The 144,179-nt window shown below is 45.2% G+C and overlaps 1 protein-coding gene and 1 non-coding gene across 2 annotated transcripts in view; both read left to right on the top strand.

The window, feature by feature from the left end:
• Nucleotides 1-91, top strand: part of LOC127206760 (U6 spliceosomal RNA) — a 107-nt gene extending 16 nt beyond the window's left edge. The window contains exon 1 of the small nuclear RNA XR_007832856.1: nt 1-91. This exon is cut by the window's left edge and continues 16 nt beyond it. This is a non-coding gene — a small nuclear RNA (U6 spliceosomal RNA).
• Nucleotides 92-12,479: 12,388 nt separating this feature from the next.
• Nucleotides 12,480-69,732, top strand: Ngf (nerve growth factor). Its single transcript, XM_051165670.1, has 3 exons — nt 12,480-12,530; nt 62,336-62,459; nt 68,618-69,732. The coding sequence occupies exon 3, from the start codon at nt 68,630-68,632 to the stop codon at nt 69,353-69,355; it is 726 nt and encodes a 241-aa protein (XP_051021627.1). The 5' UTR covers nt 12,480-12,530; nt 62,336-62,459; nt 68,618-68,629; the 3' UTR covers nt 69,356-69,732.
• Nucleotides 69,733-144,179: the final 74,447 nt, after the last annotated feature.

The raw sequence follows: 144,179 nt of genomic DNA on the forward strand, positions 1-144,179 counted from the left end.
CACATATACTAAAATTGGAACGATACAGAGAAGATTAGCATGGCCCCTGCGCAAGGATGCCACACAAATTCGTGAAGTGTTCCATATTTTTCTTATGACAGGCAGATCTGGGCCCCGGGGTCCTGCTCAACTATGGCACCAGCCAAGGACAATACATGCAGTAAACTTCAAACCCCTACCCAGATCTACCCAATGGACAGGACATTCTCCACAGTTGAGTGGAGAATGGGGTCTGACTTTCACATGAACTCTGGTGCCCCATATTTGACCACGTCCCCTGGGTGGGGAGGCCTGGTGGCATTCAGAGGAAGGATAGCAGGCTACCAAGAAGAGACTTGATACCCTATGAGCATATACAGGGGGAAGAGGTCCCCCTCAGTCACAGTCATAAGGGAGAGGAGTAAGGGGAAATGGGAGGGAGGGAGGAATGGGAGGATACAAGGGATGGGATAACAACTGAGATCTAATATGAATAAATCAATAAAATATATTTTAAAAAAAGAATTGGCTGAAAAGAGTCAAGCTTGGACAAACTTGATAGTATCGCCATAAGCTAGGAAGAGGTGAAGGTCTGTGCACTGGTGGTGGCAGCAGTGGCAGTAACAGGCATCGAGCACATGTACATGTGAGATGGGATGGCAAGGGTCTGGCAGCAATTTACATAGTGGGTGGAGATGAAGGGAGACAAAGATGACCTCAAGGACTTTCCTTGGAGATGAAAACCCTCAGCTTTCCAAGCAGTCATGAAGCGTACCCACTTCATGACTGCTTTACACACACACACACACACACACACACACACACACACACACACACACAAAGGGAGAAAGAAAGAAAAAAGACAACCTTTGATGTGGTAGGCCAAACTACCCAAATTTCACCACTAAAGAGTCATTTCTCTTGGCTCTGCACTGTCCTTCTGATATGGTTTACTTTGAAATGGAAAGGCCTAGGATAGAGGGCTTGCCATCACAGGGACCAATTCATTTTAGCCACTTGCAGTTTCAAGAAACTCGGGTCTGCATCTCTTGTTTAATTTGACGAAGCCAAGCTAGGTCCACAGAAGCAAGTGACCTTTTAGAAGGCCAGTAGACACATAGCCAAGATGAGATCCAGAGAGGATGCCCCTTACTCAAGCAGCACTTCCCTTCCTCCTCCATGCCCAGCCTAGATGAGGATGCTCCAGGCTGGGTTTGGGCCTCCCCAGGGATGCAGGAAAGGGGAAGCAAAGGGGTTGGGGAAATCACTGCCTTCACTATATGTAGCTCAGTCTCCAGCAGAACTTGGGGATACCTTCAGTTACCCTACCTTTCATTGGTTCCAATCCAACAACCAAGCCCCAGAAGAAAAAATCATTATAAAAGGAAATGAAGAAAATAAAATACACTCCGCCTTTTTGGTGTGTGTTCTGACATCAAGAGGCATGGGGGACACTCAGCCCCTTCTTTACTCTGTCCTGTGTGGTGTTTTTCTGCCTGCCAGATTTGTGCTATTCTTCTTGCGAAGCATTCTTTGCACTGCTCCCCATGGGTCGGGCACAGCTAAAAACAGACAGTGGCAGCCCGCCTCTCTGTCTCCCAGCACACTGTCTCCTAGCACACCGACTAGAATCATTTGGATTGTGCATTGCTGTGTCATACTTCAAATCTGAAAAGTGCCCGACTGTGGTTTTTATTGGAGTTTTATTATTCATTGTACCTTTTAAAACATCAATTTGAAATCAGTAGATTGGAAGCTTTCTCTGATGTTTTACAAACCTTGGAAACTGCCCATGTCCAGTCACTTTTGTTTGTCACAGACCTGTTCTGGAGTCCCCGGGAGCCAAACTACCATCTTAGGTAGATTGGCAATGTCCCAGGGTGGCAGAGTGATAAACAGGAGGATCAGATCAGAATCTCTTCTTCTGAGATGCCGGCAAAAGAGATCATTTGAAGAGAAAAACACTGCCACAGAGATTCACATCCTTGGAGGGCAACTAGCCACTGTAAGAGTCATCAGCAGCTGGGGGCACAGCCTGCAGTATGCACTGGGCCCCAGTGTTCGAAAAAAATGTGTAGGATAAACTAAAAGTGTGTTAACTTTCCCCTCTGAAGTTTAAGCAAATATCTGCATTACATAAAAGTGCCGAAAAGTGCCTGGAAGTCTATAAAAATGTTAACTATGGCAGGATGTTTCCAGTGAATTCGCTTTCGTTGGAAAAGAGATGTCCCCATAAAAAGGCATGCTCTGTGCTCCATTCCTCTGCAAATACTGAACCTGATGTGCTGGCTAAGCCTCCCTTCCTTCCAGTACAAACCAATTTTGTCTTTCCCCACACACGTGCACGGAGTGTGGAAAGACCGCTAAAGCCACGCTTGGAGCCATGCAACGGTGGGCTGTTCCTGGACACACAGCCTGCTTCGTATATTAACTGCATGCTAAACTCCATTAATGGCAAAGCCATATGTGCCGTCTTCAGTTTTTCACCCCCACCCCTTCTATACCTTTATTCTAGCCTAACTGATCCCAGCTGTTATTAAAGGACACAGTTTAAGCCCCCATTACAACAAAGACTTCTCTACAATGAATGATCTGAACAATGGCCCATTTCTTTGAATAATTTCGCTCAGTTCAATTTTAATGACTATTTCTGAAGGCAATTCTTCCAACTCCTGTGTTCTGTTCTGCTGATGCAGACATGAAAAGAGCTGAGTCCTCCATCTCAGAGGGCTCTGTATTTGAAATGACAAGATTCCAACCCAACAAAGAACTGTGGTTAGCCCTTGAACTTTGTTCAGATGGGACCTAATGTTGGGTGGCGACTAGGAATGGTGGTTTTACCCAGAGGAATTTCAGAACACTATGATTCTCTTCTTTTGCTTTTGCAACTCTTTGTCACAGCCAATGGCTCCCAAGCTCCAGCAACAGGGACAGAAGTCATTTACTCCCAGGCACTCTTCTGCTTTACAAAGGCTAAGTTTCACGGGCGGAAGAGGTTTTCTGGTCACTCCAAGATGCCAGGCAGTTCTCACCGTATGACACTGGCATCAACATCATGCAAACGAGCCAGGATTGATCTGCACCAAAGTGTCCGTGACATGGAGATTTGAATCCGTGTCTCTTCCCCCTTTGGGTCACAAAATAACTGCTTTATGTCTGTGCAGTGACAGCTCATCACACATGGGAGCTTTCCTTCTTTGGGCCTCTTGTGCAAGCATATTTTCCCTCACCACAAAATGTTTTTCTTTTCTTTATTTCTTTTTTTTTTTTCTCTCTCTTTTTTAAAAAAATGAACTTGTTGCTCCAACTGCTTGGTATCTGGCCCTGGGTCCAGAGCTTGAGGGTAACTGGTGAAGTCGTAATGTGTTTCTGGATTCTGTGGTTTCAAAAAGGTTACTCTTTCCAAACCAAGGTAGGCCTTCTGCAAAATGTGGCTCAGTTGGCCTATTCCTGTCATGGGGCTGCCCTCTGTGCAGCTCTGGATTGTCTGAGCAAAAGGCAATGCATCAAATTGGAAATAAATAAGGCCTTCTCTATGGAATATGCATCTGAACACTCTCTCTCTCTCTCTCTCTCTCTCTCTCTCTCTCCTCCTCCTCTCTCTCTCTCTCTCTCTCTCTCTCTGTGTGTGTGTGTGTGTGTACTTATGTGTCTTGATTAAACTTTTCAAAACCACAATGGGCATCTTTCTTCTCCTCTGAGAAGGTGGTGCTCCAATAATGTGCCTAAAGACACAAAGTGAGCAAATGGCTGAGGATGGGTGAATTCAGGCCTTAGGTAAAGCCAAAGACCATGGCTAAACCTGTGTCACCTATAAACTCCCCCAAAATTCCAGTCACACTTTTTTAAACCACAAAAACATGCTATTTGTTTTAAAGACAAAAAAGAAACAGTGTTAGGAAAGTCTGTAAGTCAACTCCAGTGAGTTTTTCACAGCTATTCACGTTCAGAGGGCTGTCTCATAGAACCCCAGGACTCACTTCCTCCCTGGTGCTGGGCCTCAAGTTCCTTGCTTCAGATGATGCTATTGCAAGCAGCGAGCATACTCCTGCTTGGTGGGCCCAGAGAAGCCTGTCTGTCAGGAAAATGTCTTCCCCTAGTACACTTCCTTCTTAATTAAAACAACATTTTGAAAGTAAAATTATACAGGGTGTAGAATAAACAGCACAACAATAGCTGTGATTAATCTGCCAGGGGCTGTGTAATGGGATGCTAATAGGGAGAAATAAACTCCTGATGAAGATCAAAGTCATCACTGCACATGGGGAACTTTTAAAATTAGAATGACAATTAGTGAATCTCCATCCTGAATAAAAAAAAAAACCCACCCCTTTAGGCTTACAATATGAGGGCAAAAAGAACCCTGACAGCACCCACAGCCCTGGAGCTAGGAGCTGGAAAGCAACTCAATCTGGAATCTGTGGCCCGTTTGTTTGAACATGGGATGGTCACTCAAGACCATCTCAATTTGCCTCAGTTCTGGCTGCAGCCCACAGGGCCCAGCCACGACAGGGTGCAGATGTGTGTGGAGGGACAGTGCACACAGGGAAGTCCTAGGAGTTCAAGAGGAGAGGAATACACTCCCCTCTATGCAGCAGCCTCTAAGCAAACTCTCTCATAGACCTCAGGAGCAGGTTTGGTTTTATTTATGAGTGCTGCTCTGTAAGTTCCCTGGTTCTAAATCAGGGTTTTCTATCTTCTCTCAGAGAAAGTTCTATGCTAAGAAAAAAGTCTGAGTATGAATTTTTTTCTCACACAGCCACCAAAAATTCACAATAGGGCTGAAGAGTATGCATGTCAACAGACAGTTCTGCAGCAGCAAAGAATCGAGCACCTACTGTGTGCAGGCATGTCCCTACTGTGTGCAGGCATTTACCTACTGGGTGCGGGCATGGCATGGCCCCTGCCATTGCATGGGGCAGCTCACTGGGGCTTGGGAGGAGTGAAGGACCAGAGAAAAGCCAAGGTCTGGAAAACTGTGGAGGTCCCCTCTAAGGAAGATTGGGCTCCCAGTTAGGCTGCCTTCAGAGGGTGTGTCTGCCTAGGGGTGAGGCAGGGCTGAAGGAGACCCAGAAAAGAGTGAGTGTCCCAGGAGGAGGGGGAAGAGAGGCATATATCTAAGTCACAGCAGAGGGGGGGGGGCACAGACAGACAGACAGACAGACAATATGAACCAATGCAGTTTTCCCTGTAAGCAAGGCTGATTTTAATGTTCTACTCTTTAACCCAGTGATGCCCAAATAACTCCACTCAATTTCCATGTCAGTTTCCCTCTTTTCTGAGTCAGCTCTGCTGCCTGTCCCCTGAAACGTGATTGTCCTGAAAACCAACAGAGAGTCCAAGACTGTTTTTTTAAATACATTATTGAATTTCATCCAAGACTGTTTTTTAAGAGTACAATTAATTGAGACTTGGTGGTGCAGCATGGCTGAGGTTCCCTGCACTGTGGGAGCTTCCTCCAGGCTCAGAATCTAGCAGAAAGTGAACTTCTGTTTGAACGAGGCCTCCACCTGCAGGTATACCCTGTTCTCTACCTGCACTGCAGCGGCTAACCTCCAACTCTGCACCAAGGAGACATGCTGCCAGGGCCTATAGGGGAGCCCAGGAGGACCATGGGTCCCAAGCTGCTGTCTACTGAGAAGGAAGACAGCCCTGGATAAGTGGGACCGAGAGGTGGAGTCTTCTCAACTTCTACCATGCTGACAAACCTGATTGCAGACAGCCGACTCTTGTCTGGTTCCCAAAAAAATCCCCCCTCAAATATTAGTCAGTAAGGGGTGCTGTCAAGGGCAGCATATGAGCTGTGGAGACCACCGTACTAGCCCCTGATGGTTGGCTGGTGAGGTTTAAGCTACTTGGTCAACCCCATGAGCATCGTTCATTCTTTCATAGAATGCGCACTTGCTGAAGACTGATCGTACTCCAGGTGTTAAGATGGCTACTGCAAGTGTAAAATTCTTCAGGTTTAGTGGAGAAAATACTCTGCTGCTGGGCATGGTGGCTGTTCTTGTGATCTCAGCACTTAGGAGGCTTAGGAAACAGGGCTGTTGCGAGTTCAAAGTCAGCCTGTATAAGAGCCTGGCTCAATAACAAAAAGAAAGGAAAGGAAAAGAGAGAGAGATGGGGAGGGAGAACAAGAGAGAAAGAGAAAGGAAGAAAGAGAGAGAGAGAGGAGAGAGAGAGAGAGAGAGAGGAGAGAGGAGAGAGAGAGGAGAGAGAGAGAGGAGAGAGGAGAGAGAGAGAGAGAGAACATCAGCCTGCTGTCCACTGTCTGGACACAAATCAAACATGTGTGCGTTCCCTTACTTTTCACAGTGTGAGATCTGCCGTCCTTCTTCCAGAAGCATGTGGTTTTCATAGGCTGCTTTTAGGATTGCTGCAATTGGAACACAGAGAGAAGGAGCCAACACTCGTCTTTCCACATCAAGAATAGAATTTCTGAGGAGTCCACAGCAAGACAATGCTTTTGGAAGCCAAGCATTCGCAAACGAAAAGGAAAAACACGTTTTCTGAATTCCTTTCGCTCCCATAAAGTATTAAGAGTGAAGCTTGATGACGGTTGGTGACGCAGGCCTTTAATCCCAGCACTCGGGGTGCGGAGAAAGGCGTGCGTCTCTGAGTTCGAGGCCAGCCTGGTATACAGAGTGAGTTCCAGGGCAGTCAGGGATACACAGAGAAATCCTGTCTCCAAAAAACAAACAAACAAAAATAGTGAAGCATTCTGTGGATTGGCAGGGTGACTTAGACCCCCTGTTCAGGTCTAGCCAATGGACAGCTCATTCTCCACGGCTGTGGGGAGAGTGGGGACTGCCTCGTACGTGAACTCTGGTGGCCCCAATTTGATCACCTGCCCTTGGTGGGGAGGCAGGCCACACACAGAAGAAGGAGGAGCAGGCTCTCCAGACGAGACCTACTAGGTTGTGGTCCTATGGTGGGGGAGGAGGTCCCCTTCTGTCAGAGGTCTAGGGGGGAAGGGAACAGAGCAGAAGAGGAAGGGAGGGTAGGAGCAGTGGGAAGATACAAGCGAGGGATAACAATCGGGATGTAATCTGAATAAATTATAATAAATTTAAAAATCTTTAAAAAGAGTGAAGCTTGGAGTATTGGATCATAGAACGTTCCTATAAGCCTGGGGTAGAAAGAGCTCAAGATGTGACACAGGCGGTTCTGGTGGTAAGGAAAAGGACAATGAACTTCCTGTGAGCCCCAGAGAGGAGAGTAGGACCAGTGAGGTGCTCACCTTTGTCCCTGTCTTCCGCATGCATCCCTACATGAGGAGGCGGGGGTCCTGCGCGTTCTAGGAATAAACAGGTAGGAGAGAAGCAGAGAACACTTGAGCTAGTAATCTGTTACCCTAAGCTCTGACCTCTAACCTCTGGAAGATGGCCCGCAGTTGGCCTAGCACTAACATGGTAGAAGAGGCATGATGTAGCTTTGTCGGGAGGTGAGCCTTCAGCATAGTCTGCCAAGGGTGTTGACTTCAGCATATGGGCAGGTGTGCAGATACTGCTCGTAAATCTACTTTTTTAATGTGCACATACTTCGATGCCATGCATGCTTCCCAATACCCTAAAGTGAAGACCTATGTTCCTCAGACCACCACCCCATGAGCCCCATTAATGTTCCTTCTCTGTAGTTGGCACTACAATCTACCTGGTGAGACAGACTAGGAAAACAGAGGCATCCATGAGGCCAAATCCCCTCCCTCACTGTCCCCTACTCTGCCATTTCCTACTGACTAAAGCAATTTACACCCTAAATTTATCTGAAATGAGTGATTGTGTAGTCAGTTCTCAGTGCCTGGGTTAGGTCGTGGTCATTGTTGATCTGAATTGTCAGTACAAGACCCTGGAAGTTTGCCCATATTTGAGTCTACTCACCCTATTCCAGCCCCAGCCCGACCCCGACCTCACACTCACACATAAGCTCCACCTGTAGCCACCTCACACCATATCAATTCTACACTGGTTCCGACCCATTCTAATTCCAAGCCATCCTTTCTCTCAAGTGGTCTCCTTCTTAGCATCCTTCCTTTAGTTCTTACACATGCATAGAGACTGCTGTAGAAGCATCTAGAGGCTGGGTCAGACTTGACTCGGGAGATCAGAGAAATCTCCCAATCACAAGTGTGGCTGAGGAACCTAGGAACTATAGCTCAGCAGAGGAGGAATGGGCAAGAAGAAGGGGCCAGGGCAGTGGTCTTGGAAGCCTTGTATTTGGAGGCTGGAGGTACAGCCATTACTAGTGAAATGAATCCCGGGGCTAGAGCTAAAGCAAGGCAGATAAAGAGCAAGGAGAATGTTGGCACAGGCCACAAAGACTCCTTAAGGAATGTGGAATTTAGGTGAAGGACAGCTAGGACAATAATGAAGGTTCCTTGGAACTCCAAGTAGGTCACACTCTGCATTCCTTGAACGGTCACATCTTTCCCTCCGTGTTTCCCACTCCTTTGTGGGTCTGTTTTTACACTGGGTTGTGGGTACTTCCAAGGCAAGAACATTCCTTCTTGATCTCTGTTTCCTTTTGGTCCTGCCCTTGAACAGGATTCTATGAAATATATGGAGCTGGATTCCTAAGGTAGAGGCATTAGGTCCTGTCCTAGAGGCACCTCTGTGGTGGCCCCAGAGGAACTTCCCCACTTGGGAACTGGTTCCGGGGCGGGGGGACGACATGGGCTCATAAGAGCCACTGGGGACCTGCCACAGAGCAGAGACCTCCAGAGACAGTACCTGATCAGGACATCAGCATCTGATCTAGGTAGTCCATGTAGTAGCCATGAGCCACTAGAGTTCTCTGAGGGAGAAGATGAGGCAAAACTGAGAGGGTGGAGGCTCACAGTGGTCAGGGACAGAATTTGACCCCCAGGGACATATTTGACTCTACTTGTGCCTAAGAAGCCATCACCTCCTAAGGTCACTGCCTGTACTCTCTTGCGCCATCCTTAATTATAGCATACAGACAATAATTTACATTTATCAAATACTAAATAGGTGATGGGAATTTTTAGAACTTAAATTCTATGTGTCCAGATGCAGCTTTATTCTCTCGCTGAATCCTCTGTGCCTGCCATGGGACTGGGCAGAAACAGGTGCTCAAGAAATATTTATTTGAATCAATATAATTATAGTTTTATAGTGGTTATAACTATTATGGCCCTAACAGGCTAGATCCTTTCTCCCAAGGTCACATCAATGAGCCAAAGGCTGCCCGTTCTCAAGGTGATGGCTTTTCTGAGTCACAGTGCCTCCACAGGACAAAAGCGGAACTGCCTTGTTCCCCTGTTGAGACCTGCAAGTGAATAAAGACCAGGGGTATAGAGTGCTTGTCTAGCAGGCGTGAGGCCCTGGGTTTGGTCTCCAGCATTGCATAAATTGGCTGACGTGGCATATGCCTGTAAGCCCTCCAGGGAGGCGGAGGCAAGAGAATCAGAAATGTAAGGTCATCCTCAGCTATAGAGTAAACGGGGGTGGAGGGTAGGTAGGCCTGGGAGACACGAGACCCTATCTTAAAAAACAAAACAAACACACAAACAGAAGAAGAGGCAAGAGAAAAGAAAAGAAAAGAATGAAAAAGAGCAAGAAGTACTGTGGATGGGGGTGAGGTTTGAGGATCAGAGCCGAAAGGAAAGTGGTGCTTGCCAGTGTCCATGCAAGCGGCTAAGACAAGAAGCTAGCGGGCACTATGCACACAGTGGGCACTGGTGACCCAGGGAGTGTATCTGAGGGGTCAGTGATGAAGACATGACTGGTATCTAGAAATTAGGCTAGAACACCTGGAGGAATGAGCGTGGAGGCAAGGCAGAGGCCCGGCAGGAGGTCTGTGCCAGGGCTGGGCTACTCTTGATGAGGCTGTCAATGGCTGCAGGCATCTGCATCCTCAGAAATAACAACAATTACTGTATGCATACACCACAAGCTGTCCTCCAAGTCAGCAAATGCATCAGCTGCTGGCTATTTTGATGCCCTGGATAAAAAGCTCTTTCGAGAAAATCTAGAACACCGAAACATTATTCTCTGCCTGTCGGCACTGTGCCTTCTGGCCATGGCCTTCTCAGCAGCTTTTCATTCCTACAAATGCAACTGTTCCAGGCCTTAAGGTCCTTTTCCCAGTGACCCAAGAGGACACTTCTGTTAGATTCCTTCACGAAAGTAGAAAAGGCACCTGACTACGGTCATTGGAACCGAGGCTGACCTGTTACAGAAACTGCTAGAAACCAACCCAGTACGGATGGATTATTTGACACCCACAACTCTTAGCATTGCTGGATGCAACACGTTTAACTGGTGCCCGTGCCAGGTCCTGCGGAGACTAACGGTGAGGCGGGACTCATAAGCTCTCACGAGAACAACTGTGCCAGCAGGCATCACAGCCATCTCCCAGTGCTCAGCACGGAGTAAACTCCAGGTGAACAATGTTTGTTTGTTGTATACACATTCTTACTTGCTCAAGGTCCTTCAAGTTCCGGGAAAGAAACGGATCTAGTTACAGCTGGCAAAGAACTCTTACTAAGCCAGCCTGTGCTACGAGAATATGAGCGACAATTTGGGGGCAGGACAGCTGGGCTTAGATTTTACTTTTTTTTTTTTTTTAATTTTCCTTCCTTAAAAAAAAAAAAAAAGAACCAATAGTGCATCAAATCCTTTTGTCCTCCAAAATGAAAAAAAAAGGGATGGGGGGAGGGGAGGCAAAAACAAAAGCTCCACAATTGACAACCAAATTGAGCTATATTCTGTAATTTGTAATTCCACCCTTAAAGTCACGGGCAGTTATTATTTGGGCTGATGCTTAAAAAACAGATTTGTATGTGAAATGGCTAGCGGATAAATGTATCGCCTTGTCTGGAGCTTGTTAGTTGTTTAATTAACAATGGTAAGTTTCTTAGAGGACCACGGTGGTCATGATGCCGCCAGTTCTGCCTTCTGATGTTTCCTGGCTTCTCACCTTCCCTGCTAAAACGTGGTCATCCGCCAGCCTGTGTATGGACCACACAGAGTATGCAGCAACACCAAAGAACTCACTTTCTTCTTCCTCCGTCCTCCTCAAGGGACCTAGAATGGAATGAAGCTAGCTGTGCAGACAAAGGCTGAGGCAGAAGGAACGGCAGAGAGCTGAAAGTGCCTCTGAGGACTCTCGCCGCCCTACCCCTGTCTTCCAGTGAGGATAAAGGACGGCCTTTCATTGTTACCTTGTGCCCCACTCCATCCCAGCTGCGTGCAGCACGCTTCTTGCCTGGACTAAGGTGTGTCACCAGCTCTGGGGAGACTCAGCACTTCATCCTCTCCCTGTCGTTCTCCTGAATCCATTTCTTGCTGTGGCATTCATGGGGGGATTGGAGGGGGGGAGACACAGGGGGACCGTACAAAGGCTTCTCCAAAGGAAGAGAAGCCATTTCACAAGTTCAACCAGGAAAGTTGTGTGCGTGTGTGTGACCATAGACCTTTATTAAAACTGGTGAAAAAAATCTGATTTTAGGTCTATCTCTGGCTTTGCTGGTTTGGAGCTAGGGTGGAAATGCCCTGCGGAAAGGTAGAGGTCTTAGCTAGGAAGGCCCTACCAGCTCCTGAATCTATCAGATCCAAGAAATTCTGGAGGGCCAGCTGGGGACCCCAACCTAAGTATGACAAAAGGGGCAAAAGGGAAGTGACATGGGGCCTGAGGTGTGATAGCAGGTTTAGCCTTCTGCTGAGTGTGTGCTCGCTGTCTCTTAAAAGCCCGTGAAAGCTGAGGACCCCAGATCTAGAAAAAATGTAGAGAGCACAGACAGACACAATTCCATCCACAACATCGAAGGGACCAGAAGTCCTGGGACCCTCCTGCAATCCCAGGCCTTAAGGCTCGCTGTGGAAGTAGGGTATCTGAACACGAAGGCCCTCTTCCCTTAGACCCCAGGCAGATACACCTGTCTAGACATTCTAGTTAATTCTGCTTCTGCCCGGTTTCAGAGAAATCCCTTGGTACTGGCCAATCCAACTGGAGCTTCCTGGACGTTCCCTTCAGCTCTCAGATTTGCAGTGAGAAGAACACATGGTGATGTCCAGGCCACCAAAGGAGGCCTAAGTCAACCCAGGAGGCTAGTAAGGCAGTGAGTCGGGGCAGGAGGTAAAGGGATTCAAACTCTGGCAAGCAACTTGGCCCTGCTCAGTCTGATTGCCCATTGGTGTCTGGGACCAGCTACCCTGCCTAGTGCCCTAGAAAATCTCTTTCTGCCTCTGACACTCCTCACCAGCCCCTTCCACTTTCATTTGACCTCAGGAGGTTTGACTCTTCTGCCTGTCTTTGCCTGGCTAGGTCCCACCAGCCCTGCTGAAGCTATCCAGCCCTTGTCGGCAGGACCCCTTACAGCCAGGACCCTTTGGGTCCAATCACAGCAGGTGCGGGGCTGGGATTGGGGTTGGCCAGAGAGGGAGGGGTCGGATGGGTGGGGGGGGGGCAGGATTTGGAGAGGGTGTGACTCGAGCCTGGAGGAGGGGCTAAGCATTCGGAAAGCCTGTTACAGCAGCTCTGCGCTCCAGCACAGCAGAGAGCGCCTGGAGCCTGAGGGGAACGCATCGGTGAGTCAGGCTGCGCTGAGCCGAGCCCCGATGGGGTGCAGCGCGGGGCGGCGGGCCGGGGTTGCTGGGCTCCCTGGAATGGTGTGCTTGGATCTCTGTGTGGCGAGATCTTCGTGGGTTGAAACGCAGCCTTGAAAGAAGTGTCCGGAGTGGATGTAGGAACGGGAGATCGTGGACAGGCAAGGGAGGCTAAGGGAGTGAGGGTCTCTCGGGTCGTGAAATTCCTGTCCCAGGATGACCAGAAGTCCCAAAGTCAACACTGGCGCCTGCAGAAGCTACATTGCCTTGTCTGAGCTCTTGGGCCAGAAGGGGACAGCGCTCAAGAGAGCCTGGGGTGAGGGATGCGCGCGCTGCAAGCGCGCTGGGGTGGCGGAGCAGTAGCCCGCGCACTGGAGGGCGAGTGCACAATCCCGCTGGCTCGGGAGTGTGCAGAGTCTCCACAGTGCCACGCTGCCCCTAGGTAAGAGGACCAGTCGCCCAAGACGCACTAGACTCGATACTTGTCGTAGGGCTCAGGATCTAAGATTGTGAATGCTAAGGATTGATTCAGGAAGCCTGGGCTCCAAGTGCCGAGGTCAGGGGCACCAGGGTTCTCTGTGGGGCCTGCTGGGCATCTCAAGGCATAACCCTGCTGCTTGGGTCACCCAGTACATTCTGATGTCTGCTGCCAGGTGTGGCAGAGGCTGGCACCGGGAATTGGGAAGGGCAGCGGGGTCGCTTGGGTTCAGGCAGCTAGGCTGCAGGGGAGGGAGAGAGAGGACTGTGGGGTCAGGGTGTTGCAACTTGAAGCCAACTTAAACACGCGGCTTGGTTAGCTCCGTTTGATTACAATGCTCTTGGTTTTAAAAAAAAAAAAAAAACTTTCTGAGATTCTTACGGAAGGTGGTTTTTGGCTTGACCTTTCTCGGCAGGTTTACTTCAGAGATTAAAGAAGAGCCTGCTTGCTAAGCTGGTTTTTCCAAGTTGTTCCAGGTTGGAAGTTGTAGCAGTTTGAAGGATAATTTATGGGTGTTTCGTGCATTAAAGTGTATTATAGCAAAGTGTTTTGGGTGCTGTGGGTATTAAGGAAAACTCCGCGCACGTTCCCAGCTGCAAACCAAAATACTGCTCTCCTGGATGCCTTTGCCGAGTCTGTCACAGGAGCTCAGGTGAAGCCCTGCCTCCACCCTTCTGCCATGCCAATGCACTCTCCGCATAGGCATGGCCAGCCGGAGTTTGCAAGCTCAGAACTAGCCATGGAGGGCCCACCAATGACTTCATCCCAGGCTCCCCAGGGAGAACAGAGGGCAGCACAGTTGGCCCCTGCCACTTTTCTTGACTAGGCTTCCAGCTCCCTCCCAAAGGAAACTTTCCCTCTCTGCAGAGTCACAGGCCACATTCAGCCTGGAGAGTTTCATCTGCTGAGTAAGCCCTGTGTCAGTCAGCCTGGCCACCTGAATGCTAATTCATCACAGATAGTATTCCCAGAGGTTGACAGGGGACAAACAGCTGGAGGAGAGCATGGCCTGTGGGATGAGACCAGCGTGGCTGGTACTGATGTGCAGAAGACTCAGTGGTTCCTTGGGCTGGGTGCTTAAAGGAGGATGGAGTTAAAGGCACATTCTTCCGTACCTTCCCTCATCATTTCCCCAAGATTTTAGGCAGGTGAAGAAAAAGAGAAGGAGAGGGAAAGGGGGAGAGAGAGAAACAGAGAGAGAGAGAGACAGAGAGAGAGACAGAGAGAGAGAGACAGAGAGAGGGAGGGAGAGAGAGAAAAGCCTCCAAGAGAAAATGTCACTGCAGCAAGGGACATGGGACACATGATTTAACAGAGCTATAGGAGTGGCTCAGGGTTTACAGGCAGCCAAAGTCACTGTCATACCTGGATAGCCACCTGCAGCCCAGGCCCATCAGAAAGTTTGGAGGAGGACGGTTTATTCAGGACAATCACCCCAATGCTGGTGACTCTCAATTCTGTACTTTTAACCTTTAGCAAGGAATGGGCTTTCGTTGTTGTTGTTGTTTTTTTTTTTTTTTTTCTCCCCTCACCCACCTTACAACCCCCATGCTCCGAGGGCAGTGAGAGGTTGGGATGAGGCGCCAGCCACACTCCATTCTCCTCCAGGGAGAACTCTGTGCCCGGACCAGAAAGGGGGCCCCAGCTGCCAACATCAGCACTCAGACAGGCAGGGCAGGGCAGGGCTGGAGCCCCAGGGAAGTTTCTCTTCCTTACTGAGCTTCAGCTGATGAGAAAATCACACACTTCTAAACGAGCGCTGAACATGACAGCTGCTCACTTGTGGAGCACAGGGCCTCAGAGCTGCAGCAAATGCAGCCACTGCTCTTCTTGGCTAGGCCTGCAAGCAAGTTGTGCCTACACCCCACACAGCAGCAACAGACTGAGCCAGGCACCTGGCCGTTTGCCTTCTCCTAATAAGAACTTCCAGGCACCTCAGTATCTGGAGCAGGCCTTCCATTGTCAGGAAGTAGAAGGCTTCCTGAGGGTGTGGACAAAGTCTCTGGTTGTCTGAGGAGCAACGGACCTGTGTTGCCAAAAAGGTGTCTCTTCTCTCTTTGACTGGTGCTTCTGACCTTAAATAGTACTGCTCTCAAGCTTAGCCAATTCTAAGATTAACTCCTGCAAGGGGATTCGGGGATTCCTGTTGCTCCATTTGTGACGTCAGCCAGACAAACAAAGGGTAAAGGCGGACCCTTCCCAAGCCTTTGCTGGGATGTTTGCTTCTTGACAGTGGGGCTAGGATTCCTTATTCTAACTAGTGACACTAAGGTGACTCTGAGACCGATGTTCAGAATACAGGAACTGTGGCTTTGGGATCACTGCCTTTCCAACAGGGTGTGCATGATGTGGAGGTATTCCTATTGGAGCTAAAGGGAATAGACCTTCAGTCACAAAGTTTAGACAGGACTGGAAAAGTGAGAGCTCTCACCATGGAAGATAGCTGCTTGGGGGTGTCATGTTTTTCTTTGCTCATCTGTGGACTACATAACATTTTGGGGGGAATTTTTGTAGACCTGCCTTGGCCTTGGACTGTGACACAGGGAGAATCAAATTGAAAAGTGGAGATTGCTTTCTCCTGTGTTGTGAGTGATCTTCCAGTGGTGGTTTCTCAGTCCTAAGAAAGGAAAGGCGGCGGCAGCCTGTGACTGCGAGCTAGTCATTGACCTCACAGAATCTGAGTAGTGTAGTGCATGGGACCATTTGTCAATGGAGCCGTTGACACATCAGGGCAATTCGTGGTTAAGTGTGGCCACTTTACTCACACAGGAAGCCCCAGTGTCCCTGTATTACCTACTAAATGCCAGAGGTCATGGTGGCCAATGGGCTTGACTCCATGTGTAACCAGCGCTTCCTGTTAAAGAGTTCCCTTGGGAATGACTGATAAAGGTCATTGTTCCTTCTGTTGAGACATAGACCTGGGACGTTAGAAGCTCTAGCCTTTGTGCTATGGGCATCAGCATATCACTGTGCCTCCCTCCCTCCGGAGGGACCTCAGGGTTGGGATCCTGCCAGGCGTCACCCTCTGTCTTCTGTGACTGGAATTTCACTGCAAAGGACTCACAGGAAAAAGAGAAGCAGAAAAAATGGGGGCAAACAGGGGCTATCAGAACATGGCAACTTCCTCTTTATTCTTAAACTGTGGAAAGCACAGGCCGACTGCCTGCTGGGGAGTCCCCAGCACCAGAAGAAAGCCCTCCCTTCCTTGTTGATGGGATTATCCTTTGACAGCAGGAGGTGCCCTCCCTAAAGCAGGGAGCCTCATCCCATCACCCCTGGCACTGACAGCACTTAATACCGCATGAGCACATGTTGATATCAAATTAATACAACTAGCCAAGGTGTAAGGAGACGTGAGAACAAGCTAGTGGCGCTGCATGGAAAGGATGCTGCCTTCTATGCACCGCGCGACCGTCTCAAATACAACAGCTCACCTTATCCTCACTTCTGCCCCAAGGTTGTTTCACTATGGGACAAAAAACAGACGACAACAACAACAACAGCAGCAGCAGCAAACCTCTTCCTTATTTATAGTGCATAAAAAGAATGTCTCTGTAGGATGTACTGGAACACACATTTGCTACTTATCCCAAAGTTGGTAGAAATAGAAGAGAAAATTAATGTAAGGGTCGCCTAGATTTCAGAGTCCATTCTCAATGAGATCAAAGGACAGAAGAGAAAGGAGAAGAACCAGGAGGATGGATGGTTCGGTTGATCAGGTGCTGGTTTCGCAAGCATGAGAACCGAAGTTCAAATCTCCACCTCCAATCTAAAAAGCCAGGTTTGGTGACATGAGCCTACAGTTCTAGCACCAGGGAGGCAGAAACGAGAGCATCCTTGGATCCTTGTTAGCCTAGCCCAATAGGTGGCCTCCAGATTCAGTGAGACACTTTGTTAAAAAATAAATAAATAAGGTAAAGACGCAAGAGGAAAACACCTGACATTACACAAGTACATGCATATGTGTGTGTGCTCACACACTTGCAGCACACGCACACAACACACACACACACACACACACACACACGGGGTGGGTGGGGGAGATTTGAAGGGATTACAAATGAGGCTGATCTGGTGACAAAATCTGTCAGGTAGGGCTAGCCACAATGCTTTCCGAATTGCCCAAGACGTTGGCAAACCTTTTGCACGTGCAGCAAGTCTTTTTATTGGTAGGGGTGTGAGTCAGCATCAGATACTCAGGGCTTCTGTGAAAACTCATCAGTAGTCTAGCAGCTTGAGAGGCTCTGGCACGGCCTGGGTGGCTCTTGCAGGTGCAGCCCCGACGAGTGGCTGACTCTGGCTCTGCAGTTGCCTGGAATGCACAGCCCAAGTTTGGCACAGAAACTATCCCATGCTGCGCAGTTACAACCCACTGATACTGGAATAGTTTCCAAGTAACCACAAGCTATTTGCTCTCTTGGAGGATATCATAGGAACACATACTCGCCGTTCACCCCTAAGTCAATGAGGTGGGAGAGAACGTTAGTGCACGGCCGCGGGCGACTTTTCCTGTTTCCTTTGGCTGTTCCTTCAGTAGTGAGGGTTGGCTTCTCTATGTGCTGTCCCCAAGGAAGCCCAGGGGAAACAGTCCCTCCTGGTGGAGGCAAGAACGCGGCCACTGCCCACCATAGAGAAGGGGGAAGTGTGACATCGGTCCTGAGGTTTTGCAGGCAGCTCTGCGGTTTACAACCATCGTGACTCATGAGGTGATGTGCAACTCTTCCCTGCTCAGTCTGGTGAGATGATACCCCATTTTTTGGATCTGAGTCGACCCAGCTTGGAGGTCGGCAGACAGAGGTACTGCCTCACCGTTGTGATTCACCATGTGTTAACTCCTCTGTGGCAAGTGGGAGATGCCGCCAAGAAGGACAGCTTCCTTCTGCATTCTGATCATGAGTCCAACCCCCCAAACTTTAACTCTCTCTCTCTATATATATATATGTGTGTGTGTGTGTGTGTGTGTGTGTGTGTGTGTGTGTGTGTGTATGTATATATATATATGTATATATACCCACTTAAAGAAGAGAGAAGTCATACTAGCTTCTTATTGCCTAAAAGATGCTCAGCTAATTAATCAGGGAAAAAGGAAGCACTCAATGGAGAGCAGAGACTCAAAGGCCCAGTTTCCTCCCCTGTGCACGAAGCCCACATTCACATCACTGTGGTCTGGCTGATGCACCCTGACAAGTTAGTGTGGCTGAAACACCAAAGAACCCAGCACAAGATAGGTGTGAAACACCAAGCATAGGCATGAAGCCAATAGGAGCTTCCTCCCCTAAAGCGCTTTCTCCATGTGGGGGGTGAAGAGAGTCTGAGCTCTGGGGAGACTGACCTCTCTTTGGGTGCCTTCATTTTTAGTAGAACAGCCTTGCTTTTGCACTTCTGCTACGTTGAGGGCAAGAACTCTTTTGATGGAATTTACACATCTGTCTTCCTCATCATATCCAGGCAAAAAGAGGCTGACAGGTATTTGTCTGGAGTTTTCTTTTCGGGCCAAAATTCTCCTCAGACTTTGCTGACAGAAAATGTTAGACAGTTCTCTTGAAATCAGGCCTTCCTTGATGATCACCATGTTTTCTGGCAGTTTTAGGAGTGTCTTGGTTCCCTTTGCTGCATAACAACCCCCCTGCATGTTTAAGAGAGTAAATATCTTGTCACATTTGCAAGAAGAAGGAGAGTGTGGCAGCTGGGCATGTGCTCCCGATGTAGGCCAGGGTACACAGCTGCCACCTCCACAGTTACCATTTGATGTCATTCTCTCAACTGGCCTCTTTGCTAACGTGTTCCTGGCAGCAGAGAGCTGTGGGGGACGCATGACAAATACAATCATAATTCTGTAACAAGGAGCTTGCTGGCAAATCAAAAGAAAACTTGTTCCTGAAGCTCGCAAGGTCATACATAGGAGTCAGGCCACAAAGAACTAGGAAATGTGCAAAGTTAAAAGGACTGTAGGTCCAACGAAGCCAAAATTCGCAAGTGTTCAAGAGTAACCAAAACTTTGAGTTTGAGGGCATTATTTCCTCTTTGTCAAAATGTTTCCCCCTGAAGTCTGCTGTAGTTGGTACCTTCCTGTTGCTGTGATAAAACACCATGATCAAGGTAACTTGTAGAAAGAAGAGTTTATTTGACTTATGGTTCCAGAGGGATAAGAGTCCATCACAATAGGGAATTGTGGCAGCAGGCAACAGGCCGCTGAGAGCAGCTGAGAGGTCCATCCCCAAGAGCAAGCAGGAAGCCATAAGAGTGACTGGGATTATCATGTGGCTCTTAGCCCCTCAACACCCATCCATAGTGACATATTTCTTCAAGCAAGGCCATGCTTCCTAAACTGATCCAAACAGCGCCACCAACTGGGGACCAAGTAAACAAATAGCTGAGCCTGTGGGGGACTTTCTCATTCAAACTACTATACTGGGCCTGGTGACACAAGCCTGTCATTTCACCAATTTGTAGGCTGAAACACTAGGACCAAAGACTCAAGGCCAGCCTGGGCTACAGAGTGAATTCAAGGCCAGCCTGGGCAACCTAGTGAAAACTTGCCTCAAAATGAAGTCTAGTAGGAGGGTTAGAGGTTAGAGACAGGCTGTTATAAGGCCCTAGGTTCAGTCTCCAGTTGTCTTAGGGTTTTATTGCTGTGAAGAGACACCATGACCTTGTCAATTCATATAAAGGAAAGCATTTAACTGGGGTTGACTCACAGTTCAGAGGTTTAGCCCAGTATCATCATGGCGGGAAGCATGGCAGCATGCAGGCAGGCATGGTGCTGGAGAGGGAGCTGAGAGTTCTACATCTTGATCTGCAGGCAGCAGAAGGAGACTGTGATCCACACTGGGCGGAGCTTGAGAATAGGAGACCTCCAAGCCCATCCCCACAGTGACACACTTCCTTCAACAAGGCCACACCTTCTAGCAGTACCATTTCCCTCTGGGTCTGAGGAAGTTATTCCTATTCAAACCATCATATTCTGCTCCCTGGCCCCCATGGGCTTGCAGCCATAACAGTGCAGAAAAGCATTCAGTCCATTTCAAAAGTCCCCATAGTCTATAACAGTTTCATCAAGTCTCAAACTTAAATGCTTAAAAGACCAAGCATTCTAATGCATGAATCTAGGGGTGGGACTTTACTGTTCAAAACACAAGTCTTTGGGGGGAGGGATAAAATAAATCCCAGTGGCTCAAGCAAAATCCATGAGAAGGCTCTTTTATCTTTTGATCTAAACTTTCACCTTTGGCGTAGTAACAATCACCTGAAGAATTAGATTTAAATTCTGTGGTCATAAGCTCCAAAAGGAAGAAAAGTGAAGGGCCAGGAGATGCCAGGAAAGCTGGATGGGGGTGGGGGTGGGGAGTGGGGAGTGAGGGGTTTTATGGAAGTCCAGGCATGAAATCCACCAAAATGGGTTTTTTTATTGTTCCTGCTTCCATGAGTTCTATGACCATGTTACTTAACCCCAGTCCCCTCATCTGTGCAAAGGGATCAGAGCACTAGCCATAGCGGGCAGGCAGGACAGTAAGAGAAACTTCTGAGAAACACTTTCTTACAAAGCCTGGGGAGCTTTGCTGCTGGTGTTGGGGGGTGAGGGGCAGCTGTTGGAAGCTGAGGGTGGCTCTAAGAAGAGGCTGGCTTGGCTCCTCAGGGCCCCTCACAGAATCCAGCATACAGCCCGCTGCTTTTCGGAGACCCAGACTGCCCTGCCTTGTCTGCCCCTAAAAGCACAAGAGGTATAGGCTCTCTTGCCCTTTCCTGTTTCCCTCCAGGGCCTGTGGATGCTTGCCCAATGCCCATCATTAGAATCCTACCCTTTAAAAGCCAGACCACCACAGGGGAAAAAAAATATATATAGTGTACTAAGTTAGAAGTTGTGCTTGGGAGTCTGTACGGACATGCACAGCAAATATTCAAGGAATTCTTAGGAATAAAAAAAATCGCAAATATGGATTTTTGTGTGAAGACATCACAGGAACATGTTTTCTCAATTACTGAGCACATTTCTTAAGTGAAGTCACCAGTCTCCAGCTCATCAGGATTGACTCTCACTCAGCCACACCTGACCTGGACTTCACTTTCCATTACCTAATCTGATCCAGCCAACTCAGCCACTGCCCCTCACTATCAGTCAGAATCATCTCCAAATCTAAAGCCAGGATGGGAGGCACCCCCCCCATAACAGCACAGTTCCAGATCCTAAGAATTGAGAGAGACAACTGTAGTCTTGCTGCCAGAGACAGAGTGCCACAAGCCCTGGCATTCTCTTGTCCCTAGCGCTTATTGTTAGGTGGTGACCACACGTGGCCTGATGAGCAGACAAGTTCTTTAGTTTCTGAAAGCAGAGGAAATAGTCTCTTTTGCAGAAAAGCATGCACCAACTGCCTAAAATATCACCCGCTGGAGCCTGCAATCAGCAGTTGTGTCCCCTGGATGGTTTCCTGGGCTGACTCTTTTCCAAGCAGTGGCTCTTTGTCAGATAGTTCTAATTTCTGAGATATTTTATTAATGATGTCCCCTTGGCAGAGTGATGCTCAGAGAACACAATTAGCAGTGTGCCTCAGTGCGAAGCATGGCCCACACCCTCCCAGAACAGCAGAAGGCCGAGAGAGACAGTTCAGATCACCTGCGTGGGGGAGGAAGAACTTCTTTCAAAATACAGAGTGAGACCCGTTAGCAGTCTAGGAGATAAATTGAATACCACCATTCTCATTAATGTGAAGGGAAGGGAGGGACATAAGAGGAAGGCAGGAGGAGAGAAGAAAGGGAAAGAGAGAGAGAGAGGAAGGCAAGGAGGGAGAGATAGATCTGGGTAAAAGATTTAAAGACCAATACACATTGGAAGTAGCAGTGAAGCCTTGTTTTCCACTGATGGTTCCTGTACATGTGAAAGTGTTCAGATTGGCTCATAATGGAAAGTATCTTCTATTTATGAGTTTTATTTTTTCTTTAAAAAAAAGAAAGAAAGAAAGAAAGAAAAATCTTTGAAAGCTACTGGTATAGAAGACTGAGTGTTATAGTGTCACAGAAAAGGGTGGAACTCTAAAACCAGACAGCTCCGGGGTTCAGTCTGAGCTTTGCGATTTCTCACTGTACGGTCTTATAAGGTGGACTAGTTGCCCCATCACAGAGATGCTGCAAAAATGAGGTGACAAAAGCCAGTGCCGTCCCCTTGACAAGTCGGGGCTCCTGTAGCTCAGCACCCAGCCTCTCTTTCCCATTCCTCTCCTCCTCATCCCTCTTTCTCCCCACCACACCTTCTATTTTTTTCTTTGCCTTTTGCCTTCTGAGGACTCATCTTCATCAAAGCGGTGGTGAGGTTTTTATCCCCGAGGTTTGCATGTTTTCTTGGCAAACCTAGTGATCATATGGTCTTTGGCTTCACTTCCTCCCCCTCTGCCCGTTTCACATGTGCAGAGCCATCTTCCTTGGACTGGTCCCTAAATGTGAACATGACAGTGATCGTGCAAGAGACAAAAGGCGTCTGTCTCTGTCACTGGTAATGCTGTGGCCCTTTTCAGTCCTGTCACTGGGATAAAAGCTTTGGTCATGGTGTGAGTACAGTGACTTTGGATCTCTCTCTCTCTCTCTCTCTCTCTCTCTCTCTCTCTCTCTCTCTCTCTCTCTCTCTCTCTCTCTCAAATATTTGTATTTAACATATAAAATATATTTAATATATACAAAATATATTTTTAAATTACACACACACACTCACACGTATATATATACAGGCCTGAAACACCATTGCAATGTTGGTAGTTTGATAGTTGTCAAATTTCTAAAGAATTTCCTGCCCAGAGCAGAGGACTGAAGATTTTTCTCTTGACCCACTTGGAAAGTTTAAGTTTTCTCTCCCAGTAGGAGCAGCTGGAAGGTTAGTGTGGACACCAGAGGTGGCACCTTCAGGTAAGACTAACGCCAACCTCACCTTCAGCCAGACCAGCAGTTGGCCCTTGACCTGGGCTACTCAGGTTCCCAGTGGAGGGCACAGGAGAGAGTGACCTCCACTGTAACGGGGACTCTTGAGCCAAGAAGGTGACTGTCCTAATTTCCTTGAGAGCCTGGCAGATGTGGCCCTGGGGGGTAGATCAGTGCTGACAGACTGCTAGGGCTCTCTGTGTGTAGAATCCTTGCTCCCCTTCTTCAGCTCTAGCTCCTAGCTTCCCTGGGGCTCAATCCAGCTCTGCTAGTAAAATGCCCTTCCTGTAGGCACTGTTTTCACCATGAATACTCAGAGGATTATTTGTGACGTCTCCTCAAAGGTTGAATTCCTGCCCAGACCAGACACTGACTCCTTCCAAGCTGTTTGAGGTTGCAGAAAGATGAGGCAGCCAGGAGGAAGGAAATGGAGCTGGTGCTAGGGGCGATTCTTCTTTCTTCAGAGCACCCCTCTTCTCACCACTCACACCCGTCCCCACAAAACTAATGGCGCGAGCTGGGACACATTTCAAGTGATACTCATAACAGAAGAGAGACCCTTGTCTCAGACCCAGAGGCACCCTCAGCAGGTGGACAGTCCTGAGCCAAGCACCTGGGAGCTGGAGTGGAGGGAGACCCCCCCACACAAAAAAAAAAGGCGGGTAGAGATGAGTTTGTTCCTTGCTGCTGCACCTGGACTTTAGGAAAAGCGAATGCTGGCTGACTTTTTCTGTGCTCGCAAGGAGCCTGGGGGAGTATAGTTCTGCCTTTTCTATAACTTGCAATGACAAATGGAATCACTTGTCCCAGAAGTGACAAGCCACTGAGAGTGAAGCAAATTACCTTTCTTTTTGATCTGTATTCAAGGGTTGTCGCGCGCACCTTTCGCCGATAAAGGAGACGCGGCAACTCAGGATTCTTCTGACAGCATTTTATTGTACAGCTCTCTGCAGACTGATGGAGAAGGACCCTCTCCCCGTAAAATCCACGGCTTATATAGGAACTATGGAGGCGTGGAGGGACGTGTCTTCTCGTGATTGGTGCTCTAGAGAATACCTAATTAGCATACCGCCTGCGTAAGCGGGTTATGTAAGGGTGACGTGTTTGTGCATGCGCACTGGCCATAAGGGCCTCCGTGAAGAACCAGGAAACGGGAAGTCAGCGCCATCTTGTAATGGCGGACCGGCTCCCGACATCTCCCCCTTAAATTTCAAATTAAAATGCCAAACGAATGCCATGAAATTACCGATCCAGCCCTCCACTTCATCAGCAGGGAGCGATCAAGGAAGGCACATGGACGGAGACCCTGTACACCTGAAGCCCCGTGCAATGGGAACTCGAGCCCTGGGAGGTGCACAGGTCTATCCTGTAGCATCCTGGTGCAATGGGAACCTGTGCCCGTCAGGAATGCTAGAACCAAGATAGTGTCTCAGTGTTTGAGCATGTTAAGCCAAATCTGGGGAGATGCTCCTTGTTCCACAGCAAGCATAGCCTGCGCAAGCACAACTCTGTCACGTTGTTGTTGTCTTTTAAATTTGCAGAGCAACCAAAGACAGAAAACTAGTCCCGCCGCCAACATAAGGCCAAATGACCCCATCCCCACCAGGGTGGGTTCCTGTGTGGCCAGCCAGGCTCTGCGGGAGCCCATATCAACCAGCACTGCCTCCAGCTGGAAGTGCGTGCCCAGCACCGCACAAATGTGGAACAGCTGGTGGCTATGGCCAATATAGTCGAAGCGCCCAGGTGCCAGGCGCTCTCTTCCTTCTTCACTATCCTGGTCAGCCGCACCGGCACCCAAATTGGATTTTCTTGGTCCTGTGGAAAAACACAAACAGCTCCCCTGGATCTTATTAATATTGGATCCGGGCCTTTCCATTTGTTATCAATTACATCTTTCCACTGGAATCAAGGAGCTAGCTGTCTTAGGTCTCGTTGTCATCCTTTTATTTTTTATCAACATCACCTTTTCCTCTAGAGGAGGTGCTGATGGTCTACACCTAGGGGCGAATGGCGGATCAACCCCATATCTCTCCGACTCATATTTAGCAGCCTCCTCGTCCAGTTCTATTCGTTCTTCAGGATCTAACTCGTCCTCCTCTGAATCAGATCCCAAGTCCCCGTCCTCTGAAGACATCTCCTCAGAGGCGGAAGATTCTACTTTAAGATTTTTAAATTCATCTAAGACGGGATACAGCCCACTGGCTTTCTCTTTCTCTCCCTCCTTCAGTTTCCCTTTTAATTCGGATCCTTTTGATTGAGGTTTCTTCCTTTTCTTTAAACCTCTTTCCTTTTCTGCTTCTGATAGACTACCTTGGTGGTCGGCCAAAGCCTTTTGTCCCTCGCTAACTGTCTCTCTGTATCTTTCATCTTTTATAAGACAAAGGCAACACAGCAAGAGCGGACCGTACCACACAAAAGAAATCATACCTTGCAGAAAAGTGCCTAGGCTTCTCACGCCGTCAGTTCTGAATCCTCTTCCGACGAGCAGTCGGGGGTCCTTCAAGTCGTTCCTTCACCCAGGGGTGGGCAGTTCCCGGGTTTCGGCACCACTTGTCGCGCGCACCTTTCGCCGATAAAGGAGACGCGGCAACTCAGGATTCTTCTGACAGCATTTTATTGTACAGCTCTCTGCAGACTGATGGAGAAGGACCCTCTCCCCGTAAAATCCACGGCTTATATAGGAACTATGGAGGCGTGGAGGGACGTGTCTTCTCGTGATTGGTGCTCTAGAGAATACCTAATTAGCATACCGCCTGCGTAAGCGGGTTATGTAAGGGTGACGTGTTTGTGCATGCGCACTGGCCATAAGGGCCTCCGTGAAGAACCAGGAAACGGGAAGTCAGCGCCATCTTGTAATGGCGGACCGGCTCCCGACAAAGGGTGTTGTTTCTGAGCCATGCACAGAAAGGGTGCAAATGCTTGGCAAAGCTTTCTGTTCCCCCCTTTGAAGAATTCAGAAGCCGAAGCCCCAACTCTGGGTTTCATGCCCATGGGTCGGCATCCCCAGATCTTGGAAACAAACAAACAAACAAAAGTATGTTAGGGCTAGGTTATTTTTTAAAGTGTCCTTGATTTCTAAAAAACAAAACAACAACAACAACAAAAAAAGCAAGACGTATGAGTAAACATGGAGCCTATAAAGCAGCAAATATGTCTCAAAAAAGTTCTTTACACAGTATCTCTACTAAAGAGAAGAAAGAAATTTTAAATCACTATAGTGGACAGAATGCTTACTTTCCCGTCATTTTTATTCTGTTGATGATTTTCTATTGTAGAATTACATATGCTGGTAGAGTTTTGAGCAGCAATATTGATGATGGAGAAAATCCAGAAAACCTACCTGTGAGTTGGGAAAGAAAAACCCAGCTATAAATCTGAGTTTAGTGGCAATTTAAGAGATGGGAGAATACCACGTATTCAGAAAAACCTTGTATCCTTATCACATACCATTTAAGTTGGGCAAATAAGTCACAGAACACCTCTAAGCCTAATCCGCGAGATGAAGATAATAATATTTTCCGACGGTCCCAGGGCCTCACACTCACTGTGGATGTACAACGCGGCCGAGCTGTAGACACAGAGGCCGGAAGTGAAGGCCTGCATTGAAAGAATGGGACTCCAGTATAGGCTAATGCTGCTAGTGGCTGCCTGAGAGGCCTTGGCAGTCCCTGGTCCCAGATGGTCCATCTCAAGAGCAAGAGCAGGTGTGGAAGCACCTTCAGAGGCCTGGGACGTAGTGGGGTGTTCTGACAGTGTTTGATTGGAGCTAAGTGGTAAGCAGGCCCCGTGGGAGGCAGTGTTCAAGGGCTCTGAAGAAGGGAGCAGAGTCTCCAGGTTCTAGTCCCAGGGGTAGGGCTTGAGACGCCCATGATGGACACACATTGCTGTAGCTGCCTGCTTGTCAGTGTCCCCGCATATAAATGAGACTGCTAGCACACACTTCTTTACATAAGGACTGAGAGAGGCAACTGTCACTCATCTGCTGGTCTGCAGCATGGGTACTGTGCGTTACAGTGGTGTGACAGAACTGCACAACAAAGATGAGTGATTCCTGAGTACCTGGTAGCCTGGCTGAGAATGTCTCAAGGCACATGTGACCATGGTATCAGGATCACCTAGGACAGGAAACGCTCCTATTGTCCCTTGTCCTTCATGATATCTTCCTGTGTGTCCTTTTCTGCCTTCTCTGTCTCCTCCTGACCTCTAAATGAGAGTCCCTGGAGCTTGGTTAAGGATCCTTGTTAATTTTCCAGATCATTCTCTTCCGGGCTGATGTCATCCTGCCCATCATTAACAGGACTAAAGTTCCTGGATGTCTGTTTCTGTTCTGCACCTCTCCCCTGGGCTTTACTGTTCCACAGGCAGGATCACATGGTTAGCTAAAGGACATCTCAAATTTAGAATTTTGGCCCTCCCAAGCCACTCTCCTACTCTTATTTTATTCCCACAGAATAATCTAGAAATTGTTCTCGAATTCTACTTTCCCTCTTGCTATTTTTTTATTTTTTCTTAAAGATTTATTTATTTATTACGTACACAGTGCTCTGCCTGCATGTACATCTGCAGGCCAGAGGAGGGCATCAGATCACATTATAGATGGTTGTGAGCCACCATGTGATTGCTGGGAATTGAACTCATGACCTCTGGAAGAGCCATCAGTGCTCTTAACTGCTGAGCCATCTCTCCAGCCACCGCCCCTGCCCCTTGCTATTTCTATCCAAATAACCAGTAAATCTTGCTGGCATCGCCTTCCTAGTCTAGCCACCTCTTGCCACCACTGCTGCCAATTTAGTCTGAGCCACCATTGCTGCTCATCCCTGGTAGCCCCCCTCTTGTTCCCCTGGATAGAGCATTTTTACCCTGAAGTAGCCAACACATCCCCTTGCAGGTGGAAATCAGGTGGTGGCTTTTCTCAGCCTCCAATCACTTTCCTTGTACTTAGAATAACATCCACATTGTTGGTGCATACCTGTCATCCCCAAACTTGGAAGGTGGAGGCAATAGAGTCAGGAGTTCAAGGTCATATTTGGTTATATAGTTGGCAGCCACTTGGGATTGCATGACGTTGTCTCAAAGCCACGTCTTCATCGTGACCATGTCGCAGGGCTCCTTCACTAGAGCTCATTTTCCTCCCCTGGGGACATTTGATGATGCCTGGAAACACTCTGGGCTTTCACAAAATAGGCATAACTACTGGCATCTGGCAGGTAAAGACCAGAGACGCTGCTGAGCAGTCCACAGTACCAGTGCACAAGACATTCCCCCCCAAATAAAGAAGGGTGTGGCTCCAAATGCCATTAATGCTGGTGGGGAGAAATGGTGCCTTAAAAGAGCCAGATTGACTGGCCCCAGTGTCTTTTGTCACCTTTGGCCTTACCTGCCACACCACAACCACAGTGACTGTGCTGTGACTTAACACATGGTGTCCAGCCATCTCAGGATCTTGGCAGGTGCTGTTTCTGCCAACAGGCTCACTACCCACTCATCTGTACATGACTAGCTGTCATCACTTAGGTCTGCCTAGTTGTCACCCACTAACCACTCTCATGAGGAGTCTGTCTCCACTTCCACCAAGTCTGGACACCTCCTTCTGCCATCTGCTTTGTTAGTTTCATGGTATTGTCTGAACGTGTTTTCTTCTTTCACTAACTCTTCCAAGAGAGTTACAGAATGGGGGCATGACGTTTGTTGTATCCATCAAGGAGTTCATCCCATAGTAGGTCCTCAAGAGCCTTTTGCCAGAGGAGTAAGTTAACAAATAAGCCACTACCATGCCGCATGTATCAGTTATTTCTTAGTGGTCTTCAGCAGTTTGATGAGGAGGCCATGGGCTGCAGTGAGAGTCCTTGGGTCACCACCTTCCCCTCTACCTGTGATTCTCTAAAATGGAACAAGACTTGACAACCATCTCCCCTCAGATACCTATGTGCCTGTGGGTAGCTCTCTTATACGTTAGAGACAGCTGTAGACTTGAATCTTTAAAAGGTCAGAGAGCCAAACTGGAGGTTGAGGGTTCCAGACACCATCGGAGAGAAGACTCTGGAAAGAGTGGGTGGGGGCAAGTCCGAGCCAACAGGGACAATCTGGGTGGGTAGGGTAGAGGGAAAGGAGGGCCCAGCAAATTGCGTGTGTCTTAAGGAAAGAGTCCGTTATTGCAGGAACATGGGAGGGGTGGAAGTGCTTCTGATACCTGTCTTCAAGTGGTCAAACGGAGGGGATGGGAGTTGATGCTGAGACAGATGAGGAGAAGGCTCCAGGCAGAGAGCTGCCCTGTGCAGTCACACTGGCCTCCTCCCGGGTTAGTAGCACCAGGTATAATTACATGAAAAAAAAGTTGCAAATGCTTGGACCCATTGTCCAGCACTTGAGCTTCAGTGCAACTGTCCTCAACAGTGACAATAACACAATGTGCGGGGGTGGGGCAGGGCGGGGCAGAAGGGGGCAGGTGGCCCTTACGAATGACAGGTCAGAAGCCTCCCTCGCCACCCAGATCAGCTCCTTGAGGAAGGGGAAGTTGTAAAGGACTAGATCAAGCTCACATATGCAAGGCCTGAAATTCTAAAGAATACAGATCCTGGGATCGGCAGATATACCAACCATCCACAAAGCGTGCCCAAGAAATCGTGTGGTCAGGGTCCGTGCTTGCAGGGCCACCTCAGGACATGTACCCATGACTGGCTCATTTTCCTGCCTGGATGCTTCTGCGGCGATGACTGTATGGAATTAGCGGGCCAACACCTTGTTTTATTGGTCTGTTAATGTAGATTTAAAGTAACACACCTCAGCTGGAGACGGCTTACTCCAACCTACCCAAAATAGTATTATGAAAATTTACAAGGTCCAAAGAGTGATATAATGGCGATGAAATTCAGATGTGTTGGAAGACTCATGTCTAATTTAGTCCTGACTCAGTCCATAGAAATATGAATTTTTCCCCGCAGACATGGTCTCATAGTTGCCTGGGTACTGGGTGCCTTGCTGGGGCAATGAGGCTGTCTGTCACCCAGGCTCAGGAGCCCCACCCCCCACCACTGATCCCTGCCTTCTCATTCATAAGAACCCACCTGCCAGCTTGTCCTGTCGGGTGCTCTCTTTCTTGCTGTATATAGGCTCGGTGTTCTCAAACTTCTCCATCAATGGCAACCTCTGAGCCTCCACTCATGCTAAGAACTAATGTGGCTGTTAAAGGCTCAGAGCTAAACCTACTCCAGGGGCAAATGCTATGAGCAGCCATCACGCTCTCACCATTAGAAAAGGGCACAAGCCACTCACTGACAGGGCAGCCAGCAGGCCGGTAGTAGTCTCTCCCTTTTTTTTCTTTTCCTGCGCAACATTAAATGAATTATATAAACTCTTTGACTCTCATTTCCTGAGCCATGGAAGTGGATTAACCACATTGCTCTCCTTAAAAAACGAGTAAGGGGGAGAGGTCATATAACACTCAGCCTGGTACCTGGCGCACAAAAGCTGTTCAATGAAGGCTGCCATCCTCAATTAATTTCATAAAATCCTGGAAAATGAAATGCAGACGTCAGTCAGCAACTCCTGGAAATACTTTAGAGCTGGAAATATTCTTTAGGTTGAAAAAAAAAAAATGAATGGGGCAGGAAGAATCCCCAAACAAGGATTGTAGAAGGTTGGCATCCGCGTTGCAAACGTGACTTGATGTTTCTTAGTGGGGTAAGACTCGGCTACACCGTCTGTAAGATGGGGATCATAATACCGTGTTGACAATGAAGGACAACGATGCTTATGAAACAATTACACAGCACACCAGCCTCAACAAAGAGCTTCTCTGCTGCTCTTGCTGTTGTTATTATACCCAGGCCTTCAGCCATCTCTTTGCCCAGATCCAGCCTGTGGATAGAGACTACACAGCCCCCACATCAGCATCCGGCCTGTGGATAGAGACTACACAGCCCCCACATCAGCATCCGGCCTGAGGATAGAGACTACACAGCCCCCACATCAGCATCCAGCCTGTGGATAGAGACTACACAGCCCCCACATCAGCATCCGGCCTGTAGATAGAGACTACACAGCCCCCACATCAGCATCCAGCCTGTGGATAGAGACTACACAGCCCCCACATCAGCATCCAGCCTGTGGATAGAGACTACACAGCCCCCACATCAGCATCCAGCCTGAGGATAGAGACTACACAGCCCCCACATCAGCATCCGGCCTGTGGATAGAGACTACACAGCCCCACATCAGCATCCAGCCTGTAGATAGAGACTACACAGCCCCCACATCAGCATCCGGCCTGTAGATAGAGACTACACAGCCCCCACATCAGCACCCAGCCTGTAGATAGAGACTACACAGCCCCCACATCAGCATCCGGCCTGTAGATAGAGACTACACAGCCCCCACATCAGCATCCAGCCTGTGGATAGAGACTACACAGCCCCCACATCAGCATCCGGCCTGAGGATAGAGACTACACAGCCCCCACATCAGCATCCAGCCTGTGGATAGAGACTACACAGCCCCCACATCAGCATCCAGCCTGTAGATAGAGACTACACAGCCCCCACATCAGCATCCAGCCTGTAGATAGAGACTACACAGCCCCCACATCAGCACCCAGCCTGTAGATAGAGACTACACAGCCCCCACATCAGCATCCGGCCTGTGGATAGAGACTACACAGCCCCCACATCAGCATCCAGCCTGTAGATAGAGACTACACAGCCCCCACATCAGCATCCAGCCTGTGGATAGAGACTACACAGCCCCCACATCAGCATCCAGCCTGTGGATAGAGACTACACAGCCCCCACATCAGCATCCAGCCTGTAGATAGAGACTACACAGCCCCCACATCAGCATCCAGCCTGAGGATAGAGACTACACAGCCCCCACATCAGCATCCGGCCTGTGGATAGAGACTACACAGCCCCCACATCAGCATCCAGCCTGTAGATAGAGACTACACAGCCCCCACATCAGCATCCAGCCTGTGGATAGAGACTACACAGCCCCCACATCAGCATCCAGCCTGTAGATAGAGACTACACAGCCCCCACATCAGCATCCAGCCTGTAGATAGAGACTACACAGCCCCCACATCAGCATCCAGCCTGTAGATAGAGACTACACAGCCCCTACCCAGCATCCGGCCTGAGGATAGAGATTACACTAAGGCCCTCTACCTTTACAGGGAGTTCTAGGGACCACTTCCCTCCAGGTGGCTTTGTCGCATGTAGCACGATGCCATGCACTGCAGTCCTCTTCCCTTCTTTCCAGGGCTTGGGGTTGATCTCCTACCCCTCATTCCTCATCCCTCCGTGGGCACAAAAGCATGCCTGCCGTGCCCTCTGAAGGAAGTTTAGTTCACCAACCAACGCAGGGTGTGGAGCCAGACTCTATTTCTTGTCGTTGGCCCTGCCAGGGAGGGCTGGGCCAGGACAGAGAAGGACTTCTGGTCACCTCCTTTCCTTAGACACAGAAATAAGTCAGGGATTCTCATTTTGGATGAAAACTACCAAAATGTAAATGTAAGGGCATTTTCACCTGTGTTCCTGAACAAATATTAAAAATGATGTATTTTTTGATCCTACCAAAATTGGTAATTATACATAATTTCTACAGTAGGAGAATTGCCTGTCTCCACCCCACTCGTTCCCCCAGGAACCGCTGTGTCCTTACTGTGTGCACACAGGGTTCTGGGCTTTAAACGTTAGGAGGACATTTAAGACTCGCACCTGCCTACGAAGGGCTACAGACTTTGCCGTATGATTTGCACTTCTTATTTTAACTTTAATTCCAATGAAGGTGTTATCCTTTGAGGGAGAGAATCGCCAAGACAAACCTAGTACCACAGGCCTGGCCATCAGTGGGGGCGAAAACACCTTATTAGCAGCCTTCTGTCCCAGTCACATGCTTCCTGGATTGTCTGTCTGTCTGTCTGTCTGTCTGTCTGTCGTCTATCTATCATGAAGGATTGCAATACTTTCAACTCAGAAGTCAATGAAATTGTAGTGTTGAATCAGGAGAAACGGGCAGGTCTTTTTGTAGAGAATAAGCAGGGGTGAGGGAGTGGGAATAGTGTCACTCGCCAGCTGGCTGAACGTTCTTTTGCTCTGGCCATAAAGGAATCGTGGCTACTGACTAAGACACTCTTTCAGGGCTGCTGTCTGGCAACTTTGTTTTCCTTCTTTTCCTGGTAACTGGCAACAACCGTGTGCAGGCAGAAGCCATAAGTGGCGCCCCCTTGTGTTGCAGTTCCCATACAGCCTGGGTAAGCAGGAAGCAGCCAATGTTGAAACACTAAGCCCTGGGTCTCAAACTCTTGGCTCTGAGGACTGGACTGCTCCTTCAGGAAGCTGCTTGCTCGACTTCCGCAACGCAGCTGTGCCTGGGACTCTTTGGGATGCCTACCTCCACCAGGACTGCCTTGGAAAACTGCTGGGGCCACTTAGGATGTGAGTCTATGTAGGAATCAGGATGCCTGGCAGGTCACTGGAAAGTCAGACACCAGGATGCTCACCATAATGCCCGGGAGTGAGGATGTTTGAAAGCTGGTGCCGCCATCAAGCGGTAGTCAACCTTACTGCTTTGACTGTGTGGCCTGTACCAGTGGCCACTCTGTTACCATGGCTACCCTCTATGCTTTCCCTGCTGCTTCCTGCTTCCAACTCAACACCTGCTCTGAAAATAGACACGAGAAGACACTTGAGAGGAGCCCGGTCATGCCTAATGCTGCCGTACCACAAGCAGCTTTGAAGAATGTCCCAACCAACTAATTCACTGAGTAATCCTGAAAAGCCTACTAATATAAACTAAGCCATGGATGTTTGAGCCGATAATAGCCTTTTACTGGATCAATCCTAGCATTACTCTTCAGCACCCTTGTAACAGTCTCTGTTAGGCAACCAGGAGACGTTCTCTCTCCTTTGGCCAGGGTAGAAATAGTTATAGAGACATCTAAAGTGACAGCTTGCCATAGCAAAAGGTCTGATACCAAGTGTGGAAACATCCCTATCCAGGCGGCTTCCCCAGCAGGAGCCTATGTGATCAGCCTATCTGTGCATAGTTGTCTGAAGATGACTGTGGAGTGTTCTTGATTGTCCGTGCTGGGACAGGGTAGTTCAGTTGACAGTCTGATAGTCCTTTTGCAGCCAAGGGCGGCAAGAGCAAGTCCGGTGGCTACTAATAAGGATCCAATTGTCCCATCCTGAGAATCTCTGCTTATGTACAGGAAAGAACTGCTCACAGGAAAGGAGTGCTCGCAGCAGGAGCCTGTCATCAGCACGCATAGCAGTATTAACAGTATTCAACACCTGCCCGGTGCCCTAGAGTGAGGCAAGCACTCCTTATCTGTCTCAAAGGGGGAAAAAGCCAAAGCTAGTGGGAAAATGCTTTGCCTAAAGCCCATGTGCGTGGCAGAGCCCAGCTACGTCTTAGCATTTTTCTTCCCTTTGTTCTTTCACCAACTACTTTGTATTGAGAGCTCAGCTGGGCACCCGCGATATCGGAGAACAAACTCCCGTAGTTCCTGCCCTTCTGATGGGGCTTGCAGCCTAGTCTAGAAGGCAGTCCCTGATCACCAATACCATAAAGCAAGCAAACGCCTCCAATTTCCTGAAAGAAGGCATGATTCGTCTAAGATCTGAAAGGTAGGCAGAAGGAGGCGCAAGATGGCTGCTCCAAGGATGAAGGCAAATCCTCTTTCGTCACCCAGGAAAACGTTTTTCTTGGGGAATGCTGCTGAGAATTCATAGAGCCTCACACCTGCCCTGCCACAAACCCTCCAGGCTTTGCGAGGTCACATGGTAACTTGAAACTGGCCAAGGTAGATGTACGTACGCCACAGAAATCTGCAGATGTCGCCAATTAGGCTCCTTCCCCGAGTCTGGAAAGGCGCTTGACCAATACTCCATACATTTCAAATACACTACCTGCTTCTTGGCTGCAGGGAGCACAAACGCTGTTCTTCAAACCAAGGGCCTGATCCCGGTTTTGCTGAAACCAAGGGCTTGTTCTAATCAACAAGTGCCTTTGGCCTTGGGCTGTTTATTTCAGCTGCTGGGCCATCTGGCATCTACAAGATCCAGGACATCCTAACAAGTTAGGACCAAGCTGCTAAGAAAGGGCCTGTTCTTGTGGTCTTCCGTCACCCCCTCGCCATCTAATGATATTTATCAACCACCCACGCCTGCCCAGCACTGTGTGGGACACTTAGCCAGGCAGATCTCGAGTCAGGCTGTGACCCCTGAGGAATTTGGGTCTGGCTGAGGCTGCGAGGCTGACATTGTTCTTTTTTTAATATAACACGGGCTACTGAGGCCCAAGGGTCAGGACTGGGAGGCCCCAGCTAAGGACACAGGATGGGAGATGGCACAGCTGCTGTTTGCCACTTTGTTTCTCGGCACTGTAGTCGTGGGTGAGTGGGTGCTACAGGTTAGGACACATATGGTACTCATGTTCTCAGTCAACAGAGTCTACCACCTGTGTACACCCACTTACCATCATCGTTCCCAAAAGAAAAAAAAAAAAAGGAATGCTGAGTTCTTAATGAAGAATTGTCACAAAGCAAAGATGGGCAGCCTCTCCTGAGGTGCAAGTTTTGCCTTGGCAGTTTGTTTCAAGGGGATATGGTACCTATGCTTTGTGTGCACTCTTATGTGTACAAGTATGCGTGCATGCATGTGCACACACATGTACACATGTTAGTAGCGTGTTGTTTCCCTGTGTCTCTCCAGTAGGTCTTCCACTCAATCAGAATAAGACATTGTCAGGCGGTACTCTCAACTGCTAACACCTGATCTTGCAGGTCATGTCTTCAGGTCATGATACATGAGGCTGCATGCTTCAAGGTAGACAGGGGGAAAAGTCTCTCCAACATAGGAACTGTTGGCTGAGTAGGGACCAGCAGGTCATCTGCTAGGGTGGCTTGGGGATTAGATGCAATGATGGTTCTTGAAGGAGACAAGGAAGAAAGAGTAGCTAAAGAGCCTGGAGTCTACAGGGAATGAGACTGCATAGGGTAGGCAGCAAGGCAGCCAGACCAATGGACCGGAAGACCACGCTAACTGACCCAGGCCCCCTCCCTGCTCTGCTGCGCTGGGGGTCTCCCTGAAGTGCCCTTTCCTACCCTTCCTGCAGTTCACAGGCACCCCTTGCCCGTTCTAGCAAAGTACATTCATTTGAGGTTCCTGGTCCAGACAGGAGAAGTCAGCAAGATGGGCCGGAGGGAACATCCTATCCCACAGTGAGGAGACAGGGTTAAAATCCCACCATAGACCGCAGTTATGCAGACTGTCAAGGCATCAAGCCAAGGGGACGAAAAGGATCTGCTCTCCAAACTGTGCCCCTGGCATGGACTGCACCTGCCGGAGGAAAGGGCTCTACCTGAGATGATTCTGTGTGGTCCTGATCTTAGGAGTCCCTGCTGGCCAGAGAAGAAGAAGTTCACAGTAGTGCTTGGGGGAGGGGCAGCCCTTGGGGAAAGAGAAAGGGAGCACTCTTGTTACCTATTTTCCAATACTGCCTAGGGACGGCTGAAGTGTCTGTGGTCTGCAGATGAAGGGAAGCTTCCTTTATTGACATTGAAATAATTAACTTGTTTAGCTTTCTGTCTTCATTGTCCAAATATTGTTTAATAAAACATCTTATTGCTGATAAGTCTCCAAACATTACAGCAAATAGGGAACTCCTGCCAGGGCCACGGACACATTTCCAGTCACACAGAGCACCACGCCAGAGTGTTTTCTTTACAGTCACGTGGTCACCTGGCTGGTGTCCCCTGACTGTGGCTCAGCAGTGACTGCCTGTCCATCCCAGGTGAGGAAGCTTTGCTGATAAAGAGTAAAGTATTCTTTGTGGTCAGATCCCCAAGTGCATGGGCGACACACACAGTGGCATTGTTTCCTTGACTAAGTCTTGTTTTCCATGTGTGGGAGGAATTCCAGACTTGAGAATTCTGCATCCAGACTTCATAGATTCTTCTTTTTTTTTCTGATCAAGACAACACGACTAATGATAAGGAATAATACCAGCCTGGCTTCCATGCTCCAAAAGGCACGGGGTCAAAGCGTGACCTCCGTGGGGATTGGAGAACATCCAACAGCAACTACTGTCTTCTGCTGTCAAGTTGGACCACAGGCTCCACCAGACCAGCTTTCTCTCGGCTTCTGCAACATGAGGTAGAGCAGATGTGCCTGCCTGCTAATGCGCTGGAGGACGGAACTGTTCTCCCAGCTTATTGAAATCAGATGCACACCACTCAGAACGGCCCTACAAACAGATGGTGGCTCTATGCAGGCACCATCAGAAAATTACAAGGGCCGTGCCTCCATCTTCTAATGCTCTGATGACTGTGGGGTTTTTGGTTTGGTTTGGTTTTGTTTTGTTTGTTTTAAACAAGCAAGCAGGGGGAAGAAAGGCCTTCTCCCTTCTCCATGCACGCAGTCTGAGGGGCAAGACCTCTGTCAAATAAAACACTTCTAGCTGGCTAAAGCAGCACCTTTGACCCTTGATCTAGTTTCACTTTCCATGGTTGCAGTCATCTGTGGTCAACCGCAGTCTGAAAGGATTCGATGGAAAATTCCAGAAATAAACAACTCAGTTGTAAATCGCATGCTGTTCTGAGTAGCTTGATTAAAAATATGGCTCCATCCTGCCCGGTTGCCAATCATCCCTTCTGGCTGGTGTATCTACACTGTATGGACTACCCCTACCTGTTAGTCACCTGGCAACTGAATTGATTATCAGGCTTACTGCTGAGGTATTGCCATGAATATGTTCAGCACAGGGAAGCCTAACGTAGGGGCACAATGCCGGGCCATTCACTTTGCTTCGTCTTTCATCTCATGCAGGCTTTATAAGCAGCCACCACAAGAAGTGTGGTGGGGCGGGGAGTATTGTTATCAATTTTATTTTACTTTTCGTTATTGTTAGTCTCCTACTGACTTCACTTATAAGTTAAAGGCTTTCATAATTATGTAAGAATATGAAAAGCATAGTGGATAGAGAGTACAACATTACTAATAGTTTAAGGCTGCTATGAGGCAGGAAGTGGGTGTCTCAGGACAGATAAAGGATGATTACTGGATAACAATTTGAATATGATAGATAATTCTGGAATATGTCCTAAAAGCTAATATTAGTTATCTCTGCATAGAAGAGATTGGAGTAAAAATCAATATGGCATTGGAATGAAAGACAGTAAGTCTAATAGAGAAGTTTATGCTTAATCATTGAATTTGTAACTTGCCAATAAAACATTCTGAGATTGTGTGGAACTATGTAAAGTATTTAATTTTAGTATATAAATTTAACTCTAAGAAATTTTTATCCTAAAATGCTAGAAAGGTAACAAACTAATTCAATAGCTCCAAATTTTACAATTTAATCTAAATTGTTTTGAGTTTCTTTTGAGTTTTCTAAATTAAAAGTATATAATCTGGGTAAAAGGTTGTTAGAATAAGTTTACTAATTGATTGGGATTGGAGAGTTACATAAGAAATCTATTAGTTCCCTTGTTTTCATGAAAAGTAAATAAGTCAGGCTATTGTGAGCATTAAGTTAGGTAATGCATTTAAAATATTTACCTTAACAACTAATGCACTGGATACTGGAAAATTTTAAACTGTTTCTTCTCTGTTCTCTCTCTCTCTCTCTCTCTCTCTCTCTCTCTCTCTCTCTCTCTCTCTCTCTGTGTGTGTGTGTGTGTGTGTGTCTGTGTGTCTGTGTGTCTGTGTGTCTCTATATATATGTGTGTGTATTCACTATATATTTCATTTTTATCTTTTACAAAGATAAAACCTATCTATTTAAAAGAAAACGTGTGTACGGCGTGTGCATGCCTACCCATCTGTGAGTGTGGGCATACACACACCACAGCATGCTTGTGGAGGTCAGAGGACAACCATGGGTGTCAGTTGCCTTCTGCCCTGTTTGAGACAGGCTCTCTGGCTGCTCACTACTGTGTGTGAGGCTCAGTGGCCTAGGAGCTACCAGAGACTCTCCCATCTCCTCCTCTCATCTTGTTGAAGGAGCGCTGAAGTAGAGGTACGTGCTACCTCATCTAGCTTTACCTGGGCTCTGGGTATCACACCGAGGTCCACATGCTTCTATGGCAAACTCTTTACCCATTGATGTCCCCTCAGCCCCCAAAGGAGTTTTCAAAAGAAGGAGACAGGAGAGCTTCAGTTATCTTACTTTCTGAGTCTACGAGATAGATGTGCATGCACAAACGAGCATCCAGGGTCCTCTCGGCGCTGTCAGTTCTTAGCTCTCTTCCCAGATGCTCTTCAAGTTATGCTTGAGATGGCATGGCAGGTAGTGCGGACTGGAGATGACCTTAATAGTCACCCCAGCATCTTACAGATACCTCATCCAATGTCACAGGGAGGCAGAGAGGTGAAGAGCCCCAGACCTTGCTGCTTCTCCATCTTTCCGCTCTAACATGCGGTCTTGCTCCTGGTTCATCTATAATGATGCTGCCTTCCTCTGCTGTGCCCTAAATGCTCTCATGACGTCACACAGGCAGAAGCCCACCCCTGGGCCTTCAGCAGGTACTTGACAATGTCTTGGCTACTCCTCTGATGTGCCTAGGTAAACGCTGAGCAGTGCAGATGGGAAACTAAAAAAAAAAAAAAAAAAAAAAAAAAAAAAAAAAAAAAAAACACAAAGACCCTGCCCTCAAAACCTTCCCAGAGGCTTACCAGGGAAGGCACAGCAGGGCTGTGGGGGTTTTAGGGAGGGGGGACTTGTGCACTTTGATTTACAGAAGAAAAAACGTGAGAAAGGAACTGCCCAGTGAGCTTCAGGGAACTAATACTTCAGGCTACTTACCCCAAATAAAGTCGATGCCTTCCCTTGCTTCTATTACACTACTCATATTTTCCTTTAAGCTGCAAATTTCTGTAGCAGCCTCCTCCTCGCACTCATCTGTCCAACACGAGCTATCTCAAATGCCGATGTATACGCTTTTGAATTTAGCATGCCCAAGCCTAGCTCTTGATTCTGCCTCTCAACCCGCCTTCTTCCCCAGTGACTTCCGCTCCGTGAATCTGCCCTCCACCCAGCTAGATGCTGGGACACCTGAATCTCTGATTCCCTTCGATGTCTCATCTCTGCGCATCACAGCCCATCAGAAGGTCCCACTGGCCTGCTTTCTCCAGCATGCCCCGTGCACAATGTTCTCCTCTTCACTTACAGTGTCATTATGGGCCAGATCGCAGTCGCCACTCGCTCACTGCCGGAGCTGCTTCCGCCATCATGTCATTTGCTCCCCATTCCGCATGCTCAGTCAACGTGCTCCCTCTAACTGACACATGACACGTGACACAGCTCCAGGCTGTGTCATGTTCTTGCTCGGTACCTTTTTAGGGCTTTCTTCCCTCCTTCGTTATAAGGTCCAAACTCACCCAGGACTACCACACCCTGTAAGAGCCAATCCCTCTTGCCTGTCAGGTCCGACCCCTGACCGTTTTGCCTCCTTGTAACCATTACTGCACAGAAAGACCAAATCAGCACTTTTCCCATTTGTAATCCTGAAATGCTTCCTGTACTTTGCTTTTTCCAACAATATCGCCAGCTGGCCTTTTGCTGTCTGCTGCTTTGTTTCGTTTGCTAGAACTTAAGCTGCCTCAGAGCTGAGAACTCTTCTGTTCTATTCACAACTGTATCCCATCTCTAGGAGAATGCCCTGGCACATAGTAGGTGCTTAACACGTCATTGAGGAAAGAGTGAGTCCACAAATGTGCTTTCGTTCCTACCATGATTTACTTGAGTGACCCATGCTCATCAAATGCCCCTCTTTGGTCAGTGCCGTTAGCCTCTGTAATCCACGTGATTTCAAGCATGCAAGAAGTGCTCCTTATGCGTCTGTTGGATTATATTGAGCGCTTGTCATGTACCAGTCACAAATTGTGGCTTCAGTGTAGAGCACACTGGGTTATAGCGTTGTAATGAAACACATGACCAGAGCAAGCTGGGGAGGGAAAGGCTTATTTGGCTTGCACATGCACATGGTAGCCCAGCAAGAAGTAAGTCAGGACTGGAACTCAAATTGGTTAAGAACTTGGGGGGCAGGAGCTGATACAGAGGCCCATCGAGGGGTGCTGCTTACAGGCTTGCTCAGCCTGTTTTTGTTGTTGTTGTTGTTGTTGTTGTTGTTTTTTTTACGGAATCCAGGACCATCAGCCCAGAGAATGGTACCACCCACAGTGGGCTGGACCCTCCCTCATCAATCACTAATTAAGAAAATGGCCTACCAGCAATCGTATAGAAGTGTTTTCTTTTCTTTTCTTTCTTTCTTTCTTTCTTTCTTTCTTTTTTTCTTTTTTTTTTTTTTTTTTTTTTTAACATGGTTTCTCTGTGTTGTCTTGGCTGTCCTGGACTCACTTTGTAGACCAGGCTGGCCTTGAACTCACAGTAATCCGCCTGCCTCTGCCTCCCAAGTGCTGGGATTAAAGGCATGCGCCACCACGTCCAGCATTTTCTAAAACGAGGTTCCCTCCGTGCAGATGACTTTAGCTTGTGTCAAGTTGACACAAAACTAGCCAAGACACATATCATCTGCAAGAAGCATTGTAGCCGAGTGTTAACTTTTTTAAAGGTTAGTCCCAGAGTTCCATTAGAACCCACCGCTCTTGAGAAAAAGAAGAAACAGCACAAATAGCCTATCACGTGATTGAAAAAGTAAGAGACAGCTGGGTTGAATAATAATCAGTACTGTCTACAGTGACCTTCCTGGGCTTGAGCATGCACAGCCAAGCTCTGGGAAAAGAGATGTGACCAGAGAGTTGATTGGATCTGAGCAGCCAAGGTCAAAGGGTCTGTCTTGGGGGGAAGTCTATGCTATTCGTCTGCCACAGAGCCATGTAGACAAACCACAGTGAGTCAGTAGCACCTGCTCCTGCTGATTCCACTGCTGCGCAGCACGGGAGTTAGACAACTTGGCCCCTCGGCCTCAGAGCCACGGCCATCTGTTTGTGTGACAGGTGGGGGTTCCCACGCAAGGTTGGGGAGACTGTGATGTAATAAGGTCTTCCCAGTTAACTGGTTCCTTCCAAAGGAGGAGAGAGTGACACAAAACTCACAGTTATGAGTGGAGCCAGAACACAACACAATGTACGGGGAATTACTCTACAAATTTATCTTAAAATCAAAGCTTCTTGTTAAAAGAGGATAGGACTTAGCTCTGCATTCCACTATTTCCTCAGGATCAAATACTTAAGTAGAAATAATTCATACAATGTGTCACTGTCTGTTCATATTTTCTCCTGGTGACAATAGAATATATTTTTGGCTTCCCAGGTCACCAATCAGTTGTTTGGGGAAAGATTTGTCATTTAATTAAAAAAACAAAACAAAACAAAACAAAACAAAAAACCCTTAGCATGTGGAAGACTTGTTTAAAAAGAAAGTCTTTTTTAAGTCTTTTGTTGTTGTTGTTGTTGACCAAAAAGAAAGAAAGAAAGAAAGATGATCATTCATTTGAAAGATAAATGAGAGAGAGAGAGAGAGAGAGAGAGAGAGAGAGAGAGAGAGAGAGAGAGAGAGAGAGAGAGAGAGAGAGAGAGAGAGAGAGAGAGAGAGAGAGAGAGAATGTGTCAAATAAGGCAAAGAAGCTTAATATGGTGGGTCATTTTGCTCCTGCTGAGCAGGTCACTGCCCACCCCTGACCCTTGTCCTTGGCAACTGTGCGGACAAGCCCACCAGAATCAAAGCCTGTGCAGGGTTACAAAAAACAAACTGCAGTCAGCTCACCCAGGGGTCTGGGGCCAGCCGTCTGCTGAGAACTCGTCAATCCCAATTGAGTGCTTTAGGGCAAATGACATTTTAAAAAAGTATGAGCCCAGTGGGAATATTAAGAAAAAGCCTTGTCCAGAATTTTTTAAAAATATGCATCAAGGACTCAAATCGTTACAACAGGCGAAAGCAGAACTCTCTAAACCAAGAAGAAGTCACTTATCAAAGCCGCTTAAGTGAGATAAGAAAAACACACGGGTCCTTACTTCATACTGACCTGGCTTAGAGGGACAGGCATTCTCTCTGTCTCCAGAAGATCCTGACTACAGTTCTGTGTGCGCGCCTGTGTTTCCCCAAGCTCTGATCAATGCAAAAAGCCATTTTCTTGGATGATTTCGATTACTGTCTAAGTGAATTGATTGGTATACTGATTCAAGTATACATTGCCAATTTTTCATTACAATGAAAAAAAGACCCCATATTGAAATAAGTTTAATTCCAAGTAAGTGAAATCTTAGAGGCCCGGTGCCAGCTGGTGCAGGGGAAGCTCTGAGCAAGAAAAGGCATCGCTAGCCCAGTGATTTCTAAATGTGTTTGACTACAGAACTATGGTGAACAATCCCTCCATTACTGCAACAAAATTCCTGACCAAGCAGCTTAAAGGGAAGAATGGCTTATTATCATTCAAGATTCCAAAAATACATTCTAAATTCTAAGGTCAGTTAGAGTCATTGCTTTGAGTCTAAGGCAAAGGTGTCATGGAGGTGGAAGTGTGAGGAGGAAGAGGAAGCCAGGAAGCAGAGAGATAAGAGACAAGCTTCAGCCTTCTAGAACATGCCTCCAGTGACCTAGTTCCTCCAGCCAGGCCCTGTCTCTGGAACTTTCTATGACCACCTAATGGTGTCATCGAATTATGAATCCACTCATGAGTTAATCTATTCGTGGAGGCATTGCCTTCCTGGTGCAATTACCTCTCAATGATAGAACGTTTCCCTCAGGGAGTAAGTTCTCAACACACGAGTCTTTGTGGAAGATGCTTCATATGAAGCTCAGAGCAGAACCTGTGCTTCACCAAGACTCTTCCTTTGGTATTGCAAGCATGGGAAACACAGGTTAGACATTCCTGCGATGCCAGGGCCTAGGCCAATTTCTGTTGTCCATTCATTGAATTATTACATAGATGTTTCTTAGCTTCTACAGGCCAGATCCTGCCTAAGACACCAAGACAAATAAAAAGATGGAAATGCCAAAGTCCTGGCTTTGCTGATAGCTGTTAGTGTGATGGAGAAATGAACGGTTGCACAGTACCCGCATCGTCATATGATGCAGGCTCTTCTGATGCATCATTTACAATCGAAGTGCTTTGCTAACTATTCTCACCCCATCCCCTACCGTTCCCTTGGGTTCCCAGCATGGGATGGCTATATAATAAGACATCTAATGGGTACTTGTTGACTGACTCAAGACTAAACTACTCAACAGAATGGTCTTTTTTTTTTTTTAAGTTTTGTAATAATAAGAGTCTCTCTAAAATATTGGTATAGTCCTGTGCCAACAAGACTATGGTGGACCACAAAACGGTTGAGTAATTCATTGGTGCTACTTTTCTAGCAGCCATCTTAATGCCACAGAAGTAACAAAATCAAAGCATGCTAGCCCCGCCCCCACCCCCAGAGACAAGCCACAGCAAATGGAAGTTATTACTCTCCGCCATGGACACAGCTGAAGTGTTAGAACTTAGAGCACACAGTCAACTTGACCTTGTAACCAGAGAACAGCCAAGTGTCTGAATTTACATATGGGCATCTTGGGAATCAAGTGAACACTTAGCTATTCATTGTAGAATTTAGTGCAGATTAAGGTTAGCCACAATTGGTAACACTTGGGGAGTTGTTAATTTCTTGCTGGCAATTTCACTGTAAACTCCCTACATAAATTTCAGATTTGTGCTTGGCATTGTCATCCAGATTTTATGCACATTTATTTGATTTATATACTCTTGGCGGTTTCTAATTGTGCAGCCATTAAGCACCTCTGCTGCTTTAATGACTTGAGAATTCTTCAGAGCCACAAAAAAAAACCAAACAACAAAAAAAAAGAAAAACTTAGTTTCACAAGCAAATGAGAACATGAATGAGAGAGGATGCTTCCACTGGCTTCCCTTAGGAAATGACAGTGTGGCATTCATATTATCTGTGCTACTGACATGTGGGGTCACATGATTCTCTATGAGGAAGTCTGTAGAACCCTAGGCCTTACCCACTAGATACCACTAGCACCCCTGCTACCTGCTTACCAATGTGAAAGAATGTCTCCAGACATCATAAAATGTCCCCTTTAGGGTGGGAAGAGGTGGGGGAAAACTCTCTTGGTTGAGAAACGCAAAAGAAATCCTGGTAATTAAACTTACCAATAATGTGAAGTTTTCATTCTGTGGATGATCCACTGTTCTGTGCTGAGAGAATGGAAAGGGTTTTGTTTTTTGTTTGTTTGTTTGTTTTGTTTGTTTGTTTGTTTATGCTTTAGAACTAAACAAATCTCTCTTCCTAGCCTTTGTGGCTCAGAACAAGTTATCTATCTTCCCAAATCACAGTTTCCCAATCTATATGAAAGGCGGAATGCCTGCCCTAGAGCTGTCGCAAGCAGTAGTGAGCCCTGCCCTGAAAGAAACGGCCTAGAATGAGGCCAGGGAGGTAGCAGGAACGCATTAAGCTCCCAGGGCCCCTTTCTCCTCCTCCTGTTGCCCTCCTTTCTCCTTCCAGCCCTTTCCTTGATGTCTGGAATGAACACAGCCAGATTCTATGCCCTACAAATGTCTTGGTGGTTTACTTCCAATTTTCCCTTCTATAGAACAGATCTGCAGGAGCTAATATTATATCCAAACCTTATGTGAGCTTTGGAGAGCAGAACAGCCTAAGTCAGCAACAGATACATGAAAGTCTGAACCCACAGCCCTTTGCACTCATGCACAGATATAAGCAATGTGTCCACACACGTTATGACCATTCTTCAATGACTCATTCTCTACTGAATGTGATGAGATGATAACTTGTCTAAACAGAGGCACAAGCACTGTCTTCTACCCAAACCCATCTTAAGCAGTCAAGTAGACATGGTTACCCACTGGGCAACACTGCCTGAGCGTTTGCAGGCTGAAGCAGGCCCGGCTAGGCACCATGGGGAACAGACTAAAGGTGGAAACATTTGTTGCACTCCTGAGCTTGGGGGACCCAGAGAGAAGACATATGGAAAGTCTTATGGACCTTATTTTCATTATGAAGGCATTATAACAACATTACCAGCCACTTGGAGAGCGAGGGAGGGAGAGGGTGGGGCTCAGCCAGACCTCTCACACTCAGTACAACTGTTTTCATTTATCCATCCACTTCCAGACCCGACTCCTATGTGCACTTGGTTTCCTTGGCTGCCATGATTTCACACATGCTCGCTTCTGTGTTCTTGACTCTGTACTAGATTACAAGGGCCCCTTTGTGCTTGCTGTCCTCACAGTTTTCATATTGAGTGACGGCGCAGATCCTCAAGAAAAAGATGTTCTACGAAGTAACTAGCTGGCCTTTGGTTGAAGAATTCCTGGTGTCTGGTTACGTGATTCAAAATTTCTAGTGGGGGAAAAAAGAAAGAGGAGCAAAACTTCTTCCCTCTGAATACAAAAATCTCAAAGGTGGGGCTAGAGGGTAAAAACTACAGACATCCTATGTTTAAATATGGAATTATACAATTATTTTAAAATACACTAATTATAAAAGCCAGTTGTAGAATATTACAATAAAATATGTATGCATGAAAATATAGAAAGGCCTAAGAAATAAAAATGTACTCATAGCCTTTTAACTTGACTGTTACCTTTGTTTCCTCTCAGTCTTCTCCATAGGCATCTACCTAAATTTAGTTCAATTATAACATTTTCAAGACTAGAGTTACTAAGTGTTAAGCTGCAGAGCTACCAGTCTACAAGGCAGTTAGTGAGCAGATCTACTTAGGAAAATTAAGTGGTCATGTTAGAGTGCAGAGGATTGAGTGGTTGTAGGCTATTGGATCTCTCTCTCTCTCTCTCTCTCTCTCTCTCTCTCTCTCTCTCACACACACACACACACACACACACACACACACACACATACACACACGCACACACACAGCACTCTTATCATTGTGTGTGTCATGTAGCAGGTCATTTGTCCATTCTTGCCAACAGGACATTTCTAGGAGCCCCATTCTGTGGAGTCTGGGCGGGGCTGCACACAAAGTCAGAATATAAGCGGTCTGTGAAGCGCAGCCAAAGTTACCTTGTACACTCTTCAGGAGGGTCTGGGCTGGGACGCAGCACTCGAAGTCCAACAGGCTCATTTTATCTCCATTATGGAAAAGGGCCATGATCTTCAGCTGAGCACCAGATGAAGTAGTTGGCTTGCGAAGAGACCATGTTGTCTAAAACACACAAATCTTTAATTACAATATCCAACAGAATGAAGGTTTAATGGGAAATAACTCTAACAGAAGGATGTATCGCACGGATGTATATTTGTATATTCAAGCCTTTACCTCTTTCTCCCCTTTTTCTCCATCCTTCCCTCATCTTCATTTCCTCTTCCTCCTTCATGTTTATTCTTTATTTCCATGTAGTGCTGTGCACACACATCTGACTCTATAAACAGAGCTGTTACCTTTATCCACCTCACACAGGTATTAATTCCTCACAACCGGAAGTTTGTGGTCCATGGCCTATTCTTTACGCTGAATGTCAGTACAGTTGAGGCAGCACCTGCCTCTCATTTAATTCTGCCAACTCATCCCAGGTGTGTCTCCGGCAACAGTGGAGAGAAACTCTTCTCCCTTATCTTATGGATGGCTTTGCTAAATATGTAATCTCCCCAATTCCAACCAGTGCTGTCCCAGGTCACCTTCCAGGAGTCTCAACTTCCTGGTTGGTCATTAACATTCATTACTCTGGGAAAGGACGACAATGGGTCTTGGGAAGAGCTTGTGCTTCTCTTAGCCCTGAACACCACTGAAAGGGACATGGAAATGGCAGTGGCTCCTGAGATGGCCTCTCTGCAGCCCCAGCTCCAGCAGCCTGCATCCCAGATTTATGGATGGCACCTGGTAGAACAGTGATGCAAACCCAACGTGAAATCCAAGTACATCCTCATCTATCTCTGTTTGGATTTGGTTTTGAGTTTTATTAATGACAGTGGATTTGATTAAACAAAGTTTATACAGTAACCAGTTCCAGCTGGACCCGAGCATCAGTGGGAACCCCCAATTCCCCTGATGTCCTTTGGTCCTTTCCGCTCATGACTTCTTTCCAAAGCATTCTCTCTGAAGCTGATAATGGTGAGGTCATACGATCTCATTTAATTTGGTCCAGTCTGGCTCATCCAGCCCAGAGGCCCCGGGATGAAGGGCTTTTGTGTTGGATGTGCTGCGTGTCTGTGATGTGGCCTTGCCCTAACCTGTGTGATGACATCAGCCTGTCAAGGCAATACTATCACTGGGTTTGGGCTCAGATTTGGAATTTGCCCAGCAGAACTAATGCTGTAGACTGTTCATTGAAACATCACCAGGGTTGGCTTGTAAGGTTACCAGAAGCTGATTCCATGAAACTTGCCTTTGTTGGCAGGGCTGTTACTCATTATGAATAGTTGTGATTACCTACTCTTTGGGCCTTTTCTCTGGGGCCACTCAGAAATCACATCTTAACAGCACAGGCTAAGGAGTGTGGCTCTGTTTAGAGTTTGGGTAGTGGTTTCTCCCTCCCATCCCTCTCATCTTCAAAGCCAGTCCTTTCTCAGTCTGTACCCTACTGTCGTTTCACCATTTCTCTGGAGGCTCTTTTAGGAAGCTCTTCTTCCTTCTGTTCCTGTCCCTCTGCCTTTGGATGTTCCTCTCCACTCTTCTTCAGAGTTGCCTACACCCTTCTGCCTCTCCTCTCACCATGCTTAATGTTATTCTCTCATCCCCTTCTTAATTGCTGTGTGTGTGTGTGTGTGTGTGTGTGTGTGTGTGTGTGTGTGTGTGTACATATCTGTGCACAGGCACGTAGAGGCCAATGATGGATGTCAGGTGTCTTCCTCAACTGCTCTCCACCTTGTATTTTGAGGCAGGGTCTCTCACTGCACCTGGAGCTCACAGATTGGCTAGACTGCTGGCCACCAAATCCCAACGATCCTCCTGTCTCTACCTCCACAGGACCAGGATTACAGGCACACACAACTATGAACATAGGTTTTTATATAAGCTCTATGGATCCAAAGTCATGCTCATGTGTGTGTGCTTGCACTTTGCTGAAGGAGACGTCTTCCCAGATCGCTTGATCATTTCTTACTGTTGCTTCCCCCTGCTCTTCCTGGCTCTTCAGTTTCCTTCTAGGATGACGTCAGATTTCCTGAGGGTAGGGCACATATCAAATGACACTTTGATCTGATTCCATCTGATCAGGACTCATTCATTCTTGTCACTACACCCATCAGGCTCCAAGCTGATGGGAAATGAGATGGGCAACACTCCCTGTTGCTCTGATCCGGGATCAGTCCCCGCCTGACCACTAAATAAAATCAGCAGATCTAGTACCAGGGCTAAATCCAGTGCCAGCATTAGTCAGATTTCCCATGGTATTTGTGAGACAGGGCCAAGCTGTATGATTAACGACCAGTGTGTGTCCTTCTGATGTCACTGCCAAAATGCCTTTGTTACTCTTTAGCTGATGGCCACTTCTCCCTGCTACAGAGCCACTGATTGTCACCTTTGAATTCAGTGTTCTTGAGGCTCCAAAAGAAAGCCATTTCCAAGTCTCTCTCAGTGGGTTTCTAGAAAGTGGTAAACTGGTGGGTTAAATGAACTTCCAGATTTTCCAAGGCGAGTGCTTGCCATGAGCACCACTGATTTGCTGTGTGCTTAGCAATTGGATCGCTAACATGAGACCACCCAGTCAATTCATTATGCCAAATCAAAATCTCCTCTACTTGAGTGGCCTGTGCATTTTTCATGGTATGAGATTGCTATTCTTTTAGGAAAAGAGTATTTCACCTTTTAAGAGTGAAACCATCTATATCTTTCTTGGAAAAAAAAAAGAAGTCTTACTGGGATCTAAAGAGTTCTTTTTACCTTGTGATTTTCTTCTGTTGAAAGGGAGTACTCAGCTGCAGAGAGCATGAAGCCTGGACAATTGCCTCCTGATTGAGTGTTTCACATGAACCAGGGGAGTAAATTCAATAATCCAGAAGGACCCAACTTCTGGTTTTCCGTCTGTCATTTGATATCTTCATGTTTCTTTCTATTTGGTGTTGTTGCTTTTGACTCGCCCTTCAAACCAAAGGCACTTCTCGGTGGTTTCTTGTTTTAGAAAGTGACAAACAGAGGGAAAAACTGTATGCCTTGGACTAAAAATGAGATCATTAGGATGAATTTCTATTCTCGTCGCCTGGAATTCTACTCTGGTTCTGATTAAGCACAACAAACATGCTATATGCGATGCTTTCCTGTAAATTTGTGAGATGCTCTGCTATTGCATGTCCATGAATGGAAATAGTAACAGGCTCTGCTTGGCTCCAGCCTCTGACTTGGTCTTCACACCCAAAAAGCCAACCAACAGGGAGTCGCATCCACAGCCCAGCGCAAGTAGCTCGCACGTCTTTCCTGTGTTTTTCTTGATAGACATGGAAAAGGTATTTTGTCCAAAAAAAAATCATAGGAGTAAATGAAACATCAACATTCTAACTTTTGTACAAGTCCCAGTAAAGAGCAAGTGGACATTCCAAAGTTGCCGATCTTCCATGACTATGTTTCTATCAGAATGGTCCTTCCATATTCCATTTCTGGCCGTTGGGGTTTTTCAGTAAGGAGTGGATTTTTCTCTGGGCTCCTTCAAGAAAAGACTCATGACAGAGAAGTGAGTAGCCACGGTGCTCTAAAAAAATGTTCTACATTTTTTTGTTTGTTTGTTTGCTTTCATTTATTTGTCTAGAAATTGGGTAAATTTAAGAAAAGAAATATACAGAATCCAACTTATCCATTACCCATACCACTGACACAGAAATCAACACTCCAAGGGAACCTTGGCTCCCTTGAGTTCGTCAGATGTGGGAGCAGGGTGTGACAGGGCAGCAGGAGGCTGTCACTGAGTGCAGGAGTCTCTTTGGCTATAGAGTGGAGGAAACACTGATCTTGGAAGGTTTTTATTACTTTTACACAGGAAGCTCTTGTAAAGTGGTATCTGGCAGAGACTACACCATAGAGACTACTTACCTTTAGTAGTGTTAGGCCTATCTGTCCGTAACCCACTCTTTATGTCGATGAAGCACTTATTTTAACACACCAGGCTGTACTTGACTTTCACACCTATAATCAGCTTTAGGCCTTCAGTGGCTCTTTGGGAGACCTCTGTCCCTTCCACAGACTCTCTTCCCACAAGCCCCAACTCAAACCCAATTTTGGTGCAGTCATTCATTGTGACCAGAAGGAACAAGTGACAAGAAGGAGAGTCCAGGGCAGCTGGTGACCACTGCTCACATGAGGGCAGAAGGGCCCAGCCTTTACTCTCAGGGAATTGGCACACCTGTTCCAAGTGGGAGCCAATTACTCCCATGGGACAGTTACATTCTGGAAAGATGGACGGCATGATTCAAAGAGAGATTTTTTCTTTCTGCACGATCCTAAGTGCAAGATTTACTTGTCTTCAAATAGGAAAAGCCTCTCGGTGACCTGTAAAAATTGAGCCCACACTTTTAACAATTGCATCAGGCAAAAAGAAAGCCCTGTCTCACTGTGGAGAAGCCAGGGACATAATTCTTCATTTGGTTTTTTACAATATTCGTGTTCCTATATTATGTCTGTATTATAAATCTCATGGCAATTATAGGAACTAAGTTTTTAAGGCAATTCTAAAATTTATTAAGGCCTAAACTGAAAATTGTCATATGTATTTCCATTGAAAGGAAAGAAGAAAAAAGAAAAGGAGAGCAAAAGGGAGGGGAGAGAAGGGGAAGGGATGTAGAAAAACACCAGTTCCTAGAAGGAAGCTGTAAAATAATATAACGGAATGTATAGGAAAAAAAGAACATTGATTTTATGGGCCTCACTTGATTCACCAATCATCTGGGACTCACGTGGACCTAAACAATGCATTGAAGCATTCTGCAAATAACTAACTGACCTCGGGTGTTGACTCTGCCCTGCTACTCACAGCTGGTCTAACAGAAAGCCATGGGGAATGTTTACCAGCATTTGATTGCCCCAGAGGCTTCTTTATTTTTTGGAGATGGTGATGGTGACCATAGTGATGACAGTGGTGGTCTAGCAGTGATGGAGTTATTGATAGTGGGGTTGAAAATAGCAATGGCAAAATGTTGGTTGGGTGGTGGTTGCCTTGGTTACATTTCTCATTGTTGTGAAATAACTGACAAAAGTACCTGATGAAAACAACTTAAATAAGTGAAGGAGGGTTTACTTGGTCTTAAAGTTTCAGGATACAGTCCCACAGGGCATAAGAGTCCAGGGAAGCATGAGGCAACTGGTCACTTTAGTGAGGAAGGAGAGAGAGATGAATGTCTATGCTCAGCTTGCCTTCTTCACTTAATGCATCCTGGAATCCCATCTCATGGTACAATGTCACCCACACAGGCAGATCTCAATTAGCCTAATCTTAATAATCCCTCAAGCAAGTTTAAAGACTTGTCTCCTAAGTGATCCTAGATCTTAGTACATTTATAATCAGTATTAGAATACATAACAGTGGTGATTGGGTGTTGATGGTCAAGAAGTGTTAGGGTTGTTGGTGGTGATCCTGGTGCTGATGTTGGGGTGATCATGGTCCTGATGCTGGGGTGATCCTGGTGCTGATGCTTGGCTGATCATGATCCTGGTGCTAAGGTGATCATGATGCTGATGCTGGGGGGATCATGGTCCTGATGCTTGGGTGGTCATGGTCCTAATGCTGGGGTGGTCCTGGTGCTGATGTTGGGATGATCATGGTGCTGATGCTGGGGTGATCATGGTCCTGATGCTGGGGTGGTCATGGTGCTGATGTTGAGGTGATCATGATGCTGATGCTGGGGTGATCATGGTCCTGATGCTGGGATGATCATGATGCTGATGCTGGGTAATCATGGTGCTGATGCTGAAATGATCATGGTGCTGATGCTGGGTGATCATGGTGCTGATGCTGGGGTGATCATGGTGCTGATGTTGGGGTGATCATGGTGCTGATGCTGGGTAATATGGTTATGATGCTGGGGTGATCATGGTCCTGATGCTGGGGTGGTCATGGTGATGATGTTGGGGTGATCATGGTGCTGATGCTGGGTAACCATGGTTCTGATGCTGGGGTGATCATGGTCCTGATGCTGGGGTGGTCGTGGTGCTGATGTTGGGGTGATCACAGTGCTGATGCTGGGGTGATCACAGTGCTGATGCTGGGTAATCATGGTGCTGATGCTGGAGTGATCACGGTGCTGATGCTGGTGGTTCCAGCAGCCAGGCCATTGGAAATAATGCTACCATGCTCTGTGAATCTGAATAAGGGGCCTAATTTACATAAGTGCTATGATAGGTTGAGATAGGGAAAGGGGAACCTCTTGGGTCTTAGAACTTGATGAGGAAAAGGACACAAAGAATGTTCCGCACAGTTCTTTGTGTGGGGCCACCTCATGTGCTTGTTGAGGTCATTCTCTCCTGGGGACAATGTAGGCAAAATAGACATGCTTAGGCATATGTTGTTCTGCTGCCTGTAAAAAATCTGTAACTTTGTCCAGATTTTATTTGACTTTTTTCCCTTCATTTTTGTTTTTTATATTTTAAAAAACCCTAAATCCTTCTTTAGGAGTACAGAAATCTGGCCTGTGAGAAAAAGCTAAAAAACAGTTCAACAGTCATTCAAGCACCCACCTTCCTGGGACCAGGATGGCATGGAGCAGGAGTGGAGAACCTTCGAGGAGCAACTCTCTTAGCAGACAGGCCTGGTGCCAGGAATTTGGCTGATTCACAGAGAAAGGATGGAGGTGCTAGCAAGTGGTTTCCACTATCATTGTACAATCCCCAGCAGCGTTCATACGCGTGCACTGGGCTTTCTCCTTTCGTGCTCCTTTCCTGGGTTATAACTAAACAATGAATGATTGCCCATCCCACTGGATTGCAATACATAACCAGTGGCCAGACTGAAGTACAGCTTTCTCCGACACAATGCTGGACAAGAAAAATAAGCAGGCTGGAAATAAGAAAGGGGCTTGTTTTGTTCAGCACCTGTGTACACTTTTGCAACGAAGGCAAAAGGAGGCCCGGATCTCAGTCCCCCAGCAGTATACCTGTCAGCCCACAAACCCGATGTGCTCCTGAGTGCACACCATCAGAGCACTCAATATTTTATTTTCCAATATAATGTGAAATAATTATTCGCTTTGGTTGAATAAACCAGAGTAGCTGTGTGAAGAGGTCTCCACTCTGTTCAGTAAACATTCATTAAATGCCTACCCCAGGACATCCCCGCGAATACAAATACACCTCAATTCTCAAGAAGTAGGTAATTCAACAGGAGCCTAAATTCACCCCAAGCCTCTAATGCCTGTGGCTCTGCATGACTCTCTCCAGTGCTCTCCATGACTCAGTTTCCCTCTAAGTCAGCAATTACCCAAAGCAAAGACGTCCCCAACTTTACAGGCAAGTCCCAGCCATCACTCCAGGTCACCTTATTCACAGCACCGCAGCCATGACTGAAGCAGCTTCCTCCCTCTGACTGGGACAGAGCTGAAGAAAGTGATCCTTTCTAAAGCAAGCGTTTCTGTTTTTCCCTCAGCATCCTGTTAGCAAATGACTGCCACTCACTGCCACATGGCTGCAAATTGTGCCCTGCAGTCTCTGAGTCCCAGGGAGCATGCGCGTGGCCAGCCACTCCAGTCACAGCTGGGACACAAAACCACAGGACACCCACCCACACTAGGCCAGGTAGGGACCTAGAATGGACATTCTGCATCATTTTTCTTATACTATCTAGTTAGTACAGTGCAGCGAGCCAATTGTTTATTCTGTTAATCCTTGCCACTCAAGGTAGAAGTGATATTTACTCTATTTTTTTTTTTGTTTTTGTTTGTTTGTTTTGTTTTGTTTTGGGGGACAGCACTGAGAGGGAAACAGCTTCAGGCTTCTCTCAAGAACACTGAATTTTAGCGTCTCTAGCTTATGCTATAGCAAAATAGTTTCTATTTCCATGAGTCATAATCATGCAAACTAGCTCGTTAGGAGCCACAGCTGAGTGGTTTGTGTGTGTAGATGGAGTGTGGAAACTGTCCTTCTCTCTGGAATTTCTAACTCCCACAACGTTCTGCGTCCCTAGGAACAGATGCGCTCTGTGGCTTTCTTGCTAGTTCTGGAGTGAATTTCCTCAGTAGAGAGTTTTCCTTTTGTGCATGCTGTCATGGTCAAACAGCCCTAAAAAGAGAAATACTAGATGGTGGGGAATAGTCTAAAACATAATTACATGAGAGTCAAGTGACTTCAGCAGGCAGCAGGTTTTCATCACCCCTGACCCTTCCCCTTGAGATACTGAGTTAGATGACTCTCCTTAACACAGTTCAAGGATGAGCATCCAAAAGCCTTTCTCTAGTGTAAACCATTCACAACTTGGGACTGCAGTGTTTGAAACCAGACACAGGAAGTGGCTGAAACAGCAGCCCCCCTCACCCTACCCCCAACACCAACAAACATACCCGGGGAATCAATTCTTCATTTCCAGTACTGATCTTAGCCTGGAGTGATTGAGGATCTCCATGTGTGGCATGCCCAGGCAAAGCAGCCGGATATCTATTTCATGCCTTCAGTCAGATTTTCTGGGTGTGAAGTCAGCAGACAAACCAGGAAATGTCAGTGCAGAAGAGTTGAGGGGGTTCGCGATCAGTGGCCACTGATGCTCCAGGGTTGTGAGGAAGTGTCCAGTGAAGTATTTGGTCCAAGGCATTTGTGATCCATGTTTTCCTGAAGTGGGGTAACTAAGTATAATCATTGCTTGCAGTGAACTCACATCCCCAGCATGGATACTTTACCCATTAAGGTAGCATTTTGCTAGAATCCATACATTCACGCTCCCCCACCCGGCTCTCCACTGACTTTCCCTGATTGAAGGCAGGGCTGCCTGGCCTTTTGAAAGCCACAGAAACCTCCCTGTGTATCTCTTAAGCCGGGGTCTTTCCTGGTCTTTCCAGACCTATAGCTATTTAGCTTAATTCCTGGAGTTACATCTGACTTGCATTAGAGTCATCTGTTGTAACATTTCTTGTCCTACTGCTTGGAAAACATGCCACACACAGAGGAAAAGGCTAGCTCAAGAAGAACTGAGGATGTGGGCTCCCATAAAGCCAATCGAATAAAGGGCTCCGGGCTGAGTTAACATTCTCTGGTGCCGTTTTCTTTTCATTCACATCTTCAGTCCCAGGTTGTCATTGGTGACCTGCTGTGGCCTGGAGATTGTTACTGTTGAATGTGAATTTCAACTTCAAGCAACCAGAGTCTCCTTTGTTCTGGGTACTGCTGTCTGTGCATAGTTAGAAGCATGGAACAGACCAGGCAAAGACCAAGAGCATAGTTGAAAGAGATCTTTTTCTTGTGGTTTAAGGATCAGCCAGTTGGAACCAAAGAGATGTTTTCTTAAGGTTGCAGAGCAGCTTGCAAAAACTATTGGATTGTTTTTGGCACTCAAACCTAGATTATAGATCTATCATTAGCCTTACCAAGCTGATGGGCTAGGCTATAGAACTGCTATTTAGTCCTTGCAAAACTATTCTGCCCTCAATTCTCTGTCATGGAAGGCTGCTTTGCATTTAGATAACTTATCTACCCCACTAACAGCTTTGTAATTAGCCATCCTTTGAAAGCCTCTTTGTGGCGTTGAGCATTGCAGATCTCCTAAGTTACTGCAGTCAGGTAAACAGATGCAGGCTGCGGGCAGCTGCATACCATAGAAGGCCACTCACAGTCACAGCAAATGCTCTTTCATCCCAAAGCTGAAGGGCAGCCAACTGCAATGGCTTCTTTGATCTGCTTGCCTCTGGGGAAATGCTGAGAGAGCTTTCGTAATTTACCTCAAGATCTCCCAAGGAGCCACAGGGCCAGTCCTCTTTAAGAAATGTGACAAGACACTTTAGAATTGTCAGCGCCAGACCATTTGGTGAAAAAGAATAATAGTTTTGCTGAACCTTTGTGTCTTCCTAAGTCCTTGGTGCCAGATGCTCTATTTTCCTATTGGATCTGCCAAAACCACTAAATAGTTAAAAAGACATCAAATCATCTCAAAGTGGTCCAAATTTAAATTTGTTTAAAAAAAAAAAAAAAAAGAACAACAAAAGAACTCTTAGTCAGCAAAACATGCAGTCATATTACTCTCTAGAAAGTGCCTGATTAGGGCTTAAGAATTAGAAAAACAGACTCACAACACCAAAGACCTCCAGCACTTCTCCCTTTGTACACAGGCTCGGTGGAAGAAAGGACAGACAGGGAGCAAAATTGAGAAGGATGCTTAGAGCGATGAAAATCACAATTAGCAGCCCAGAAGCTGACTGCACCCCAACAGCCTGCTCTTAATGCTGGGCCAAAAAGGAGATTTCCTGACTCAGAACTCCACCAGGTAGAAGGAAGTGGGATGTAGCTCCCAGGCTTCAGAACCATGTAAGTGCTCTGGGGGCTGGCCATTGCTTTGTTGGAGCACATGATATACGCTCTAAGGAGGTCCTTAGGGTCAACTGTCCCCAAATCTTTGAAAAGAAAATGTCAGCAAACAGTTCTTGAACTTCTTTAGTACTAAGCCACTATGGCTCTAGTATTGAAGAGTGTGTTTTAAGTGGCTTGCATAACACTCAAACAGAAAATGTCTCAGTTCACAGATGTTGTTTGTATCTAGTCAGCAAGGGCTTGCAAAGATGGCCTCCCCCAAATCTGCACGCTGTATCTTCGCATCTCCTTGCTTAAAATATGATCGCACCCATGTTTTATATTTTCTAAGAGATGTTGATTTCTTGATAATGAATTTCTCTTAGTTGGCTCATCAAAGCCACTGCCAAGCTTCCTCTTCCTTCTGAGCAGCAGTGACTTCGGAGCTGGCCTTACATTTAATTCTCTTAGGGAGCTTTTGAAAACTCCTAGGGAATGGGCAGCACTTCAAGCCAGTGAAACTAGGCTTCCCCAGAGGCAGGACACAGGCAGCATGGTGGGTTTGTAAAGCTGGCCTGGTGAGTTGGCTGTGTGGCCAGGGTTGAGAGTCCTGCTGCAAAGAACCAGAGGGCAGTGGAAAGTAGAAACCAGGGGGCTAGATAGAGTCTACCATACTCAAATATGAAGGTCTTAGAGGGATGTCTATCACTCCCCATGAATTACCAGAAGAAGCAAAGCTGCTCTCAATTTCATTTGGATTGGACTTTAACAGTTTGCCATTAATCTAAAGCTCTCGATGAGAATGGACCAAAATGCTTTTGAGACTTAGAAAAAAAATAAAAGGGGTTGTGGAAGGTAGCAGGGCAGCGGCCAGAGAGCCAGGCGAGCAGCCCTCTTCCCAGGCATCTTCCGAAGACTATCCTTCAGCCCTAGAAGATGCTGGGCTGGTTGTTCACGAGTTCTAGAGTGAGAGGTCTCATGGAAAGTCACATGCAGATGGGCAGTTTGCAGCAGCGGCAGGCCATCTCTGAGTTCATCCTCTTTGGCTTGGACCTCTTTATGAAGAGGATATTAGGCAGGGTTCTCTAGCGCAACAGGACAAGTAGGACATAAATAGTAAAGAGGGGTTTTGTCAGATTGGTTCACGCGCAGGTACTGGGTACCCCAACAGTGTCTACCTGCTCGCGGGAGAGGTAAAGAACACAGGAACTGTTCAGTCCATGAGGCTTGACTCCTCAAACCAGTGCCAAACCAGAAAGTATGGAAGTCCCCTGGTGAGGCACAGTTATAGAATTCATCTGAGTCTGAAGTCAACAGTAGATCACACAGCTGTGATAGACACACTTACCCTGAAAGAGGAAAGAAAAGGAGGTCCTCCCCACGGCTGGTTCCTTGCACCTCTTTATATCTGGGCCAAGCCTTGACAGGTACCTCCCACACTGGGAACAGATCTTCTGCTTCCGGTCATCCTCTTTAGAAATCCCCTCACAGATGTGTCCAGACGGATGTCTCCGTTTCCTAGGTGATTTTCATCCAGTCAACTGAATATGGAGGAAAGCCAGCATGGAACCTAATTATTCTTAAACTTAGGTGATAGGTAATAACATAATAAGCAGGACTACTAAATCACAGGCTGTCTTATTTCAGTTACTCAGGATAGCTGCCCAGTACATTGCATTTTTTAAACAAGCTTTAAGATACTGCAGTACCATTGCTTTAATGCAGCAGACCAGGCCAGGGTCTAGCGGAGGCACGCCAGATTTCAATAGTATTTCAACTGTGCTCTGTAAGGAGCATAAGGCAGTCTATAAGTGAGCTGTGATCTATTTCCATACATTTATCAAAAGTGTGAGAGCCATCGGATGTCTTCTTAAGTAATTATGAGAACAGTTAGGGGTTTAAAAATAGGCATCCGTTTAGTTTGCTTGTCCCTGGTGTATTTGCATTAGAGATATTTAAATTGGATTTAATTTTAGAGCCTCAGCCTTCCCTAGGATGAGACTAAAGCAACAACACCTATAAAAATCAGTCAGGATTCTTGGCAGGAAATTCTCTTTCCAGTAGCAAACTGCTGTACCAGCACTGTATGAGAGAAGACCAAGGGCATGGAAGATGCTGGAAAGAGCCTCAAACATAGCCATCAGGCACCAGTAGGAGACTGTGTTCACCGAGGTTACCTGGGCAAAAGACTATGGATATAATGTCTTGGACTCTTGTGGTTGTGTATGTTCCATCCCCCAAGAGGGCAAGTATATGGAGAAGCCATGAAATATATATACATATATGTATATATTATATAACACACACACACACACACACACACACACACACACACACACAACGTACATACATTGGCAGCCTCTCATTCCAACCACTTAGATCAGCAGGCATCCAATAAGAGGGATTATCTAGAATATTCCCAGAATTACTCTTCCTTCTCCGCTTGTTCCATGAATTAAAGGTGCACATTTTCTGTGTGTTGCGGGAAGCAAGTGGGTAGGCCACAGGAATGGGATCCCCAAACTCAGTACCCTCTGCTGACATAAAGGCCTATTACAAACTCCCTTCTCTGTCCCCCACACTCTAACCTTGTCAGACTTCCAAACAGCTCTTGAGCTCAAAGGCTGTGGAGTGTCCGTTCTCTCCAGGCTTCTGCAGCGCACTCCTATTCATCCTTAGGAACCCTGCTCAGATGTTACCCCCCTCATGACTCTGACTAGGCTGAATGGACAGAACAGGTTCCTGGGTCCATGATGCCTCCCCATCAAGAGTAATGTACACCCTGATTGTCACACTAATTTAAATGCTTAGTTTGTGCTGGCCCTTCCTCCCTTGCAGATGATTTGCTGTAGGAGACGTTGTATGGATCTTATTTCTCTCTGTGTCCCTAGCAACTGGCACAGTATCTGGTACAGGGCCTGAAATTTCAGTGTTTAATTGGTAAAAATAAGGACCTTTAATGTAAGGATGGAGAAAAGTGTTGCTTGTTCGTAGTGTCTTAGAACCACAGAGGATCAGAGCCAGAGGGGCCTGCCATCTATTCCAGCAACTTTTCTTTCAGGTGAAAGACAGAGACACCCAAAGTGATGTCTTACCCAAGAATCAGAGGAAACTGAGTCAGAACACGCTCTGTGGCTTCCAGCCTTTCAACCTGTGCAGTTCAGCGAAGCCCCCAACAGAAGGACGTGTGGAATAGATGAGTTCCCCTCTTGAGTCATGAGGACAGTGATGTGCACCTCCTGCCCCAGAGCACATGTAACGCTCCATCCCCCAGGCTAAGCGGGCCCTGGCATGGCACTGAGGTCTTGTCACAGAATCTCACCTTTCTAAAGAGCATTAGAGTAAGGTTTTCTCTGTGCCTGATGTCTCAATTGAGTATCAGAAGGCTTTTCTCTTAGTTTTTGAAACCCAAAAGGATTGTGTTGGGCAGGGGGTCGGGGGGGGTGGTAAGAAAGAAGAACAGAATCATTGCAGCCTTTGAAGCCAGGCTTTCCTGTAACACAGAAGCCAGCCCGGCCCCTCCCACCTCCCCTACTCTCCAGCCCCTGTTCGCAACAAAGCAATTGCCCCTTGGGATGCTTCTGTGACATCTGCGGCCACAGCAAAAGGGAAGTATTAGGACAGGGGACGTCACAGTGGAGCAAGGCATGGCTGGAAGAAGAGTTTGTGGGGCCTGAAAGAATACAGACACTAAGGACAAAGGTGTAATTCTCAAGCTTTTCTTTTACAGATTTTCTTCACAGACTTAGCCGTCTAGACATTCATCCTTCAGCATTGCCATGTCACTCTCCTGATGAAAGCCCCCACTCCACTCTCTTCCTGTTGGCCTCAGGGATGCAACTGTAGCTCCTGGCTTCTCCCTTAAAGACCCAGAATGTTCTGTGTCTCCAGCTCATTTCCCAGGTCTCTTTTCTCAGGCTCAGTTACTTTGTCTTACCTCTACCTAGGGCTTTGACGTTTACTCCTCCTTCCACCGGATGCTCTGTCCTCCATTCCTTGTCATCAGCTTGAGGGCAGCTTCCTCAAGGAGCTCCTCACTGTGCACTCAGTCTACATGGCCCCTTGTCTCTCTCATCCGACCTGGTCTCTTCACTGTATGAACAGGGAGTGAAGTTATTTATTTGTATTAGACTGTGAGGTCCACAACAGAGGTCGAGAACTTGCCTGTTTTATTTACTGCTGTGTCTCTGGCACCAAGGATAGTACTTGGCACATAGTAGCTGCTCATGAGATGAATGAATGAATTAATTAATTGATGAATTAATGAATGTGAATGAATTAATGGGTGGATGGATAGATGGATGAGTGAGTGAGTGAGTGAGTGAAGCACCTGGTTGTATCAGATTGATAGAAGTGAGAGGAAAATAGCAGCTCTAGAAGCTACAAGTTAAAGCATATTTTTTTTCTCTCATTGTGTTATCTCCATAGCTTCTGATTCCTGACATTTGACTTTTAGCATAGCACTGCCGTCCTGGTTCAGCAATAGATCTAAATGATGAATCATATAGGCAGTTTGTCCCATTCTCACCGCTTGTCTTGTACTTCCATTATGGAATTGGCTTGTTTGAATTTTCAAGACCTTTGCATTTGTAACATTGAATTGCCAAGACTGGGTAGAGCTGGGTCTACTACGTCTGTGCTTGGGTAGTGTGCAAGACAATTTTCATTTCAGTTTAGGTATCTCTGGAGCAAGACTCCGGGACAGATCTCGAAGCCAGTACATTAGGTACAGTCCCACTGGGGACTGTGTCCAGGTTGAAGCAAATAAAGGAAAGTCATTGCAGGGCCATGGAAGACCTGGGCCATGCAAGACCAGGACCAAACAAGACCTGGGCTATGCAAGACCAGAGCTATGTAAGTCCAGGAACCTGGAAATCTTGGCAACTGGACTCTTGCTCCTTCCTGGGTCCTAATGTTGATAAAACTCTGGAGTTGTGGAAATACGGCTTGCCTTATTGAGACATTCCTTCCCCTCTGCCTAGGGCTCAGGCGTCCACCCATCTGCTGGGGAGTATGTTAACTCTTATCTAACGTCAGCTCTCCTCCACAGAGTTTTGGCCTCTGGTCGTGCAGTCCAGGGGGCTGGATGGCATGCTGGACCCAAGCTTACCTCAGTGTCTGGGCCCAATAAAGGCTTTGCCAAGGACGCAGCTTTCTATCCTGGCCAATCTGAGGTAAGTGCCTGTGGGACAGCTGCCTCCCTGGGGTGTGTAGCTCTGCAGCTGCTGGGTGCAGAAGCTCCTGGTGACACAGCTGGAAATGCTCTACAGGCTGTGGAAGGGGAGTTAGCACTGTAAATAGGACTTGTCCAAAGAAGTCTTTTTACTCTGTGGCTTCTGGGGACACATTAAAAGTCACATAACACAAGCCCTGAATAGACAGACAGCATCAGACAGACTCACCACAGACACTCTGGAGCAGTCTGAGCAGGTGGCCTTGTAAGGCAGAAAGTCTGTGGTCACTCTTCGTGCCTGAGTGAAAGAGCAGGGAAGACTTCCATATCTGGACACTGGCGGGCCTGGCTCTAAGTTCTACTTTACCAGGTGTCAAGGACCAAGTGATTTAATCTTCATGTCTCTGTTCCCTAACCATAAAATGAGACAGGATGAGCACAGCCTCGTCCCAGGTAGTGGTAATGATGACTAATGAGATATATGCTGTGACTATTGGGATTCAGACTAGCACATTCTGTTCCCATGCCCCGTAGTTCACACACATGTCCTAAAGAACACCAGCTAACCACGGGATCTAGAACTTTCTAGAGCCCTCTGGCCGCATGTCACCATCACTGGCATCTTATGTACCTTTTGATCAAGGCATAGTTGGATGTAAATCATAGATTCTGCATAGTACTCAGAAACCTGAGACGCCAGACACAAAAGCAGTCAGCCATCAGTGCGTTCCTTTGGGTCTGGATTTGTGGTGCCGTGGAGGTGAAACTCATAATCTGAGAATGGCATTTGGATGTCAGACTGGTTATGTGGCTCTCAGGACGCACTAGTGGTCACAGGGTGCAGAGTAACAGGGAAGTCCTGGTACATGCTAGCCACATTCCCCCCCCCAAACCATCCAGCCCCTCTAAGGCTAGGCTAGTAACTCGCAAAATGTGTCCTCCAGGCCAGCAGCATTGGTGTCACTGTCACTTGTCTGACAAGTTTCTTCCACCACCACTCCAAAGCCTAGAGAATCAACTATTCTACAAATAGGCGAAGTCACCTGGCTTAACAGACCTCTCCAGGTGCATCTGATGATAGCTTGGAGGACTTCAGTCTCTGATGTCACTTCCAACCCATGCCTCCTCCTCCTCCTCATGGGTACTGTGTGGGCCATGCCATCAGTGGCACTGGACTCTGCTCTCTTACTCCTTGCCTGGGTTCATCCTGGGACACCTCAGGGATCCCTCCCTAGGGAGTTAATGAGTCACTGAATCCCTGTTACACTCCACATAGCCCCCCCCCCCCAGCAGCTGAGAGTTCAAGTCTTAAAATGGAGGACAGCAGGCAATTTACATTTAGGCTGGAGACCAAGGGCAAAGCAAGAAGTGACCCCTGGACTCCCTGTCAGATTGTGGCCAGTGAAATGGAGGAGGCTGGATTTCCTTGGTGGCAGGAATTGTCTTTCTGGCCAACAGTTGGTGACCCAGGTCCACAGATCTGATCTCTAGCCCAAGAACTGTGAACAGCTATTGACACCTCTCTCTAAGTCAGAGGTTTATCTTCTGACCTTATGTCAGTCGCCTCTACAGGCCTGGCTGGCCGGCCTCCTGGCAACGTGAGACAAGGACTAATTAGGATCTAGTGTTCAGGTCTGTCTGGAACCTTCATCACCTAGTCAGGTAGGGCCAGACCTGTGTAAAGATTATTCACCTGGTACAGGAACATCTGCTACTGTCGGGGTGAACGCTGTCAATCCTCAGGATGCTCTGCTAGCCAAGGGGAGGGTCCTCATTGGAGGCTGGGTCAAAGCCACCTCAAGGACAGTCTCTTCTTTTCCAGTCACTTAACCTCTCCATTCTGGGTAGGACCCTGCCAAGATGAAGGTCGTTTACACCTGACATGGATTGTATCCCTTCATGGTGGCCCTGGCTGCTCTCCCCCAGCTAAATGTCCCACTCAGGCATTCGCCATGGAGCTGCAGGGGGCGCTGTCCCCTGCTCAGGACCCAGGCTTTGAAGGCTGGCTATAATGAAAAAAAAGTCAACTTCTCCCTGGCTCACTTCATCCAAGGAGAGCATTCTCTTCGCTCTGCCTGCAGGGTGTCACTGGAATGGGAAACTGTGGGTTATTTATCCCCTTTACTGTATTTGCTGAAGACCCAGAGACTTTTTTTCTAAGAATTTTTAATATAGGAATATATCATTATAAGTAAATCAATATGGTTCCCCCAAATTACGTTTTAATCAAAAACTGAACAGATCTGTTTGAGCCATTTTCAACTCTTAATGAACTGTCTGTCCATTGCCCTTGAATGACTGCGGCACCACGTGGTAGCCCAAGAGCACAGTCACAACTGGCATTAGACTCTTAAAACATTATGGAGTCTGTTGTGTAGAACAAGCATGCGCTACACAGAATAGAAAGCTTTATAATTCCTTAAACTAAAAACATTAGAGTTCATAGGCACCACAAACACCAACACTCAGGTAGAGCAAAAGGCACTGAGGAAAGCAGCTCCACGTGCAATCACCTTGGGAGGCGAAGGTGCCACAGGCAACAACAGTGAAGCAGTTAGCTTTCTGCCTACGGGGAGCTCCCCCTCCATCAGAGGGGAGAAGAGAACACACCTGTCATAAGACAGCTGTACCAGGGAGAGTTTTTCTGCCTATGGCAGTGGTTCTCGAGCTGTGGGTTGCAATACCTTTTGAGATTGAGTGACCCTTTCACTGAGGTCACTTAAGACCATCAGAAAACACAGATTATGATTCTTAACAGTAAAAAAAAAACAGTAGCAAAATTACAGTTATGAAGTAGCAACAAAAATAAGGCTATGGTTGGGGCTCACCACAACGTGAGGAACTATATTAAATGGTCGCAGCATCAGGAAGGTTGAGAAGTGCTGGCCTAGAGTTAGGTACTATCAGACGGATGCCATTGAAGTTGTATGTTGGGAGTTATATGTTGCCAGCAGATAGAGTGAGCAAAAAAGGGGGGATGCATACCAGTAGGAAAAAAACCCAAAGCAAGGGCGAGGGTGGTTAAGCCCAGGACAGGAGCTACTCCAGGTGCTCTTGTGCCTGGACCGAAGAAATGTAAAGTAAGGTGAAGGAGGCGGGGATGGTGCTGTGGGAGGGGGGGGGAGCCACCTGTTCTGGGTCCATAAACAAGGGCTCACCACTGGCCCCTTTGTTCAGGGCCATGAGGTCAGAGCGAGGCATTAGGAAGCTTAATGGGAAGTCAGGAGAGAAGGCTCTGGAATCTGAGTGATGAAGTGTCCAGGACATCAAGGTGAGAGGTAATACCAGGACCTGAGTCAGGGACACAAACGTGAGGCTGGAAAGGAAGTTTTCAGCCACAAGAAATGCTATGCCAGGAGAGCTCAGATGACAACATAGAGGTCTCCATGAAGGGCTGGGGACAGAGTCCAGGATGAACTGCATTTGCAGCTGGCCAATGAAGGCATAATGAATGGTCCTAGTAACAGGAAAGCAAAATGTAAAGATGCCAGTTAGGAGAATAAGAAACAGGAGCAATAGAGGTAGTGACTGTGGAACTGTTTTTGGAAGGCACCAAGTGGTCCAAGATGCAGCTGCTACTACTGATACGGAAGACAACGATGGGAAGACGGTGTGATTGAGCAAGAAGACTTTGCTCAGCCATGTCTTGCTCTGAGACTGCCAATGTCTGTGGAGAGGTGCCCTCAGGAAGAAGGAGGTCCAGAGAGTGGCCCCAAGGGAGGAGCTGATCTAGAGATGGAGCTGTGGGCATCAGCCGTCTCCTCAGAAGAGGAGGAGCTTCTCCAGCAGAGCCTACAGAACAAGACAGTGGGAGGCACAGTGGGAGGCTTTGTTTCCATTGAAACCCTAAACTCCAGTCAGCGTTTCTTCAGTTCCCGATCCAGTTCTAACAGGTGTTACCAATTTGGGCATAAAAGTATGGATTTCAGTTCTGTGTCTTCTGCCTTAATTCACCTGATGAAAGATAATGTGTGCTGAGAAGAAAGGAGTGGAGCAGGAAAAGGAACAGACATGAAAGGCTGGATTGGCTGCCTTAGAGGATGCTCAGTCCTCTAAGAGTTGGCAAGACAGTTATCAACAAGACCTTCAGGCATCAGGTCTGGTAGGGGGAATCAAATGCTCAGGTATACCGCTTCCTTTCCTCCGCACGGGTGACTGGAGAAGTGGGGCGATGAAAACATTCTTCAGAAGAATCCAGGAGAAAAGAATGTGGTCGTTTCTTGCCTGGATCCCAGCAAGAAGTACAGCATTATATGGAATTTGCTGGCTGAATGCTGATTGGAAGGCAGTGCGCAGCCTTGGGCGCCGTCCAAAGGAGCCATGTCTGTAGTGGAAAGCAAGCGAAGGCTGGGCTTCTCTGATGCCCCCATTTGGTCTTTTCCTCGTTCTCCTCAGATTTCTTGAGGATCTGTACCTAACATTGCAGACACTGTGTATGGCCATGCAGTGATTGAAGTGAAAGCCACGCAGCTTCTAAGACACCATCAGGGAGGAAGACAGACTTGTAGATGAGTACCCACGTCACCAGGCGAAGGAGATCCAGTCGCTGTGAAAGACAAGATGTTCACTAACACAGTGATGGAGAAACCTGCCATCCATGTGGAATAGACATGGCTCTGCCCTCTTGGACTACACATCCAGGAGGTGGATAAAACCAAGTGCATGCTTAACAGACATCTGAGAGAGGAAGGACAATATGCTATGAAAACCCATGGATGGAGGGTGCTCAGAGTGAGGACAGCCAACAGTAAAACTAAAGAAGACAAAGTCCATGTCTTCAGAGAGATACAATAACTCAGAATCAACACATGCTTAACCCAAATATTCACCCAGAAAAGAGTGTTTACTGCCCACAAGGAGGCTAAGGTGCAGTAGATTAAATGGCTTTCGTCTGCTAACAAGTATCTGAACTGGATATCCTAAGTTTTCTCAGAGCCAATGCTAAGGCTCTTTGTTTTCATTATATTGATTTAGCAGGAAAGAATACACATGCATACACACACAAAAGGAGCAAGGGGTAGGTGTGTGTGTGTGTGTGTGTGTGTGTGTGTGTGTGTCAGAGGGAGAGAGAGAGAGAGAGAGAGAGAGAGAGAGAGAGAGAGAGAGAGAGAGAGAGAGAGAGAGAGAGATTTATGCTAGAGTTTTCAGAGAAAGCTTTGAGGAGTTAAAAAAAAATATCCAAAGTAGGCTGAAAAAAATAGGAGACAAGGCAAAACAATCCATCAGTGTTGGAAGATGAGAGAAAAGATAGACTTAGGGTCTTGGAAAACACTCACTCTGTAGGAGAGTGCTCTGAGCCCACCAAGGCATAGAGAAGTTTCAAAGGACGTGGCCTCTGATGCACACTTGCAGATGTGAACTGGTACTCAGTAGAGGCAGGACAGTGGTCAGCAGAGCAGAGCTGGCTCCAGTGTCACTCAGGGAGAGCTTGTGGAGCCTGACTTTGGTCTAGTCTCAGCTCCAAGCAGGCAATAACAAGAAAGGACCTGTTCAAAAACGAAAGAGATAAAGGTGGAAAGATGGAAGAAGCTCAGACTGGCTTGTGAGAAGTGTTTTGGATTCTCTTTCTGGTCTTGCTTCCATCATGGCTTTGGGCTCCTTATATGTGAAAGAAAGATGGCCGTTCCTAACTGGAATGGCCCCCTGAGTCTTCAGTTATTTGTGGTGCTTTGTGGGTTTATTTCAAGAACTCAGAGCTGCTGTGTGAAGGAAAACAAAAACAAGAATAAAAACAAAACCAGTGCTAAGGGCTTCATACGTCATGCTCCCAGCAGTACCTTTCAGAACCTTCCCAAGGGAATCACATTCAGGATGCATGCACCACCACCCTCCAGTCCGTCAAGGGGGCAGTCAGAAAGCCCAAAGGATTCTGTGAGTGAGACCCCAGGTTCCCAGGCAGGATTTCAAGGGCCCTGTTGCTTCCCAGAACCAGCACCACACAGTCCGCTCTGCTTATTGCCGGGCGTCTCAATGTGACTGCTGCCAGCATCCCTTTCTCGCTCTCACTCGTTCACCCGTGGCCCACCAGTAACGCGCCTCATGGTATCCTGTCGGGAGAACCCCCGTAAGGGAGCCGGACACTATCCTGACGATCCTGGCGCCGCTCCTTCCCTCCCGCCGCCCCCCTCCCGAGTAACCCTTCTGTCTTTGTCCTTGCAGGTGCATAGCGTAATGTCCATGTTGTCCTACACTCTGATCACAGCTTTTTTGATCGGCGTACAGGCAGAACCATACACAGATGGCAATGTCCCAGAAGGAGACTTCGTCCCCCAAGCCCACTGGACTAAACTTCAGCACTCCCTTGACACAGCCCTTCGCAGAGTCCGCAGCGCCCCTGCTGCACCAATAGCCGCCCGTGTGACAGGGCAGACCCGCAACATCACTGTAGACCCCAGACTGTTCAAGAAGCGGAGACTCCGGTCACCCCGTGTGCTCTTTAGCACCCAGCCCCCACCCATCTCTTCAGACTCCCTGGATCTGGACTTCCAGGCCCATGGTTCAATCTCCTTCAACAGGACTCACAGGAGCAAGCGCTCAGCCACCCACCCGGTCTTCCACATGGGGGAGTTCTCGGTGTGTGACAGTGTCAGTGTGTGGGTTGGGGATAAGACCACAGCCACGGACATCAAGGGCAAGGAGGTGACAGTATTGGGCGAGGTGAACATTAACAACAGTGTATTCAAACAGTACTTTTTCGAGACCAAGTGCCGAGCCCCCAATCCCGTTGAGACTGGGTGCCGGGGCATTGACTCCAAGCACTGGAACTCTTACTGCACCACAACCCACACCTTTGTCAAGGCCTTGACAACAGATGACAAACAGGCTGCCTGGAGGTTCATCCGGATAGACACAGCCTGTGTGTGTGTGCTCAGCAGGAAGGCCGCAAGAAGAGGCTGATCTACCGGGGACAGCCCCCCTTCCCCACTTGCCCCCTCTACACTCTCCTGGGCCCCTCCCTACCTCAGCCTGTAAATTATTTTAAATTATAAGGACTGCATGGTAATTTATCGTTTATACAAGTTTAAAGTCATTATTTATTAAATTTTCAGAGCATTCTGTGTACCCTCACTTGAGTCCTTTTCCTCGGTAAGAGCACCCACAAATTTTAGGAGTGTGCAGGATGAAATGTCCCCAGCCATTCCTGGCTCCAGAGGCTGTCTGTAACCCTCATTTCCCAGCCAGCACTGCTCCAGGGCTAGCTAACTGGTTTCAGACACTACCCTGCACCCACCATGATTACTAAGGGAAGCCAGCCTGCAGGCTCTGTTCCACATTCCAGAGCCACGTCTACCAAATCCTTGGATTATCTGCGCAGCATGAATCCCTGAGCCTTGATTGCCTCACTTGAGGAGGGAGGGTAGTTGAGACTGGTCAGAAAGCAGGTTGCTCTGTGAGCCAAGTGGCCTCCCCACCTCTGAAAGACCCAGGCTGGTCCTCGGAGGATGCTGGGAACTCCCTGTGTGGGTAAGTGGAGGCTTCTTGGAAGGCCTTCGGGGCAATCTCTAGGAGCTGGAACAAAATCATCTCCCGAGGACTGTCATGGCAGATCTGATTTCACGTCAAGATTGCGTTACTACTGATGGCTCTTTCTCCCACTATTCCCCTGTGGCTTCCTCCAAAAAAGACTTCACTACCCCAAGAAAACAGCAGGGCTTCCAAACGTCTTGCCACCCACAAACAGAACAGCTCTAGCAGCAGCTGTTGGTGGCCCTAGCACCCCAACCTCAGCTTTCAACTAGAAAACCAGCAACCAGTCAGAAAAGAAACTTCTAAAAACTTGTTGTTCTTACTTAGATGGTTTCTATGAGTGACCAGCGCTGGCTGAGACCACAAGACCTATAGAGACGAGAGTTGGGGGAGAACAGATAAAAGACTAACAGAAACTCTGGAAGATGGAGAGAGAGGCCAAGTCACGAGGGCATGGCTGCTTCCTGTCCTTCCCGCAGAGAAAGGACACAGAAAGAGACACAATGTGTGTGTGTGTGTGTGTGTGTGTGTGTGTGTGTGTGTGTATCTGTGTGTATGTGCTCACATGTGTGTGTCTGTGTGTGTGTCTGTCTCTGTATGTGTGTGTGTGTTTCTGTGTGTATATATCTGTGTGTGTGCTCATGTGTCCATGTCTGTGTATCTGTGTGTGCTCACATGTGTGTGTCTGTGTGTGTATTCATTTTGTGTGTGCCTGTGGGTCTCTGTGTGTCTGTGTGTCTCTGTATGTGTGTCTGTGCTTCTGTGTGTGCTCATGTGGGCTTCTATGTGTGTTTATCTCTGTGTGTGCTCATATATGTGTGTGTTTCTGTGTCTGTGTGTATGTCTATGTGTGTATCTGTGTGTATATGCGTGTGTCTGTGTGCCTATGTGTGTGTGTCTGTGTTTCTCTCTCTATATATATATATATGTGTGTGTGTGTGTGTGTGTGTGTGTGTGTGTGTGTGTGTGTGCAGTCTATCTTTTACCAAAGCTCTTGCCTCCAAAACAGCCAGTTCCCTGGGTAGTTTTGGAAACGGGCTAATTTTTAATGTGCTCATGTCCACTGCCTCAAGAGCAATAAAGGTAGCAGCAGAGAGACTGCAGCATCCTCCTGGAGCAGGGCAGGCTCCAGCTCGCATAGCCACCATCCCGTGCGTCTTGTTGTTGCTTTGGTTTTTGTTTGTTTTTTCCCTTAAGCCACAATTTCCCCCCTAGAATAGAAAACATCGCATGGAGAGTTTGTCCATACGTCTCCTCTAAGGATGACAATGCCTACTCAAGTTAAAAAAAAAAAATCTAAATTGTCCATTGTCTAAAAAAGGAACTGGCTTCATTCACTTCCTTTGTAACCCTCCCAGCCCTGCCCACCCCCTACCCCCATTCAAATAGAACAAATAGGAAACCCCAGAGCTCTGGGGTGAGAGCCATTCGATCAGGGTGAAAGTTTGATGAAATATGCTGGCTCTCCCTATCATAGCTACTGCAATTGGAATAAAGATTTATGTTCAAGAAACGCTAACCAGAACATTCCGTCCTGAGATGCTGGGTCGGATAAAGGGAGCCCTCCCACTGGCCTGTGTCTGTGGATTTTCCAGGGCTCCAGTTCCATGGCCACGAAAGTCCCAGGCCCCTTTATGAACAGAATAGGAAAGCCTTTCTCTTAGGGCCAGGCAGACCTGCTAAGTCATGGATGTGAGGTCAGTGATGGTGAGGGAGACATTCTGGAAGCTTCTAGGCAGAGCAATTGTGCCTCTGACTGGTTATCCCATCAAAGCCATGCCTGGGGAGCTATGCCCAGTGCCACCAGACTCTTTGGGATATCAGAGAAATGTTGGCTCCCGTGGCCTGCTTACCAGGCTGCCTCAGCCTTGCAATCTCAAATGGAGACTGGGTTGAGGGCACCCCATTTTCAAGAAAGAAATTCTGCAGTTGGTGGTAGAAACAGGCCTCCTGCCCCCACAGCACCCCTGCTCCCTGAAAGGCAAACTACTCTTTGGATAATCCATAGAGTCACAATGTGGAAGCCAGTGTTTTCACACAGCACACAGTGCTATCAGTTTGGCTGAACAGAGTGCAAGCAGTCCAAAACTAACCTACACCAGGGCTTTTCCACAGCTTGAACTCTTCCTATACATGGAGGCGAGCACCAGCTAGCAGACCTACCCTGGCTTTCCCTGAGAGACCACTGCATGGCCAAGGGCCCAACCACTTGAGCATGAGGAAAAGCCAGCTCCAAATCTCCCAATGTGTTCAGAGAGAAGTGGTGGTCCACCCCCCCATGCACTTCCCTCCATATGTCTTCCTAAGACTTTTACCTCAGTTTCCCACTTCCCTTTAGCAGCTTCCTCTACCTGAAGGCATCCTCCAACCTGCCACAGAAAAACTAATGCAAACCCAGTGTCCTCCCTTCCTAGGATCCATTCCCGCTGTCACTCCTGGTTCCAGGAGCAGACAGCACTGGACGTTCTGATTCTGGGTTAAAAGCCCAGTTTGTCCCTTGGACTTCCCCACCTCCAGTGAGACCGCCCGCCTCTCCCACAGGTGGTTGCACTCCTAACAGAAGGCAGAGCTAGACACAGGTTTTCAGCACCATCAATTGGCTCTTCTTGTTCCTGTGGGCCTCAGGAGTGCTCCCCAAGTTTTAAGCACTGTGCGGGGAAGACCTGCCTCAGACCTGGAGTAGATGACAGAGGCCCTACTGCATCTGAGATGCCCAGCCTGTATTCTGGGGGAGAAAGGAATTGACGAGAAAAGCAGAGCCATGGGGAAGCTCAGGTTATCTGGGCTGCAGGGGCTACCCTCAGCATTGACCTTGTAGTCTTCTGCCAAAGGCAGGAACAGAACAGTGGGACGCACAGGCATCAGCTACCCGTCATGGAGAGGAAACAGACCCCTGCGATGGGACAAGTTCTGGGATGACAGTAGCAGGGCTGAGTCCTTGGGCTGGCTCCCTCAGTCCTAGGTGTGACCTCTGGCAAGGCACAGCTGTGAAGTGAACACTATCACAGGTCTGTAAACACAGAGCAAAGGCACAAGACCAGTTAAGCCCTAGGCAGGGGTCAGGAGCCTTAGCTGTGAGCAGCGCTCTGCCGGCTTAGAGAGGAGCCACTGTATAGGGCTCACTGGACTTGTTCCTGCAGGGTGTGCAGATGGGGTTAAGAAGCCCTCTGCTCCATGAGCATCATGGACTACAGATGTGTACAGCTCGGCTCAGGAGGGTAGGAACAGAATAGCAGTTCCCTTGGCTACAGAGCCCACTTGAATCTGGGCTGGGGAGATCACCTAGGGTCCAGGAGTTCCAGAGTAATGATGAAGAGCCAGGCTTTGAAGTCACTTAGAGAATGTGGACTGGGGCACCTTAAGCAAGGTTCTTTATTCAAATGTACTTCGTGTGTGTGTGTGTGTGTGTGTGTGGTGTAGTGTATTTTAGCATATATACCATGGAACATGCATGGAGGGCAGAATACAACTTCATGGAGGGACCAGTCTTTAGACACAGGTTTGGTTTTGTTGTTGTTTTTGGTTTTTCCAGACAGGGTTTCTCTGTGTAGCCTTGGCTGTCCTGGACTCACTTTGTAGACCAGGCTGGCCTCGAACTCACAGTGATCCGCCTGCTTCTGCCTCCAGAGTGCTGGGATTGAAGGTGTGCACCACCATGCCCGGCTTTAAACACAATTCTTAAAAACTGTCTATGAATTAAGTTCTGCATCTGTGAAATGAGGATAATTAATTATAATGCTATTCTCAGAAAGTCTAAAAATAATTAAGATTTTGTATATATATATACATATATATGTTTATGTGCTTATGCATGCATGTATGCATACATGTATGTAAGTACCTAGCATTTAAAAACTATGTAACAAATTTTCGTTTTGAAGCCTAGAGTCAGATGAACACTCTAGGGCCTTAGAATGTTGTGGAATGGTCTTTCACAAGGCAAATAAGTTCTTCTGTTGCCAATGTTATAAGTATACAATCTGTTCCCTCTGCCTCGTAATAGTGCATGGTACTAATAGTGCCTCTCAGCACTTACTGAGCGTGTGCTCACCATGTGCCAGGCACAGGGCTCAACACCTTGTATGGATTAGGTATGAGTTGGCTTCCAGGCTCTGAAGCTAATTTAGCCACCTGATGAGGCCAGGAAGGCCTGCATGCAGCTCTGCCTTCTCCAGGGTGTTTACTCCTCAAGGTTGGCACACTTATCAGCCGCTGGCTCTGAGAGTTTCCACGTGGCAAGCACGTGGAGTGTGTTTTGCTGGGTTTCATTTGGATTTGCAAGTAAAGAGCTCTGACCTCCCCGGAGTTCTTCTGGGCTTGCAGAGGAAGCTGGGGGGTGGGGGGGGGGTCGGTGTCCAGAAGCCAAAGTTGGTCAGACCTAACCACAGCGGCAGCCTGAGGTGACTCCTCCAACTCAGGGCTGCTCTGGGTGTCAGAGGTCTCTTCCACACCTGGGCCCAATCTTAGAGGCAGCAGGCAAGTGTCTGCTGAAGCAGTGTCTCAGGGCATGTAAGGCAGAACTTAGTTCTTGTTTTTTTTTCATAGCCACCAGTCCCACCCACCCTGTCACCTCTCCCCTACACTCCTCCTATGTCAGCAATAAATGGATTACTAGCCCGAGTGACATTTCCTGGGTACACTGCATGGGAGATGGCTGAGTGGCTCTCAGAGGGAGACCTTATGAGGACTGTGATGAGCGTTCTTTTACATGCAAAACAAGGATGGGCATGGAAACTCCAATGTTGTCTTATAAAGCACTTGGTCCGGCATCAATCCTTGTATATAAAACAGGCAGATACACACAGCCACAGGTGCATCCATGTGCATATGTAAATTGATATGTAAAGATCTATCATACAAGGACTGTATGTGTGAATATGTAAGTGTGTGTGTGTGTGTGTGTGTGTGTGTGAATAATTCTTGAGAGCTAAAAAGCAGCCAGAAAGTACACCTCTACCCCCTATGCCTCTGCACACTGTCTTAAAAACACAGAGTAGCACGTGGATCCGCCAAATTGTCATTTCAAATGATGAGCAGGGTCCTAAGAGGCAGTGGTGTAGAGGGGTTAAGCCTGGGAGACTTCCTCCTGGGGAAACCTCTTGAACTGTGTTTGGAAAACAAAGTTGAAGACAACGGTCTCCTGGCCTAGGGTTTAGTTCAGAGTGCGAAAGAAGGCAAACCCAGCCTAGGAATGGCCCAGCCCTGGGTAGGAGAGACGGAAGAGCTGTCTAGTCTCCTGCCGCCTTCTGAGTTACATCGGACAGAGGAAGCAACTCCTCCTGGAAATACAAAGCTTGGAGAAACTTAGAAAACAATCTGAAATCCCGCGGCTGGACACACGGGGTGTCCCTGTGTGGTTTCCACAGACTCTTATCTGTGGTCCAAAGAGATGGTCTAGCTTCCTGGAGACTGTGCCCCGTATCGCGGTGTCAGCTGGGTCTCCTCCATCCTCAGAGTGAGCAAAGGAAACAGAGGCTCTTAGAGCAGGGGCCACACACTGGCAGGCTCCAGGGCAGACTTACCTTGGAGGCTCACTCTCCGCCTGCGCTAACGTTTGGTGCCACAGCAAAGCACAGTCTCCAAGCCGGCGGCTCTCCCCCTTTATCTCACCCTCACCATTCCTTTCACTTTGACATAATGAAAGTGCAGCTCGCACACTGCCTCAAGATTGCATACGATAATTGGAAACATGTGTCCAAGCTGGCATCCCTTCAAAGGGCTTTGGAACTCTGACTTGGGCTGTCCTCTGATTGCAATAGCAATTCCCGTGCTAGCTCTCTAGCTTCGCATTCCTGCAGCTGCTCCTTAGCATTAACTCTTGCCGGTTGGAGGCTGCTGTGGGCAGAGCCCACTCCCAGAGCCTGGAAGTGGCTGTTGCCCACTCTGTCTCTCCAAGGGCAAAGAGCGCCTCTGAATTTGGCATCTGGGCACTGACTTTTCAAACAGGCATCGTGGGAGCTAGCAGGTTCCCGGGTCTTTTTTTTTTTTTTTTTTTTTGGCAGAAATTGCACATGAGCAGGTCAATTGGCATGAGTTCTTTGAGGGCACGGCCTGAACTCTCAAGGGCTGCGGTGCTGCGCCTGCTCTGACCCAGGACGGTATCTTGTTTTGCTTTGCCCTGTACTGGAGAAAACACCCAAGCATTGCTCTTTCACCAGGAGGTTCCTGAGGGAGCTGCAGCATCAGAAGTGACTCTCTGTGATGATAAACCCAAGCTATATGACTAGTGGTGCTCCAAGGGGACCCTATTCAGTTCCACAAACAGGAAGTACACAATTTGTGGTCATGGCAGGTCTCGGATAGATAGAGAAGTAAGGCGGGCCCCTGTCCTCTTACAGTCTCTTAGAAGGCTGACTAGAGGATTCAAGCCCCCTTTACAGTCTAGATATATCTGCATACCATATAGCCACATACCCACAGCATGTGAAGACGGCTTAAACTATCCTTGGTATTGGCAGGAATCAACCCTGCCCGCTCCTAGGTCTCTCTCTGCTTGCTACTGGCCTGCTCTCACTCCCAACATTACTGTGGTCTAATCCCTCAAAGGACCCTGACTAGGCCCTTGACCTTGCCTCAGGTTATCTGAGATGTACTTCTCAGGTTATGCTCACCAGAAGCAACCCAGAGGTCTAATATGGCAACTGGAGGCCAGGACATGAGCTTCTACATTCTAACCATTCCCAAGGATGCTAATGCCATTGCTCTACAGCTCATACTTGCACAGCCAGGCCTGGGACCGTGCCCTGCCTCTCGGTGGGCTGGTCCTCAGTTTTCACCTGAGAACTTTTGTGAGGTTCATCTTCCTTGGTTCTTAGAGTCTGAGTTGGACTTAGGTGACAGTTCTGGTGATCTAATCTTGAATCTCCTGGCCCATGTCCTCTGAGATCAGCTCTGTTGTTCTGGAAATGTAGACAGCACAAGGGAGCCTACCTGACCAACAGCATGCCAGGAAGTACGTGGTGGGGAGAGTGGCAACCAAAGTTCTCCCAAAGTAGGAACTCATACCAAAGGGAAATGGAGGTAGAAGCAGGTTGTAGAAAACAGAGTGGGTCAGATGAAATAGGAACAGAGCCTGCCACCTGGCACCAAGCATGGTCCTACTTGGAGGGGAAAGAGGACTTGGTCACAAACAGAACGTCACCATGGAAACATCATTATGGGTCCCTCTCTTCAGTTCATCTTCTTGATAACAGGGCATAAAAAGCCACCTTTCCAGATGACTCTAGGACCATCCTACAGCTTGCTCGAGGGACTGTTTGCATACTGAACCCAGGAGAGTTTACAAAGCTCTTTCTACTGACATCAGTAATGGTCGTAAAAATGAAAAGTGTCACAGTTCGCTGGGTAAAACAAGTAGTTTTTAATGCTCCAAGAAATCCTGTCTCCTGCAGCTTTAAGCCGAAGAATTCCATAGCCAAACTGTATCTAGAGTCACTTGAAACATTCAGAAGCCGCGTGCCAGACCTCCTGATGGCCATATGTGGTGTTTCCACTTCAGGCTCTTACCCTCCAAGGACAATATACAGTTTATTTACAGTCAGTCATATTTGAAGAATGCCATTTAAAAATAACCCGCTCTATTCCTTCTCTCTTTAGTTGGCCCCTCTCTGGTTTCATAATAGTCCCTGTTATAATCACAATCGTCCTTTGATCCATTACGTTAAAAATATCACTATTTTGGGTAAAAGATCATGGACACAATAAAAATGAGGCTTATGACTGCCCTAAGAGGAGATTTGCTGGGGGAAAATATTGTAAAAAATTCAAACCACCCAAAGTTTGTCAGGCCAGATGGAGTAAATGTTTTACGTTAATAGTTGCTTGGAGCATTAGAATCAAAGTAAACACTGCCTGTGTTTGCCAAAAGCCATATATTAACATCACCCAGGGAAGCTCTGTGGTTTACATGCAGGTAAACGGTGCCATGGACTATAAGCCTCAAGCGGTAAATATATGTTCTCTGAAACTATGTTGTTTCAGAGACTGGCGTTTCATTATTGTTGCTGCTCTTGTTTTAAGTTTTACAAAGCAATTCTATACAGAGAAAAACCCAGAAGACCAAACTGGGGGTAAAAGTCCTTCCCAGTCAGTGTCGATCACTTACTCCAGAAGCCTTGGAGTCAGCAGAGGAAAGCATTCCAGCTGGAAAAGCCATGCACTTGTTGCAAATCTTCCTTCTCTGGGCTTTCCTTCACTTGGGTCATTTTCCTGACTTTGCTCCACATGTTCCGGGAAGCCTTTCCCTACATCTTCTGCTAGCCAAGACTGAGCTGAGCCATCGCAGGCACGAGATTCATGGCAGGAAAGAGTCATGTACGAACAGAGGGCCATGAGCAAGAGGGCCCAACATACATCAAAGGACTCGGATGACTCGTGAAAACAGAAAGCGAAACTCCATTCATTGAGAGATTTAGTCTGCATCCACTTTAATCGTGCCTTTATTGGGTTGTGGTTTATATTGGGTGAATCACAAAAGTATTTTTTTTTCTTTTCTTCTTTCTTTCTTTCTTTTTTTTTTTTAAGTGGAAGAAGCTCTTCGGTTACTTGGTTCATTGTGTAAGGCTTAGTCCTACTTAAAGCAGTAAAGACTTGATGAAATAACAAGACCCCAGTGAAATGAGAAAGTTAAAAACAATAACAAAAATAACCTACCATACACAGGAACTGTGGGATGAAGCTGAGCACTGCTTTCTTTTCACAATCCCTATGGATCATGACAAGTGGTGCCAGGTCCTGGGGGCACACTAAACTCCACTGCCTTCAAAATACCCAATAAACCACATACCGACTTCCTCCTTGGCCTCATTTACTGGGACAACACCCTTTTCCTTCAGCATTCACCCAGCCTAACAATGCACATGCTGCTTTTTATGATGGATGTGTTCTTAGAGATGGGGAGACAGCGGACGCAGAGATGATGGTGGATAGAAGCAAAATTCCAGAAGACCGGTCCAGACTCCTTCGCTTGGTTGTCTAAGTTTAGTTTCTCCATCTGTCATGCACAAGGATCCTTTGATGAATGGTTTAAGTGTCCATTCTGTAATGTGTTTGTCCTAGTGCTATTTGTCACTATTATCTGTCACTTACATGGAAAGAGACTCTACAGTTTTGTTCTATGATGGTGGCACGGAAGGGGCAGAGATATGAGATTGTTAGAGAAGAAAAAAAGAAGCTACAAATTCTTGCCCCTGGGAGGAGAACCAAGGGGATGATAGGTTATGAAGTGCTGAGTGAAGGGGCCATTCCTGGCCCAAGGTTGGACAGTGTATGTCAAGTGAGTTTCTGCTCATTTTGAACTATGGATCCTCCCCAACCTTTCCAGCCATTCGTTCAACAGATGTCGCAAGAGCGCTCCCTGGACAATGAAGAAGGTGACTCACACTCTTGTGACAAATCTTTGAAAATAGCTATATGTCTCCCATCTAAGTCAGTATTTCCTAGACTAAACATCACCAGGTCCTTCAATCCCCTGTATGACAGGTTCCAGACCCTTTGCTATCCTGACCCACCTTCTCAGGGCACACTCTAATTTGTCCCCTTAAAATGTGGTAAATGTGGTGTCCAGAGGGAAACACAATTCTCTAGTTGCAGACTGACCAGCCCTAACTATAACCAGACTATGAACTCCTTTGAACCACATAGCATACCTATTTTCATCATTACAGACTGATATGACACAGACTTTCCCACTTCCACATCACATTAGATTTCCATTTCGAATTTATGGTACATTATAATGCCCTTGATTTTGTTTTTGGCTCTTACTATTATAACCAAGAGTCTTCCATCTTGCTTTTTTTTTCCATGATAATTTGGCCTAAACAAAGTCATCTGGCTTACTAAATGGTAAGACATAAGATCTGTGTGGCCAGGAATTCTATGTGACTCATTGTAATATTCCAGAGTCTAGCACGGTGCCTCATCTGCTGACACATTGGCTGCATTTTCTGCTGGGTGCCCTCCCCCACCATGACGTAAGCCCTAAGAATGAAGACACCAAGAAAGTGCCAAGAAAAAGTTCCATTTTAAATGCAAAATATTAGCTACCAGGCCTTAACAGGGCAAACCTGGAGTTCTACCCCTCAGTAGAACTTTTAGGAACTCATGCAGACAGGTCTATCTGATGGCCAACTCAGTAGGGAAGAAAAAAGAAAATGGAATAAAAAAGCACTGTTCAAATCAGGGGGTGGAGAAAGAATGCTAGCTCAGTCCAGGCCCCAGTTAGGTTGGTTTGCTTTTTCCTCACATGAAGATAATGTCCTCCTCTTCTGGTTACCCAGTAAGGCGAGGAGATATCTCAGGGATCCCTGTAAAAGTTAGAGCCTAGGATAAGTAAGGGTATCCGACAACATGAATGATCACCGGCCTTGTGCCTTGCTGAATCTTGAGCTGGTAGTCCAACACATTGACTGTTTCGCTAGCTATCAAAGAAAGATGACTCCAGGCAGAGTGAGGCTGACCCGAGGCTGGTAAAAGAAACACCAACAACATATGTGACCTTGGCTCAAGGCAGTCACTGCAAGTTCCTTCTGACTGTACAGAGTCTCTTGCCCTGTTGGCTTTCCTGCCGCTGTCTAACCTGGAGATTCTCTCACACAGACATCTGAGCTTTGTGGTTCACTGAAGTCATACTTCAGATCTTTTTTCATCCTTTTATTCATTAAAGGCAAGGGCTGCGTAGGAGTTGAGAATACATTCTTTTTTTTTTTTTTTTTTTTTGTTTTTTTTTTTTTTTTTGGTTTTTCGAGACAGGGTTTTTCTGTGTAGCCTTGGCTTTCCTAGACTCACTTTGTAGACTAGGATGGCCTTGAACTCACAGTGATCCGCCGGCCTCTGCCTCCCAAGTGCTTGGATTAAAGGGGCCCACCACCACGGGAATACATTTGTAAAGAAAAAAATCAAATATGGAACTTACAATCTAGAGGTGCATAAAAATATCCATAGATATCATGCACAGGGGAGGGTTGAAGAAAGATGAGGCCATGGAGATAGTCGCTCACCTTGTCACTAAGAATAATTCTGATCTCTAGCCAATGTTCTTTGAGTCTAACTATCCAATAACTTTTAATATAGACTCCTTGCCCTGTTTGCAAGCATTTCGCAGACTACACTGACCAATTCCTCGAGAAGACCAAAATACTCCACGTGTAGATCATGGACCTGATAGAGCAATGACTTCATCGCAGACTCCGGGGTAGCCTTTCAAAGGAAATGGAGCAGGGGAGTTGTTCTTGTTCGTTTTCTTTGTTTAGCAGAAAATGCTTAAGCATCTATGAAAGCATAAGAAAGAAGACAGGAGAGACTTTAAGTGTTAAGATTAAAGTGGACAGAAAAACCAGTGCTCAGTGAGGAGAGCTAGGTGCTATTTCAGCATCTCTTTTTGAATGGTTCTGCTTAGACCTCAAGGATCCCATCACTCAGCAACAATTTTCTTATTCTTCCTTATTGGAAAGGTGACCACAGAACATGATGCCTATTCCTTATCACTCCAGGTTCACTGGACACTGTCTACAAACTTACAGCCAAGAACAGCTATCCTTTAGGTTGAGCATTCAGTTGACCACCTGTTCATTTGACAATGGAATTGAATTGGTACTATGTACTGCACTGAGTGGATAAAAACATAAGTCACACAGAATTTTGACCTCTGTGGACTCACAGACAAGCTAGAAAGCTAGCCATCACACAATTAATGGACAATAAATAGGCAAGAGGATGAGAGTGGTAACCTAGGTAAGAAAAACTTAACTCTGTGTATGTAAGCACAGAGTTCTGGGCCACCATGTAGGAGCTGGAGGATAAAATATGAGAAACAAACTATTGTTCAAGGCAGGCCATCTTTTTTTAAATTTTATTTTATTAATTTATTCATATTACATCTCAATGGTTATCTCATCCCTTGTATCCTCCCATTCCTCCCTCCCTCCCATTTTCCCCTTACTCCCCTCCCCTATGACTGTGACTGAGGGGAAATTTCTCCCTCTTTATATGCTCATAGGGTATCAAGTCTCTTCTTGGTAGCCTGTTATCCTTCCTCTGAGTGCCACCAGGCCTTCTCATCCAGGGGACATGGTCAAATATGAGGTACCAGAGTACGTGTGAAAGTCAGACCCCACTTTCCACTCAACTGTGGAGAATGTCCTGTCCACTGGCTAGATCTGGGTAGGGGGTTGAAGTTTACGACCTGTATTGTCCTTGGCTGGTGCCATAGTTTGAGCGGGACCCCTGGGCCCAAATCAAGGCAGGCAATCTTTAACAGAGGAGGCATCATCTGCAGAGACGCAGGAAAACATGGAGAAGTGGGCAACTGCTCTAAAAAATTAGACTAATTAACTGAGCAGTTTTTAAATGGAAAAATACAAGTGGCCATTAAGTACATTAAAAAACACTACGTATCATTGGTGATAGTGGAAATGCCAAACAAACTGACACTGAGATTCCATCTCACCCCAGTCGAATGGCTATCATCAACAACAAGCTCTGGCAAAGACACAAGGCAAAAGTCAGCCTTACAAACTATCGACATGGTGATAAATTATTCTATCCAGCTTGGAAATCAATATGGATTTTCCCCCCAGAAAAACTAAGAACAGAATTTCTGTATGATCCAGCTATACTACTTCTGGGTCTCTGGGTCTCTACCCCAAACCCCAAACAATCTAAGTCAGCGTACTAAGGAGATACTTGCTCACCCAGGTCATGGAATCGGCCTGGGTGCCACCAACAGATGAAGAGATAAAGAAAATGTGGCCCATATACACAAAGGAACCATCCCCATAAAGAATAAGATTATGTCCTCTATAGGGAAATAGATAGAACTGGAGATCATTGTGTTAAGTACATAAGCCACACTCACAAAGACAAATATCGCATGTGAAATTGGCCCTGGGGTAGAGGGCATGAAAGTAAAAGGATTACTAGGGTGTGGACCAGGGAAAGAGGTGTGTGGAAGGATGATAAGAAAGATAATAGGGAAATTTTGAAGTATGACATGTGCATTGTAGAATTATAATGAAATATCTTGTTTCGTATCATTTTCTTTTTTCTTTTTTTTTTTTTTTTGGTTTAAAGAATGGAAAAAGAGGGTGGACGGCAATAGGAAACTGCAGGGCTGACAGAGATTAACCAGGACCACTGGGAGGAGACTACATGGGCCTGTTTATACCCCCAAGGCCCTGCTGATTCATCCGCATTCCTCTTCTGGCCCACAGAGTGTGTTGGGGGTCTGGGTGGAGTTGTTCTGCAACACAATGACAGGCAGAAACTTCTAGACATTCACACCCAAGGTCTTGTCCTCAAAATCTCTGTTATGTTTCTCCATGGGAAGGCTGTCTGAAGAACCCTCAGCTCAGGGCACAAAGACACAATAGCAATAATGAAAACACACTGATCCTCCCTTCTATGAAAGCCTTCCAACCTGCCAGGTCTAGATCAGGTCTCACATGTTCTTTCCCAGACTAGTCTGGACACCTTTGGTAGGCCACAATCAATCTATAAGCTTCCTCCATGACCTACCATGCCTGTCCCCAAACCACAGGCTCCTCCTGTAGTACATCCAATCTGTGTACCCAGACAGATTAACCTCCGTACTCAGGCTTGGACCAGAATGCACATCTTGTATATCTGGCTTTATTCCTAGTTACCTCTGTCCACAGGACTTTATTCCTCCTAAGCCATTTCCTACTTCTAAGCCCAACCTACATATATTTCCTCTCTTCTGCCCTAACCTTCTCAGTCCAAATCAGAAACAAAACTAACATGCCCAGGTCTCATCACAAACAACATGGAAGATCAAACGAGCATCTCATCTTCAAAACTCACTAGTCCTGTAAAAACTGTTTGGTGATGAGAATTACTTAGTTGAACCCTGGGACACAGAATTTAAAAGAAAAATCATTAACTTCATTTGAGAATTTAAGGAGTTTGAATAATACACACAAAAAAAATCAATAAAATCAAGGAGAAAAGACCTTAAGAAGAAAAAAAATATGAGTGAATCCCAAGAAAACACAAACACATGACTGATGGAAATGACAAGAACAATCCAGGATTTAAAAGTAAAATGGAATAAAAAAATAGAAACAGTGAAGTGACTCAAACAAAATTAAAGATAGAATTGAAAAAAAGCCAATAATTAAACTAGAAAACTAAAAGGAAAGTCTAACAAGTAGAGTGAATCAGCAGAAGATGGAATATAGGACTCAAAGATAAAGTAGAAAAACTAGACCAAATAAACAAGGGATATGAGGGGCAAACCTAGGTACAGGAAAGAAATATAGGAAACAATAAAAATGCAAATCTTCAAACTATAGGCATAGATGAAGAAGAATCTCAGGCCATAGACCTGACCTGTAAAGAGATAATAGAAGAAAACTTCACCAAACTAAGAAAAGACATAGGCATAAAAATACAAGAAGCACATTAGCACTAAATTATACAAAACAAAAAAAGTGTATTGCAATCTAAAGAAAAAAATGCACAGAGCACATATAAGGGAAACCCCATTAGAATAATGGTTGGTTTCTTATGGAAAATTTGAAAACCAGTAGAGCCTGGAGCAATGTATTCCAACTCCTGAAGCAAAAGATCATGACAGCCAATTTAAACTAATAATATACCCAGCAAAACTATCTGCCATTATTGTAAGTGATAGAAAATTTTTCTACAATATAGCGTTTTTAAAAATGTAAATTCAATAAACTAAAGAATATACAAGAAGCAACATTTCAGACTGAAGAGAGAAATGAGAATAGCCTAGAGACTGAAAATCTACAATTACTACAAGTATCACTGAGAACACACCAAAAATCAATAATAGATTGACCACAACATACAAATTTCAATAAATTTAAATATTAATGGCCTCAAATCTCCAATCAAATAGTAAAGACTAGCTGAGTGGGTCAAGAAACAAAATCCACTTATCTGTTGTCTACAAGAAACTTTAGGGATAGGCACCCCGTTGGAGTAAATAGGATGGAGAGAAAAATCCAATAAATGGTACTCGGAAACAAGCATTCATCCTACCCTAATAGCCAACAAAACAGACTTCAAGCTAAAACAAATAAGAAGAGACAAAGAAGGACACTCTATTTTAATCAATTCATTCTCCTTTGTATCCTGATCCTCACAAATCGTTGACATTTAAAATAGAATATAAATCTTCTCGTTATTTTTTAATGTATTGTTTGCAATTTTATTAATTTTTTTTGTAAAGGTTTCTATTAACCAAGAAGGCATTACTGTCTTAAACACATACGCACCAGACTCTGAAGCACCCAGTTTCATAAAATGTTACTACTCGACCAGGTGTGGTGGTGCACGCCTTTAATCCCAACACTTAGGGGGCAGAGGCAGGTGATTCTCTGTGAATTTGAGGCCAGCCTGGTCTACAACACAAGTCCAGGACAGCCAAGGATACACAGAGAAACCCTGTCTCAAAAAACAAACAAAAAAAGCTCAGTGAGGCACATTCTCCAATAGACAGTTTATCTGGACAAAAAGCAAACACCAGAATTAAATGTCATTGTGAATTAAGTGGACTTAATATGCATGTGCAGAATATTCTTCCCTGTGATAGTTTTAATGAAAATGGGTCCCATAGGCCTCTAAGGAGTGGCACCCTTAGGAGGTGTGGCCTTGGTACGTCATTGGGAATGGGCTTGGAGATTTCAGAAGCTCAAGGCAAGCCCAGTGTTTCTCTCTTTCTCTCTCTCTTCCTGCGACTGCCAACTCAGATGTAGAGCTCTCAGCTCCTCCCCAGCACCACGCATGCCTGCACACTGCCATGCTTCCTGCCATGATGATAATGCACTAAACCTCTGAACTGTGAGCCAGCCTCAATGACATGCTTTCCTTTATAAGAGTTTCCATGTCTCCTCACAGCAATAAAACCCTAAGATACACTAAAATACCAAAGAATCCACATTCTACTTAGCAGCATACTAAAGCTTCTTTAAAATAGACTACCTCCTAGGACACAAAATAAATCTTGACACATTCAGAAAAGTGAAATAATTTTATGTATCCTATCTAACCACAATGCAACAAATCTCTAGTAATTACACAAAAGCATAAAAATTAAAACACTCATTAGTGAATGATGGATAGACCAAGGGAGAAATAAAAAGAAGTAAAAACCTTCCTAAAACTAAATAAAAGTGAAAAACAAACACAACAAACCCACTAAGGCTCCTTAAAAGCAGTCTTTTGAGGGGAAGTTATAACTCTAAGTGCCCACAGTGAAAAATCAGAACAGGACAACCAAGTGGCCTAATGATATAATTCAAAACGTTGGAAAAGTAAGAGAAAACCAAATCCAAGGGATGGCAAGAAATACTAAAAATCAAAGTAGAAATTAATGAAACAGATACAAAGTAAACAATAGACAGAATCAACAAATCTACGAGCTAGTTCTCTGAGATGACAAATGAGACTGACAGACCCTTGGCCCACCAAGCCATGAGAAAGGACCCAAATTAACAGAAGCAGAAATAAACAGGGAACCACCATTACAACAAACACCAAAGAATTCAGAATGTTGTAAGAGTATTATAATTAAAAAAAAACTATATTCCATTAAGTTAGAAAACCTAAAAGAAATTGAAGGATTTCTAGATTCAGCCCAACCACCAAAATTAGATCAAAAGGGGGTCAAAAACTGAAACTGACCCATAACAAATAAGGATATTGAAATAGGAATAAAAAGCCATCCAAATTTTTGTAATGTGGAGTGTGAGCATGATCATACATGCATTTAATTTCAGAACTCGGGAAGCAGAGGCAGGCTGATGGCTGAGTTCAAGGGTAGCCTGATTTACAAAGCAAGTTCCAAGATAGTCACAGCTACACAGAAAAACTCTATCTGGGGGAAAAAGAAAGAGAAAGGAAAGAAAAAAACCAGTAGGAAACAGAAGGCACACTCCCTGACTTCTTCTAGGAAACCAGAATGATTCTAATACCAAAATCATGTAAAGAGCACAGCAGCAAACAATACTACAGACCAATATCCCTGATGAACATAGATTCAAAAATGCTCAATAAATGCTTACAAGCAGAATACAGACAGACAGTAAGATTATCCACCATAACCCAAAAAATGCAGGGATGATGATTCAACAAACACATCAACAAATTTAATAACCTACATGAATGGATGTAGAGAAAAATTCACATGGCCATCTCAATAGAATAAAAAAAAAAAAAAAATCCTGCCTTTGACAAAATCCAAGACGCCTTGATGATAAAAATCCTAGAGAGTGTATAGAGGGAACATATCTCAACATAATAAAAGTTTTATATGAGAAACCTATAACCAGCACAATTCTAAATGTAAAAAACAAAACAAAACAAAACAAAAACAAAAACAAAAAACACCAAAAAAAACCTTGAAGCAATCCCACTGAAGCCAGGGAGACTATCTGGAATCTCCACTCCAGAAGGAAATAAAAGGGATACAAATAAGAAAAGAATACAAAATTTGAAGATGACATGGCATTATTCATTAGAAATCCCAAAAATTCTACTAGAAAACTTCTAGAAGCAATAAACAAATTCAACAATGTGACAGGATAAAGAAACAACCAGCATAAATCACATAGAAAGAAAGAGATTATGAATGCACACCCAGTCACAATAGCTTCAAAGAAATTAAATTTTTAGGAATAAGTAAAGTATCTCTATAATGGAAAATTAAACATTCAATAAAGAGATAAAGGCATTAAAGAATGGAAAGATATCCCATACTCATGGATTGCTAAAATATTGAAAAATTATAATTTTACCAGAAGCTACTTACAGATTAAAAGCAATCAAAATCCCCATTTCATTCTTCACAGAAATAAAAAACAACCCTAAAATTCATGTGGAACCACAAAAGTCCCCACATGGCCAAAACAATCCAGGGCAAGAAGAGCAATGCTGGAGGTTCACCATTCCAGATATCTAGACATATTATAGGCTTTAGTAATAAAAACAATATAGTGCTAGCACAAAAACAGACTTTTCAACCAATGGAACAGAATTGAAGATCCAAACACGAGTACACATAACTTTAGCCATTTAATATTTGACAAAGATGATGAAAACCTGTTGGAGAAAAGAAAGCATCTTCACCAGATGGTGCTGGGAATATTGGATGCCCACATGTCAAAGAATGAAAATAGACCTGCACCTATCACCTTCACAAAATTAGCTCTCAATGGGTCAAATATCTAGTGTGAAGTCTGAAATACTTGAATTCTCAGAAGAAAGCATTGTCAGTATTCTACATGACAAAAGTGTATGAAAGGACTTTCTGAGTAGGACTCAATTTGCCCAAGGATTAAGACCAACAATTGACAAGTGGAATTTCCTGAAACTAAAACGCTTGTACACATCAAAAGAAACAATCACGTGAAGAGGAAGCCCATAGAACAGTCAAGAATCTTTGCCAGCTATATGCCTGACAGAGGAGTAATGTCTAGAATATATAAGCTTTAAAAATAAAACTAAACAACCCATTCAAAAAATGAGTCTAGGACCTGAGCAGAGAGTTCTCACAAGAAGGAAAAAACTGCTTAAGAAACATCTCAAGGTTCATTGTCCAGAGCAATTAGAGAATTGCAAATCAAACCAACGTTGAGATTTCATCTTACCTCAGCGAAGATCAAAGGAAAGACTAACAGTGAAAGAGGAGTCAGAGGAAAGGAAACCTTCCTTCACTCACTGTTGATGGGATTGCAAACTGGTGCAGCCACGATGGAGCCTGGTGTGCAGAACTCTCAAAGGGCTAAAGATAAATCTACCATATGACACATCTATATCTCCTTGGCGTGTACCCAAAGGATTAGGCATCCTATTCCACAGATACTCACTCAGCCATGTTTGCTGCTGCTGTGTTCACAAGAGCTGGGAACTAGAAACAACTGCATGTCCTTCCACTGATAAACAGACATTGCAAATGTGGTACTTAACCACAGTGGACTACTACCCAGCTGTAAAGAAAAATGAAGTCACATAATTTGCAGTTAAGTGGGTGGAACTAGGAAAGATCATATTGAGTGAGGTAACCCAGATCCAGAAAAGTAAATGTTTCTTGCTCTCTTTCACCTGAGCCTCCTAGATCCAAATTTTTAGATGTGAGTGTACATTCTAGAGTAACTGCAAAAACAAGGAAAGTTACAAGAGACCATTGCTAGGATGGGGAGTGGGTGGGTGATCGATAGAGAGGGGGAATTGCAGAATACAAGTGATCTGATGGGGAAAATGGGAAAGATAGGAGGGTTCTAATTGGGGAGGGGAGAGATAACTACAGAAGAAAGAAGGAGGAAAGTAAGTCTGAAAAAGTCACAAGAATCATATTATCTACCTAAAAATATCTATCATATACATAGGCCAGTATATAAATATACATTATATCATTTAAATAAAAATTTCCCATCTAGTCAGATGATGCCAACCCCAAAGCTAAGGACCATCTAACCAATCTCTAATACCAAGCATGGGAATCCCTTTTTGGAGTTGTTGGCCAGATTTGGCCAAGAGACTCACAAAAAATACAGGCCGTTGCTACTGTCCCTGTTTGCCTCTCTGCCCCCAAAAGGTGTAAGGGAGGACCCTATTGCTGAAAACATCATGCATTTCAGACCCAGGACTCAGAGACCCCTGAACTGGAGCTGACCTGGATGCCCTCTCCTTGAGGACTAGCTTTCATGATACCAATCAGGCAAAGGAGAGAAGTAACCAACAGTCCTACCCACTATGATGCCTATAAACCACAACAGTGACCAACGTTGCACAGTAAACATAAAAGTACAACAGTGGCATGCGTACCTGGGTGGTAACCAACAGCTCTCTACTTGGGTTTTTGTTTATACCTGCACAACTAGAGAGAAGTCATGCCTTGTACTGGAAACCTAGGCAGCTACCCAAGGCTAGTGAAGTCATAGTTACTGGACAAGACTCTACAGCTGACACTTTACTAAACTAGGGTAATCCTTAACTACATCCTAAATATCTGTCCTTATACTCACAGATAAGTGTAGTCCTCACTCCTCATCAAAACAAAACAAAACAAAACCTTCTCTTTGCAACACAGAACATTAAGGAAACTACAACCAATCAAATTGCAGAACTGTGAAACCTCATCCTGAAGGATACATCTACAAAACAACTCCCACACATAAGACTTAAGGAACATTGTTGCACAGGGGAAAGAAAACTTGTAAGAACCAGATAATCGCGGGGTTTGCTGTGAGATTGTGTGTCCTAGGAATGTCAGAAGTTACATCCATAAAGTCTCACCAAGCATGACCGCCTAAACACAAGCTGAGCAAGGACAACAACAATAGACATATTAAAGTCGATGGGGAAAGCCCATACGGCCTCACCCTACAGGGAACTAAGGGATAGTGAAAGCATGAGAAACAGGCTTCCCCAGAGATGAGCATACCAGCTGGTTATCCACTAACAAGCTGCCAACCCTGAAAACATACATATAAGTAGCATTACACAAACTGAGAAGGCTGTTTTTATATATTTAGGATTATATGTCTATAAACATACACATATGTTACAACAGTTAATGAAAAACGAGGCCACAAATTTGAAAGACAGCCAAGAGAGGTTAAGGCTTTGGTGGGGGGAAGGAAAGGAAAGGGAAAAAATCATGTAATTATATTAAAATCTTAAAATATTTAAAGAAATATTTTTTGAAACACAGTATTATAACACACTATCTGAAGATAATTATAAGAACAGACATCAAATGCTCTCCAGCTTGAGATGATGCTATCATTTGATGCCTATTGTCCCCAGGCTAACATAAGTGAGAGGACAACCTTGGATCTGCCTATCAGTATATATATACCTCTTTCTTCCCTAAGGGGAATCTCTTTCCAACATAGGAAACATTAGAACGCATCAATCATGTGCCTGTGCTAGCTAGATCCTGAGATCGCAAAGAAATTAGAAAGGCGTTAAGGCAAAGGCATTGCCATCCTTCCTCTTGCAGTGTGTATCGTCCTCTGGAGCCCAAGAACTGGCTGTTTCCCAGGCAACTCAATTAAGCAAGACACTGGGCTCCCTCATCCTTGGTCCCTGACAATGTGAGAACTTCTTGTAACTCTGCATCCTGAGCCATCTCATTTCTCTCCAGCTGGAGTGGTGGGGGAGGGGGGAGTTGAATGAGGCTCCCATCTCTGTTTCCAAGACATCATTCCTCCCATAATCGAGAAAGATTTGTATGGCTCATGGTTTCAGAGGACTCAGTCCATGGTCACTGTCGCCATGCTTCCAGGTGAGATAGAATATCACAAGAGTGTGTGATGGAACTAAGCTACTTACCTTACGGCATCCAGGAGAGAGGAAACAGAGAGAGAGAGAGAGAGAGAGAGAGAGAGAGAGAGAGAGAGAGAGAGAGAGAGAGAGAGAGAGACTGTATAATGACCTACTCCCTCCAAGTGGACCCTATCTCCTAACATTTCAACCACCACAAAATAGCCCCATAAGTTATGAGTCCATTAGTGGGGTCAAAGACCTAACACTCTGTCTCATCCCAAAGGCCTGCTCTCAACAGTGCTGTATTGGAATCAAGCCTTCAACACAAGAACTTTGGAAAGATATTTCAGATCCAAGCACAATGAACGCTGTTGAGGTTTTCTGAAAATTATAGTGGTACTCAACAAAGGCTAGCTAGTCTTAAGAAACTCTCTCTCTCTCTGTCTCTCTCTGTCTCTCTCTCTCTCTCTCTCTCTCTCTCTCTCTCTCTCTCTCTCTCTCTCTCTCCCCCCCCCGTGTATATGTGTGTGTGTGTGTGTGTGTTTGTTTGTGTGTGTGTACACTTGTACACTTATGGGAGTATGTGGGTATAATATCAGTTATCTATAGGTAGCTTCCCGCCTTGAACATAGTGGGTATCTTGTTTGTTTTCTCCCAAGTTTAGACAGTAAAGCTAAATAGGTGTTTTGGGGGATAAATTGATTCATAAAATTTTCTATTCTTTGTATTGTTCTGAAGAAAACTCAGTCCCTTGGCCTTATAGAGTCCTAGATTTTTCTGGGAATAGTTCCATTGTTATTCACAAACTTAACTCTACCTTTCCTCCATGCCTCCTAGGATAGAATGGAGGAATAAGTGAGCAAGCCCCTGGAAATACAGCCATTTCCAAGTAAACCCTGTCTTGTTCTGGTAGAGAACGATTCAGTGTGTGATTTTCTTTTCTCTGTTGAGCACTCAACTCCCTAACCTCTGGCGCTGAACCTCCGCGTGTGCCTGCACATGTCACACAAGCTCCTCCACAGCGCCACCCGTGGCTCCAGAGCCCTGAGTCACGGTTCACAGAAACAAAACACCATCCCCATGGGCTTTGTCCAGATCAACGTCACCAGTGTCCTTTCAAAGTAGACCCTCCCAAGCCTTTTGAGCCTGAGCCCTTCCCTAGGGATGAGGCAAGGTCAGAGGCGAGATATAACAGAGCCAAACACGGGGCTGGGGAGGTGAGTAACTCCACATGCTCCTGTGGCTGTCTGGGGAGGCTATTTTACCACGTCTGAGGGGAAAGACCATGGTGTGCCGCATGTGAGGCTTTGTCCTCACAGCTTGTAATAACAGAGCTTGGACTTGGGGAGGGCCAAGGGAAAGATTCTTCCCCCCTGGTGACCATATTTCTGTTTAAAGACTGTTTCATCAAGACCCTGGGCCTTTCCCCTGCCTCCGAGCAGTGGGGGACTCAGGGTGGGTGATAGTGAAGGAAAAGAGCCCTCCCCTCTGCACTGTACAGCTACAGGCTCTGGGCCAAGGCTCACAGCTGGAGAGGTTCTTCAGAGCAACGGGAGGGTACCACGTCTAAATTAATCTTTGATCTCTAGAAGGCTAAATATTTTAATGTAGTAATGGAAACAGAATGAATTCCCTGTCCCCAGAGTCATTCCAGCATACTACAGAGCGAGTCAGAGAAGTGATAGAAGTGACTCAGACAAATGAATGCTGGCAGTAGATGGCCTTTGGGTCTCGAAGTGCTGTGATTAAGTTAGAATACTTTCATTAACAGGTAGCAAGCGCCAGATATTGCATGAGACCCTTTTCATGGGGGAAGTGGTGTTCATTGAGACAATTTTTTAAAAAAAGATTTATTATTATGTATACAGTATTCTGCCTGCATGTACACCCAAAGGCCAAAAAAGGGTACCACATCACATTACAGATGGTTGTGAACCACCATGTGGTTGCTGGGAATTGAACTCTGGACCTTTGGAAGAGCAGGTGGTGCTCTTAACCACTGAGCCATCTCTCCAGCCCATGGAAACCATTTTTTGTACTTAGTTTCACTCAGGTGAATCACCTATGTCAAATAGGTTGTTGCTATGGTAGAAAAAGAAGACAAACATCACACTCCCACCTGAAGGTGACCCTTTTGGTGGACTGAATCAGCATGAATTACTTCTGAAGGCACAGAAGTGATACTCAACCTTGTGCCCCGAAGGGGACCAGAAATACAGAAGAGTGATAGAAAAGCTCTTATGTCAATGATGACCAAGGTGACTGGACCACAGTACAGTACAGCCTGATTGGTGTACAGGCTCTTCAGACTCTATCTTACAAACGAGGACTATACTATAAGGATCTCAGCTTTGGATATTTTCCATCCCCAAAGCCCTCTTCTGCTGGTTCTCCTGTGCAGACACCTAGCTGAGAAATTGAGGCAGCTGATGTAGCTCATTAACTTAGGAGGGAAGAATGTTCTGGAGAAAGGAACAAGAAGATATGTGCTCCCCGTTGAAGCTGTGTGGCATTCAGGAGGGTGGATCCCTGTCTAAGATGGACCAACAAACTCTCTAAAAGGACATGTGTCTAAAGTGAAACCACAGACTAGGGCCCCAACACCCTGGGAAGTAAAGTAGAGCATTGTCTTAATTAATATTGATGGGGAAGAGACCAGCCCATTGTGGGTGGTGCCCTTCCTTGGCTGTTGGTCCTGGGTTCTATTAAGAAAGTGGGCTGAGCAAGCCACGAGGAGCAAGCCAGTAAGCAGCACCCCTCCGTGGCCTCTGCATCAGCTCCTGCCTCCAGGTTCCTGGCCTGTTTGAGTTTCTGTCCTGACTTCCTTTGATGATGCAGAGTGATGTGGACACATAAGCCAAAGAAACCCTTTCCTCCCCAACTTGTTTAGGTCGCCATATTTCATCACAGCAGCAGTAACCCTAAATAAGCATAGCCCCTTCAGGTGGATAATTGCCACCAGAGAAAAACAAAACAAAAACAAGAGGTGCAGTCTTCATTCCCAGTGTGAAATAAAATACAAGCAGTTTTGATCAATTCCCACCATTGTTCAGAAACTTCCCACAGCTTTACTTTTTGTTTATGGTTTTATCATTGTGTACTTATTTGAATTTTAAAACTAAGACACTTTGAAGTTTCTGTTTGGAACATTTAATTAACAAAGAAACCCTAGAGAATTTGTGGACTACTGGGTAATTCATATCTAGCGTTTTGGAATTGTTATTCTTGAGTCTGACTCCTCTACGGGAATGAGGTCTTGAAGCCAGAAGCAACAACAGATTTTGAACACTGAATGAGAGTAGATACCAACACATTTTTTAAGGCATGAATTACCCAAGATTTCTGCCTAAGGCTGCCTGTTCTTGCTTTCCAATTCTGCAAAGCCATGAAGAAGGTAGAACCCACTGTGCTGCCAGGAGCTTCATACAAGGTCTACTTTGATTTCCCACAAGATGCCTCCTGAAGAATGGAAGCCAACTAGAACAGTCCCATTAGCAATGGCTTTGAGACTTATATAACAGACTTTGTAGATCACTCTTTCTGTGATTAGGTGAGGTGTTGAATGCGGCCCATTTCCAGCCCTGCCTGGATAGCCCTGTGGACCCGTTAACTGATGTGGAGTCGTATCTCACTGCTTTGAGTGGATATTTCTCATTCGAGATTGGAAGCTTCCTGAAGACCTGGGCTTCTCTTTTGTTTAAGTGTGTTATCATGTAACGCCAGGGACAGAAACTTAAATCCACCCTGGAAAGAAAGAGTGTGGAATCAGGTGTCTGGGATCTTGAACGTCAGTAGCTCAGGAGTGTGGAACACCTTCATTAAAGAGCTATGGTCAGGCCCCGGGACTAAATACCTCTCTTTATATCAGCATGGAATCCTTAAAAATACTTTATTGAGACAGAATGCCGCATTAGTTGAAGACGGGTCTTTAATCAGCGGCATCTGACTGTTTTGATTTCTAAAGCATCTTCCCATGATACCTGGAAACTCACACTCAGGCGCGTAGACATCAGTGGGTCTTCTGCAAAGCTGCTTTGAGAATCCTGTCTTTGGGTGAGGGAAGGAGAGAGGGGAGTGGGGTCTCCAAGCAAATGTCCCTTTCTACTGCAGCACCAGAGTGCACTATGGAAGCACCAGAAACCAGTGGGCTGGGGAGTGGAGTGTTGTAGACAGAATCCTCTCTCCATTGCACTGTAGAGGTTCGAAGGCCCCACCTCAGTGGGCACATCTTACTTTCTTGTTGCTTTCTCGGCTTTCCTGTCATAGCAGGCACTATAACTGAACAAAGTGGGCTAGTGTCTTGGCAAGTACAACATCAAAGAGAGCATCACCGAGAAATGAAAGTGGAGAGATGTTTATTATCCATAGCAGATAAGATCACAGGAGCCGTTCCCAAAGCAACGTCCTCTTCTAACCAAGAGAGGGTGGAGGCTTTTATTACAGAAGCTGCTGCTTGTCTGCATGGAAAAGCAAATGGGCCAGGCATATTCCCAAGCATGCTCATTAACATGCATCCTGAATTAACCTGGGCATTAAAGAACATGCTTAGTTTAAGGTCATAGTTCAAGAAGGAAAGAAAAACAGAGAGGAGTATTTCTGGACATGCTTAACTTGTGTCATAAACACATCCTACAGGAACAGCTCTGGGTACACTAAGCTCTTTTCCAAAAATGGCTTTAGCTACAGCCAAAGCGAAGAACATTTTGAAGGTGCATTAATATCTGAGTTTGTCCCTAGGGGCACCTGCCTTGCTTAGCTCCTAACATTATCACATTTCATAATTGCATGCGTATTTGTGCGGTTATTTCACTATTTCCTGTATGTTGGTCCCTAAGGATAAATACCTTCTTTTGCCCTACCCACATTAGTTCATTCTCTGCCTAGACAGGGCACTCAGCGACGAATGAGTAAGTTAATGAAACTTGTTTTTACTCTAAGACTCCAATGCCAAGTGCAGAGGTCAAACTGCACTATGTGGCTTGGCTAAAGGCAACAACCAAGTACCCTGGGCCCAGTACAAGTCACACAGGTTATTCTCTTCACTTACACTGCTGACATCAGCCAAACCAGTTCTGTACCTTGCCGTGATAGCAAGTCACATTGGCTCACAGCAAAGAGGGGAATGCAAGAGGACACAAGCTCAACTACATGAAGCCGGCATCAAGGCCTGAGCAGAGCTCTCAGGATGGGATGGAGAGCTGCTTGCTTTATTTGCAGAACTGAATGGAATCAAGAGTGGCATGGGCTTGACAAGGAGAGAGGGAGGGAGCCACCCGAATCTAGAGCTACACGCTGCAGAGACTGGAGGCAGAGGCAGTGGTTCTCCCAATACTTTTGTCAATCTTTTGACAATGACTAAACATATATCACAATAAATAGAGGTCGATTTTAAAATGCAGGACACCGTTAGCTCATGATCCCATCATATTTTCTAGAAGTCGATTACTTTTCAGCATCCTTTTTATTGGCTAGTGGATAAAAGAGGCAAAGCGTTCATTATGTGGTAATTTTCCTCCCCAAAGCAATGCATGTGCTAAAGTCTCAACACTAAAGAGTGGCACTGTCATTTAGATACAGTGTCATTAAAGAGGGAGTTAAGATGAGGTCATTTATTAGAGTGGATCCTTATCCAAGATGATTGGTGTCCTTAGGAAGAAGAAAACTAGGACACAGATATAGAGGGAAGACCATGTGAAGACACTAGGAGAAGATGGCCTGAAACACCAAGAGGGAGAGAGACTGGGGCAGTAAAGTGCTTGCTGCGTAGGCATGATGACTTGAGTTCAGGTCCCCAAAGCCCACATTAAAACTCAGGTGGGACAGCACACACCTGTGATCCCAGGCCTGTGCATGCACCAACAAGGATCCCAGGACTCCTGGGCAGCTCATGTAGCCAGTCAGTGAGCTTCAGGTTCAGTGAGAGGCCCTGTCTCCAAAGCTCTGATGACAGAACAATTGGAGGAGATACTCAATATGGACCTCTGGCTTCCATACACATGTCTGTTGTGCACATGCACGCAAGCGCACACGCGCGCGCACACACACACACACACACCCTATACTAGGAAAGAGTTCAGAAGAGAAACCAACACTCCCAAAGTGAGACAACAAAGCTATTTGATGTATGGTGCTCTCTGTGTCTGCTCTAGCAAATTAACACAGTTATCTGAAGAAGGAATTTCTTATGTCTGTATGGAAGCACCACCAGTCATAAAAGGTTAAAAGCCTATAGATGAAGGAAATAAAAGGTGGGACATCAGGCAGGTAAAAATGTTCTGGGATAGAGCCAGGTGCAGGAAATTCGTTGGCAAGATGTGAGGAGGACAGATGCATGGTACCTGAATACAAGTAACCAGCCACATGGCAGAATGTAGATTAGAATAAATAGGCTATTTTAAGTTATGAGCTAGTCAAAAAAAAAAAAAAAAAAAGAGCCTTGCTAGACGGCCTAGGTATTTGTAAAAATATTTTGGGTCTCATGTGTCTTTATTCCAGGAGCCTAGGGCCCAGAGGAAAAACTACTGCAGCAGGTATCCTTCCTGGAAGAGCATTCAACAATTCTGGTTGAATAATTTAATCACTGGAGAAACTTGAATATTCTAAAATATCTGTTGAAGAGAGAGGCTTTGAAGATTGTGAAAGCTCCACTCATCCCTGGGTATATGGATAAGCTTTAGAATCCAGTTAAAAGCAATGTTGTTCTAGAAAGGTGTCAGTAGTAGATGGTCTTCTAAGACCCATGCCCTCACTAGACCCAGGTAGTTGGCTAGATTTCTGGTACCAGACATGGCTTCCTCCTCTTGAATGGACCTTACATCCAATTAGGCAGCTGTTGGCAACAATATGGCTGCCTAAACAAGACCTGAACAATAACAATAGCAATAGACATGTTAACATAGAATGGAGAAGTCTAATAAGGTCCCACGTCAAGACAAAGAACTGCATGGATCCCATGACTTCTAAAAGAGGCAGAGCTCACATTCCCAACAAGTGATACCCCTAATTGATTATTGAATACAAAGTAGTCAGCCTTGAAATCATATATACTCAAACCACACTAAAAGAACTTGAGAGGTCATATATATTTATTTGTTCATACATGTAATAATAATAGTCGATGGGGGGGGGGGGAAGGCCGTCAACTAGAGAGGAATGAAGTGGGGAGGCAAGAGAGAACTCAAAGGGAGGGTACATGTGAAGAGGACCAGGAGAAAAAAATATTCCAAGACAAAAAACAAAATCTCTGAAGCTGTTCTTAACTACTGGTGGTTTTTTTCCCCCCTATAATTCTATTCCAGAGGCAGGGTTGAAGATCACAAGCCCTAGACTGCTCTAGATACACAAGCTCACTGCTTCTTCACATAGTAGGCTAGGTGGTGTCTTAGCACCAAGTTAGTGAGTAAAGGGCTTACTGGTCTTACACTCCCACATTGTAGTTCATCACTGAAGGAAGCCAGGACAGGAACTCAAGCACGGCAGGAACCTGGAGGCAGGAACTGATGCACAGGCCATAAAGGCACATTGCCTACTGGCTTGCACATAATAGCTTGCTTAGCCCACTCTTTTACAAAACCCAGGACCACCAGCACAGGGTTGGCACCAGCCACAGTGGACTGGGCCCTTCCTCCATCAACCACTAATTAATAAAATGTCCTACAGCCAGCTCTTGGGAAGGCATTTTCTCAATTGAGGTTCCCTTCTCCCCTGTCAGGTAACTCTAGGTTGTGCCGAGCTGACATAAAACTAGCCAGCACAGGTGAGAGGGAACAAAGAGGCCAAAGGTGATGTCTGAGGACAGCCATGGCACTTTGAAATACCCCTGGGTAGCAGTCGTTCCTCTATTATTCACAAGCAGGAAAGATCAGACTCTCTTTCCCACAGCGTCATCACTTTGAACACTTGATTTTTTTTTCTTTATCTTTAGTGCAGTAAGAACATATAGTTAAGGTCGGAGAGATGGCTCAGTGGTCAGAATCACTTGTGCCTCATGCAGAGAACCTAGGGCTGGGTTCCCAGAACACACAGTGGCTCATGATCATCAGTTACTCCAGTTCCAGGGGATCCTACACCCTTCTCTGATCTCCTTGGGCACCAGATATGCACATGGCACACACACATACCTGGAGGCAAAACACATATACACATACAATAAAATAAACCTAAAATACATGGAGAAATTATTTTTTAAAGGTGTAACTATCTTTCATTACAAATGATTCATACAGAAAATATTTCTTGAGTACCACAGTTTGGGAGCTACTTCTCCTACATAAATAAATGCTCACAGAACTTAAGATTGAACCTAGAATCTCTTCTTGCCATGATTCCTGGAAAGTCTGCTTGGTATCGACCAGTAGTTATGGTTCCAGAATAAACTTCGGCAATGATTGGTTTAAGAGGTAGTGTAAGGAGTGGCTATGGGTTCATTTCTGACCAATCACAGGCAGGAGTAACTCTTCTAGATCTAGTATGGGATTGATGCTAATACCTTAGAAGAGACACAGAAACACGGCACCCTCCCTTTGTGTCCACTTCTTCCTGGAATTCGGCATGGTCACGGGCATAAGCAACATGCTGATGATGCAGAGACGAGACGGAAGGACTCTCGGTTCTCAGGGATGACACTGAGCCACTCAACTCAATCCTGGAACCACATGCTTCCTGGGACCCCTAGTGTGTGAAGATAGCAAATGGCACGGTTGCCTAAGCCAGGGTTTGCAAAGCTACATGGAACATGAGAGAAAGCACATACTGTATGCTTTACCCAGCCTCTCGGGAACGTCTCATTTCTGCTGCTGTCACGTGTACGCAGTTACAGCCACATAATGGGAACGACCGTGTACCAGTCAGTCACTATCTTAGACTGCTTACGCTGCTACAAGCCAGGTGGTTTATAATCAACAGGAAGTTTTCTCATAGTTGAAGAGAGGCCTGAAGTTCAAATCCCGCAGCCCTTACTTCCTAGGTCATAGACAGCTGCCCTTTGTCACATGGTAAAAAGAGTGAGGGATCTGTTTGGGGTTTCTTTTATAAGCTAGTCATCTAGAGGGCCCCAGCTCCTAATCCCCTTGCCTTGGGGACAAGGATCTCACCACATGCACTTCGGGAGATATGTTTACTTGGGAACATTCAGTTTATTACAAAACACCATTTACAAAATTGGCAATAGGCTGATTGGACCCACGGGCTGTACTTGGCTGACCTCTGTTCTAAGCACATGTGAGTGTGTGTGTGTGTGTGTGTGTGTGTGTGTGTGTGTGTGTGTGTGCGTGCGCACGCGCGCTCACATATGTGATTGCAGGCATGTGTGAGACGTGAAGAGTATGTGGAGGTCAAAGGACAACCTTCATGTCCTTGTTTGAGACAGGGTCTTTCAGTAGCTTTGTAAGGCAGACTAGCTGGTTTATAAGCTTTGAGGGAATGGCCTCTCCTCACCCCCTATCTCCCTGCCTGCATGGGCTGGGATCACAGATGCTTGCATTAATCCATCTGGCTTTTGTGTAGCTTTGGGGGGGAGGTCCGGACCCAGATTTTCAGGCTTGTACAGCAAGTACCTTTACCCACTGAGCACTTTACTTTCCCTGTGCCTGTGCTCTAAGCTGCTTTGACTAGGCCTCTCTGCTAGACACAGCTATGTCTAGAAAAAGAAAGCGTTCTATTCATCCACTGTGTGTGCTGGGCAGCCAATCATGAATGGGACAGTTTGAGGAATTCCAAAAATGACCTCCAAGATGAAAGAGAACACAGGCAAGCACCTTAAGGGAGGTGTAGGCAGTTGCTGTTGGAACTTAGGAAAAGGAACCAAGTCAATTCGGGAGATGCCCAGGATTGTACGAGGCGACTTCCTCCACCCACATCTGGCATTTTCTCACATTACTGATAGTTCCTTATCTCTTCCATGTGCTTTTTGGAAGACCTTAATTTTGCTCTTCGTATTCGATCGTTGGTTTCTGAACTACATAGTTGTCTCCTTGTTGCAGTCTACATGGCTTTAAACTCAGCTGTTGTACATCAGTTTTCCATGGGTTTTCAAACCTGACCTTCCCTGAGTGTCCTTGTCTGTGGATCTAGCCTGTCCCACTGTCTGTCCATCCTAGCCTGTTGTCCCCTTAGTGTTTTCTTCTCCTTGCTACACAAGCATGGTTCTTCTACTGCATTTTATTTTTTTTAAAGATGTATTTATTCATTATGTATACAGTGTTCTGTCTGCATGTAAAGACTGCACACCAGAAGAGGATACCAGATCTCATTATAGATGGTTGTGAGCCATCATGTGGTTGCTGGGAATTGAACTCATGACCTTTGGAAGAGCAGCCAGTGCTCCTAACCTCTGAGCCATCTCTCCAGCCCCTCTACTGCATTTTAAATGTCAAGATGTTTGCTGGAGTTTCATTCTGGAGATTTCAGTGTATCATTTTCAAAGGGGAGAGAAACACTATTTTATTCTTTAAGTAAAATATATTGTGAGTATGTGTAATTTTCGCATTACATAAAGAATGTTTATTGAATATGCATACAAGCACTCACTACTTGTTTTAAATATAGAACAGAAAAGGCATGCTGATCTGCTCCTGATAGCATAACAGAATACCTCAGAGCTGAATTTATTGAGCACAGTTTTAGAAACTAGGAAGTATAGGATCATGTGGCAGGAGAGTCGCTGTCTGGCAAGAACTTGTTCCTCACAGATGACAGCTTCTATTTGTCCACACATACCAAGAGGGGCAAACAGACTTTCCCCAGCCTTTTATCCTACTCATGAGGAGGCGAGACTCACGACTGATCACTTCCTAAAGGCTCCTTCTCCCTACTCCGACCACATCGAAGGGTAAGTTCTCACACATGGTGGAGGTGGGGGCGGGGACAGAGACACCAGCATTCCAGCGTCAGCCATCAGTAGCTGGAAATATCCATGAGACTCATTTCTAGCCCAGCCTGGAGCTAACTAGGCTTTGCCAAGAATCAGTCATCTTCTTATTTTGCCTTTATATATCTTGACTGTATATCAAAGGGCTCTCAACAGTAAGTTCAGTTTTGAAATTTTATCTTTTTACATAAATTGAATTATATGTATTTTTGTGACTTTTTAATGCAACATGAGATTCATCCATATTGGTCCAGAAAGTTAACTTTCTTTCTTTTTTTTTTTAACTTTGCCTTAGTATTTCATTCCATGAAGGCGCTGCAATTTGTTTATCCATTCTAGTGTTGACAGATTTATGGTGGTGTTTCTAGTTTTTGCTGTTTCTGTGTGACAAGCATAGTCCTGTCTGTGGATCTTGGTGCACCCATGGACGTTCTCTAGGAAATATGCTTAGTGTGGAAACTTGAAATAATAACGTAGTCACACCTTCAACTATTCCTAGTAGTGACAAAGGTTTCTCAAACCCCAAAGTTGTAATCTTTTTCTCTAAAAAATTCAGTTTTATCCTTCCAGTTGAATCCCTGCATTCCTCTGGAATGGAAGAGAGGCCCAGAGACTCAGCCTTTCCCATGTGCATGACCAGCTGTTTCTGTCTTACCTGCTCCTCCGTGTTTGTAACCTCTGCCGGTTGGTCTTCAGTGGCAGCTCTTCAGGCTAGGCTAGAGATGTTTGTTTTTACCAGCTGTGTGTGAGATCTCTACGCATCCTGCTTCCTGGGGCTTTGTCCCTTGCCCGTGCATAAAAACCACCCTGTTTTAATGCAATAGCTTGAGAGGTGGCCCAGACTTAGAAAGACAAAAATCACATCTTCTCTCTCACACATGGATCCTAACTCTCAGTGTTTGCATATAAACAAGCACTACTGAGAGAGGGTATAGACTATGTAACTGGGGGAGGGGGGCGCATTGGGAGAAAAACATTTTTAGGAAAGGGGAAAGGGCAAAAGTCATACGTGATGTCGAAGTAGAAAGTGAGCCACTAGAGGAGAGAGAGTCTAAGGGGAAAAAAAGTGAGGATGAGGTTTACTGCCTGTATTCTCCTTGGCTGGTGCCTTAGTTTGAGGAGGACCCCAGGACCCAGATCTGCCTGTCATAAAGTTCTTCTTGTAGGTTTCCAGGACCCTGTGGGTCCTACTATTTCCTTATTCTTTCATGTTACTCTCGCCTAAAGTCTCAATAGGATGTCCTCTCCTCTGACCCACTTTTTTGGTAAGTAAAGTTTTTCATGGTACGTATCCCTTGGACTAGTGTTTTGATATAAGTGAGTATATACCGTTTGTCTCTTTATAATAATTTCTAGATCAATCCATTTGTCCACAAATTTTGGGAATTCCTTGTTTTTAATAACTGAGTAGTATTCCATAGTGTAAATGTACCACAGTTTCTTAGTCCATTCTTCTACTGAGGGACACTTAGGCTGTTTCCATGTTCTGGCTATTATGTATAAAGCAGCTATGAACATGGTTGAGCATATGTCCCTGTTGTGTGATAGGGCATTTTCTGGGTATATTCCAAGGAGTGGGATAGCTGGGTCTTCAGGAAGCCCTATTCCCATTTTTCTGAGAAAGCACCAGATAGCTTTCCAAAGTGGTTGTACTAGTTTGCATTCCCACCAGCAATGAAGGAGTGTTCCTCTCTCTCCACATCCTCGCCAGCATGTGGTGTCATTTGAGTTTTTGATCCTAGCCATTCTGATGGGTGTAAGATGGAATCTCAGTGTCGTTTTGATTTGCATTTCTCTGATGACTAACGAAGACGAGCCGATGATCATGATATTCACCACCGTTGAGTGGAGAGTGAGATCTGACTCTCACACGAACTCTGGTGCCCCTTTTCTGACCACGTCCCTTGGATGGGGAGGCCTGGCGGCACTCAGAGGAAGGATAGCAAGTTACCAAGAAGAGACTCGATATTCTAAGAGCATATATAGGGGGAGGAGGTCTCCCTCAATCACAGACATAGGGGAGGGGAGAAGGGGGGAAGTGGGAGGGAGGGAAGAATGGGAGGAAACAGGGGAAGGGCTAACAATCGAGATGTAATATGAATAAAATAATAAAATGGAAAAAAATGAAAAATAAATAAATACATTTAAAAAAAGAGTGAGGATGAGGAGGAGGGAAGAGAGAAACAACAAAAATAAATGTTGATTGAAAATTGCCCCAATGAGACCAAGTTCTCAAAATGCTAATAGAAATTTTATTTGAGAAATACTTAATTTGGTGGGGCAGATCCTTTTGTTTTGACAACTTTTGTGTGGGGATGTATTAGCTCTTTATGATAGTCACACACACACACACACACACACACACATTCCTATGCATTTTAGAAATAGCTCATCGCACTCTGTACAAACCTTTTTCATGTATCTTATCAGAATAACAGAATTATCTGTGGATCGGTGTTTGCAAAGACCAACAGCTTTTCAGTTTTTCTGTTTGTGATCACACCGCCTCTCCTTTACTTTGGTCTGCTCGGACACTGATTCTTTTTTTTATTATTATTAATTTATTCATATTACATCTCAATGGTTATCCCATCCCTTGTATCCTCCCATTCCTCCCTCCCTCCCATTTTCCCTTTACTCTCCTCCCCTATGACTGTGACTGAGGAGGGCTTCCTCCTCCTTTATATGCTCATAGGGTATCGATTCTTAAAGACTGGCCTTCTGTGGTGAGAAAGGAGCGACTCCGTCCCCACTTCCTCGCTCTGAGTGCACTCCACCATCCTATCGCGTTCCGCATCACAGATTCAATCAACCAGGTTCAAAAGTACGAAAGGAAAAAAGGCCTATCTGTTCATGTCGTCATTCTCTGAACAATATATTAAAAGGACTATTTGCACATTGGTAAGTATTAGGGTATGGGCTGTGATAGTCTAGAGATGGTTTTAAATATCCAAGAGGTTGTGTGTGGGTTAGCACAAACACTGTGGCGTTTAGACGAGGGACAGAGCAGCCACGGCGGTTAACATCCACCGGGTGGGTGCCTGGACTCAGTACCCCGGGATACCAACAGATGACTGGTTTCCTTCCATGCAGAGGGAACTCCACCTATGAAGCGATCTTGGCCTGCCCCTACCCCTCACTGATGCTGGCCCTGGGGAGAAGAAGCTACATAATCTGATTAATGTCTTGGAAGGATAAACTTGGCTTCCATGCCCTCCTCCTTCCTCTTCCTGTCCTCTTGGGAGCATCTCTAAGGGAACATGTGGTCCTGATTACTCTAAGCCCTGCAGAAAGCCCAACAAAGATGACCCTTCCTTTATAGGAGGCTGGTGTTCCTGTGATTCATTGGGAGGACTGTCTGATTTTGGAATCTGGGATTATGAATCTCTCTCTTGCACAGACATAAGACGTGTTCTGGAAAAAGAAAAAGTCAATGTTATGGATGATAATAATGTTTCAGCTGCCACCTGCCCATTCTTCTAGCTGAATTGACATAGACTGACAATAAGAATTATATATGTTATAATGATTAGTGAAAAAGGAAGTCATAAATATCAGTGGGGAGGGATACGTGGAAGGGTTTGAATGGGGGAATGGAAGGAATAAATGTAATTTTGTTACATTTTCAAACATTTTTAAAATTATATGTATTTGGGGTAGACAACATGATGTTTTGATATTTTCAAAAAGTAACTACTAACATCAAGTTAATTTGCATAACAATAACCTCACAGTTCCCACTGTGTAGGAAAAACAGTTCTGGCTGACTCAGCAAATTTCAAGCCCACCACACACTATTAATAAGTGCATTTACCAAACTGTGCATGAAGTCTCTAGTAATTTTTCATCTTGTTACTGAAGACCTGTACACTTTGACCAATATCTTCGCTTTCCCCTCATCTCTTGGCATCCAGTAACCACCATTCAACATTCTGTTACTGTGAGTTTGCCTTCTTTCTAAATCCCGCATATATGTGAGCTGACACAAAAGCATTTTGTGTCTGGCTTATTTCACTTAGCATAATGTCCTCAAGGTTTATCCACAACTTTCAAAGAACACAGTTCCCTCTTTTTTAAATGCTGAATAACAATCACGTGTGCTTGGGAGAGGTGGGTGTTCCCTTTTCTTTATCCGCTCACCTGGCCATGGTCCCTTAGGTTGCCTTGCTATCTTGGGCACTGTGAATAAGGCAGTAGAGAGCATGGGAGTGGAGATAAGTCCTTGAGATAGTGACGTTATTGCCTTGGGATCTAGGCCAAGATGTGGGTTTGCTGGATCACATGGCAGTTCCATTTTTAACTTTTTGAGAAGTGGTTTTGCAGGGGAGCAATGCTCGTTTCAGCTCCCACAGACAGTGTGCTACTGTGAGCTTTTCTTCACATTCTCATGAGCACTTGTTGTCTTTGGACTTTTGGGTAGCAGCTGCTTTAACAGCTAAAAGGTAATATGTGGTCTTGATTTGCATTTTCCCAAAGATTAATGAGGTTGAGCATGATTTTTCGTACACTTAATGCTCATTCACATGTTTTCTTTGGGAGAAAATGACTACTTAGTTCTATCAGCCATTTTAAGTTAAAATATTTAAGCTGGTTTATTCTTTTGCCCAGTTTAGAGTGTAGGCAAGGTAATAAATGCTGCTAATTTGGCTCCCTAAAACTTTGATATAAAAATATTTTCAAATTAGACACTACCACTATACAGACATACAATTTTTATATATTTAGGTGAAAATATATATGTGGCAGGCTTAATGAATCTACTAATAATTGCCTGGATGACTTTAGCTTTCTGTGTGGAGAGCCATATTTCCATCTCACTTTTCCTTTCTAAATATACTTTTCATTTATCATTCTTGTCTTACTGGCTGAGTAGGTTCTCTGATGAAATATTAAATATTGCAGAAGCGACGACTGAAGGCTTGTAAAACTTTCGAAAGCTTGTCTGGGCACAGGTTTTCCTTTTAGAAGATCTTCAAACACTGTTCCTATTCTCTCTCTCTCTCTCTCTCTCTCTCTCTCTCTCTCTCTCTCTCTCTCTCTCTCTCTCTCCCTCTCCCTCTCCCTCTCCCTCTCCCTCTCCCTCTCCCTCTCTCTCTCTCTCTCCCTCCCTCCCCCTCTATTTTAGAATAGCTTTAAAAGAGTCTTCCAATGTAGGGTCAAGGGAGATTTCCATTTCACCTGTGTTCAAATTTTGCTGGCATAGATTTTTCACTTTATTCTTTTAATCTAAACTTCCTATTTCTATAGCATGTTAATATTTATATATTGATATCTCTCCTTTTTCTTAATTAATTGTATTCGGAAATGTTTTCTTGGTTTTTTGGTTGTTTTTGTTTGGATTTTTTGTTTTTTGTTTGTTTGGCTGGTTTGGTTTGCTTTGGTTTTTTTTTGAGACATGATCACTCTGTGCTGCGTTGGCTGTCCTAGACTCGCTTTGCAGACCAGTCTGGCCTTGAACTCACAGCAATCGCCTGCCTCTGCCTCCCGAGGGCTGGGATTACAGGCGTGCGCCACCGCACCTGGCTCAGAAATGTTTTCATTTCTATAATTCTTGTTAAGGTTTCCCCTCTGGCTTATTTTGTCATCATTAGTTTCATTGTATTAATTTCAGTTTTTAACTTCATGGTTTGCCTTATTCTACTTCTATGTCTTGATTTCACTTTTTTCTACCACGTTGGCTAATTATCATCGAATTTGTCTTCTAATATAAATATGTAGGACTACAAATTCCCCTCTAAGTACAGCTTTAACTGTCCTTCATAAAACACAGCTATCCAGTGTGTGTGTGTGTGTGTGTGTGTGTGTGTGTGTGTGTGAAGTACAGCTTTAACTGTCCTTCATAAAACACAGCTATCCAGTGTGTGTGTGTGTGTGTGTGTGTGTGTGTGTGTGTAGCCATTTTATTGTGAAATAAAACATAAACATAGAAACTTAGATACATAGGCTATTCAAATATTATAAAAATTGACATCATTGCAAACACTTTGGTTTACTTTGCCAACTACCCAGGAGCCATCCATTGCTGGACCAATCTCAGCCCCATCTCCCTCCAAAAGAGTGTTTTCTAATTTTTAGCATAGTCACATTCTTACGTAAGGACAGGCGTCACCCATGTCTTAGTCCTTAGATGATACAGTGTCTATTTTCACCCACTTAAAAACTGTCCTTTAGGCCTTCAATTTTTTTTCCTACTCTACAGTTTTCCTCATCTTTTCCCTCTCCCAAGTTCTCTGTTGACTGCCTCGAGTCTGGCCCCAGCATTTCCTACCATCTGGCTTTGGCTAATTGCACACTCATGGTGAAGGTCAATACATTCCTCTGTCCCTGGATTTCTTTAAAAATGGCAGCGGGTTCTGAGGGCTCAATCAGACTTAGGTTTGATCTTTTTTGGCAAGACTACAGATGGTGTGGTGTTTGTTTGCTGAAGGGCACGTAATGCTTGGCCATGTCTCTTGTCTGATACTGCTATTGACCAGATCCGCTGATTTATTGCAGTTGCCGTGTGCTAGTCTTCTAACGCTGAGAATTTGTTTTCATTTATTAGCTGCGAGTCTGTTATGAAGAGATGTCTCCTTTATTTACTGCTTGGCTGCCCGGAGGCTCAGTTCACTTAGGAAAGCACACCAACTGCGGCCCTTTCCCCTTCCTCACTAATCCCTAAGGGAATGGACTGGTTTCCTGTCACCACTTGAAGGGAATTGATCGACTTTTAAAGTCTCACTATGAAGTCAAAAATGTAAATGTGTTCTATTTTCTGATTCTTATTGATGCTTCAATTATCCCTTCTTTGATCAAAGGGGGCATCTTTGAATTTGTTGTTGAGTCTTTTGACATGGTCTTGGTGTCTTTTGCTCCACTCCTTGCTAGTCTGTGGGACAAATATTTCAGGTTACTCAGACGTTGCATTAGGTTTCCCTTTAAGAAGTCTCAGTTTCTTTTAGCTGAAAATCATAACTCAATATTATATTTTAGGTTAGGGTCTACAAATGCTCCTCACTAGTGACCTAGCCTTTCACAGATCTTTTTCTTTCTTCTTTTTTTTTTTTTTATTAATTTATTCTTGTTACATCTCAATGGTTATCCCATCCCTTGTATCCTCCCATTCCTCCCTCCCTCCCATTTTCCCCTTACTCCCCTCCCCTATGACTGTGACTGAGAGGGACCTCCTCCCCCGTGTATATGCTCATAGGGTATCAAGTCTCTTCTTGATAGCCTGCTATCCTTCCTCTGAGGACCAACAGGTCTCCCCCTCCAGGGGACATGGTCAAATATGAGGCACCAGAGTACGTGTGAAAGTCATCTTTCAGTGAACACACATATAAACATCATTATCCTCAACAGTGGAGGATTTAAGAGAATTCAGTCATTGTTTAATCTCACATTTTATACATCTTCTCAGAGTATCACCAGCTACCACCACTGCCGATGATCTTCAAATATGTATGCACATACTGTTTCCATTTAAGTTCAATATTTTTCATGCTTACACAAAACATACATTGTCAACATCTGTAGCTGGTACATATATGAGCAGTCATGGGGATGCACTAAATAGATATTTCTTCAAGGAAGAACCTGCTGCTCAGCTACAGGAGTCTGGCCAGGGGAGAGCCTACTCCTGAAAAGCTCCTTCCACGTCCACCTCAGCTGCAGAAAGTTTCATTCCTCAAATTATGTCCTCACCAGTGCAGCCTTTGTCTGGCAACTGAGAAGAGTGCGGGGTGAAAGACCCAGCCTTTGGGGCCCAATGGCAGACACTCCGATGGTCAGTTCTGTGTCAGAGCTCTCTGCCAATCACTCAAGGTTTCAGTAGACTTACTTCACTATATTAATTAGACTTCTCTTCCTTTCTTCTTTTTTTTTTTTAATCTAATTCTACTTTCCTCTCCTTTCCTTTTGGAGATGTTGCTTCCTTGATGCAGTGTGTTGCCTGTTTCTGAAGAAGCCAAGGTAAGCATGAAGAGGCAGAAGTGATCCGAGAAATATGAGCCAAAGACAGTATTTTGATGTTGGATTGCTCAAACATCCGCCTAGGAAGAGGGGCCATCATGGTAGGCATTATGCCATAGGCACAGGCTGGTGATTCAAACAATGAATTTCTAAACATCAGCGAATTGAGAGAACAGACTATGGAGCAGGTCTACAGTGGGGATCATGGGTCTATGGAGAAGGGCTTTGCTCAGTCAGCGCGAGCTACTAACATTGGAGATGTCTGAAAACAATTGGGAGCTCCAACAAAGCAGTGATGGATGGTCATCACTAAACACCATGATGCTCCAAGAAAGCTAAAAAGCAGCTGAGGGTAACAGGCAACTGGAAGAGCCTCTTGGGGTTGCCTACAAAGAAGCCTTCAGGTCCCCCAGTCACTAACAGTCAACACGGCTGAATGTCAAAGACAAGTTAAATGCCCAAGAATGGGGATCAGTAATGACGAGATCAGAGGCCTGCTGGGAAGATTCAGGATCTTGAAATATGGAATAGACGTTCCAGCCCTGAAGTATTTTTACTCTGAAACTCTTCTGAAGCTTCTAAGCTTACAAATGTGCTCATCCCTCCTTACTAAAGGCCAGCAGGGTCCATCCCCGTGCTCTTCCCTCCCCCCCTCCCCGCCCCACCCCACCCTCCTGCAACAGCCTTGTTGGAAAAGCACTGAGTAACGTGTGGCCCTTTTGGTGAACACTCTACCTGGAGCCACTCACTGGCTCTGAAAGTCAAGCAAGTTGGAGCAAAGGCTGGAAGGGCATGAGCTGGAGCTGGTCGTGGGGAAAGAGCCTGTTGGACATACACCAAAGGAACTAGTAGCAGTTGCATTGCTATGTTCCCTTGGCATAATAATAGGAATGATTTTCCCCTCTACCTGTGTTAGCAGTGGCTGGTATGGGTTCCAGCTTATGGAGTAGACCTTAAATCCAACCAGAAAGTTGTGGGCTACTGCTAAAACATTTGTGCCACTACTGTACCAGTCTATCCTGTAGGTGTGTCACTGTTGTAGGCCTCGGGGATTGTGGCTGGGATACTGATGATTATCTTTCTCCTCCTGTAGTGTGCAGAGTACCTTCCAGTACCATGAGCAACAGTCAGTAGGGGGTAAAACTTCTAGTTAGGCACCAGCTTGACTTCTCCATGTTTGATGAAATAAGCACATGTTGTCCCCAGAAATCATCAAGCTGTGGAGAATAACCAATAGACTCGGTACAACGATAGCCTGTGTTGTTCAAATTTTTTTTTCCATGAGGGTCCCTTTGACCAGCAACTCAACAAAATGTAACCTACTCCTAGCACTGGAGGTTTTACAAAGTGGTGTACGATACCTAATTAGGGCGCTCTCTTCCTATAATTTGGTGACTCCATTTAGATTTATGAAGCATCTACAGTGATGGGTTTTCACATGGTTTTTCAAATGGCCTTTAGTATAGCTGTCCTTCCCCATAGTCTGCCCTTTACCCTTCTCTCGCATCTCTCTTCCGACTTAATCCTCCTACCTTCCCCTTTGTCTCTCCATTAATATTATATTTTATTTCCCCTTCCTTGGAGATCCTCCCTCCTCTTGCCCTCTGAGTCCCTTACCAGGTACTTACTTTTTGTGATCCTGCAGATTTTAGCATGCATATTGAAAGCTTAAAAGCTAACATCCACATGTAAGAGAAAACATGCGATATTTATCTTTGAGAACCTGAATTACCTCACTCAAGATGAATTTTTCCTAGGTCCATCCGTTTACCTGCAAATTTCATTTTTTTTTATAACAGATGAGTAATATTCCATTGTGTAAATGTACCACACATTCATTATCCAGTCATCCAGCCATTATCCAGCCGTCTAGCTGGACATCTACAACGTTTCCAGTTTCTGGCTATTACAGATGGAGCAGCAGTGGACATGGATAAGCAAGCATTTCTGTACTAGGATGAAGAGTCCTTTTAGGTATATGCCCAAGAGTGGTATAGAAGGGTATGGCGATAAGGTTATTGTGTAGTTTAAACTCTGCTCTCCTATCTAAATGTGTCAACTCTGCTCCCCAATTGTCCCCTGATATGTCAATAAAGCAGCTTTCAGCCAGTCAATGAGCAGGATAGAGAATAGGGCTGGACTTCCTGCCAGCTCTGGGAGGAGGAGTTAGGAGACAAAGTAGGGGAGTCAGTGGGGGGATTCAGCCATGGGTAGAGGTCCAAGAAAGATCAGAAGGAAGGATCTGGAGCTAAGGAAAGCTACATGGTGCAAGCAGTGCTGGGATGTTTGCTGGGAGTAACAAAATAGCATAGAGGGTTAAGAACAGATTTATACTGCTCAAGATTGTGTTGTGAAGCCTTGTATTATAAAAGAATATCAATTATTCATGTGATAGTCAGGTTAAGAAATAAGCAAAGAGAAGCAAGCACTGTTTTATGAAAATACAAGCCCACAGCCGGAGCTTGTGGGAGATCTAATCTCAACTTCCTGAAGAACTGCCAGAGTACATGCTACCTCACCAGCACGAGCTGTCGTTTGTTCTCTTGATCATGGTTTTCTGAATGGGCTACGATGAAATCTCAGTGTAGTTTTAATTTGCATCTCCCTTATAGTTAAGAATGTTGGGCATGTAAGTCTTTTCTCAGACATTTAAGATTCATCTTTTGAAAACTCTGTTTCCTCCTATACTCCATGTTTTAACTGGGTTATTTCTGTTTTCTTTATGTTAAGTTGTTTTAGTTCTTTATCTATTTTAGATGCGCTCTATCAGATGTGTAATTGGCAAAGACGTTTTTCATTCTGTAGGCTGCTACTTTGCCTGAATGTAGTATGTAGTAATGTAGGATTAGATAACACTCTAATTTTATTTTCTTCATAAATAAAGGGATCATTCAGTCTAGATACCTAAAAGATTTTTTTCTGTAAAGTCAACAATTGTATCTGAATATGTCAGCTATTGGCTATTCTGTGCTAATATTCTGAAATGTGTGATTTATTTAGATGAGCATTGAAAATCATTAACTCACAGAGTAGAGCTGAAACAAGCTTACCGTGTGTGTGTGTGTGTGTGTGTGTGTGTGTGTGTGTGTGTGTGTGTGTGTGTTTGAATGTGGTATATGTTTTTGGCTTTTAAGACAATTTATTTTGAAATGTACTTTTCAAGTAAGTTTTAATTTTTGCTTTGAGACTATTCTTTTTATATTGAGGGTACTTTTGGTTAGTTGATTGGTTGGTAGGAATTTGCTTGGTTGATTTTGTTGTTGTTGTTGTTATAAATCCCTTTTCCAAGAGGTTTTTATTTTTAGGCAATATCAAGGTTATAAAAAACTTATGTGTACTATACAAAGGAACTTTTCCCAAGCCTTTTGGGAACAAATGGCTACCCTATGTTCTCATCATACCTAAATACACAACCTTTCTTATGTTACTACAAATAACCATCAAAATTGGGAGGTTAACATTAATGTTTATTAACATTAGCTAATTTGGAACCATGAACTACAGTCTAATCTTTTTTTCATGGGCATATCTCTCTGGTGCACATTGTCTATAAATTTGTTATTCTGCTCAACATCTTGATTTGTACTATAACTTTTGATGACTTTTGATCTACTTACTTCCTTATTGCTTATTATTTGTGTGTGTGTGTGTGTGTGTGTGTGTGTGTGTGTGTGTGTGTGTGATAAGCATGCACAGGTGTGCACATTGAATGAGGGGGGCAGATGTCAACCTTGGGTGTCATTCTCACGTGTTGTTTATTTGGTTTTTGGGTTGGGGGTTTGTTTGTTTGTTTGTTTATTTTTGAGACAGGTTCTTTCCAGTTAGGCGAGACTGGCTAGCCAAGGTTCTGCCTGTTTCTTCCTCCCCAGTGTAGAATTGCAAGCACACACAACCACACTTAGATTTTTTAAGTGGGCTCTGGGCATCTAACTTGAGTCTTCGCGCATGCACGGAAAGGCCTTTACCAACTCAGCTGTCTCCCCGGTCCCAAGGGCTGCTCCTTCATAGCACATACAACTGAAACAAGGTGTATATCCTGTTGCTGGTTCCCAGGAACACCACTCTGAGGAGATGGGCAGCCTCTCTAATTTCAGGAAAGGCCCTCTTCTACTTTCATCAGTTCTGAGTGCTTGCCCCATTCACTCCTGAGACTCTAAGACTTGGTTGTTTTCTGCATTCCTGTCTGGGGTTTCTTTCCCCTTTTCCTTTATTCTTCCTCCCTTCTGTCCTTCCAGACACTTCCCTTCAAGGTGGGACCTTGTCTTAGAAGATGGGCTGGTTAAGGCAGTTCCCGTGTAGCCCTGCAGACACTAACACTGCAGCTCCTGGTCCTGCTCCTAGCTGTTCTTTGGGATGCTTCTTGGTGTTTCAAGTACCCACAAGTTTCTGGGTTTTTCTCTCCGGTGCCTCTCTGCTCTGTCACATAATCAGGAATTTACTGACACCGTCTCCCCACAACCCCCCCTCAGGTTTTAATGGCTGTTATTTCTGTTCTAGTCAGTTATACATTTTTTCCTCTCTTCCTCTAATGCTCACTCTTTGGTTCACAGACTTACTTTTCACTTGAAAAAGGATGCTTTGTGACTGACATCTCAGTTATTTTCAGTACTCAGTTTCTGTGCTCTGTGAATTGTGATTCTTCTAGCTTTCTCAAAGTTTACTTTAGAGACTGTGACTAAACTTTAAATAAACCATGCATATTTAAAGGAAATTCATATTTTGTACTTCTTAATTGCTAATTGGGCTATACAAATATTCCCACACCTTTAATTGTTTTTTTTATTAAATAAGAATTGCTCAAAAAACATGTGTTACAATCTCCAGTTATGAGAGAATTCCACAGTTATGTGTAATTATGGGTTGTTATTATATGCATATCAATCTAGAGTTCTGTTACCTTCCTTGTAAATTAAACTATAGGCTTTGACCTTTTCCAAACCTACTTTATTTGAGGTTCTTTAATGCTTATGCCTCCCTTCCAACCCACCTACCCTAGATAGGAGAGAAAAGAGGTTAATGGGAACAGGAGAAGTAGACCTTTTTGGACTCCATTCCTGGGAGCGATATCCCTGGCATAGTCAGCAGGATTTCAGCAAACCAGCAATTCAACCAAACTTGCTGCTGGAACCTGGAACAGCAGCAGGAACCCGGAGCCCTGAAGCATTCTCTGGAGCGGTTCTCTCTGGGAGTGTCTTGAAGTGGAGCGATGAACAGCCAAACAATACCAAGACCCAAAAAGCCGCACCTCCTGTTGTGGGCTCATATATATATCTCCTCTCAGAGTCTGTACCAAGATGTGTTTCAGTTAGCAAAAACCAAGCCCTCGCATGAGGTGGTTCATCTTCTAGTGGATAAACATCACCTGTTCCCTCGTAAGTCTGTTCCCCATCCCACATTTGGAATCAAAGCAAAACCATGTGTCCGTCCACCATATTAAACATTTCAAATTATTATGAACCATACTTATTTTGAGCAGTCTTTTCTCCTGAAAATTTTCTGTGCTCCTTTGTTTACTATTTTCCAATATTATAGTTCACTTTCTGTTGTTGTGATTAAAAAAGAAAAAAAATGGCCAAAATCATTTTGGGGAGGGAAAGGTTTACATAGCTTCTATATTACAGTTCATCAACAAGGATACCAAGACAGAAACTCAAGGAAGGAATCTAAAGGCAGGAGCCTATGCAGAAACCACGAAGGGATGTTGCTTTCTGGCTTGCCCTCTCTGGCTTGCTCAGCTATCTTTGATAGCCCAGGCCCAACTGCCTAGGAATGGCACTGCCCACAGTGGGCTTGGCCCTCTGTCATCAATTGTCAATACATAAAATGTCCCAACACATGTCCATAGACCAATTTGATGGCAAGAACTTCTCAATTGAGGTTTCTCTTCTCTAGGTATATCAAGTTGACACCCAAGATAAGCCATCACAACACATTATACATTCACTATTCTCAGAGGCAGGCAAATCTCTGTGAGTTCTAGTCCAATCTGATCTACATAGCCAAACTCTCTCTCCAATAAATAAATAGTTGTTATTCTTTTTCTTTTAACATTTCTGGGTTCAGTCAACAGACAAGACATTCTCCACAGTTATGTGGAGGGCAGGAATTAAGTCTGACATGAACTCTGATGTCCCCCCATATTTGACGACCTCCCCTTGGTGTGGAGCCCTGGTGGCACTCAAAGAAAGAATAGGCAGGCAGGCTACCAAGATAAGATTGATAGCCTGTGACCATAAAGTGGAGGAGGAGATCCCCTTAGACCATGGACCTTGGGGAGGGGAATAGGGTTGGGGTGGGAGGGAGGGAGGAACAGGTAAGATACAAGTGATGGGAGAATAATTGAGTTATAATCAAAATAAATTAATCAATAAAAAACATTGCTAGGTTCTTAAATTTAATGTACTTTTTGTAAACAGCACATAACTGATTTATTTTGACTGATTTAAAATCCAGAAATGGACTTTGCACTAGGGTACTTAGTTCATGAATTTCTACTGTGAATCATTTTTATCTGTTTAAAATGTGATACTTTTTGCTTTCTAACCTCATCTAAATTTTGCCTTATTTTAGACTAATTGAATTTTATGTTGGTTTTCTTCTCCTTTTCAGTTTTCCATGTCCTAATTTTTTTTTTAATTTTTATTTATTTTCTGTATGAGTGCTCCATCTGGATATACACCTGCAAGCCAGAAGAGGGCATCAGATTCCAGTATAGACGGTTGTGAGCCACCATGTGGTTGCTGGGGATTGAACTCAGGACCTCTAGAGGAGCAGACAGTGCTCTTATCCGCTGAGCCATCTCTCCAGCCCCCTCTGTGTCCTAATTTAAAATCTTTAGTTTCTACTCTCCAGTTGTTTACTCTAAAACTTTTAACATACCTAAATAAGTTTATTTTATGGACATATGTTAACAAATATATTAAATATACATAACTATATGTATCATCTATATTTTACCAAAGTTTGGAGCAGTTATCAGTCCTAGCTTCAGGAACAAAGAATACCTAATTCCTAGTCACAATAGCATCTCCTTTTTCATCCTTCCTACTTATAAGCATCTTTTCTTTGTGGCTTTAGTTTTATAATCTTTTATTCCCAAAATAAGGTATCAATTTAACTATTTTATTGAATACTGGTTTATTTGTATTTTTCCCACAGCTTTTTTCCTCCCCGCTTCTTCTTACATTTTCTCTCTCTGGCTCTCTTTCTCTCTGTTTCTCTCTGTCTCTCTGTGTCTCTGGCTCTGTCTCCATCTCCCTCCCTCTCCCTCCCCCCTCCCTTCCCCCCCCCCCTCTATTTCTCCCTCTCATTGCTTTCTTCCTTAACTTCAGGCCTTACACTTGGCTGCCATAAGTTGTGGTAAATTTTTGTTTTCTGTTTACCAACGCATGGTTTCATTTTAGACTCAGTGCTGCCAGCTAATCCTGCTGGGTTTGCAGTTATGGGTTCACTGTGGGAAGATGTCACCCCACCACTGTCACTGTCCCTTCTAAACAGTGACTTGGAGTCTAGCTGCCACTCTTTGTAGTTACTGACTTTGTGCTGACTTTGTGCTGACTTTGCTGTTCTCTTCTTCACTATGATGTGCCTGGGGCTGGTTCCTATTCATCCTATTGGCCTTCCTGAGGTAAGAGTCAAAGACAATTTGTTAATGATGGAAATTTCAGCTACTGTCTCTTCAGAGACTACTCCATACCACCAACCTAATACTACATTTTGTGTAGAATTCTGATGTCTGATATTGACACATCCTTCTTCCAAATTCCATAGTTTTCCCCCTTCCCATTCATGATTTAGAGACTTCCTTTTATTTTTTTCTCCTCTCCTGTCCTCTCCTATTCTTCTACTTCTCTTCTTCCTCCTCTTCCTGTCCTTTTCCCCCTCCATCTTCTCTTCCTTCCTCCCTCTCTCCCTGCTCCCTTCCTCCCTCCATGTTGTGACCTGAGTAACATTTCAGTCCCTTTTAATTCATCAATTTTCTACTTTAGTCATTCTGAGTTGTTTAAACTCTCTAATCTGCACGCGAAATTTCCATACATCAGCTTTGCCCTATGTCCAGGTAAAGTCTCAGCTCCACTGGGGGCAGAGCACAGAGAAAACTAGGCCACAGATTTCCTGTTATTTCCAAGATTTGAGGAATTCTTTAAAAATTCTCATCTTCACAGCACAGCGTTTAACCTGTGGCATTCTAGATGGCAGGGTTTCTCCAGTCTCTGACATTTAAAAAAAAGCAAAACAAAAAAAATCAAACAAAGAAACCCGCCTCTAAGCTTTCACAATGACCTACGCTGTTGTGCGAGATGGGTGTTGCTGCCTATGTTGACTCTCATTTTTATCCACTCTCCTCTTTTGCAAAACCTACAATCTGTTTGCAAACAACAGTTATGCAAATTGCCCTCGGGCCCCATTCTAGCTCCAAGGCTCAAGGCTGAAGACAAAGAGTAGATGGATTCAGCTTGAGCTGCCGCCCTCCTACCACGCCTTCCCCGTAACTCAAAGTCAGCACTGCCTTCTCTTATACTCTCCAAGTTCCTAACGCTTGAAACAAACATGACTCAATAGACTCTAAAGCTGAGCACACACTTGTAACTCTAGCACTAGGGAAACTGAGGCAGAAGCTCAGAAGTGCAAGACTGGCCTAAGCTACAGAGTAACGCTGCTGTCTCAGATAAAAAAGAAGAAAGGATGGGTGAGTGAATCTACAGTTCCCGGCGTGGGCACCAGGGTTCATGTGAAAGTCAGACCCCACTTTCCACTCAACTGTGAAGAATGTCCTGTCCATTGGGTAGATTTTCACTAACTGTCATTTGCATGCTTATATGTATATACACATATTCCTACATATGACCTGGTTAGCCCAGGTAATGTCACGTGTTTGTGTGTTTTCCTTTGGCGCTGGACAACCAACCCCTGTGCTGTTCTCTGAAGAAGAACGCCTCTTCTGCTTCCAGCCTTTTCTCTCTGTTGCTAACAGTTCTTGGTGTTGAGTCGAGGCCTCCTGGGCTTTCCACATCTGCTTCGGCATGTCCATTGGCGTTGCTAGTCTTCAGCTCACGTTTAGGCAGCCATGGTGGTGAGGCTTCATGAGTGTTGCTTCTGATGTTCCTGGGAGACACAGTATCATAGCAAGCTCCCTGATACTCAGGCTTCTACAGTCTTTGCACCCCCTCTTCCACGGTGTTTTCTGCGCCTTAGGGAAGAGTCTATTTTGTCAGTGTGTCCACTGGGTCTGGGCTCTCCAACTCTGCGTTTCGATTGTTGTTATCAACTATGCTGTTTTAGTAAATGAATGGTTGCAGATTCTCCTCCAACAACTGTGACGTCACTAAAGCTGAGTAGTTAGCTAAGGTTCCCGGACTCGGCATCTTTTCCCTCTTATTTGGTGGATCTTAAGTCCAATTAGAGAGCTGTTGGTTACCACCAAAGTATATGTGCCACTTCTTCACCCTTAGACTTACTGTGCCATGCTTGGTCGTTGTTCGGTTCACAGGTGTCATGTTGGTCGCTCCCCTCCTTTGGAAGTTTCTATGGCATCTGCGGGTACCATAAAAGCTAGTCCTCAGAGAGGGGACGCTCAGGTCAGTTCAAACTCAGGGGTCTTTAGGCCCTGCTTCTGAAATGTACGGCACCTTCAGCAACAGGAACTTACTTTCCACCTCTTGAGAGCGGGGTGGGTGGCCAAGGGCAACAGCAGTAGGCTGTATGTTCTGGGGATCTCTTAGACAGCCCTAGCCAACAACTCAAAAGAAGGCTTCCGGTGCCTGATGTTGGGGTTTTTGTTAGGTGGTCTTTTGCTTTTGGTGGGAACACCATTGGCCCAGATAAGAATAGTTTGTTAAAACTATGTATGTATATTTATACATGGAATTATGTATGTTAGAGGCTTTCTTTTTAAGTAAATAGTTAATAGTAAGATTCTTTGTGACTTTTTAAAGTCATCTCTTTGTTGTTTTATCTACCTCCCTTTCTCTTCTGCATTTCCCTCTCTCCCCTCTGTAAATAGCTTCCCATTTTCCCTATCAGATCACCTGTACCCTGTTCCTCTCCTTCCCCCTCCTCCCACCCCTGAGTACTCTGTTTGATGAAGCTAAGTGAAACCTGACCAGCTGGGAGCACCCCTGTGCAGGCTCTGCCCTGTGGACTTAGTTCCTCCCTCTTGCTCTGGAGAGAGAGTTTTCTCAGAGTCTAGATCCTCTGACCCCTCAGTCTCCAGTCTTATGGCTTTGTCTTCCCTTCTAGTCCTCTGTGGCTATTTGCCATGGCGTGATTTTAATATGTTTTGTGGAGAACTTCATGTTTACATAAACAGAAACTCCTTCGTTGACCTTCATAGATTACATGAAAATATAACTCATTCACCCAAAGCCCCTCTGGGCTTCCTGAAGAAGTAGACACAGATTCCCAAAGGACACCAGGACCCTCATAATTAGAGTCCCTAGCATAGTGAGGATCTCAACTTAATGTGGTAGTGGTGGCTTCCTGCTGATCTACAGCAATGCATGCCTGGCGGAAGAGCTAACCCTGTTCTATCAGGACCAGTGTGATTGCCACAGCTCCCTCTCGCCTCTGGCCTGCAGTGACTCCAGGTCTCCCCCATCCTCCTCTTTCAGTGTCTGAGGGCCAGGTTTCCTCCAGTGGTTTGGCTGCTTTCCTCCCCAGTCATCAGGTTTGCTTAAATGTTCTTCACGATGGCAGAACCTGCCGGTGAGATCTCTGCTGCTCCTTCTTGTCCTGGGAAGATGGTAAGAGCAGAGGCGCCCTTGAAGACAGGGCAGCCTGGTCTTTGGGAACTGGGAGGTTTATGTCCAGGCAGATCTTTCTCCATCTTTGAAGACACGAGGCAAGGCAAAAATTTCTCTTAGGCATTTCCCAATACTATTGTATTCAGTGAATGAGTATCTTGCCTCTGCACCAGGACAATCAATGTTGCAACACTCTGTGTGGGCAGATGACATCATGGGTACCCAGACATACACTAATGGCAACCAAATATATGTCTTTCAAGAACCCCACCCAGATCATTAAAAATGAACTTTCACTTACTAACTGTATGTGGAAACAGCTAAGCTTGGGAATGCTCAAGATTTTAGCCTCAATGACAGAGTCATTAAATGACTTTGTAGTTCAGCAGCCTTACTCAAGGATAATAGATATGTGTCAGTTGCAGAAAGGCATGTGCTTGGCTTAAAGGGCTTTGTCATTCACCCTCCCCCAGTACTTCCCCCAAATCAGAGATGATACAAGGCTGGGTGTAACCACTAATGATAGATTGATTGACAAATTAAGATTCAATGAGGAAACAAGAGCAATGATGTGACATGAGAGACAGGAAGACTTTTAAGGATAAGTTATCTGCTCTTAGATTAAAATATCAACTTGCTTAATTAATATAAGAATTTAATCCAACCATGACCTAATTTCTAGAGGTTTAGATAAAAGCATCTTCATGTTTTAATTCATTAAATGCTAAATCTCAAATAATTTTATAAGCTGATAAAAAGGGAAAAAAAGGGCCAGGCGTGGTAATCCACACATTTGATCCCGGCATTTGGGAGGCAAAGATAGGCAGATCTCTGTGAGTTCGAGGCCAGCCTGGTCCACAAAGTGAGTCCAGGAGAGCCAGGGGTACACAGAGAAACCCAGTTTCAGAAAACAAACAGAGAGAGAGAGAGAGAGAGAGAGAGAGAGAGAGCCTTCCAGCCCCACTGTACTGTCATCCTCCTTGGGTCAGGCCAAGGTGCCACGTGGTTGAGAATGCTGGAAAATCAGGTATCCTCAGAGAGTACACAGGGTTATAAATGATCTGAAAGATGTGAAAATAACCCAATAGTCCAGGATACAGAGGCAGAAAAAGAGATTACTATTCTCAAATGTCTTAAGTGCTATTGAATGGATTTCCTCTATCGTCCGTTTCTTAGAAGTCAACCCTTGAGACAGTTTTGAGTTGGCCGACTTTCCTCACACTAAAGAAGAACCAAAGACATCATAGTTCAGTGAGTTAAGTTCTTGCCATGCAACAGTGAGGACCCTGGTTCAGATACCTAGAGCCATGTGAAGACCAAGTGGAGTAGTGAGTTCAGCTCTCAGGAAGTGGAGACAGGAAGATCCTTGAGGCTTGCTGGCCAGACTGTCTAGCTGACCCAGTAAATTCTGGGTGCAGTGAGAGACTTTGCCTTAAAAAAAAAAAAAATCAAGTGGAGATAATGTGGTCACCAGATGCATGTATAAACATATGTGCATGAATATACACACACATATACACACAAACAGATAGAAATGAATAAATAATTAAATAAATGCCAAAATGCTACCCACTAATGCCCTGAGGATGTTTCTCCATTGAGATTATTCCATAAGATGCTAGACATCGCTCAGGAGATTTACCAAGGACGTTTGCTGGAGAGTGGAAGTTGAACATAGGGACTGCATTCTTGAGAAGCTCTGACTTTGAAACTATTTCACACTAATGTTTTAATGACTAATATGTATAGCATAAGAACCCATGACAAAATCAATGACTGATAGTATCACTCATGCCAGGACTCATCACAGCCATTATCATGAGGCTTGGGAGATAAAATTTTTGTCTGGTGACATACAAAATACTTCTCTTCTGAAATCTCTTGAGTCAGGCCCCACAGTTCAAGCCACTCTCGGCACCACTCTCTGCCATGCTTCTACTGGTATGGCCCATTAATCCCCACCGAAGGCATTGCACTGCTTTCCTAATCCACAGTTCCCAAATCCACATTCCTCCAAACAAAAGCATGGCCAGGCCCATCACAACAATACCCAACTCCTGGTACCAACTTAGTTAGGGTTTTCATTACCGTGAAGAGACACCATGACCAAGGCAACTATTATCAAGGAAAACATTTAGTTGGGGTTGGCTTACAGTTTCATAGGTTTAGTCCTTATTGTCATGATGAGAAACATGGCAGCATCCAAAAAGACATGGTGCTGGAGGAGCCAAGAAGTCTACATCTTGGTCCAAAGGCAGCCAGAAGGAGGCTCTCCTTCCATGCTGGGTGGAGGATGAGCATAGGAAACCTCAAAGCCCATCCCTACAGTGATTGCAACAAGCCCACACCTCCTAATAGTGCCACTCTCTGTGGACCAAGCACTCAAACACATGAGTCTATGGGAGCCATACCTATTCGACTCCATTTGGCTGAAGGTCAACATAGTAAGAAAAGAATGGCATTGACATAAAACCCTGAGTACGTGTGGCAGTAAAGCCAGAGCCCACAGCATCCTGGAGGCTCTTCTTTGGAATTTGTATTCTGTTGCGGCCCCAGGCAAAACATCTCACTCTTGGCCAGCCGAGGAACCCAGAAAGCTGCATCTGCTCCAAACCACCCCCCAAGGCCTGCACCCCAGGGAGCAGGCTCAGTGGGAAGGAATGTGTCCCTAACATCCGTATCAGGGATCTCATCTCTCCAAGCTTCCAGACCAGGCTGTGGAGGCCGCCACACACACCAGAGACAAGGCCCAAGATGAATGCTTGCTACCTGGAGCTTCCTTCTGTTTCTACCATCTTAGGTTCAGTCCAGCCTCTGAGCCTTGTGAGCAAGTCACAGCCTTCTAGTGTGATTCACTGACCTTCCATTTTCCAGATAGTGATGTATCCTGACTCAAAAAACCGAAATTTTAATCTATGTTAAAGCTTTGAAATGAAAGCCAGGAAAATTGAGTGGCGTGAGAAAGCAGTGAAAAGGAGAGATGGACTGGAGTGAGAAAGGCTGGTTCTCAGATGCTGGAGAGAAAGGTTCAAGAGCAGGGCCACGCTCCGAACTCCAGAGACACTCTGCCGACATCTGAGATCCCTGGGGCTCTCACTGCAGGACTCTGGCTTCCACTGTCCTGTGCAGAAATCTGGGGACAATACAAACTTGATTTAGGGGTTCTTTCTGCCTATGGGAAGCGGAGACAGTCTGCATCATCCACATGACAGCGACACTTCAACAAGGATCCAATCAAACTGCCCGTTTTTTTTATTCTGAGTCTCATAGAGCCGTACAAGTCTCTTGCAGGGGGAATCGTTAAAACCAAGAATCAGATTTCAGCCATCTTTATAGTGACATAGTGCAGGGCTGGCAGATACTAAATGCTAGGTGAAGTCTCTTAATGTGACCTTTCTAGAAAGATAAAGGGACACGTTAAGAAAGCTTGCATGCAAGGCTACAGGCCGTGAGCAAGCGGGAGAACTCTAGGAAAGGGTTATGGTTAGGGTTAGGTGCTTTGCCATCAGGAAGGAAGGGCTTCAGGAGAGGGAGACGCGCCTCTAGGTACCTCCTCCGCACCACACGTTGAGCGGTCACAAACTCGAGCTCACGGTCTGGTCTAGTGTCCATATTCCAGAATGTACCTTTCCTGCCATCTTGAAAGCATCCGTTCACTGCCAGCAGCGGTCCACTGAAGTCCTTCATCACAGTGACAGCTGTGTTCCCCCTGGGAAATGGAAACTGGCTGAAAGACAGCTTGCGATCCCTTATTAGCACCTCACCCGTCTCCGCCCCCAGCCCCTCCCCATTGGTGACTGTTCTGCATTGCTTCTGCGTGAACTATACAGAGAATGTTCTTTTGCATAGAGCGGGGAGTGCAGAGAGAAACTAAGGAGTTCTGGTTTCTTTCTCTTTTCCTTTAGCATTTCACCAGCTATCCGGAGGAAAGAGAGCGTGACTCCTTTGATTTTTTTTTTTCCTTCGCTCTGATCATAGTTTGTAAAACACTCGTTCCGTCCTTGCAGTCAACACATCTGCTGCAATTGAGAAATTCTCTCTTCGTACGGGTCTCTGCTGACCTTGAGTAGGTCACCTCCTCCCACGTCCACGTCACTGCCCTTGGAAAGCTGAATTTAACAGCCCCTAAGGGCCAGCGCGCTTTTTCTCTCGCAGCTCAAGCTTTCTTCTTTATCAGCTTCACGTGTAATCGGTCACAACAGACTTAGACTCTCCCAGGCTTAAACATGCTTGGTTGTCCTGGGTTCCCATATTATTTTTGTGGGACTTCCTTTAGCAAATACAAGGAAGGTGTTCCCATCCATGGCTCCTGTGCCTCCAAACCTTCTCCCAAAGTTTCTGCCGTTTCTTCATCTGCCAAATCCTTTCTTTCATATTGATATGCCTTAAGTCTCTAGATCACAAGGATTCTCATGACTTCAAAATAGAGCTGGGTGTAGGGACGGGAGTGGGGTGCTGAAGCCGGAGTCCTAGGGACTTCTGTAAACGTCCAACGCTTTCGCTGGGCTTTTACTCTGGCAAAGCTGTACATTTCCGACAGATTATCCTCAGCGCTTGCAATGCTCTTTCAAAACAATATATTACAGTTACAAATACTTAACATTAGAGCGGGAGTTCGCTTTCCCCAATTTCTAACACGGGAATCTGTAAAGTGAAAGCAGAGCATACTCAGTTTTCGACTTCTGACATTCCAGCTCCGTTCTCCGGCGTGCCTCTTAGACGGGCACGTTGCCTTCAGGGACAGATGGCTCCAAAGGCACCACTCCTCACCTAGCTCTTTCTCCTCAAATGACGCTGGTTTTGTTTATGCAGTTGTTGGAACACATTTTGGGCCTCACTTTCTTTCCCAGCCCATCTTTTTTTTTTTTTTTTTTTTTTTTTTTTTTTTTTTGGCTTGCTAAGATGCTTCCCACCTTGGCTGGGAGTGGTGGAGTCATCTGCTTTTCTAATGAGTTGGCACATAATGGTAGCTTAGTCCATTCCTTTGTCTTTTCCTCCTGAGAAGGACCTGGTTTTATGTTGAGCCGTTTTCAGCGGTGACCTCTTTCTGTCTGGGATGTGAACTGAGAAGAGATTCGTTCACAGGGAAGGCTAAGCAGGTGTGAGTTCCCATTTCACGGCGGAAGAAGCAACACTGGAAGGAAGGGGCCGCTGAAGAGCGTTAAGGACAAAGCCAGCCTCCTTCGGACTTTCTCAGAGCTGATTCTGTACAGGGCGCACAATGAAATGGAAACTATCAAAACAGTACAGAAGCCACAGTAACGGAATTTATGAAGGAAACGTTATGTACGAGATAACGAGCAGATTTGAAATTGTCAAACGGGGAACATTCGCTCCTACGACAAGCGAGGAGCTAGGGTTTGAGCACGCCCAAAAGCAGCCATAAGTGATGAAGGAAGATAGAGACAGCATTGGTCAGTTCCGCGTGGCTTCTCCTCAACTTGCAGAAGCCATACAGAGCCAGAGGTCTGAAATAAACCCACCAAGAAAATTGGCAGAAAGGATAAGGAAGGAAAGCCCTTCTTCCTTGAGGCCCAGCATTACATGGCTGTGTTCAATAAACAGCAAGGCCAGAATTAAAAGAGTGTGGCAGCCAAGAGGACAGTGATAAGAGGGATGGTTCTATATCATAAGCCAACCAGAAGCAGAGAGTAGGCTTCCTGGCCAGCTCGTGTTAACCTTGAGATTAGCCAAAAATAAAGTAGCAGTGGGGAGGACAATACAGGTAGAACCCTAAAATGAGACATCATCAGGAAAGCAGCCCTCAGTCAACCATCCTGGCTTCAGAGCTCAGAGTTATGACACAAAGTATGGCTGGTTTGTTTGTTCACTTTTTTTTTCTTTTCTTTCTTTTTTGTTTTTTGGTTTTTTGGTTTTTGGTTTTTTGTTTGTTTATTTGTTTGTTTGTTTGTTTGTTTGTTTTGTAGCAACATCCGAAGCAGAGCGGTGCTCCTCTATCTTTACGGCTCTTGTTTCATGTCCTTTCTTACTCATTTGGTGTGTTGTCTGTGGAGCATTCTGCATTTATTAACTAGCTACCTAATAGACATTACATGGTTCTTTCTCTGCCGTTGGTTCTGTGCCCATTAAGTCACCACCCACCAGCCTTCATCACAACATGAAAGCATTTGGGAGGAGGTTGGGAGGGAGTACCCAAAGGGCACTCCATTGACTTTGCTGGGGAAAGTCCATACCAAGGTTCACGTCAAAGGACTCAAACCAGGAAAGCCACAAGCGTCACTGTAGAGAATATAAGCTCTCCTTCAGAGCTTGTTTCTAGCAGGATGGCATTTCCAAAGATAATTAGAGAAAGAAGGAATTACTGTTACATGAAGCAACAAATGATAAGAGGCACTAGGATAACAACTGACACATCTTGAAGCTATGTGTGACCAATTGCTGAAGGAATGTTAGAGATTATGGATGCTACTGGCCACCGGAAAAGTGAGGCTGCATTTTAAGGAGAGAGTGAATATTTTCATTGCCCAAATATGAAGCTATATTATATAGATTTAAGCAGTATCTGTTGGAAGTTCCCTTTGTTTCGCAGTCTGAAAACCTAAGGGCTTCCCGCGTTTGTACCCATCTCATTTGGTTTTCACCATACTGATGCAATATTACCCTCTTCCTGTAAATGAGAAAGGCACTGCTCAGAATTCTAGAAGATTCGATTCTTCTAATTTTCAATCCCAGCTGCCTTTGGAGGGGAAAAGAAAATGAAGACTTTCTGGGTTAACTTTCTAGACTTTATTGGAATTTTCAAACCTTAGGGTCAAAAGGGTACACAAGTTGGTGTTTTGGGAGACTTGAGAAATAATCAAGAGAAAGAGGTTTGGATGTAAATAAAAAAACGAAACAAACAAACAAACAAACAAACAAAAAACCCATGATGTTCCATAAACAGACTAACACTACAAAACGGTGGCTAGGGTTGATACTTTTTTTTAGGTATTATTTGCCAAGTTTCTGATCCAGACCACAAAGAAAAGAAAAATAAAAGGTATTTCAGTCCCAACTACTACACAGCCAGTGAGACTTGCCAGCCCTGCTGAGCAGGCACTCCAAATCTGCAGGAGTGTCCATCAATTCCTTATGCTGCCAGCTAGAGCCAGTGCAGAGAGGAAATTGCAGCCCTCTGCTTTATGACCTTGATGCAGTGGCTGGAGGATTTAAAGCAGCCAGCCCTACTGGCAGGCCGGAGGATCTGGAAGCCTTCTCTTCGTGCTCATAAAATACGCTCCTAGTGTGCCCCAGCCTCTGGAAGCAAGAGAATAGGTCCTTCTGGCATCTGACCCTACGCCCAGCTGCCATATTCCGGATCTGAGATCATGGAGGCTGGGAACAAGGGCCTGGCTCAGGGGGGTCAGGCTCACAGTAGACTTTCCTTAGATATTTAAACATTAAATACTTCTTACAAACCACAGTGTTAAACAGAGGACTCTGAGCCAACCAAATCCAAGTGCTGACACTGGCTAGCTGTGACATGGTGCGAAAAATTACCTAATGACTCTTCTCCTGGTCTCCTCTGATGTTAACTTGAGGTTAGCACGAGGCCCCTTTTCTCCGTTTTCTGTTAGGATTCTGTGAGATAATGTGGGTTCTCTGTGTACCCCCTGCGCACAGACAATCAGTGTCAACCATTGATGTCACTGTAGCAGCGCTCACCAATTATCAGCCAGGACTTGGCGTACCAGTAAACTACGCAGAGGCCAATGAAGCATTAAGCCTAAGTGGCAATGAGGCCAGTATCCTTGTGTCAACAGATCAGGGTGTGGGTTCTCTTCCCTCCTTGAGTGGTTGGGAAAGATGGGAGGAAGAGGCTCAGTGAGCACCTGATCTGAGACTCCCTCCCACTGTTATGCAATCAATCCTCACGTCTACACTGCTTCCTTCACTCACAGATGATAACGGTGGGGCCCTGTAGAGACCATGGCCCCGGGACGGGTTAATAACTCATGGAATTCAGGAGTAAAACTTGCTCTGTCTAAGCTGCCCAGAGCTTTACTCGGGTCCAAGAAAGAATTCATGAAGCTGGAATTCTGGAATGTTGGGTTCTAGTTGTCCTTCTGTCCCTAACTGGGTAAGCTTGGAAATTACATCCTGCTTCTAGGCATCACAGATTCTTTATGTGTAAAAACAAACTATTAGCCTCAATAGCCAATAAGGACCCACCATCTCTTCATTATGGGAGTGTCAGATTCAGAGTCATCAATTCCCCTCCAAAGACCCCTCACCATGGCGCACTGATCCCAGAGGTAGACTCTGCAAGATATCCCTGTCTGTTGCAGGCTAGTCACAAGCGAAGACTGAGTAGACATGGGTTTAAGGCAGTAGAATGTCACTATTAGCCAGCTGGTGACTGCACTTGAGTGTTCGGGATCCCAGTGGAGCACCGAGACTTCCTCAAGGTGAGCTCTTAAGCACAAAAACCCTTGTTCTGTGTTGACTTCAGTTAACAAGAACAGTTAGCCAGAAGCAGAACTACAGATGCTAAAAGGCAAGGTTAATACATTTTGAGGTATTCCCAGAACTATATGGACTTTGATGGATTAGGCTTTGTTTTAGTTTTAGCAGGTGGTGCTGTGTCCATGCTGAGTTTCACAGCCTGAATGGTACTTCCATCATGGAGGCAGCTGTGCTAAGGTCTGGGGTCTTATTACACTGTCCATCAACAGCTCTGTCTTCAAAACTGATTCCCCTTCTCTTCATTTCTTCCTTCCTTTTCAACGTATAAGCTTACAGTTTAGCTAGCTAAGACAAATACCCACATTCCTTTGCCCTTAGCGTAACATACACTTGGCAGCATTCAAGTGGACAATGCTAAATTTAATAGCTTTTCCAAGGTAACACTAAATCAGGTAAATAAAAGTTACATGATAGTAGTCATGTCTTCAAAACACCAATCCCTCAAGTGTTCTCCAGTAAAGAGAACACAATCTGATGTTTGGCCTGGTGAGACTTGTTACCATTGCCCTGAGTGAGGCCAACTTTATCCTGGGTCAGGTAGCCTAAGGCTAGATACACCTTTCCTAAGACATTTAAGTCAGACGTTCAGACAGCACCTAGAAGATGCACTAGCCAAATTTTTGTTGAAATGAGAGTTCAGGGAAAGGTGAGTGACCTTGGAAAAGATCAAGGAACCAGCCAATTGCCTTAAGTTATTGTCCATGGAGACTTTTATTTAAGGTGGACATGAAAAGTCTGTTCTTCCTAGAATAATGTGAGCCTTGGGCATTGAACCTGTGTTCCACTTCCCCGAGCCAACATAATTAACCACATTCTCTTATTGTTTATTTAACTTTGCAGTCAATTAAAGATTGTCATGTATGGCCCAAGATTGGAGATGCACATTTGAGATAGAAGGTAGCTAAGTGAATTCATGCTTAGCTTTTGTTAGCCGTGGGCCAAGAAGACACAGTTAATTATGCCTACTGTCATTACTTTACTCTTCAGCTTTTTGGACAGTATTGGGCCCCAAGGTGTTGTTCTGGTTCATTTTTAACTTAGCAATGAAAAACAGTTTGATGCTTGCTTGTTGCAATGTGAGAAGTTGAAAGTGCTAAGCTGCCTCCTCCCCAGTTACCTGGCTCTTCATCTACCCTACCAGTCCAATCTGTCTGGGGAGATACAAAAGGTCAGAATCCTAAGAACCCTCACAAACAGCCAAATGCAGTATTTGTCATCTGAGAATATTCTGAACTCAAGGTGGGAGAGGCAGCTGGTGATATTCACTACACCAACGTCAAGAGTGACCCGTTGTATAGCAGGAAGAGAAGAGAGATTCACCCCAGGAAGACTGATAAACATTTTTAGATTGACAGAGTTACCCCATCATGTGGGACCCCTCAATTTCACACTTGTCATTTGCACCCTCTACTGAGTAGGTAATGTGACTTCGGAAAAGTCAACATTTTTTTCTGTTTCTTCACCTAAAGTGAGGCTGGTCACTCCTCGTTAAAGGTCTTACGCAATTAAGTTAGAAAGTATGGACTTCAGGATGCAATGGCAGGCTCAACGTGGTCCCTGTGTGACCCAATGAAGGAAGAGTCAGCATAAGAAACGAGAGGACAGTTTTGAAAGCCCATAAAGATGTAAATGGATACCCAGAAAGCACAGAGAAAAAGACAGGTGGCACACCAGTAAGAAGTAAGGAGAACACAGTTTCAGCCATGCAACTCCCTAGTGAAGGAGGGTAAACAGCACCTGTATTCAAAGGTAAGCCAGGCCAGGCCTATAGCCCCCATAGGCCTACAGTCTGCTGTGCTTTTGACTGGGATAGCAATACCTCAGGTAGGTAGGCCTGGAGTGGAGACAAATCTTATTTTATCACCGTATATGACTCATAAATCAGTGGCTAGGTACCATCTTCCAAGAGAAATTATGATTACAAACTGAGCTAGCTACCCTGAGAGCCTGACATTAGTGTATATCCACACGCCAAATTGCTTCATTTGGCTGCCACAGACCCTTGGAAGAGGAAACAGCGGTGGAAAGTAGAAGGGGCCGGCCAGATGCTGGTAAACCACGGGGGTTTGAATGAGAATGTCCCCCACAGGCTCAGATGTTTGAATAATTGTCCCCCAGTTGGTGGAGCTGTTTGGGTAAGTCTAAGAGGCATGGCCTTTGCTGGAAGAAGTATGTCACCAGGAGGTTTCAAAAGCCACATGCCATTCCAGTTCACTCTCTCTGATTTGTGGCTACAGTTCAAGATTAAGTTAGAAAGTAATTAAGTTAGAAAGTAAGGACTTCAGGAAGCCATGGCAGGCTCAGCTACCTGCTTTCACTCTATCATCATGGGCTTTAACCCTCTAGAACTTTATAAGCGCAAAGAAGCTCTTTCTTCTGTAAATTGCCTTGGCCATGTGTTTTATCAAGCAATAGAAATATTAGCAGTACCCAAGCCAAAGGCTGCAGGAAGCAGAAGGTCCCATGCGAGCAGGGCAATGCATAGAGAAAGATAGGTACCTGGGCATGGAGCTCATCAACTGAGAATAATAATCCTGGAGTTTTATGAGCCTAAAAGCAATTGGCAGGTCAACCCTAAGAGCTAACCTTCTGCCGGTTCCTGCTGTGGGGCTGCAAAAGTCTGAAGTCTCAGCATACTCATAATCTCCAGCTGCAGCCCTCCAACAAGGCAAATAATTTTCAGAGAGTCTTGAAAGATCTCAGGGCTGTGGCTGCTTCCTAAAACCCCAATGCATTTAGGAGACACACCCCAGTTAAAATGTGAGCCATCCCATGATGTCCAATGGAGGAGGGAGGTGGAATCTCCAGAGGGCACAAGAACCTGCTCAGTGTATAGACTACAAAGCTGAGTGTGTACAACAGATGCCCTCAGTACACAAAGAATGTAAAGCTGCTGGCATGAAGACAGCTCTGACAGACACCAGACACTTGTGCAATACAGACTCAGCAACAACATCTATGGCAGGGAAGCAAGAGAGTACAGGTCTGGTGGAATCTTCACTATACATAGAACTGGCAGTTTACACATTTCAAACAAGACACTGTAGCATCTCATCCTTTCTTAAAGGATGGACATTGTTTCTTCTGCTTGGTCAAGTCCATTGGTAATTTTTCTATTGTGTGGGGATTCCTACTTTTTCTTCTACTGTGCTGCCAGCAGTATTTCTGTTGTATTGTGTTTTTAATGTTTTGTTTTCATATTTTATTTGCCTCCACGTACTCATTTATTTTTCTTTCATGTGCTTTTCATTAGTGGGCAATCTGTTTTATTTTTCTTATTTTTTCTTTTATTTTTCTTTTTGCCCCCAATGTGTCTTCTGTTTTTCCCTTTCTGTCATACTTTCAGTATTATTTTAACATTGCCTTAATTTTTAATACTTGTGTTTTCATATTTTAATCTCTCTCCTCACATTTATTTAATTGTATTATTGAACTTTTTCATTATTAAGAAATCTTTCCCGCTTTAAAATTTCTCCTTTCTTTTTTCTAGTTTATCACTATTTTCTCTTCTCCTTTGTCTTAGTGAGAGTTACTATTGCTATGGTGAAAAACCATAACCAAAAGCAAGTTGAAGAGGAAAGGCTTTATTTGGTTTATCCTTCCCTATTGTAGTCCATCACTGAAGGAGTCAGGACAGGAACTCAAACAGGGCAGGAACCTAGAGGCACAGATTACAACAGAAACACATGAAATAGATTCCTCCAGAAGAGTGTATCTGCTCAACTATTGAGCCTGAAGATATGGAGTTAAAATGACACATGAAATTTGAAAAAAAAAATAGCTGATAAAAATAATCAAGCACCTGATCAAGAGGATACAAATGGATTCAATCAAGGACCTGGGATAGAAAGTCAGTAATATGGAAAAATAAGCATTTAAAGCATGTGAGAAAACTGGCAATGTTAATGAAAAGTCAACAACATGGGAGAAAATTAAGCTTCTGAAAAAATATATAAATTTTGGAAATAAAAAGGTTCAATGGATCACATTAAAAAGGTAGATAAATTACTACCAGACTTAATAAAGCAGGAGAAATAATCCCAAAAATGACAGATAAAGCCAATGAAATACAGCATTCAAACATTAATCAAGAAAAATAATAAACAAACATAACTACAATGTCCAAAATCTCTGGGTTATGATAAAGAGATCAAACCTAATAATCCATGGGTTAGAATAATCTTAGATACATACTAAAAACATAAGCTATTCAATTAAATTATAATAGGAAAGTTCCCAAATCTAAAGAAAGATAGAACATATAAGCAAAAGAGACATTTGAATCCCAAATAAAGACAATCAGAAAATAATCTCTCCACAACATATCATCCTCAAGAAGTAAAAAATGTGAACCAAGACATCATATTAAAAGCTATAAATTTATCACCATGTACAAAATTCAAGTCCAAGTGGATTAAAGACCTCAACATAAAACCAGAGACACTAAATCAGTTAGAAGAAAAAGTGGGGAAAGTCTGGAATACATTGGCACAGGAGACAACTTCTTGAGCAGAACACCAACAGCCCAAGCCTTAAGGTCAACAATTAATAAATGGGACCCCATGAGGCTAAGTAGCTTCTATAAGGCAGAAGACACTGTCAACAGAACAAAGTGACAGCCCACAGACTGGGAAAATATCTCATCAATCCTACATCTGACAAAGGTCTAATATCCAAAATATATAAAGAACTCAAGAAATTAAACACCACCAAACCAAACAACCCAATTAAGAAATGGGGCTCAGAACTAAACAGAGAATTCTCAAAAGAAGAATATTGAATGGCTGAGAAACACTTAAAGAAATGCTAAACATCTTTAGTCATCAGGGAAATGCAAATCAAAATGACACTGAGATTCCATCTTACACCCATCATAATGGCTAAGACAAAAAATTCAAGTGACACCACATGCTGGCAAGGATGTGGAGAAAGGGGAATACTTCCTTCATTTCTAGTGGGAATGCAAACTTGTACAACCACTTTGTAAATCTATCTGGCCCTTTCTCAGAAAACTGGGAATAGGGATTCCTCAAGACCCTGCTATCCCACTCCTTGGAATGTACCCAGAAGATGCTTCACCACACAACAAAGACATATACTCAACCATGTTCATAGCAACCTTATTCATAATAGGCAGAACATGGAAACAGCTTAAATGTCCCTTAGTTGAAGAATGGATAAAGAAACTGTGATACATTCATACCATGGAATACTACTCAGCTATTAAAAACAAGGAAATCATGTGGACAAATGGATGGAACTAGAAGTGATCATACTGAGTGAGTTAACCCAGAAGCAGAAAGACTCACATGGTATATACTCACTTATAACTGGACACTTAGCCAAAAGGCATGTCCCATGAAAGTGATCACTTACCAGGAGATTGGAATAGATGTGAGGACATCCTATTGGGACTCTTAAGGGAGAGAAATATAGGAGAATGGGGAAATACAAGGATCCAGAGGGTCCTAGAAACCTACAAGAAGAACATCATGACAGGTGGATCAGGGCCCAGGGGGTTCTGCTCAAACTACTGCACCAACCATGGACAATACAAGTAGTAAACATCGAACCCCTACTCTGATCTAACCAATGGACAGGACATTTTCCACGGTTGTGTGGAGAGTGGGGACTGACTCTGACATGAACTCTGGTGCTCCATATTTGACCACTTCCCCATGGTGGGGAGGCCTAGTGGCACTCAAAGAAAGAATAAGCAGGCTACCAAGACGAGACTTGATAGCCTATGACCATATAGTAGAGGAGGAGGTCCCCCTCGGTCATAGACCTAGGGGAGGGGAATAGGGTGAAAGCAGGAGGGAGGGAGAAATAGGAGGATACAAGTGATGGGATAACAATTGAGATGTAATCTAAATAAATTAATTTTTAAAAAGCTATAAGCAGAAAACTCCAACTTACTTACAAAGGTAAACATCAGAGCTCTCATTAGATTAGAGATAGTTGAACAAAGAAGAGAAGAAATCCACCATGACCAACCCACTAAACCAGCCAAACTCTAATACTAATAAGATACAAAGAAAAAGAAAACAATGATTCAACTAACCAAGAAAATTACAGTAATTAATGAATCTCTCTCAACACTAATCTTAAATTGCTTCATCTCAGAAATGAAGAAATGCAGACGGGCTGACAGAATTTAAAGGTAGATTTAAACACTCTTTGTCTCTAAGGAACACATCTCACTGGCAACAGCACCCACAGACTGAGAGCTAAAGTATGGACGTCAAATCTACCAAGCAAGTGGAAACAAAAAACAAGCTGGCATAGCTCTTCTTTGGTTTGATACAGCATAATTCAAGCTAAATTGAAAAGAAATAAATGTCACCATGTATTAATAAAAAAGAAATTAGTCAATAAAATCAAATAACTTAAATGCATAAATATACATATGTAAAACCTTGGGTCTATAATTTTATAAAATCAACAATAATAAGCATAAGTGGCCAAATGGGTCCTGATATAGTGAAAGTGGGTGATTTCAATACCCTACTCTTATCTTTAGACAGATCATCCAAGTTAAAATTCAACAGAGTGGCCTCAGTTGAACTATACTATAGAGGAAATAGAATTGATAGACATCTACAAAGAATATCCCATTAAACAGAGACACATGCGCTTTCTTTTCAGAAACCACAGAACATTCTCTAAAGTTGACCACATTCCAGACCACAAATCAAGTTTCAACAAATACCAAATAATTGAAATAATTTCTTGTATCTTGTAAAATAACTGTGGAATAAAACTAGAGACTGGCATCGGGAGATAGTACCGAAGCGTCACAACCACAGCATGAACAATACACTTTTAAATGACTGGTAAGTCACTGAAGATCATAGAAATAATTTTTAAATTTCTCTAATCAAGTTGGAATGGAAGCCCAGCTTGCCAGAGCATCTGGGACAGTGCTAATGCAGCTCTGAGAGAAAGGGTCATGGATCTGAGTGTCTATGTTTCACTGAGGCATTGAGATAGCAAATGCATAATCTGGCCATGAAACTAAAAGTCTCAGGAAAATAAGAACAAACCAAACCCAAAAGCGGTACACGATGAGAAATAATCAAGACTGGGTCAGAAAATAGTGAAATGGGAACAAAATGAACAAAGTGCAGTATCAATCAAAGAGTCAGTTCTTTGAAATAAATAGACAAGATTGACAAAGACAGAGTCAAACTAAAAGAAGAGGCCCAACTAATACAATTAAAGATGAAAGAGGCGGGTGGCTACAAAGTGCAATGAATTCCAGAGAATCGTTTGGGGGAAACTTTGAAAATTTATGTTTAAAAAAAACTGGAAACTCTGTAAGAAATGAGTAAATTCTCAGATGCATGTGATCTAGAAAAATTAAATAAAGAGGATGTAAGAGACTATAAGCAGCTCAAACAAATCCATAACCACCAATGAAAATGAAGCAATAATAATATAAAAAATCCTCCAACAAAGAAGAGTCCAAGAAAGGACAGATGCTCTGCCAACTCCTACCAACTTTTTAAAGAAGAGCCGATACCAATATTCCTCACTAAAACAGAAAAGAACACTCCCAAAACCACCATATGAAGCCAGTGCTACCCTGATACTCAAGACAGATAAAGATACAAACAAAAAAGAAAAGTACTGACCAATTTTTCTGATGAACATTAACACCTATACAAATCAATAAATGTGATTCTGTCCATAATAGATTTAAGGACAAAGTTCAAAATTCCTGCATGGCAAAAGTCCTGAAAAAAAAAAAATGGCTATCATTAAGCAAACAAATGACAACAAAGCCTGGCAAAAACAAGGGGAAAATAAAGTAATTAGAAACTGTGGGTGGAAGTCTAAACTCTTGTGGACCTGATAAAAATCAGTATGGGTATTTCTAAAAGAACTAAATACCAAAATACTTTATGAGCCAGGTGTGGTGGCGCTCATCTTTAATCCCAGCACTCAGAGAGGCAGAAGCAGGCAGATCATTGTGAGCTCGAGGCCAGCCTGGTCTACAAAGCAAGTCCAGGACAGCCAGGTCTACACAGAGAAACTCTGTCTCAAAGAAAGAGAGGGAGAGAGAGAGAGAGAGAGAGAGAGAGACAGACAGAGACAGAGACAGAGACAGAGACAGAGACAGAGAGACAGAGAGACAGAGAGAGAGAGACAGAGACAGAGAGACAGAGAGACAGAGAGAGAGGTTATATGACTCAGCTCTACCATCCCTGGGGACTCTAAGTGGTTGTATCACAGAGACATCTGCACATCTGTAGTCATTGTTTACAGTAACCAAGAAGTGAGAGCAGCCTATATGTCCATCAACAGATAGACACAGTGGATTTTTCTCAGCCATGGAAAAATATGAAATCATGTCATTCACAAAAAAGTGGTTGAAGTAGAGATTATTATGCTAAGCAATATAAGCCAGGTATTATCTCTCATGAATAAATGTTAAATTATCTATACAAATAGGTGTATGTATTTGTGTGTATGTACATGTGTGTACTTGTGTGTTTGTGTATCTATGTATGCATGCATTTGTATGTATGTGTATGTATCACATCTTTGTTATTTATTTACATACTGATGAACTTCAAGGCTGATTTCTGCAGCGGGATATAGAGTATTTGGGGTACATGCCCAGCAATGGTATAGCTAGCTGGGTCGGATAGCAGTTCCAGCATTAGTTTTTGGGAAGCCTCCACACTGACTTCCACCTTAGCTGCACTAATTTACACCCCTACCAGCAGTGGACCAGGGATCTTCTCTCCCACCAAAGCAAGCAAACAAAAATCAAACATCTGCCTTCTGTGTTCTTATATAAACCTTAAGACTCCCGTCGGAAAAAGCTTGGCTCTCTGTAAAGTAAGATCTGCTCGTTGGAAAGGAACTACCCAACTATATAGAGCAAATGCTGACCAAAGGCTGGAGGCTGGTCCTTTTCAACCGTGCTCCCTCTAAGGAGCAGGGCCTGAAAGTGGGCATGGGGACCAGGGGCTGACGCTCGGGGAATAAGGGGATGAGAGACAGAACTCAATGCTCCTGAGCAGACAGCATCTCTACTACAGGTCCTGTCTGAGTAAAGGACAGAGGAGCCACCCCTGCGGCCAGGAGCTTGGGTTCTACAACTCTCACTGCTGCTCCTTGGCCTTGCATACCTTAGGCTAGATAGAGCCTGGGGCCAGCCTGTCCCTCCCTAGAGGTAGATCAGAAACAGAGGGAGCAGAACTCGTTAACCCTTGGCAGCCCTAGCTCAGCACTGATGAGCCTGGAAGACCCGAGGCACATTTAGCAGCAGGAGATGATGAGTGTGGCAGGTGAGGTGGCGCTGGTGGCAGATGGTTGCCACCGCTCCGCAGTTCCCGTGCAGGCTTCCCTGCGAAAGGCTGTCATCCAGAAAACAGCATCGATTGGGAAACAGACTGAAAATGAGGTATGACACTCCAGGGGAGACGGAAATATGGAACAATCAGAAGGAAATGAATGCTGACTTTTAGCTGTAAAGGCCAAGAGAAATTAGCTGCAGGACATTCTTGAGTGAAGGAAACGATAAATCAATGTATCAGTAAGTTGCGATTTTTCTAGCTGGATTGTCAATCTACTGATACCAGAGACATTGGGGAAAGGACAAGAGGGGCCAGTGTGAAGGTTCTAGAGACCTATATGGACATCTTAGAGTTGCTTCAGACCCAGAGCTGGAGCTACAGTGTTTGAAGACTTGAAAAGTCCCACAGTGGGAAAATTCTCAAAACAAGTATCCAAGAGCCATTCGGCCCCACTTCCTGCACTGACTAGGGCCCAGCTAGCACAAAATGTGTTTTTTCTCTGAGCACAGAAAATGCTGTGCGCCAACTTGCCATAGTCGGGGATGTCTGGAACACAGCAAAAGTCACAGCTGGTTCTATCTAGGCCAACCTTAAACACTCAGGACATAACCACCAAGATTGTCACCCACCTGTGGATACAAAGGCACTTTCTGACAGAAACCCCCTTGCTGGGATGAGATTCGCTGCACTCCTGTTCCCTCTGTGACTCTGTGCCCCACTGTTTCCCTTCCAGGCCCCTAGGCTGAAAGCTTTGCCAATATGTTTTACCGTTTATCCATTTCCTTCTCTCTCTCTTTTTTAAAAGCCATGCCCACTATAGTGGTGCATGTATTTTTTTTAATATACATTGCTGTTCTGCCGGCTTGTATGTCTGTTTTGAGGGTGTCGGATCCCCTGGAACTGAAGTTACAGACAGTTGTGAGCTGCTGATCACAACTGATCAAAGACTGGGTCAATTAGATTAATATCATCGCTGTGGGGTGCTGGGAATTCAATCTGGGTCCTCTAGAAGAGCAGTCAGTGCTCTTAACCACTGAGCCACCTCTCCAGTTCCCACTCTGACAAATTTTTAACTTTAATTACTTGGTAAAAGTACTTACTTCAAACTCACAATCTCCTCTTTGAACACCTACACTGATTTAAATCCTGCCGCTCATCAAGACACTCTCTGTTTCTAAACTTCTGCATGGGGTCTTGAGGTGCAGTGTCCTTCTGAACTTCATCTGTTGTCTAGACTGGGTTTTTCTAGACTGGTCAATTGAGGATATCACTTTCCAGTGTTTCTGCTTGGAAGGAGAACATTTGATAAGCATTTCAGGATGGCCTTATAGACAAGCAGAGGGAATCATACCCTGCATCCTAGTATGAACTGGATAATTATTAATTAAAGTCCATGTGCCAAGTGTATAGACCTCAGACCTATACTTAAATCATTCTTAATTATTTTGACATAAATTATGATTTATATAAAAATAAAAGGTTCCATCTGTATTAATGATTTCAATAAAGTTTATATGGCTTGCTTGACACATAAATTACAAATAGGTAACAACAACTACTCAAATAGGAAAAGTAGGAAAGTGGACTCGTGACTTATTAGATGTAGGTTTAAAAAGTGTCTGAGTTTTAGCCCACACTGACTTCCACGTGTAACAATAGAATAATAGGTGAAGAAAAGAGGGAAATTGTTTCAAATTATATAAGGAAAGGCCGAACAGAGCCACCCAGAGCTCTGTGGCTGTAGAGAGGTGAGTGGCAGATTTATATATAACTCTGCAGTTACATAATTGGGGAAACTCCACATGAAGAAGACAAAATCAGGGACTGGAGAGATGGCTCAGTGGTTAAGAGCACTGGCTGCTCTTCCAGAGGACCAGGGTTCAATTCCCAGCACCCACGTGGCAGCTCACAACTGCCTGTAACTCTAGTTCCAGGGCATCTGACACCCTTACACAGACAGTCATGCAGGCAAAACACCAATGCACATAAAAACAAATGTATCATTTTTTTTTAAAAAAAAAGAGGAAATAGAACTACTTGGAGCCACTAGTGCTCTGATATATATCATGAAATCTCCAGAAGCTTTGGTCTGCAGGATTTCCTAAACATACTTGAGTGTGGACCTGACTAGCCACCCTCACCTCAGCTCTGACGAATGGAAGAGGTCTTGGAACACATCGATTTAAGGCAAAGGCATTCTACCCCTGGCCTGATCAGAGTTTATCTAACATGTATCAACATTCTGGGCACTTAAAAAGAGAGGAAAGGAGATTGCTTGGGCAGGATTAGAAAGCACAGTCAGTTTAGCAGTCTAAGAAATTAACACGTTTTAGCTGAAAGAGAATGAGGGAGGAGAGCCAGGTAGTCAAAAAATGCCAGGGGCTCTATCATTATAATTAAATATGTTGTGCTAACTATCTGTCACTGTGGTAAAAAATTATCTGAGAAAAGCCACTAAGGAGAAAAGATTTGTTTTGGATCCCGGTTATAGAGGTTTCAGCCCGTGGTGGGTCTGTTTTCTCCTGGGCCTATGGTAAGGCGGAAGACCATGGGGAATGGACACATAGGGAAAGGCTGCTGCTTCCTGGCATCCAGGATGCAAAACAGAGTCCTGCAGGAAAAGGGACAGTGTTGTACCATGGGCACACACCGATGGCCTGCGCATTGCACCACGGGCACACACAGATGGCCTGCTTCTTTCAACCAGGTGCCACTTCCTACAGGTTTTACAACCTCAAAATACCAGCATCAGCTGAGATCTAAGCCTTCCATAGACGTGATTATGGGGAGCATCTATGATCTAAGCTATAATATACGTAAGGATCATTATGATTACTGTTGTGTGCAGGTATGGTGAGTGTATGTGGCCACGCATGCCATGGCACATGCGTGGCAGTCAGGGGACGGCTCTCTGGACTCTGTTCTCTCCCTCTCCCTTTACGTGGATTCTAGGGATGGAACTCAGGTCACAGGTTTGTGCTGTAAGTGTCCTTGCTCACTGAGCCATCTTGATGCCCCGCCTCCCCTGACACATGCACAGATCTATCACACAGAAAGGAATTTGGCTTGTTCGGGTATGAACACAGAGGATAAAACTAGGATCCGTCGTTGAAATCCACAGTGAGTCCTGCTTTAGCTCCGGTTTATGAAATTCATTTGCTACAAATTCCTTTTGGCTGGACTTCTGGTGCAGTCCTCGTAGCCAAGCTAGGAATGTGGAATTCTAGCATCTCCTTTTGGGACATCGACCAGAGCTGAGACCAGCCAGGGGACTGGAGCTCGGTCTTAGGTGGTTTAACAAGCGATGAGCCCGAGATTGGGTTTCAACCAACACCTCCAAGAAAGATGAGAATCAATCCAAGAAGGACAAATAGCAAGCCCACAGCCTAAAGGCAAGGAGGTCATAAAGCAGAGGCCAGGCCCAGGCGCCATAGCACTAGAGAGAGGCCAGGCCACTCCCCATGCAGGTAACTACTGCGAACAGCGACATCTGTAGCCAGTTAGACTGTGAGACTTAAAGATTCTGAGTAGCAAGTGGTCCCAGAATGGTCAAGGTAGGCAGTAGCAGCAATCTTCTTAGCCTGGCCCTGTCTGCCACAGACAACATACAGTTAAATGTCAGCCCTGAAGAAGCAGCATTTTCCCAAGTCTCCTTCAAGTAGACTAACAGGTAAAGAATTTTCCTTTGCTTTGAACTTCTTCAGCCTTTGAATTTACCCAAGTAGTGGGAAAGGGAAGCAGTACATCAACAATGGCAGAAGTTGTCAGATTGTGTGTGGAAGGGCACAACCTGGAACAAGATGCTCTAAGATGTCCATCCCACTTTTGTTCCTTTGTGTTCCCATGGCACCTACTATAGTGGTCCATCCCAACCGTGAGTACCGGCTGAGGGAAACTAAGCGATATAAGCGTGTGAAGACCTCGGGATGAATATTCTATTTGACCAGCAAAACAGGAAGGCTGGAGAATGAAGGCAATTTCTGCTCTAGATGGAGGCTTCCAGGGCAGAGAGAAGGACTGCTAACTTGGGCATCTTCTTCAGGCGTGTGCTGACATGAGTGTTGACCCCGGGAAGATACTGTGAGCCCAGACACGCCCCATCGGATTCTGAAGGGATGCTGAAGATGGGCTCTGGGGAGTCTTTGGTCCCTGGCTGCCTATAAATAAAGCATAATTTTCAGTTGAAATATGGGCTATGGGTTTCTCCTTTCCTGGCATTTGGGAACTCCCCGAGGCCCCCAGAGTTGTGCCGCCAGAAAAGGCCATTAACTCCCACAAACCCAGGGGTAAGTGCTCCTTCCCAGCCAAGGCTCATAAAATTTCAAACAGAAACCCTCTGAACCCAGGAAGAGCGGCCCAGTTGACAAGAAACACATGGGCAGGGCCAACACATGGAATGCATTTTGCTCTGAGCAGCTTCTTTTGATGATGTTTCCAAGGGTTGCGACCACAGCTCTCTGCACCTTCATGGCAAGGCTTTCGCTCTTGTTTTGTAGGCCTTGGCATCTGCTTGGATCTGCATCCCGAGTGCTGCTGACTCTCTCAATGCCCTCATTGTACCTCAACAGCATCCTCAACCCTGTGGGCAGGAGCACATCTCACACTGTCACTGTCTGCACTGGACCATCTCCACCTCCACCACAGCCCTCGAGCTATGAGTGTGGGCCTTGGCATTCAGGCAGGCAGCCTGTCGTGGAATGTTCATCCCAGCTGCGTGGAAGGCTATTTCCCTGCTTGTCCTACCTCCTCGGAGAGGCTTCCAGGCCCAGGACACACAACTTCTTCATCAACTTCTCTTTATTTTTTTTTTTCCCAGAGTTGAGGACCGAACCCGGGGCCTTGCACTTGCTAGGCAAGCACTCTACCACTGAGCTAAATTCCCAGCCCCCTTCATCAACTTCTCAACAGCACCCTGACAGATCCTGCTACCTTCGTTCATTCTTCTAACACCCCCTGGAAGCCATTGCTGCCATCATCGCCAAGGCCGCCTGTGGATGGTCACAGCTTGACTCCTGAGCATCTTTCGCTACCTGTCCCTTCCTCCTGCCCACCATCAGGCCCCTGTAGCTCTTCCTCCCAACCTGTACGGCTTCATCTCAGCTTTGTCTCCTCCTGTTCATTCTCCTCCATGTCAAGGAACTCTTTATGAAGCCTTCCTCAATGGCCCCGTCCCTTCTCTTGCCCCTTCTGCTATTGTTTCACTTAATGCCATATATTTAAAAGGAGAAATAATATCCGTAGTGGGCACACGCCCATCCTGTAGAGAACCCCTGCAGGTGCTCTAAAGGGACTTTCTTGGGAGTGGGAAAGTCCCCACGCTGCTCTCCCAAGCCAAGCCGCTGCCTCCTCTTTCCATTTGCAGGTTCTAGTCTTCCGGGGACACCCTGGTAACTTACGCTTTGATAGGCAGATCGTAAGACCATGTTGTCATATTGACATGACGTTTCCTCTGCTTCGCTGCAGTTAATCACTGTGGGTAGATGATGTGAGAATAGGCAAGTGGAAGAAAGGATGGGTAGATGGATGGAAAATGGAAGGGAGGGAGGGAGGGAGGATGGGCTAGAGAAACAATCAATGGTTTCTGCAAGGCCCTCTGCTTTATCTAACCACAGCTTCCTATGTCAAATATAAGAAACTTATAATAACCACTCAAGAATATA

The sequence above is a fragment of the Acomys russatus genome, chromosome 23, assembly GCF_903995435.1.
Source record: "Acomys russatus chromosome 23, mAcoRus1.1, whole genome shotgun sequence".
NCBI lineage: Eukaryota > Metazoa > Chordata > Mammalia > Rodentia > Muridae > Acomys > Acomys russatus.

Coding starts and splice junctions, on each gene's coding strand:
- Ngf (XM_051165670.1), top strand. CDS start 68,630: ATGTCCATGTTGTCCTACACTCTGATCACAGCTTTTTTGATCGGCGTA.